Consider the following 144179-nt stretch of genomic DNA (forward strand, 5'->3'; position numbering starts at 1 on the left):
CTGGTGAACATCGGAAACACGTTTGAACCTTTAATTCAGAAGTGTGTTCCTGTTGCTACTAAAATATGTTCCAAAAGTGCTCCGTTAAAAAAAAAAGTACTGAAATGTGCTCCGAAGATGCCTCTTTCAGGATATTTATTGAACTTAGACGTGAGAACAGATAGGGGCCTATTTGAGAACAGATTGGGAAAACATTTGTGCACTCTTGTGAAATCATCGCTTTCTTACACAGAAATGTCACTTCAACAGCTTTTTTTTTAGCTACCAGTCTACAGAATCTCTCTGTATGATACTACTTTTCTCCACAACACCCCACCTCTTAGCTTCAGCCTTAGGTTTCATCGTCCGGGGTCCGCGAAGCGGGTCCCCCACACGGCTGTGTGCTGCATTTGATAGTCGTCTTGTTGCCGCGGACTAGAGGTGCGACATCGATGGCAAAACATCGATGTTTTGAAACATCGATGTTAGAAATTAAAACATCGATGGTATTCATATATCGATCAAAAAACATCGATGTTTTAAAGCATCGATTTTTCATCAATGTATAACATTCATTTTTGAATATGCTACACTAATTTAAGCAACACAAAAAAATGCGTATCCGACGAATATATTAAAAATACTGAACTCAAATCATGAACATAATTTAATAAGAATAATTTCGCAACTTCTCCGTATTATAGTAAGACAAAAATTGATAATAAGACAAGCACCGATTAATACAAACTAGTTATAGTAATAAGGAAATATTTTCAAACTGAGTGAAACTAAAAGTAAATTTACATCAACAAAGAATCTAAGAAAAAAATGTATCATAGCACTTACTGTCAGTTGAATGATGAGAAAAAGTTGTTCCTTTTCGCTTTTTGTTTCTTTTAATGTATTTGGGCGCTTCAATAATGAATCAAATTCTTCACTTTTATTCTTTTTTATAAAAGAAGACTTTCAATTACATAATTATGTAAAAAGTATAAATTATATTCTCTGCCAACAAAGGGCAAGAAAAACAACACTTACATTCCATAATAATGATTCAACCGTTCTAACTAATTTTGTTTGCTGTTGCTATTACAAAAAACAATAGGTAGCGCAGACGATAAATAAATAAACACAATGAGTTATAAACATTGCAAACAATAATAAATAGTAAAATTAAATGTGAAACACAGCACACTATAAATTTACAAAGGGCAGTGTCCAGTGTCCGCGTTCAAAAAGTATTAGACAAACAATAGATATGGCAGACGATAAATGTATAAAAAAACACAAATAATTTATTTTTTCTTGGACAGGTAAAGGGTAGTAACTACAAATTTTTTATTTATTTTTTCCTTTTTTTGCATTTTTGTCATCTATCATACGTTAGCTTTAGTGTACCAGCTTGCTCATTTGGTTTCGGCTGTAAAAAAACTAAAAAAATGTCAAATTCCAACATTTTCCTATCGTTAGAATTGAATCCAAAATGGGTACCTTCAAATATCTCGAAAACTCATTTATGCAGATACTGCCATTTACCTGTCCACGGAAGTATAAAAATTGCAGAAAATAATAAGTAGCAAAATTAAATTTGAAACACAGCAGACGATAAATTTACAACAATCAGTGTCAGAGTTCAAAAGGTATTTTAAAAGTGTTTGAAGATTTGCACTGAGCTCAACCACAGGGTGGTTAAAAAATGTCTGTCTGTTTGTCTCTCTGTCTGCATGTTTACTTATCTGTGTTGTTCATTAGTATTTAAATCATCTTATAAAAACAATATTTTTCTTCGAAAGAGCTCCCCTATCGAACCAAGAATGAAAAATATATTAAACTTCATTTGCGCGTAACTGATTTACAGTACTTTGGCACTTAAATTATGAATGTATTTTAAAAACCCTGATTCCGAGTTTATTTAACCTGAAGTTGAACAAACTACCGAAATCTGTTGTACTACAAGTCATTTAATACGTGAATGGCACACCTTTTCGAAATTCTTCTTACATAATTGGAATTTTTGTCCTAAAATTAAGCAAACTTCAAAAGCATATTCAAATAAACTGAACAAAATAAACAATAACTTTTGCTCTCTGGGGTATAACTAAGGTGACCATTTATTTGTTTCCTCCAAACGGGACATTTATCAATTTTTGGCATCTATAAGTGTATATTTACAATAATTAAAAAATGGCTTTTTTAAAAATATTTTATGAGGGACAAAAGCAGAAATGAACATTTTACAGCGAAGAATTCATGTTATTTTTTAATGTATTAAGTTGCTTAAGTACAATGGGCGTTGATTTTAAATAAAAGTTTCATGCAGAATTCCATATACAGGTAGTTATCAAAATAATGGAAACACCTGTGAATAAAAGTGACATTTTTGAATGTGCCTCGTACGTAATAAAGAATAAAACTAGGTATCTGGTTTTTTCATAAATAGCAATATACATATTCTGGTAGTATATGGTGGATTAACTGAAATTCTGGACGTCTTGGATTTTTTTTTCATTCGCGTGAAATATTGGATCTTTCAAATTTTAAAAGAGGCCAAATTGTTGCAGCGCGTCTAGCTGAAGCAAGAGTAACTGAAACATCTCAACTTTGTGGGGTTTCTAGAGGTACAATAAAGTCATGGCAGCATACACGCAGCGTTGTAAGACAAGCTCGGCAAAGCAAAATAGTGGACGGAAAGAGAAGCTTAGTAAAAGAAACCGACGGTGTTGAAGAGGATTGTAAAGTCTAAAACGCGAACAATATCAGCAAAAATGACCAGAGAGCTCAATCACCATCTGGATTCACCAGCGTGAGTGATTAGAGCCAGAAGGCACCTTTATCAACAGAGCTTTTATGGCAGAGTAGCGATTCCCAACACACTTGTCACAAAGTGTATCCATTATTTTGATAACTACCTGTAAGTTGCTTTTACAATGCTTTAAGAACCGCGATTTGCAACTGTGTTTGCTCGTTAGCCCACAAATTTGTCACAAGCTAAAATATCCATTCCTGGGTGCATTAGACTCTGGCAAACATAAAATATATTTAAAAACTATGCATGATTTAATTTATTGGTATGAAAATACTTAAACAGCACAATCCAGTTGCGTTTGAATAAAGCATTTAGTGTTCCGTTATGTCACTTCAGAAAACGTGATATTTCAGCGTGTGCGGGAACATTGGGACAGGATACCTGAAAACTTGATTTTTCCATTCAAAACTCGACGTATAGTCACTCTAGGTATAACTAAACAATTTTGATGAATCAAGGGAAATCTCTTAGACCAAAATCTGTACTTAAGTTGAGCTTTTGCCCCCCCCCCCCCCGTTTTACTACTTAAATTGCATCACTAAGTCTCTCTGTGGAAATCGTAAATTCCATTCTCATCAGAATTCTTATTCAAATTATATTATATGTACACATTTTGCATTAACATTGATAGCCAAATTTTCAAATGCGCTGGAAAACTCTTATTCTGCATAATAGGATGGTTTCCTTCAGTCAAATGTACTACTTTTAGTCATTTAAAATGAGCAAAAAAATTACATGGACCCCAGGAAATACTTTATTTTTCCCAACAGTTTTTTTTCAAATACATTTTTAAAATATCCGATTTTTCAAACAAGGCGTGGTCTTGATGACGTCACAAATGATGCAATTTGGCGCATCTTTCTATCGCGTTTCCACGTTATGATAATCAAGCAGCGAATTAAAATTGCGCTCTACGCTTGCTATCAACCATATCGTTGCCAATACACGTGAGTAAAGATGAGAATTAAATATTTTGTTCTGTAAATGGCAACACTGAATGGCATTTCATCATTTGTGATGTCACACGACAGAAGTGTAAACAATGAAAGCGCACCGATTTAAGTAATTTTTTAAAAATATTCAACTGAAATAAATTATTTTAAAAAGGGTCAGATCTTATGTTTTTAAGCATGCTCTTTCAAAAAAAAATACTTTTAAAATTTTGGAAACGACCCCATTAGGACCAATAGAGCTTGAAACAGAAACAAGAGCACTTTAATTGTACCACTGAGACTTCAAATCACAAAGAAGTATGATCCAGGTGATGGAATGGTTTATAAATATGCATATATATTTATGGTCGTTCATAGTTTATTTCTTACTTATCTAAGATGTAGATGTGATTTGAAGTATAGCATTTCAAGCATTTGTTATTTTGGCAGTTATTTCGTTTAATTCAGTTGTTTGTTGGTTGATTTTTTGCTCTGCTTCAACCTTCATTTTGTCCTTGCAAAATCTTCTTCTGATGGGACTTAAGTGAATCGTAGGAACATCTTGGGGCTCATCTAGAAGAAAAAGCACACGTATTTACTCTTTTATGAGCTAGCAGGAATTTTTAAGTGAAAATAAATTATTTGAAAATAATTGGGGTAACACCCGTATTCACCAGGTAACTTGATCCACAGTCAAAAGTCCAAACCGCCGATCGAAACCTCCTTTAACCGGTAAAAACTCTTTAATCCGTGGTTTAGATGTCTGACTTAAAGCCCTGAATCGTAGAATAAGTAGCTACACGTCTACCATCTTGAGACTAAATGATTGTTTCTACTGTGTCTGCTATGGTGAAGTAGCTTGTTTTGCTTCTTGATTGTGGTTTCTTATTAATTCGATGTTTATCAATCCACAATCAAGGGGAAAAAAAAACGCTCTACGAGTAGCAGACATGTGGATGCCTCACTTGCCAAATCGATTAACTCCATAAAACAAAAAATAGAGAAAAGTTATAAAGAAGATGGTGTTGTCCATAGGAGTAAATAGGACTTAGTGTTAAATTTTTTGCCATCATATGATCAGAAATGTACTGATGCAAAACTTTAATATAAATTCACATGCTAAGCATTGATTAAGCACTATTAAAGCAGAAATGGTGATTTTTTTAAAAGTGGAGTTAATCGATTTGGCAACTGAGGCATCCATATAAGAAAGCATAATTTAGCCCCAAGATGGTAGATGTGCCGCTACTAATTCTTGGATTCAGGGCTTTAGTTTGACCGAGAGTCGAATAATCTGGTGCTAGTGCATATGGGCATCATTGTGATGCTTTAACGGTATGGAGCTGACCTAACACTAATGATGGTAGTCTATGATTCACATTAAAATGTTTATTATGCAGTTCATTTCCCTACAGTTTTTTTTTAATGTTGGTTTGATGCTTTATTTAGCACTACTTGATGGTCAATCTGAATAGAAGAGTCAATAACTAAGACCCAAGATAACTAATCCAAGCCAGCCGTGACCAACTTTCCTCTTCCACGGTCATACTATTTTCATTTTAACTATGAGCAGCTATTTAATTCGGCTACGATAGCGATACTAATGAAACTTGGCACAAGTTATAAGCAAATCTTTTTTAGTTACTGTCCCTGAAAATTCTCTATCAGTATTACAGTGAATCTTGTCAATTTTGTGCAATGAGCTTTTATTAATTTTTGGGTTATAGGATATTCGGTATGATTTATTTGTTTTAATGGAGCAACTTAAAAGTCACTAAAAATAAAATATTCACTAAAATATAAAAATAATCCGCCAATTGAATGAAACAAACCGCAAGACAAGGGTTTGAAACTCTACACACTTGTGTAAATCATTCCTTGAATCATTCTAGCCAGAAGTATCCCCCGGTTTCTGATTCGGCGATAATATAGTCAGCCTGGTCATACATAGTATCAAAATAAAATTACCTTGAATAAGGGCGAAGATAAGACTGGAAACGTATCCAGTAGTAAGGGATACAACAAAAGAAATGGGCGTTATCCACATGTACGATAGGGTATTTGTTGATCTGGAAGACAAAATCAGTATTTTAGAATAGGTATTCAAGGCTGTGAACTTTTAGCATCATAGATTAATTACTACATGTTCTGCGTAGTATCCTTAAAAAAGAAACAATTTTCTATATCTTAACAGAAAGGTTTTGTTAATATTAAATTCATTTTAAATCGCCATTGTCTTACTTTAAAAATGTTTAAATCATTGGCAAGAATTTACACTGCTCTGAAAATTCAAATATAAAAACTTTTCTGATTACAACTTTACATAGTGTAAAATGAAGTCCCCAAAAGGCGTCTGTGTGTTTGAACTCGCAAAACTCGAGAAATACCCGGCCGATTGCGCTGAAATTTTCACAGTTTGTTCCTTTAAGTCCTGAAAAGGTTTGCAGACCAGTTTGAATAAAATTCGATGAATAGTTCTTTTCTTATTCCAATTTAGGCCCATTTTTCACATAAATTCTCAAATATGGGGGTGAAAAATTACTTGCGCATATTAATATTACATATCGTTAGAAAGGGTAGAATTTTTCGCGTTCTACGCAATTTGTTTTAATGCTATAACTTTATTACGGCGGGAGTTATTAGCGTTTTCAGCTCGAATTTTTTTAGGCTTAGATGAAATTTAGGCACTACTTTCTTCATTGAATAAATCAATAAAAAGTGAAGGAATTGTCCCACAGCTTTCTTTTTGACGCCGTTGGAAAAAGTGATCTTTTTTACTCCAGATCTAACTCGGTCTATGGTCGAAAAAATAAGCTTTTATCTCGAAAGGAAAAAAAGTTACAAGCCTTTTAAAATCAAATTTAAGAAATCTCGATTCCATTCAAATTGTGAACCATTTTCTTTTGCATTTTAATTCCTTAAACTTATTTTATTTTGTGTTTCCATGGTTACGCATTTTAAATCCATCCTTCTGGATTTAATTTCTTAAAAGTATTTTAAAATCTGTCGTTATTGTTTGGAAGGGAAATCATGATGTTTTTTAAATTTATTTTTACGCCTGATTGTTAAATATTCGTCACTTGACGCAATTTTTATTTTCATTTTAGACCGGGTAAAGCCTGGCAACGCAGCTAGTTACTGAATAAACAGAAAGTTTTGATTGTTGCAAAATGTGAATTGCCATTATTTACAGGCAATATGCAAAAATAAAATTACTCAAGATTAATAATCGAAAATGTGTATTTTGGAAAACATCGATGATGTTTAGCTCCATAACTGCATTGTTGTTCTCGTGTGCCAGCTAGGCTGGCAAATTGTGGGTGCGCTGCTTCATTTTTCCTGCTGTACTATAGTTTGGTGGGAAGTTCGACTTCTATAGTACATACATGCCATAAGGACCCCTTTTGTAGGTTGGGCAACCATTCACAGTCTAACAACACATTCACACAAATAAAGGACAAGGACAGGAGAGAGAAAGTACGTCCATGCCTGAGCTGGGATTCGAACCCGGACCTTCCTGTCGGAGTCAGACTTCTCTGACCACTAGACAAGGTAGGCGGCCATACTGAATTGCTACATGAAAAACACCTGAACAATCCATGGCCATATGCATCTCAAACACCTCCTTTCATCTCACAGATATAGGGGTTCATTAAAGCGTTAAATGCGTTGTGGAAGTTGGAATTGATGCATCTTGGCATTTTCCTCATCTCAACGCTTTCTTCCGCCACTTAATTTCGAGGATTTTTTCCTATTGGTTACTTTTTCTTTTTCTCTCTGTCTTTTCGTTCGGTTATGATAGATCCCTATTGCCCAACCTACGGTCTGCGGGGCACAAAGAGCCCGTGAAGCTTATATGCGAGGTCCATTTTGCTATGTTCAATGTTACGAATCGAAAACCATGATCTGAAACCATTAAAAACTGCCGATGATTTTAGTTCGGTAAAAATATTGATTGCAGATCTTTTGAGCCAAATAGTCAGAACTTAGTTTCAAAAAAAAAAAAAAAATCTTATCAATAGCATAAGTGTTCTTTTCTTTTTTTCATGTTTTTCCATATTGTTCAGAGCAGTGCTGATCAACCTTCCTCTGTCCGAGGACCACATTTCACATTAAAAAAAATCACACGGGCCTGAACACACAAAAAACTTTTAAATAATTAATTATTTTCTAAAAAACATAGGAAAATATGGGAAAGGAAAGGAAATATCAAACCAATAATGTTGTTAACAATTAATTCATGCCTATATTACTAAGTACATCTGTTTTCTAGAACCCAATTTCTGAACATTAGATTCCAAATTTGTGACATTGTCACTAATCAGGCTCTTTGACTTAAAACATTTAATAAAACAACGGGCCACATCAGCTCCATGTGGTCTAGAAAAGCAATTAAACGTATTTGACTTTTCTGACCACTGAGATTCATCTTCATATGAGGTGCGCAGCCCTTGGCTGAAAGAAGTTGGGCACCGCTGATAGATGAAATATATTTAGATGTGATGATGATAATAATATTAATAATAAAAGATTACTTACGTTTTCATCTCAAAAATAGATGAATTAAAGGACGGCAGTGTAGAATTCAATGTGTATTCTGTCATTGAGGGCTCACTGAGCGAAGAAGCTGTGTCTAAATTGTGTGTTTGATTTTGCAAAGGACATTCGTTGGACATGGGTAAAATTTCGTGCACTGTCTGACTTGAAATGACACTCAAGTACACTCCGAAACAAGTTCCAACCAGTACTCCAAAGATAGCACCCTAAAAAATAATTTAACAACAAAATTAAAATAAATTCGTTTGAATGGGTGATCCTTATGCGGCACGTTTGGAATTATGGAATTGCAAAATCTTAAGTTTTCCGGATTATAGAATCTCAAATTATTTCAACGTGAATAGTTGTTCATTCTCACAGAAACGTTCATTTTCATGTTTTTGTTTTTAATTACGAATGCTTTATGATTAAAAAATATTTTTAGGCGCTTAAATACTTTTCAGGGTACTTTTTAAAGTTCTTTAATGTAAGTCTAAAGTACCCAAACGTCATTTCCTCGCTTACCCCCACTGTTAGTAAAAAAATAGCAAAAAATATTTCTAAGCAAATAAAACAATAATTTCTGAAAATGTCTTTTTCAGGACGCCAAACGTCCTTTGCGGTTTCTATTTCAAAAAATTGAAGGTTTTAAGTGAAGAAAAACATTTAAAATTAAATTTTCATTAAAAATTAGATCACGTGATTATTTTTAAGTTTGTCCCCAACGGTTAGTGTCATTCCCTTACAACAGTCAATTTTCTTCCAAGAATCACAATGAAATATTTTTTTTAGCAAAATGTGTAATAATTTACTGCTGGCAACCCAGAAATATATTGCAGAAAATTTGCCTCTTTAATCCATCGGAAATTTTTACTTGGAGTCTTTACGAAAACGTAAAACAAGATAAAGGTTTTTTTATTTAATCCGCCACTTCTTCACATCTATTTTAATTGAAAAATAAAGTAAACTAATGCATAAAAACTGAGTAATCATAAGTTACTTACTAGTTTGAGTATATATATGGGTGCGAATAAACTCAAATGTCAGTTAGGCATAACTACTAGAATTCTATTTTAATGACTTCGTCATTCCTTCACCACAATAGCAAATGACGCGTAAGTGAGGGAATAATGCTGAAAGTATAATGCTATTCAAAAAATATTTGTATTTTTTAGACCAATATTTTTTTTAGCAAAGCGCTTACATGTATTTATCTCTACAAAAGTTTTCATTTGATTCCACTCACTTTAATTTCCTTTTTGTTCTTAATAAGATCAAAATAACTTTTTTTTAATGAGAATGACCCTTGTAGTAGTAGTAAGAATGATGCTAGCGATATTTCAAGTGAACTTTAATAAATTACTTTTTGATTTAATTTACTTCAAACTCACTGTGAATTGGAGAATTCTCGCAGTTTTTTTCCAAGACCATTAATGCTCTGTATTTTTGCAGTGTAACGAGATCGACATATTTATGATCAGAGTTTATTGTACACAGCGGTGAATTTCGAAACTATTTTTTGTAGAGTAGGTATATACGATTTAAAGACATGGTGTGAATCTGATTTATATGCCACCCAGCCTTAGAATAGAGGTCATCAAAAGTTTCAAAGCATGTACACTATATGGCTAAAAGTACTGGGACACTTTCAAAAATTCGTGTTTTTACGGATTTCTCGAGAAATAAGAGACTAATTGATCTGTAATTTTTTCACATAAAAGGTATACTCCAGCTGTTATTTTCCAATAAAAATTGAATCTACTATTCAATTAGGGGACCAGCAAGAAATTGAGAAAAGAAAGAAGGTTTTCGATAATCGTTCATTGCAAATAGCTGGGAATAAGCTATAAATTTCAGAAATACGTTAACGAACTATGTAGGATTATTATTATTTTTTGTTTTTTGTTTTCGTGAAAGTATCTTTTATACCCACGGAGATAGCATTTTTTTTAAATACAAATTTTATTTGAAGGTTTTTGGCTCATAACACTAGTTTAAAATTTCAGAATAGTTGCCAGCATAAAGAGAAACATGATAATAAAATTTGAATTTGAAATATTGAAAATTAGATGAAATATGTATGTTTAAAAATGTTAACTTTAACCTTAAAGATGTTAAAGAAAGTTAAACTATGATGTATAACGTGCCCCTTATTATAACTCCTAAGAGTTTCTCGTAGCATTTATGAGACATCCTGTACGTATGTAGAAAGAGAGAGACAGAAATCAGAGAGGTTAAAAGACATAAATTTATACTTTGCTCACAGAAAAGATGCACTGAAAGTAAACAATCAGGTTGACAGAAGGTTTGCCACTGCCCCTACTTTTTCAGATTTTCTCTAGAATACTAAAAGAAAACGCTAACCAACAGTATTCGCATTCGCCGACTGCTTGGCAGCTTGGCACCAATTTGCTCTTGTCCAATCCAAACACGTGATTGACGTCGTCAAATGGCGCATCACTTTGCTTACATCTAGTCTATCTTTCCCGTGAGCACAGTCTAGTCCTTTACCTTTTCGTTCGTCACAGTAGACAGCGAAGCAAGTAGATATATAGCTAATGTAACTCCATAAAACAGGCCAACCACCAACACTGTTGTTTTCACAAGGTGTCCTAAAACTCCTCCCATGAAAGAAAGTAAAACGCACAGAACTCCGAAGAAAAAAGCTGAAAAATACAACTTAACGCTTCAAATGAACGAAGAAGATTTCTATTATTGCACATGAATTGAAGGAAATTAAAGTAAATGAAATAAAGAGCACACTGGTAGTAGGTAATTTTTACTGAAGAATGTAAGGAAAGTCAAAGTTATTGAATTAATATGGCATATAATATCGTAGGACATTTCGAGCCTTTTTGAATAGAAATCATAAAAGTAATAGAAAGATTCATTGGTAGAATTTGAAAAATAAAAAAGTTAACTAATCGTATAAATTGCGACGTAGAAGTAGTAGGCATGCTTAAATAATTAATTCAATTTCATTTTTATTTTCACTTTCCTTTCGTAATCACTACTGTCCACTTCTGGCAAGTTGAGCTCTGCTGTCAGACCAATTAAACGATTACATTTATTGAAACAAGAGTGAGGAAAAACGACTTAAGAAACTTGCGGATTTAGTTTGCAGTGTTATTGCTCATTTGGCATTAAAATCACCAGGAAAATCTTTGTTCAGTGAATAGTCAAACAGAAATATCACATTCTTTTGAAATTTTAAACTTTCTAAAGTCTACTTTTCAACATTTCGATGCCATTCCAAAAAAAAAGTTCTTGCAATATATGCATGCAAATTGTCTCTAAGATTTTCGAAAAAGTTTAAGTAAACCCATCATCGGACTGTTAGAAAAGAACTGAGACATGAATTTTGATTAAAAGTGTCCCATAACTCCAAATGAAGCCATTGGAGTAAAAAGAGGACAGCTCTACATCTACATTTTAAAACCTCTGGGGCATTATTAAAAAAAAAAAAAAAATACTGTCAACTCCACACTACTGTCCACCGCTGGCAAGTTGAGTTCCACTGCCCGATCGATTAAATAATCCCATTTGTTGAAGTAGGGGTGAGGAAAAACGACTTAAGAACTTGCGGATTTAGTTTGCAGTGTTATTGTCCATTTGGCCAACAATATAATTCAGGTAAGAAGTAGCAAGTGGTACAGGATTGTATCGCCAATAAAAAGGTTTTAACGATAGCCCAACTCTGCTCCTAACAATTCCTCTTCTTTCGGATTGCTCTCCTTGAAAGAAATGTTCAAGGCCATAGCTCAACTTATCAGAGGTGGACTTTACATTGTGAAGAATAAGTTATACTTATTTTCATTAACACTGTATATAAAAACATTTGTTTCCAGAAAGCATTAAAAAAAAGCTATTCTCATAACTATATTTTTATGCTTTGATAGTTCTTGAATCCACTTATCTCTATATCGTGAAATTAAGTTTAAAACAGAAGACGGAATGGTCGGCAAAAATTCACAACCACGGTGAAGTTATATGCAATGAATGTCCGTTAAAGATATTAAAAAGAGCAACAATAAGACAAAATTTTAGATTTTTATATTAATTATAAGTCAAGATGAATAAACATAGGATGTTGATAAACTTTCATTTTCTACTATATCAAAAGTAAAGAAAAATCGGATTCGGGTAATTTTAGATTTTCCGACTTTCTATGGTTTTGCACGTTTTCAAGGATATTAGCGCATGTTGACCATTCTTAGAAAACATCCAAATTTGCTTGAGTGTGAGTGGTAAACATTTTTAAGAGTGCTCTAACTCAAAACAGGCAAGAAATACTGGTTTCTTACAGGAATAGGTATTGATTAGTGTTTGGCATTAATCGCTCCAAAAGGATAGACACGATCAAACGGTTTTCACGTTAAAATGTGACTGCTGCATCTCAATAAAAACGTAAGTACTTCAGCAAAACTTACTATACTGGTTGGTTTAAATAAGAAAAGATACTGAACACTGTTTTAGCGCCAATAGTTCCAGAGAGGGTGACACAATCGAATGTTTTTCTCAATAAGTTATGTTACAAAGTGGAAGATGCCTTTAATATCACTCAAAGATGTAAATCCAGAAATGCGTATAAATGACAAAAAAAAAAAAAAAAAAAAAAAAAAAAAAACTCAAAGAAGGAAATTTTCTTTGAAATATTTAAAAGAGAGTATTTCAGAGAAGATATACTAATGTTGGTACCAGCTGCCAATCAACTTTCGTATAACACTTAACTCGGATTAATACTTCAAACATTTTAAGAGACTATCTTCTTTGAAAACAACTCTTGAAAATGTCATTGCGTAGATTTCTGTATCGTGGATAAAAATTGTCTCAGAAAAGTTTTTGAAATTATTATCTGATAGGAAAACGAAGAATTACATTGAATTAATTTTGGTACGTGACATAAGTAACAAAATTAGAAATATCCATGTGTAAAAAGTGTTTCAATTATGCCCAGTCTCCTCTAATATTAATGACTTGTTTTGTTTATTTGATGGATGGGCTTTTAAATGCTCTTTATTTGGTTGGCAGTTTTTTTACATTTTGATAGAACTTTTCATGTAATGATGCTGGCTTGTTTCGTTTAAAAATCTTTTAGAAAGATTAAACAATTTATGATATTGCCAAACGTTTTTCAGAAACTTTGACCGATAATGGGGGAGAACTAGGGTTGCCATATATTTCTGGAATGTCCCAATCGCCACAAATACGTTTGTAAGTAACTTTAACCACACATGGTGGCACTAAATAAAATGGAAATTAGTCTCCAAGATTAAAAATACTCCAAATATCTATCACTGAAAGCACCCTATAATGTAGTGCCATTTACTTACTAAGAAATTTAGACAATAGGACAGAACTGGCATATTTGGGACGAATGGGTCGTATAAAGTCCTCCACAATAACAGCAGCCATCGCATTTACCGATGATGAGACAGTACTTAGTGATGCACTGAAAATGCCAGCAATGCACAAACCAGGAAGTCCAGGAAGATCTTTCAACGCATTAGTGATGTAATACGGCATGAGCTGGAAGAAAAACCCTTATTACAAAAGCATAGGGTCTGGTGGGGTAAAGTGGTCATAAAATCGTAGGTTTTCAACTTATGTGGATAATAAAAACAATAAATTCTTTAAACACTTCAACTTTTTTTGTTGTTATTTTACATTGCATTATTAAAGAACACGGTACGTTGCATTTCAGGAAAAAAATATTGAATTTAAGTAGTTTTGTATCACTTTCATTTCCCTTTGTATTTATGACCACTTTACCCCATGGGATGGGGGAAAGTGGTCATAGCATGGGGTAAAGTGGTCATAGTTTGAAAAAACTGCAAAACCGTTACAAATAACCCTAATTTTTGTATATTTCGGTTATTTTTATAGTTACAAGTATATGTACGAGTATATACGGGTATACACGAGTCTACTATACGTGTCGTGTAGACATGAGTAAACATGTTTATATATAAATAGATACATGTGTACGTCAGATGCATGCACATGCCTACTCAAGTATATACGTGTATACACGTATATACTCACGCATGTGTACGTGATTACCTATAGGAGTGTATACGTGTATACACGAGTATATACGTATCAGGTGTATATGCGAGTAAAGCGTAGAAAAGAACATCATATGCGTGTTTTGCGCTTGTATCTCGAGTATATGCGTGCATACCTGAGTATATACGTGTACAGTCGACGTATATACGCATATATAAGTGTACATACATACTTATACGAGTATACACGAGTTAATTCGTGGATATATCCAGTGCGTGTTTGTACGTGTCTACTCACGTAAATATATATGAAAGCACTAGTATATTCGTATGTTTACGTGTAAACACGATTATATACCTGTTAGACGTATATACGTGCATTTACGTGTATACACCAGTACATGTATCCACGTATATCCCCGGGTATATCTGCTAATATACACGTATGCTTACAGAATGAATCCAAGATTTTTTGCAAAATCTAAGTGGTGTGAAAGGGAAGAATAAGAAGCAAAGAATCATAAGGAACTTATGGTCGCTGACGCGCTACATGCACAAAAGGTCAGAAACTGACGTTAGCAAAACAGGTCACAAATTTGTTACACAAAGTTGATTTTACCCGACATTTTAGTTTTTAAGACATATTTAGAGCAGTTGTTAAAAGTTACGGCCTGTAGTAGTTCTAATACACGCATCGCAACGAAGGTGCAGCGACTGACGAAAGTTTTTCAAAAGTCTCGTAATTGCAACGGAGTGATTGCGATGCATGTATTACAGCTGCTGGCCGCAAATTTCATCAATAACTTTACAATTTTCTTAAAACCTAAAATGTTGTGTAAAATTGTCTTTGTGTAATAAATTTGTGACATGTTTTGCATCCATCAGTTTCTGGCTTTGCGTGCATGTAGCGCGTCAGCCTTGAGTTTGATTCTGGATGTTTCTTATGATTATTGTTTCTTATCCTCCCGTCTAACACCTTTTAATAATTTGACCAAGAGTTTAGACTCATCCTGTATACATGTATATCATATGCTTGTATGCAAGTGTCTACTCGAGTACGTGCGCGTATATACATGTCTCCCTGAGTATATAATTGTTCATATATATATACGAGCATATAAGCGGGAATATACGTGTATAGTCGAATGTATATCTGTATAGATAAAAAATACTTGAATGTATCCAAATACGTGTTTATTGGTGCATTTATGTGAATACGTATATATACGTGCCTATACGAGTATATGCGTATACATAAGCATATACTCGTATATTTAACCCTCTTTATTGTAAAAACAATACATATTAAGTGAAATTAATATTTAATTTATATCTGCCCTATACTTAAAGATTTAGTGACTTTAGAAGAACAATATTCGTTAAGCCTAATATTATGACCACTTTACCCCATCTTACTTAAATTGTTCTAACAAATTATTCAAAATATATTCAGCTAACTGCTAATGAGTAAGAGTTCTTGAGACATGTAGGAAGCTTCCTGTGCAGTTAATCTGTTCATAATTCTAAAAAACAAAATTTCCCAAGGAAGTTAAAAAGGTGTTTAGATTTTAGGAATTTTCATATTTACATCAAATATTTTTTTTTACCAAATAAAATTTTGCCAGTTGTAAAATTTTGTATTCAAAATATAGTTTATAAATGCACTTCCCTAAAATAAAATTTTCACATTTATTCGAACATTAATTTCCAAGCTATAGCCATTTATTTGAATTATGACCACTTTACCCCATTGACCACTTTCCCCCACCAGACCCTATAGTACACAGTGGTGGTGAAAAAAATTGCATCACCCGCGCCGCAAATGAGAGGAATATCATCCCGACTGCATTCAACACACAGTCAAGCATCCCGTATCCCAGATGATTTGGGGATGTATTTCTGATCAAGGAGTTGGTGGACCTCCCTTTGTGCAAAGAACAGTAAACGCTCAGGTGTACAGTAAAACCTGTAAAGTTGACCACCTTTGTAAGTTGACCACCTGTCTATGTTGACCGTTTTTGTCAGGAACGGAATTAGTCCTATCTTGTATAATGAAGGAAAACCTTTGTAACTTGACCACCTTTCTATCTTGACCACCTGTCTATTTTGACCACTAATGTACCCCAAATTTGGTTTGGAGTATTGTAAAAAACCCTTTGTAAGTTGACCACTTGGTTCATTTTTTAAAACTTAATTTAGCAAATTATTTTATTTTATTTTATTATTATTTTTCTTATATCTTTCCAAGAATATTTTTGATGCTAGACCAGCATTTTACCAACTAAATAAAACAGCAGCATAACTAAACCTCCTTGTAAGTTTAACCCCCACATTGAAAAACTACTAAGAACCCTTTTATTCTAAAAAATTGTTTTTCTTTTGTTGTTCTGTTTGAGATTACCTTTTGTACTCTCTGTTCAATGAAAACATGTGTCAGTAGAAAAGTTCAAAGTATTTTTTTCCAGATATTAAAATTAATTGAAAGGGAGAAATCCAGAGAAAATTAGCTGACACATATGGAAGTTCCAAAACTAGTGTGTAATAAGTGCACCAAATTTCAATAAGGAGTTATTTTGTTGAAAAGTAGATCATCATGGTTATAAATGTATTAAATGTGTATGAGAAAAAAAAGCGAAAAATTTGTTATTTTTGATTAGCTATGAATTTTTAGGAACTATTAATATCAAATAACTTTTTATAAACAAGTTTTTTTTTTTTGATCAATTTACTGAAATTTTAAATTTACATGACATATTATACGTCATTCTGAGAAAATAACCTCCTAAAATATTTGAATATCATTTTAAATTATTGTTTCAAAGTAATGTTAAGCAATGAAAGTGAGTTGAACGGAAAGAGTAAGTGTCAATTAGTCAAAAAATGAATACATGGTGCAAGAAATGACAAAAAAAAAAAAAAAAAAAAAAAAAATCATTACCCCCTTTATAAGTTGACCACCTGTCTAAGTTGACCACCAAAGTACTGCACTGCAAGTGGTCAACTTAAACAGGTTTCACTGTATATTGGCATTTTGGAGGAGAAATTGCTTCCTACTATCCGGGATCACTTTACTTCAGTTCCAAACGTCATTTTCCGGGATGATTCAGCTCCGTGCAATAGGGCAAAACTGGTAAGTAACAATTTGAACACCTTTATAAAGCCATTAGACTTAAATTGTCATGGGGTTAAGTATTATTTTTTCCTCTCAACTCACACGCAGGTTCAGAAATGGAGAAATGAGCATGGGGTCAGCAGTTCGCCCTGATCTATCTAAACAATTATCGGATTCCTGCCGTTAAATGTTTATTTCATAAGTTTTGCAGAATTTCACATATATTCGTCGTTAATCGGCCGACCAAAACTTCTCAAATAATCTCATTGTTGTGAAAATACGAGGGTGATGCATTTTTTTTTTACCAGCACTGCATATAAGCAATAAGTATCTTTGAACAATGCATTTGTCAAATTACTTAAAAAAAAAAAAAAAAAAAACACCTTAGAAAATTTATAACGCATGCATCCAGTAATGACATATTATATTAACTAGTTCAGGTTAAGAGCTTTTTTTTTTTAATCGAATTGTACTCGCAAATTAAAATAATACTAGAATTCAAATCACTTTTCAATTACACAATATTTGCATGTTGCTATTAGGTCTACTTAGAAAAATGTGTTTCAAAGTAGAACTCAAAAATTATGCTCAAAGTAGTTGTGACGTTATTTGGAAAATGACTTTTATTTCTCGCTATAATTATATGATTATTAGTTTCATTTCTTTCTTTGATTATGAATCAAGTTAGTATTTTTTTCTCCTCAAACTACAACAAATATCTGCATTTTATCTATTTAAAACTAAAATAAAGTTCTTATGTTACAAGTTTCTTGTATGGGAACTCGCTCTCGAATAGCATTTTTCAAAATTTACATACTTTATAATTAAATAATATATTGTGTTCTAACTAACTCGTATTCAATAAGTTATCGAGTGGAAGTTACAGTTTGTTATCCAATTGACCTGTCAGTAGATTTGCAAAGGTTACCAGTAACATTACTTTGCAATAACTAGTAGTAGTAAACGTGAAGTCACCGACGTTATAAATGCACAAATTGCAAAAAAAAATGCAGACAACGAGGTTTACAAGGAAAAAAATAAGATTTGTAAAAATATTTCACATTAAACTTTCAATAATCTCCAATGAGTCTCAGTTATATTTCTTGAAAAAAATATTTCTCTAATTACAAAACATAAATAATTATTTTTCTTAATAACAAAATATTCAATGTAAGTACACTCGAATGCCGTTGCATCTTCGTCATGTGTAATAAAATGTGAGTAATAACATCAAATTTCACGGTCCCATGAAAACCTCATACTAAATAAATGCTAGAGTTGGAAACAAGATGAATACAGTTCAATCATCAGAAAATACGTATACCTCTCCGGATGTGATAACCAGGCTGTCTGGTACATTGCATTAGTTCTGCCTCAGCCATGGCTTGGGGGGGGGGGGGGGAGCTTACTGCTAAATATCTAAACTTTGCCTATCAATTCACGAGTTGAACCGCACCATGCTGCGGACACTCGTTGTTGAAATAAAGTTAGTTTATCTACCAGTTTGTTGTCACTCTCAACTTCAATGAGATTACATCAGCCTCTAGCTCAGTTACTCACTAATCCAGACAAATGCGTTCTAATAACAACGAAACTGCAGTCTCTGAATGTGGTAACCGGGATGTTGGTGTATTGCATGCTATATTCTGCCTTTGCCCTGGTTTAGGGGCGATAACTTACTGCTAAATTCCTACTGTATTTAGTCTCAAAAGGTAGGAAAACAGAATGCACAATCCATTTTCTTAACTAGAAAGTTAATTTTCAGTTACACCATCAAAGGGAAATACTATCAAAAGAGTTTGGTTACATAAATTTGAAGCAGTGAGAAGCAAAGGGATGTAAATGGCAAAATTTAAAAATTTGGAGATAACCAGTACAAATAGTAGTCGAACCTCTCCTCTGTCTTGGTGCAAGAGATAGTACAAGTAACCCTGGTAGGTCCTGCTGTATAGCATGATTTAGAAAATAAATTCAATGAAAGCCTACCTAGGCAAACGTGTTTTACTAAAAAATTGAAAATGTCCACTTGCATCCTTTTGCTTCTCACTGCATCATTTGATATTTGCATCAAATTTTGTCCTCTTTGGTTTTGAAGCGAGTTTATTCCAGTTGATGGCGTAGTGGCAATTTCGAAGCTAGAAAACATGTTAACACGTTAGCCACTTGATAATATTTTTACGATAACTTAACATAAAGATGTGTACTAAAATATTGTTTTTTCTTTAGTGTCGTAAAAACAAAAGTGAGTTAGTGAAACGGGAAACTTGGGGGGGGGGGGGGGCTACCAACTCTCCAACTAGTCTCACCAACGACGCTGCAAGTTCTAGCGAATTTTACCACATTCTAGTTCAACCATTCGCTGGAAAGTTTCCTTTCAAGACCAAATACTTCAAGCAAAAAAGAAGTTCATTTTTAATGACATAAAGAAAACAAAAAACACGTTTTATGTAAGACACTTTACCGAGCTTTAGTTCCACAAAGACTTAACGTTCTCAATCATTAGGACTTACTCAATCTGACTATTTATTTAAAGACATTAAAACTTAAACAAAATAGTTCGTATAAAACTCACTTCTTATAAAATTAATAACCAACTTTTAAGCATCTGCTTACTTGATCAGCTGAATGAATTAGTGTTTCTCTGCTGATGACAAGTGAATACGCTGTTTGATCATTTGCGCACTTGAGTTTACTGATACTTAGTTCCATAAAGGATTAGCGTTCTGCATTATTTGGATTTACTTATTCTAACTACTTATTTAAAGAAATTTAAACTAAAACGAATAGCTTGTATGAAGCGAGTTTTTATCGAATAACCAACTTTAGAACTTCCACATACTTGATCAGCTGAGTGAAGTGGTTTCTCTGCTGATGACAAAGGGTCACAGAAGCGATACACTGCGTAGAAGATTAGCCCACAGAGACAACATGCCAATTGGAAACCACTAATCATAGGTATACTGAATACAGCAGCTCTATAAGACAAAAAAATTACTTGCAAAATGCTTCATTTACTGTTTTTAAATTTTTTTTGAGTTTGAGTTTGTAAAAGCATTTTCTCACAAAATAATAATAATAATAATAATAATAATAATAATAACGATTCTTCGTTTTTATAGTCGAAAGTGAAAAACTCTGTGATAAAGATTATTAGATCAGGCTTAAAAAGGGGGCCGAGAATATGTTAGCCTATGTACTAAAGACGTTGGTAAGACTATGGTAATTTGAATCATGAAATTTTTGATTTCTTAAATTAGTTGCATCTCTGTTCTATGAGTTATTAAATGTAACAGAATAAACACTGCTGTGCAAAAATTAAGAACGAAACCGTTTTCTCAATATAACTCTGCACAAACGTTTTCCAAATCAGCACAAATAATACCATTAGATCCGCAAAGATGGAAAAACATGGGTAATGTAAGCAACATATCCGGGAAAAGAAATCAAGAGTAAAAAAGGAAACTTTGTTGTAAGTAACTGTACAGGTACTTTTGCACACGGCAACTGTACATGGTTACACAGTACTTGGTTGTAAGTAGTGTGTAAAAAGTAGCATAGAGCGAAATGCGACGGAAGGTCAAAATCTTGTCGTGGTAAGTGTTGAACAAGAAGCATCCAACCTTTAATAGAGAATATGTCCCCCGATGAGACTGCTATGCAAGTTTCACATCGTCTTCTGTAGCTGAATATGATGTTGTCAATAAGTTGTTGGGGCATTGCTACTCATTACTTTTGTGGGGCCAATCGCAGCTATGGAACCGTTGCTGGCAAGCGTCTTCCTTGAAAGTTTCACACTTGCTCGATATGACTTAGATCCGAAGACCTTGCCGGCTATTCCATGCTATCAGTAATCTTACTCTCTAACAGCTCTTCGATAGCAACCGTGAATTACGCTGGCGTTTGTCATTCAGGAAAAAGAACTGAAGACTAGAAGCACCTTTAAAGGGATGCACATAAGGAAAGGGAACTTCGTTATAATAGCAGGACTCAGTGATTGAACTTTCTTCGAAGATGTAAGGGTCTGTACAATTGACAAATATGATACATCGACAAGCTAGAAATCCATTCCCTTTAAAATGGTCTTTTTGATGGCATTGGAGGGGTTATTGGGTGTTTCCTGCTCTCTACATATGTGTATGCTTCTAGAATCGCTACTCAGACTGACTTACCCTTATTTATATAGGTAACTAGAACTTGTCTGTTTAATTCGGAAGTTCTCGGCTCCACGTACAGGGTGCGGAGAAAGTTCCCACAATTTTATTAGATATTTCAACAGGCTGTAACTAACACATAATTCAACAAATCAACTAGTTAAAGCGATATAAACTCTTTATTGAAACAATAATAATAACATTAAACAAAAAAAAAAAAAAAATTATAACAATTGCTCAAAATTGGTTCCTTGGGCTTCAATACATCTACGGAGTCGCAGTCTGAAATTGCCGACGATGCTCGCGCACCGTTATCTCATTCCAGGCACTCCTCTGATAGTCCTGGATCTGACAGCACTTCTGTAGGAAAGTTCGAGTAGGGAGAGTTTCTTTACGAAAATGTTTAGTAGGTGTCCTAGAAAGTATTTTGGACTCGGGTGGACATCCGCCACCTGGTCACTTCTCCTGCTATGACGTCATCAAAGATGGCGGCATCTCGATCACATAAATGCTCATATTTATTTGAATACTTGACTTTTTTGCGTGATTCTTGCACATTTTTATATTAATTTATATTAACTAGTTTACTTTTAAGTTACAGTGTTAAAGTTTTCCCGAAAAAGTAGTTTGAAAACAATTTATTTTATTGTTTTTTATTTATTTTCCCTTTTTTAAATTCATTCTTTAAAATTATTTTTTCAACTGTCAATCGTTGAATAACCGGATAAAATTATACTCAAAAACTATTTATGTGAAAAAATATTTATTTGCCATTTTTACCTGGTGTGACTAATCAGTCAGAATGTTTATTATTCTCTCCACTTAGGCGCGCAACTATAGGCGGCGCAGACATAACAATCGAGTGCGTTGTTATTCTTTGAAGTAGTAAGTTGGCAGCAAAGAATCTACTTTATCCGGTATAGGAGGCGCTCATGACACTATGTGCGTACTATTTCAACATAAACAGCAAGACATATCAGTTAAACCATGCTTATCGGAAACTGGTATCACACGAGGTTTGAAAGCAATTCAAGAACTACTTCCATGCCAGAAGATACAATTGTATTTCAAACCGGCAAAACCTCCTGATCTTCCAAACGATTATGAAGTTTCCTCAGATTTGTTTAGAATAGATGAGAATGAGAAGAAATACGAAAATATTCAAACAAGTTATGGCAGTTTTTAAGAATTACATAACCTCTTTTACACAGTTCTGATGTTATTGTTGATTACGAGCATTGTAATCAAGAAGAAAACCTTGAACAGCTTGTCACATCCTGGAGCGCTTTTAATGCATTTTGTACAGATGAAAATTTCTAGCAACAACAACTCGGATTTCTACCAGTGATTCCAAATCCAGTAAATCAGCACAGTTTACACTGCTCCATTGAATTTCAATAGTGTTCTCGACCAGTTGGATCAAAATTATTTACCAGTAACCTGTAACGAAGGTGTATACGCTATTGCACGCGAAGTGCAACTTAGCAATCCAGATAAATTTTCAAATATTGTACTGGTTTTGGGTGCATTCCATATGACTAAAATTGTGCTATGTTGTTTAAGTAAATATCTTCGAGGAAGTGGAATATCCGATGTGTTTATTGAATGTTCCGTCTTTAGAGTAAATGTGCTACAATCGGTTTTACATGAAAAGGATTATGTGAGAGGTGTCAAGGGGATGTTCATATTGGGAGAAACCATGTTCATATTGCAGGTGAAATCTTTTTTGGAAGAATCCATTGAGTCTTACGCTACAAAGTTTGAAAACTTACAGAACATTCAGCGGAATATTTCTTTGGCATGGGAAAAAAATCAGATCATATAGATGTAGATGGTAAGGTGGAAAAACTCTTCTCGGACTTTGAGAGGTTTGTCAGCCGAGGAAGAAAAATGTCAGAGCAATTTTTGTACTGGGACAATTTTTTGAAAGTCGTCCAACTTCTCAGAAATTTGATTCGTTCAGATAGACAAGGTCTTTAGGAATTACATTTAGATACAGTGCAGAAACTTCAACCAGTATTTGCCGTATTTCACTATGTCAACTATCAGCGATCTGTATTTAGAAGACATGAGGAGACTAACCAAGAGAGCCCCAGAGGTGCATGAAATGTTCATGAACGGGAAACATGTTGTGAAACAGTATGATCATAAATTTTCAGCTGTTGCTGGGGATATGGCATTAGAACAAACCATTCATAGATCCCAAAAAATCTCATCTGGCATCTTACGGCGAACTAAACAGAAAGATTTTGTAGCAGAATGGGAAATAACGCATCATGAACGTTGGATGGTATCAAATCTATTTCGAGAGGTAACAGACTCTATTGCTTTTGCCGAAGGTTTGAACATTTACCATGAATTTTCGAAGAAGCAAACTCAGAACATAGATGCACAGGTTTGTCTCAATGTTTAAATATATATTACACAAAGGTAATCCGTTTGATATGCATATGCTTCCTAATCCATTGCACAATCTGCTAGCAAAAGCACTGGTTTCCAAAGATACAAAGGAAAAAATATTAAATTTATTTAAGACCGGCGAAAAGATGTATTGTACATTGCGGAAAACACGATACGAGGACAAAACAGTAAGAATATCAAGCACCATCCATAAAGCCATGTTGCCACCATTTCATTGCACCAAAGCGCAAAGTATAGCTGCTACAAGGAAAGTTACTAAAAAAATATCGAACAAGTCATCTCACCGAATGATACAAATAGCTCAGGCTCGTTCGTATGACATGCAAGATTTCCTTCGTTATGAGCTATCTGAAAACTGTTCATTGTTCAATTACTAAGGGCTAATGGTAAAACCGCAAAAAAAGTGCATTGTTAAAAGAGCTGGAAACATCTTATGGTAGCACCAGTGATGATGGTTCAAGTCTGACGATAAAACCTGTTTTATAGTCGACGTCATGAACTCTGTACGATAGGTTATGACAAATGAAAATAAAACCTTTGGTGTAGCTGTTTCAGCTTTTTCGTCATACATCGGGAGCATCACCAAGAACTGGAAGAGTAGATTACATTTTTGACAGTTATCGCAAATTTTCTCCTAAAAAATATGAAAGGGTGCAAACACAAGGTAGCAGCATCGTTATAGATGTGGTCAAAATCTCAGAAGATATTCCATTGCCAGTCAAACTCAGCAGCTTTTGGGGATCTTCAAGAAACAAACTGATGTTGCAAAAGTTCATTGCTTATACAGTGACAGCTTCTTTGTCTCAAACACCACATAATACCAACCACACTTTTAGTGCCTTTCATGGTGATGAAGAAGGTGATGTAATATTTAACTGTACATCTGTGCAAAGTGGAAAACAGATAAATCACCCAGAATTAAACTGTCTGATAGTAAAGGAAGCTGACTTCAGAATGTTGATCATTCAAAACATGCATCTCTGTGTGGGTTCACTAAAATCGTAATTGTTAGCGCCGACACTGATATAATGGTGTTAGCTTTGTTTCACTATCTTACTCTTCAACGATTTGGTGTTCAGGAACTTTTTGTGCGTACTGGAGTTGGTGATTCTACACGATTCTTATCTGTTAATGATGTTCATCGAAAAAAAGGTGAAAACTTACATTCGTTGCTTCCTGCCATCCACACACTATCTGGATCAGATTGTACAAATAAATTTGGTACCGAAAAATCTGCGCTTCATTGTGCATCTGTAGAGTATTTGGAGAGTTTTGGCGTATATCATCTGACTGGGTTTATATAAAGCAAAGCCTTAAATCTGCAGAAGAATACTTAGTGCAAGTACTGCGAAAAGGGTCATTCTGTAAATCTTTAGATGAACTTAGGTTATATGACTGTATCATCATGCGAAAAATATTGAATCTGATAACTTGCCACCTACTAGGAGAAGTGCTAAGGGCCACTTATTAAGACCATATTTTTACACATACCTACAATGACATTGTATTGACGATGTTGCTGTTGACTTAGATTCTTGTGAATTTGGTTTTGCAGTGGTAGATGATGATTTGATGCCAGAAAAGAACTTACAGAGATTAACAACTGATTTTATTGGAGCGTGTAATTGCGTGAAATGTGCCAAATCTTCCTGTGCTTGTAGAGCAAATGAAGAAACCTGTTGCTCTTTCTGTAAGTGTAATAGTACGGGTTTGCAACCAAGTTGTAACAACCCTTTTTAAATATAATTTAATTAAGTGCAACAAAAAATAAAAAAATAGTTATTAAGTTATAGCAGTAGTAAAAATACATTGCTATTCGTCTTAAAAATACTAATTGTAACTTACTGGCCAAATTTTCATTTTTACTGGTTAAGTATTAACATATATTTGGGCTTATTTGGGGACGAAAGCGCGCCCGCCATCTTTGATGACGCCCTAGCTAAAAAATGTACGAAATGGCAGATGTCCACATAAACTCTAAATACTTTTTAGGACACCTACTAAACATTTCTGAAGAAAAATTCTCCGTACTGAATCTCCCTATCGAAGTACTGAGCATTTATGAGAGCGAGCGGCCGCCATCTTTGATGACGTCATAGCAGGAGAAGTGACCAGGTGGCGGATGTCCACCCGAGTCCAAAATACTTTCTAGGACACCTGCTAAACATTTTTAAAAAGAAACTCTCCCTACTCGAACTTTCCTACAGAAGTGCTGTCAGATCCTGGACTATGAGCCGTTTTGAGCATGTCGACCGTGGCGTACCGTTCTCCCGAGATTTTTCCCCCCAAGATTGACCACACCGAGTACTCCATCGGATTGAGGTCCGGTGAGTTAGAAAGTCAAACATCCTTGCTCCAAAAACCTGTTAACAGATCTTCGCAGATGGCAAACGTCGATCGGGCCGAATGCGCAGTAGCCCAGTCTTGTTGGAGTGTGAATCCATCTTGGCCAAAGTGTTCTGTTGCCCATGGCCTTGTACATCGCATAGAGCCCGCTGCTGATAGCTCGCAGCATTAATTTTGACGTTTCTGTCAATGAAAACAAGCGGCGTCTTCCCAGTGGCACAAATGCCAGCCCAGACTATTACAGAGCCTGGAAAGTGACTGTGTCCGATGATTTTTGCACTAGCGGCCTTCTTCTGACCCCTCTTAAGTAGTTGGCGATGATTTTGACGGTTGTGTGGGGTCGATGGTAAAATCTTCTCATCGGGAAAGAGAGCCTTCGAAAGGCGAGCACCAGCGGTCAAGTGAAGCATCCGTCGAACTTTAATCAATCTTTTCTGCTTCATTGTGTCATTGAGGAAGTGGAAGCGATTGATATTGTAAGAACGAAGCCCCAACTTGTTCTTCACGATGGTTCGGACCCTTTTTCGCTGATCTCCAGTTCTTTGGCCATTTTTCGCATTGAGCGCTCTGGATTGCGATGGATGCGACAGCAGATCTTCTGCACATTCGCTGGAGTCGTTGCAGTGGTTGAACGACCACTCCGTGGACGGTCGGCAGTCCCTCCAGTTTCCTTGTAGCGTTTCACAGCGTCATAGACTGTTTTACTCTTGAATACAGTCGTTCGAATAATATCGGCTGTTTTCATTCCCTTTCTTGTGTAATTCAACGACAGTAACACGCACATTTTCACGATTCATAGCTCACTAACTCAATGAACTAACAAAGAACAAATCATTAAACCTCAAATACTTTTAATGCCAATAAACAATATGTGCCAAATAAATCGCCAACGTACGATTTTAACGCCAAAAAAGAAAAAAAGTTTCAAACAAAATTGCGGGAACTTTCTTCGCACCCTGTATAATGCCTTCTCCGTTGATCAGGCGTTAAAAATGCACACCGTACTGCTGTCTTTAAACGCTCTCCTTTACCAAATAATGTTGGCAATTCTTAATATTTCCAGCATGCAAAAATACGAATGCAACAGCTGATGTTTTTCGAAAAGTTAAGATAAAATTTGAAAATAAAAACGAAACGTATTATTAAGTTCGCGATATTTTATTTCATAAAAAGGTTAAAAACAAGCGCACGAACATTATATTTTACAGTACAGATCATTGGGCAAACAGACCATCGCAGTGATACCTACTGGTCACGGTAAGACGCGACATAGGTTGTACACTATGTTGTATACGTTTTGCTACTTCTGCCACCTGTTACCTCTTGCCCGTAAAGCAATAACAGTACTGAATCATCGAACTGCTGTTCTAGCAGTTTCAAATGTTCTTCAAAGTCGTGAAACGATGCTATGATCACACAATCCCAAGCTCCGCAGTCCAACTTGTCCCACTTCTACCAATTTCAATCTATTCAATGACTCGAACTCAGCAACAATCCTAGAAATGCCGTCTAAGAGATGGATTGTTCGACATTTTAGACTGAGGCCCCCACTCGACGTCGTTACAATTGATACACATAGTGCAATCGCTCTCCAAGAGATACTGAGCTTACACTGCCAGCGTTATTTACCCCACACTGACACTTCATCATTTGTTTAGATGAACGTATTCTTATGCGTTAACGTGCCTGACCCTAGTCAATCTCTTGATTTGTCTTTAACCCCGCTCGGTCTTTTCGTTCGGCTGATTTGTCCTTAATTTTGCATAGCAGTGCATATTTGCCATCTTTGAGATATCAATCTATTAGGCTTGAACCGCTATTCCCTATTGATTTTATTGCATTTACACATAAAATTTCTTTTCCCAAGAGGGGAGGGGAGGGAGAGGATGGTTGGAAAATTTCTTTTCCAGTTGCGGGAACCTCAAATATGTATTGAAAGAATACACATCTAAAGCAATTAAAAGAAAAAAACTCAGCAACTATACTGGCGTTTTAAAATCAGTTATTTGAAAAGAATGGGAAACAATATTTAAGATAATTAATAAACAAAGAGATTAACAAACAAAGAAATATATGAGGAAGTGAGAAGCAAAAGAACGTAAGTTCCAAAATTAAAATTTTGTGATAACCAGTACAAATAGAAGGTGAATCTTTCCTCTGTTTTTGGGCAAGACATAACCTTAGTAGCCCTGGTAGGTGCTGCTCTTCAGCATAATTTAGAAAAAAAAATCAATGAAGATCTACCTACAACCGCAACTTTAAAACTTGAAAATTCCTTTGCTTCTCACTGCTTCATATGATATTAAAAGAAGTTGGTCTGTCAGAAAACAATTGCGTCTGTTAGTCTTGGATTATTTATTTAAAGAAACTGGACTCTTTTTGTGACGAAATAAATAAATAAATAAATAACCTTACGCGACGGAATGTCTAAAATTTTTGACTGTTAGCAATCTTTGAACTTGGACTTGGCTACAACCATAACTTGCTAGGGTAATGACCAGACCTTGTATTAAGACACTGAGCATGGTATATCTTTCACTGATGTCGATAGTTAAACTGAAAAAGAAAAATAAATATTAAAAAAAAACAACTGTCTGTTAATTATTAAGTAACATATTGTTTGTATCTTTAACTTTAAAATCAAATAGTATTTTAATATTAAAGGATTTTAAGTACCTAGGAACAGTTAATCTTCCTCCAATGTTGGCAATTTTGAAAACGTTGCTAAATCCTCCCACATCCATACATCCTCGGACAATTATCACCAAAATGCCCACAAACATAAGTATAGCTTGAAAGACGTCAGTCCACAGGACTGCTTTTATTCCACCCTGAAAATGTAATACAAAAGGCTGTCTAAAACACATCATTCTTGCATTCTGCAGTGGTAGCCAAAATTATAAGGACAAAAGAAAAATCCCTAAAATCTTGACTGCATTTGGTCGGAAAGTTATGCAAACTTTATGACTGGAAACTAATGGAAAGAGAAACACTTTTAGTTGCTTTTATTGGAAATACATAGGAGTTTAGACATCCATGTAATATGGACAAAATTATAAGGACAACTAAATTTGTGTCCTAAAAAGCAAAATTTGAGTGTATTTTGTTCTGCATACTGCACTACATAACGATATAAATACTTAGTAAGCGATTGGGGACGTCACATTCTATTTTTTTTAGTCTTGCCTCTGGGTACTAAACTTTACGAATTCGAGAAAAGAAGATTATTTGATTGAAAAACTTCACGAATTACTCTACGTCAATTAACAACAAATCTGTATAGACAGAGATTAGTCATATAAAGTTTTTTTTTTTTTCAAAAATCTCGGCAAATAAGGATAACAAAGACAAACAGGTAAAAAAATCTTCGATTTCTGAACGTGTGAAACACATGATAATAAGACTAGCTTGCATCGAAAAACAAATGTCATTATATGCTTCATTGATTCATTTATCCATTCATTAATTCATTTCAAGACAAATATTTTTAGAAATCAAATAAAAATTATTTCATAAAAAAAAATCATTATCACGTTGCCCCACATGTGGAGAAAGTGATAATGCTTGCTTTTTCTTTCATTAAGCATACAATTATACAATTTACTTATAATTATATCGTTATTCAATTATTTAATTATAAAATTATATAATCATGTATTATTAATTATCTAATTATTCAATTACATAACTATAAAGTTATATACAAGAGCGGATACAGAAAACCCATTTGGGGAGGGGGGCATGCTGAAGAATGACATCGCCACACATGAACAAACCTACGGTTTTGGGTACCAAAAATTTCTAAAACTGCTTGGGGGTCAAAAAAAAAAGGATTAAATATACCAGGAATACGGCACCTAATTGGGAATAAACGTTGCAAGTTAATTTCATAAGCAATGAAACGAAGTAGTAGTTCAAATATTTACTTTCCAAAATAATTAATGAATTGAAAAGATACTGTAATCTTTTATACTTTATGCTCAGTATTTGAACGCAATGTGGACACATAATGTTGTCATCGGTTTGGGGGGGGGGTATGATCCCCATGACCCTCCTCTTGTATCCGCCACTGGTTATATTATCATACACTAATAATCATATAATTATACAACTTACTTATTACTTCATTAATTAATTAATTGCTTCATTTATTCATTTATCATCCATTCATTCATTTGAAAAATAAATATTTTTAGTAACCCAATACTAAGCTGCAATTTTCAAAACTAAGTTGAAACTTGTATATTTTGAAAAACATTAGTCAACTCAAATATTTCCCTTTGCCCCACATTACTTTCTGCGATAAGAATAATCCGTCGCAATGTATTACTGACATTCTCTGCTTAATATAGGAGTTAATGTTGTAAATATAAGTAAAAAACGTTATAACTTTAATAGTGTTATATATAGTCATCTACTGTATGCATTTAAGTCAAAAGTAACATTAGTTATTGAAGTTGTAAAGGCACAAATAAACTCTGTCACAGTGGTCGGAAAAACTACATTTTTTTTTGCAGCGAACAACAACTACAACTACCTTTTTTTTTTTTAATTTAGCGACTACAAACTACTTTTGAAATGGAGCCCCTACTTTGCTACTTTTGAGAAAATAAATAAGCAAGAAGTATACATACAAGAACCGATTGAAGAATGAACGAATAAATTCGTAAAGTGGTTTAGATTAATAAATTAACTAACAGCAGTATTTGAACATGGAATATTTTTATTAAAATTTATCTATTCCTTTTTATTTATTTATATATTTTTAAACAAATATTCGCTGCAAGAAAAGATTTAAACAATTGAAAGAATTTAACCTCCAATTTTTTTTTTTTCATTTGACGACAGCGAATATTTAATTTAAAAATTCCCACTATGCTTACTACTTGAAAATGCAAATATAAGTCATAATTTGATTTTTATTTTACATATACATACATATTAGGGTGGGCCGAAAAAAGAAAATTTTCAATAAGCAACTTCTAATAGCAAAACAAAAGTTGTGTATTTCCATCCTAAACATAGGAAAAATAATTAAAAAAATAAATAAATATTTATGTCTTCAGATCACGCATTGGCAGAAAAGTTTGATAAAAAGGTAAAAAACGGTCAATTTTCAAATATTTTTACAAAAATTTAAATGTTAATTTTTTTTTGTTCTAACACCGTTCAAATGTTTCCTTTTACTAGTTTTTTTCATGTATCTTTCAAAATATTTGCATTCTTTTGAAGTTTTTAGTTCGCACATGAGCCGCAAATTTACGTGAATTAACCAAAAATCGACATTTTAAGCTTGTTTTGCACATTGCAATATTTTTTCTTTTAGATCTCAGTTATATATATATATATATATATATATATATATATATATATATATATATACACATTACAATAAATGTACAGTATACAGCTTTTTGCTGGAAATGTAACCATATTTTGTTCCATTAATAACCCAGAATCAACCCCAGGTGGGTGGTTGCATTTTGTATTCCACACTGCAATTCCCAAGAAGAGTAGTTATTTACAGGACTTATATATTTGTAAAGTAACTTACATTCACAATAACTGTATTGTTTTAAACAAGTTTCTACGGTTAGATCAAGGTTTGAGGTTATACTGGTAACTCAATTTTTTTCATTGATGATCGCGAGTATAAACTTTATCACATTAATCCATATCTTGTCTCATGCAAAAATACCCAACCTACTGACTCACTAACCAGTTTAATAACCCTTTCTACATCCTGAGCATAAAAGAGGAACATTAACTGAATTATTGAATTTAATTATTAATTAATTGAATTAAGATCTCTTAAACATCATGGATCCGGTGATTCAAAGAAATGCTTACTTTGCGCCATTTTTGAGAAATTGTTACTGATTATGGCAGCGGACTAAAAGCGTAATTCAAGGGAATTGGATTGCACTACGGTGTACAGTACAACGCAAAAGATTATGTATCCATCATGAAACGCTTCTCTAGCTATAAGAGAATTTCTTCCACCAATATTAAGATTTGAAGCTTCGAACTATAACAGTTAAATTGATTGACCAACGTGTTTACTTACCTCCACTTCAATGATGAAGTGCAAAGCAAGGATATTTTATCACTTCTAGGAACTATACATTTGCTTAAGTATGCATTCTTAAAATTTTCATAACAAACTCAGGCAATTGAAAGGATTGTGAAAATGTAGTGAATTTGCTGAAATTCATTAGAGGTATTAAGACGCAAGAGATGAATCTATGTAAAAATCTTTTTTGTTCGCCAACATCAATGCCAAAACTGAGTCTATATCTAACTTTAAGCCTTGGTAGAAACGTGGAAACTTGTTTAAAAAATATAGTTATTGTGAATGTAAATTACTTTATAAATATGTAAGTCCTGTAAATAACTACTGTTCCTGAGAATTGCTGGGCGGAACACAAAGTGCAACCACCTACTTAAGGAGGTTCTTGATTGTTAATGCCATTAAATGTACTTAAATTTCCAGAAAAGAGCTGTATGTTGCACATTTATTGCAAAAACACAATGTAACTGGTATCTAAAAGAAGAAATACTGCAATGTGCAAAATAAGCTAAAAATGTCAATTTTTCGTTAATTTCATGTAACTCTACGGCTAAAGCTCGAACTAAAAACTGTAAAGGAATGTAAATATTTTTAAGAGTATTAAAAGGAAGCAACTAAAGGGTTTTTGAACAAAAATTTTGAACATTTGGATTTTTAAAAGAATATTTGAAAATTGATCATTTTTTACCTTTTTTTCAAACAAGCCAATGTTCGACCTGAAGACATTAATATTAATTTTTTAAAATTATTTTTCCGATGTTTAGGATGGCAATACACAACCTTTTTTTTGCTATTAGAAGGTGCTTCTTCAAAATATCCTTTTTTCGGCCCACCCTAATACATATGTATAAAATTGATTAGATGATGAAAACATCATTTATGTAAACAGAAGGAAACAACATTAGTTTTCATTTGAGAAGTTAATTTTATCGGATGTATTCCAGGTTTCCCAATGGATTTAAACGTGCTAGAGTTAATTAATACCTCCTGCTTTTGGGAGACCTGGAATCCTTTTTTTTTTTCAAATATACCTTCCAAAATACCAGGAAGTGGTCACTACTGAAGCACTGACCACTACCGATGTGTTTACATTACATGAGGTTACTTTTACATACTTACAAAAGTGCAATAAAATGTGCAAACAACGCCGACAGATGTTATAGCCAGCCACAATGGAAGACTTGTAACAGCACTTAGTGCAATAGCTGGAGCGTAAAGGCTTACAGCAGAGAAAAGAACCTAAGGAAATGAAAGTTTATCAACGTTCAAAACATCAGAGTTAAGCATTATATATTGCAGAAAAATTTCGATTAAATTAGCGAAATGTTACGTATCGTTGCCAGTTATAAATTTATAAATATTCAAAAACAAGCCAAACTTATTTTTGATTAGAAATGTTTGCAAATAATTAATTAAATATTTACTACATGAGCAATCAAACATTTTCCAAAAAGGGTGTTGAGCAATAGAATGTTTTTTCTCGTTACATAGTGACGAGATCCTTTCCATTATCTTGAGAAGCAATCGATGGAATCAATTAAAATATGATCGACAGGTAGATCTCAGAGGAACAAGAACAGATTCGAGTTTGGCGAGAATAATTCAAAAGGTGATTCTACAATGAAACGTTCTTTCTTGTTCATTGCGAGTGCTGTATATCAAAAAGTAATGCTACGCTTTAGATGAAATTTGGAACAAATGTGATCCTACATGAAAACAGGTGATGATTTAATTTTGGAGCTAATCGGTCCAAGGGTGGTGAATTTTTGCCATCGTTAGCTCGATTAAAAATGGCTTAATTAATACACCAATATGAGGGATAAATCATTTCAAAATGTCGTCTACTCCAGAACATCGTCGACGTGATTTAATTGTTGGCAAATTATCGAAAGGACCACAATGATTTAAAATTTTATCTGTTGCCATATTTTATTTGTTAACAAATAAAATGTTTGTAATTAGTTTAAGCAATACTTTAAAAATGATTTCCAATTTTTGTTCTGTGATTCGACTTTTGCTGGAATATTTCAAGAATTTTGAAATTGGCACGGTCGTCAAATATTTGCGTGAGTAATTTTATTTTGATAATCCTGCTGTTTCATGTCCCTATAAGACTTAGATATTTCTAACTCTATGCAAATTGATATTACCATATTCTTTGTCTACGTATTCAGAGGAAAAATATCGGCAATGAATTAAGATCACTAATTTCCCAATTATCGAAATCTTCTCGCTTTTGCGAATAGCAAAATTTTGTAATAGCGATTGCATGAGTGATTATACGTTAAATATAAAATTTCCTGAGATATAAATAGAAGAAAGTTTCGTGATGAACACAAAATCCTAGTACCTAGTTTGTTATAAATGGATCTGCCATGATTTTTAAAATGGTTTTTTTTTTCTCTGTGCTCATGACAAGTTGATTCCTGTTTTAAGTCCTAATGTTTTCAAACTAAAGGAAATCATACAGTTAATGACATAGCAAATTAGGTTGTGGTGAATCTTTTAATAATTCATTGAAAATCCTTGATCACTTTAAAATTTATTCCAATATCACAGAAATTTTTTTGCTGCAACATGTGTCCGTTGCATTTGATCCTTCAGAAACTACGTTTACTGTCATTAAAACATATTTTTTCTTACCTGTTGGTGAATGATATCTGCTTATATGTTTGGCAAAGTTATAGCATTGAAATAACCAGGACAATCTTTGTTCAGTGAATAGTCAAACAGAAGTATCACATTCTTTTGAAATTTTGAAATTCGCAAAATTTTTATTTCGCTAAACCACCGATATCTTTATGTTCGCGAAAATAAGTGCTTTTACAGTAGGGTAATGACCCAAGCAATTGGCACTTTAAGAGTTTGTCCTTAAACTTACCTCTGTTTTCATTACTTAGAAAAAAATATTCACTTGCAAATATTTTTTTTTCAGAATGCACATCTGAGCATCTTTTCAGTTCACTGAAATCAAAAATATTTGAAATGATATTTTTATAAAAAAATATATATAAAAAGTTAGCAAAATCACCAGTAATTGGCACCTGATACCCCAGTGTATGACACCTTGTGATCCAGTAATTGGCACATGTTAATGGAATTGGAAAATCACTTTATTTTTCACTTTTAGATTACATACAAATTTAATCATCATAAAACACATAATTTAAGTTAATTAAAGTAGGTAATTCTACATAAATTAATGTTAAATCAGCCATCTTACCGTTGAAAAAGTATTTTAGAGAAATAAAAATTAATTTGAAGTGTTGCATGGGAACAAAATATTGAAATTATTGCTCTTTTTTTAGTCGATGTACAGTTCCGATTTTACGAATTATAGCTATTTTCACAGAAAAAGGAACATTGACCCAATGATTCTAAAGGACCATAAAAAATGAACGGATTCTCTGCAGTCGCAATATCTGACTGATGGCAAACAGTATTTGTTTTTTATTGTTTCTCTTAAAAATCTAACAGTATATTCTATAGGATTCAAATCAATAGTAGAATCCATACAATATAGTTGCTGCAAAAGTATCAGAAATCAAACTAGTGACATATTGCACAACACATTAGTGTTTATACCCACATGTGCCAATTACCGGAGACTAGCAAGACTAAAGCACAACTAAATAGCATCCATCATTATTTCAAAAATCTAAGAAGAGACAAAAACATATTTCTACCCACTCAAAGTAACACCTTTCAACTAGACAACGAAAATTTAAAATATATTTTAAGACAGATTTTAATAGATTGATGCGGATGCTTCCCTTAAACCAGAGAAGAAGCTTTTGCAACACAAATGGGTGATTTGACGCAAACCATTTTTTTTTCTCTTTCCTATGCACTGCTACCATTTAGTAACATGAATTGAAGTTATAATCTTTAAAGTAAATGTACATTCAGTTGGTATATAGCCTTCTACTTTTAAAAGATTGGATACGAATTTTTTTTTAGGGCATTTTTGTTGGAAGTGCCAATCACTGGTGACCTGCCAATCACTGGGGGTGTTACTCTATTTCATTCTTATACAGAATGCAAGACCATATTTTTCTAAATAAATTTTCGTGTGAAGCACAAATCCAGCAATAGTGGATCTGTCCCGCTTTTTGTACCTAGGCTTTAAATTTACGCTTTTAGGAATTCGATAATAATAGCATTAAACAGTACCGTTCAATCGGGATCACTTAGAAAATAAAATTATTCCCGTGTGAAGCAAAAATCCAGAAAAAAGTTGAGCTGCCCCTTTTTTGTACCGAGGCTTTTAATAATTAACGCTTTAAGGAATTCGGCAACAATAGGATTAAACAATATTGTTAAATAGGGATCACTGAGAAAAATAAGGCTTTTTCCGTGTAAAGCGCAAAGCCGGCTAAAAGTGGAGTTGTCCCTTTCTTGTTCCGAGGCATTTCAATTACCGCTTTAAGGAATTTGGAAACACTAGCATGAAACAAGGTAGTTAAATCAGAAAAATTGAGAAGCAAAAAAATGAATTTTCATGAATTGAGTTAACAAATAGTAAAGGTAACTTACACATTGAAAAAGGAAAATTGTTGATAAGATTCTCCGTATAGATTTCCCAAATCGATTTTCCAAGTACTAAAAAAGAAATTATTTACATATAAAAAAAAAGAAGAAAAGGTTTCATGATTGTACAAAAAAGCCATAAAGCAATTTTTGGCAGATTAAATTCACTTGCTCTGCGAAATCATTATGCATTGAACCTTTCAAAACTTATTATGGGACATATATTTCCCGCAAGTTAAAGTTTATTTTATAAATAAAGATACAAACAATTTATGAATTACACTTTTTTCATGCTATTAAGACATCATAATTTTATCATTAGTAAAAAAGGTTAATGTTTGAAAAACATACTGCACTTATGATTATTATTATTATTATTATTATTATTATTATTATTATTATTATGATTATTATTATTATTATTATTATTATTATTATTATTATTATTATTATTGATATTATTATTATTATTGATATTATTATTATTATTATTATTATTATTATTATTATTATTATTATTATTATTATTATTATTATTATTATTATTATTATTATTATTATTGATATTATTATTATTATTATTATTATTATTATTATTGTTATTATTATTATTATTATTATTATTATTATTATTATTGATATTATTATTATTATTATTATTATTATTATTATTATTATTATTATTTGAAACCTCTACCAACTTTTACGATCTGCTGTAAAGCTAATGGCCCTCAAAAGATTAAAGATATAATAATAAAGCTTAATTATGTTAAGTAGTATTTTATCATTTATTTTTAAGAAATAGCATTGGAAATTTAACTGTTCTCATGTACAATTTGAAATAAAAAATGGTAAATCAATTCAACAAAATCTCTGGAAATAAATCTTTACATTAATTCAACACAAACTCCAAAGTTAAATATTTCGGTGTAGACTCGGAAACTATCAGACTGCTTTCCTTTGTCTAGGTTAGTACTGGGAAGGATCGATTCGAAAAAATATCAAAGAATATTTATTTTTTCATTCGAAACCTAAGTTTTTGACCCCAAAATGAATCCTACTACTCGAAATAGTTACCGTATTGTCTCGATTTTTCTTTCATTGGGAAAATACATTTTTAATACGTTTTCTACTTACGGTAAATAAGAACGGAGGTGATTAACTGACGAGGGAAAAAGTTACAAGCATTTTAATTAAGACATATCAGTGTTTAATTTTACCTCAAATATGAAAACTGAAATCTCTATTTTTTTTTTTTACAATTTATTTTTAAGTCAATTTTAAATTGAACAGGATCAGGTGGAGGGAAAGTCGCCCCATGGGGTAAAGTGGGCTACATAGAAAAACATATATTCACACTTTTTAAATTAAGATATTTAGTAAATTCTATTTTGGAGACATATGCTGAGATAACAGCAAGTATTTTGGTTTTAGTTTTAAAAGCTGGAGACAAGCTAAATGAAAGAAACATGATATTTTCAATGTATCCCTTATAGAAAACAATGAAACAAAATAAAATGGTTTTGCTACATCATTATTTATATGAATCCACTGTACACGTCAAATGTTTGATTGAACATAATTTACTAGTCTGGTGTTACGGCTTTCTCTCTAAAAAAAGAAAGAACGAAAAAAAATGAGATTTTAAACTTATTTTATGGCACCCAGGGGCGTGCACAGAAGTTTTGGGGCTCGTCACAAATGGCATTTACGGGCCTCCCTCATATTGTTTACCCCTATATTTCACCCCTTATTTTAAAAATATTGGGTCCCCTTCAGGCTCAGGCCTGGGCCAATAGGTGCCCCTTTTCCTCTCCCCCTGTACACGCCCCTGATCCCACTGCCCTATTTATCGTCTGCACAAAGTTTTTATTCGCGGGAAGAAATCATTGAGAGAAGTATCTGTTGCCACTGTTTTGCTTAAGGATAATTAAATAAAATTCTTCTACTGTTTTTAGACTTCTCTGATAGTGAGGGATTTAAAAATTTCCCCTTTCGATTATATTTTGTTATTTAACATCTAACAATCTGTTTGTGCATCCAGGGGACCATCGATAAAAATTTCATTTTCAATTTTTAATTGAATTTTTTATTAATGTTGTATTTAATCTAATAAGGAACTAAAATGTACTGTTTTAATTTTATTTAAGAATAGCATAAGCCTCTAAGCTGATGTGACTTTTAAGGAACTGGCGTCCTTATTCCAATGTTGAGTTTGGGGGGAAGTTGTCCTTATTAAAAAGGGAAACTTTCTGTATTGGATTTTTTTCTTTATTCTGAAGGTCATTTTTGAAACTATGTTCCCTATCCAGGAAAAGATTTTAGAGCGAAGATTGACGTTATTGGAATAATTTGTTACTGGATAAATGTATTGCGATAACGCTTGGAGCTTAGGTGAAATTATTTGTGCACATTTTAATTAACGAAACAATTTTTTTTTCTACTTCGTAGTGGGAAGGGAAATTTATTTGCACTCAAAGAGCTTTTTAAAAAAAATTATCGCACGAGCATAGCCGCGCGGATACAGCTAGTCAATAATAATAATAACAGAAAAATTATAGTTGTGCTGCACTACCGAAGAAAAAAAGTTCTTTGAATTTTGCAACTCAAGGGAAGTAAAAATTAGAGGGGAAAACTACAATAGCTTTGGTCAAGCTTCGTAACGGAAGACTTGAAATATTTAAAGAAACCTATGTGTAAGGTAATTTTAAAAAATAAAGTAAATGCTATTACGTTGGTGGTTATGACCAACTTTCTCATCTGGAAAACCTTTTTTTTTTTTTTTTTAGCAATCACGATTGCTTATTGCTTTCATTCGACTGTTTTTTTGGCGTCCTATCATTTTATATTCCCACCACCACCCTCCGCACCATCGCCGTCGACCGGCTCCTCACGATGCTGCTCCTATAGCGAAAGCCGTCTCCAGATTGCATCCATGTCCTACACACGCGCGCATACATACACAACTTCACACACACACGCACACATACACACACAAACGCATACACACACATACACCTACACACATACACCTACACACACATACACACACAAAAACATACACACACACATAGACACAACTACCCACACATTCATGCCTACACACAGACACAAACACATATGCCTACACCCCCCCCACACACATTCATACACACAACTACCCACACACTTATGCCAGCACACAGACACAAACACACACTCGTGATTACGAAAAACATAATTTGAACTTAAGACGTCAAAATTCAAATAAATTTTTTTTACTTAGTTTTTTTTTTTTTTTTTTTTGCCACAGGAGCAAATTTTTCAATGAGAGAGGTTTCCCGCTTCCGAAAATCATCTACAAAATGTATCTTAGGAAGCAAAAAAATCTTTTTGAAAAGTACTCTGTTCTCAAAAGATTTTACCTCAAAATCAGGTAATTTTTTACTTAAGTGAGGGAAACTTTTTGAAAAATTATGCACATAATTTTCAGAATCTTTACATTAAAAAATAAATTGAAAGGAGTTTTTTCTATGGATGTTGCTGATTCAAAGAAAAACAAAAAATGACGTCCACAACTAAACGAGCCAACTTTCCCATATACCAACTATATTGATGCAACAGATGCAGGGAAGTTGATGTTGGTCCAACATCAATTTTCTTGCATCTGATCAGTATTCTCTTTTTCAGCAAAAAACTGCAAATTGTGTCCGACACACCTTTTTAATATTTTAAGCTGAAATCTGAAAACAAAATAGGCCTTTCCCATCTGATGAAATTAATGCGCAAACAACATTAATAAACGTAAAGTAGTAGCAACTTTAAACAATGTGGCTAATTTCCTTTTTTTACTATTAAAAATGTTTTTTACCATTTACAAAAAAGAAAAAGAATTAAAAAGAAAGAAAAAAGTTCATCGAAAGGAATACATTTATCCCAAAAAATCGTCTCTAGCTTTTCTCGATAAAAAATAAAGAGCATTGGAATTCATTTTTTCTCCATAGCCAAAAAAACTAAAAAATAAATAAATAAATGTGCTTCATAAATTAAATAAATAAATAAATAAAATGTAATCTTGAAAAAAGTTTTCTTCAATAAATAAAAGTTTGGTCTCCACAGCACTTTTTTTTTTTTTGAAAAATCAAACACTTTGAATTTCCTTTTATTTCCTGTTGCCAAAAATGATAAATAAATTAACACTTTAAAAAGAAAATAAAAAACAAATTATCTCAACAATCATTATTTCACACTAAAAACCAGGTTATTGGAGTCGAACTCGAGGAGAAGAGTGGCCTTCTTGCATTTCAGGGACAAACTCAAGAATTCAAGAGTGGCAAAGAAGTTATTAAAGATAGTTCCCGATGAAAAGTTTGAAAATAAACTGTGAGAAACAGAGCAGAAAGCCTAGTTGTCATTCAAATCAGTGTGCATTCCCCAGTTTAGAAGAAGACCTATCAGAAAAGAGGTACGGATATTACATTATGAATTTGGTAAATGGATCAAGAACGTAACACTTATACAGAGTCCTATCAATTTATTGTACAGTATAATAGGTAAAAAACAATTGCTGTTGGACATATAAAGAACAAGTACCTCAAAAGCAGTAGAAGCTCCAATATCGAAATATATAGGGAGGAATAACCAGGAAGCCAGTATAGGTCCCAAAACAAATCCTATGTTCATGAAAGCCATGTGTGTGCCGAACAAGTACATCTCTGCAGGTATTCCCATCAGGGTAGTTGCTGACATGAAAGTTGCCATCAAACTGAAAGCTACGGGGAAGATTGGCATGTCCCGTCCGGCCAGCAAGTACTCCTCATTCGTGCTCTGGCGTCCTCCAGAAAATCGGAAGTACACACCAATGCCTGCAGAAATGATCAATATGATGGTGATGACGATGTAGTCTGCAATACTAAGTACGAACTTGTGCGCCATTGGTTTAGATGAGAAAATGGGCCAACCGAGGATATCCCTTCAGCTAGAAGAAAAAAAAAAATATTTTGAATTTTGAGATCTTGAATTCAAATTATGTTTTTCGCAATCACGAATAGAGATAGTACCCGACTTGTTTGATTTCTTGTTTCTACTAATGGCTTTTAAAAAATAACAGTATTTTTCATCATGTTTTCTAACTTATCCTGCTAATTCTATTGAAGGAATGAAGAAATTCTATTCTTCGGATGTTTCAGTCTTATATTCGCCATAGTCTTACACTATACACGTCTTACGCTATAGTTCGCCAGAGCAATTGAAACTCATTTTATCCCCTATCTGTGCAGAGCAACATCTTGTAGAAAACGAGTCTTCTGGAAGGACTGCAAACGATGGTCAAGTGACTGTCCTTTCATATAGATAACAATCGGAAAATGTTATCTGGCAGTTCAATGAGAGTCAAGGACTTTTTATACCCTCAATTTATTTCCAACATTCACATCATCGCCTGGGCTTCGAAAGAACCAATAATGTACTATATCTAGCTATAACAGTAGACTTTAATTCTTTATTATATTTGAGTCACTTATTAATTCAGATTAATTAGATCTGTCAGTTATTTAATCAAAACCACGAGCTGAGCTCGTGGTAATTCATCCGATTCAAATAAGCTTAGATAGAAAATCTGGTACGAGCACGTAATAATATTGATACCAAAAAATTAGCATGAAAACTAAAAATGAAAACTGAATGAACGATTGCAATGGCACGACGAGTTTTAAACTCTTGTGGCTGTCGCGACAAAATTATTCCCAAGAAGCAAGCACATACAAGCGTATGAATAAAAACCTCATAAAGGATTCAGCAGTTCTCCCCTAAATGAAGATAGAAATGTGTAGCATTAAATTAATTAAAGACGCAGTAGATTCCAATTTCCATTTAGATGTGCAGTTTTTTCTGATATCTGCATTTTTAGTCTCCCTTAAGCTATTCTGAACATGTTCTTAATCAGGATCTTTTTCCAACGAAGTCCTTTTGAAGTAGATCCGTCTTTGAGGTCGGGATCAATATTTGCCACAAATTTCCAACAAATGTACGAGTAAAAGGAAGATGACAAAAGCAAGAAGGCTTAATTCATCTTATTAATATTGCTAAAAAATAGTCAAAACTAAGCAAAATGGCCAAAACATTATTGAAAAATTACAAACCGGAAATTAGAGTTTGGATGAAAATGCGTCTACCCCCCGCCCCTCCCCCAGCTAACTTTTGTGGGAATGGCAAGATTGGAACAATTTTTTATTTTGCTCGAGAGATCTCGGTAAGGTCACCTCATTCCAATATTTTACTTTTTGATTTAGCAATTTTTCTTTCAGTTTTGAACAAAAAAAAAAAAAAAAAAAAAAAAAAAACTTAAAAATAGCGCCTATTAGGAAAATTGAGGCAAATATTGATTCCGACCTTAAAGTCGGATCTGCTTCAAAAGGACTTCGTTAGAAAGAAACATTGATGAAGAACATGAAAAGAAAAGCTGAAAAGCAAGCTTGTTAGCTACTTTAAGGGTGAGTTTTGGAAAATTCAAAAAAAAAAAAAAAAAAGTAACACTAACTTCTACGGGAGAATTTCTAACCGTTCATCTTAGAAACCAACGCCAACAGCACTGAAAACGTTTTTGTTTCCTTACGGACAAATTGAAAAGATCGTTCAGATTCTGAATATACGGTAAAGCGAGAAGAGCTTGCACTGAAAGAGAGATATTGCGATCAAAAGGGTTCGGGGAGTAAAAGACGAGCGCAAAGATTTCATCTACTTGTTCAAGAGTAGTATTCGAGTATTCAGATGAAACTGCATGTTAGTTCGTAAGAGTGTTTGCTGTAAAATATCGCTACTTTGCATTGTTTAACCAAAATAAGTACTTGAAATTTCATGCCTTTTCTCTAAATTTTATAGAATGGCAATTAAGTAAAATAATTTTGATTTAAAGGGGGGGGGGGGGCTCCTTCCATAGACGAACATTGTTTGAACTGGTAATTCTTTCTACCAGCGGATTTGTTAAAATAAAAGACCACACCATCTCTCCTACCGAAATAGGAGTATTCACGCATCTGTCTCCCGGAGACATGGTGCGTTGTTCTCATTCGTTTACATGGTAGGAGAGATTATGTGGATTTTTAGTTACTTTGTATTGTTAAACAAAATGGACAAGTTTCAAATCAAACTACTTACAAAGTATTTGAAGGTAGTTTAATAAATTATCTTGTATTCCTTGTTTTGTTTTTCATCCCGCCCCCCCCCCCCCTGAGATACAATTTCTGCGTTCTTTGAAAAATTGTAAATTTTCTGATTAGGACTGATGATTAGGTTATAATATTTACTGACGCTGATTGTTTACAAAACCTTTACAATAATGCCATTTATATGTAATTATTTTTGCTAAAAATTTGTTGTATAGTTATCATTTAGAGCTATCTTTTCTACCCACGTGCACAACCTATCCGATCCTATAAAAATAGATTGCGTGGAAATGCCCTCTTGGTATTTTTACGACTGTTGCATTACATTAAAGTGTAACAACAAAATGTCAATGAAAGTGCATGAACAACAAATGATGTTGCAATTATACGTAAATATTTTAGCAAAATTGGACAAAGCATTGACAAAAAGGGGCGTTCTTTATTATTCTGTTGAATTGTGTACAAACTCTACTAATTTTACCTCATTCTTATGTTTTGGTTTTTTAATAAAAAGGGAAAAAAAAATGCTCAACAAAAATTGAAACACCCTACATATCTCGTGGGCTTAAAAATAATGTAAGTCAGAAATAAATCTGACTGAATTGAAATGAAACGAATTTAACTCGAAAATGCAGTGTCATTTTTTCGTGAAATAAGGACCGTTGATATATTTTGTTTCTATTTTCAGTTTAAATTCAGTTTTTAAATTTTTAACAACACAAAATAAAAGAAAATTAGGGGGGCTTTATTTTTTAGCAGAAATAACGAGCTGAAGATGATTGTATTTCTGCTTAAACATATTTATTTAGAACTACTTTTTACTTAATTATTTGTGTGTTTTGGCAACAAAGGAGAAATCTTTATTTTAACCCAGAAGAAAGAGAAGCAAACCCTATTTAACCTACTTCACGTAAAAATAAAAGAAAGAAAAAAAAAGCATGAAAGAAGGCTTAACACATCTTTATAAACAAGCGATGAGAACAAGCGATGACAGCACTTTTTTTAATTTGTGGAGTAAAGAAATATTTAAAAATTACATATTTGTATAAATGTATATTCCTCAAAAATAATGACATAAGAAAGACACATTCAGACAGTTCAAAGCAAAGGGAAGTAACCAATTATTTTGGTACTGTACAGTGATTGAAAAGGAGAAAAAAGCAACTATGATGCATTTTTATGATTTTTTTTTCACAAACTCGTTTTTTACGAGCACTCGGTTATAACAAGCAAATATCGCGGTTCCTTTGCGCTTGTTATAAGCTAGTTCAACTCTATTTTTTTCTTCCTGACTAATAACATTAGCTTTTATTTCCAAATAGTTTCACCATCTTTAAAAATTAAAAAAAAAATTAAAAAAAAAAAAAAACCAGCTGATGTTTGCATCACATGACTTCCTTTTACTCCAATTTAACGTCATTTTCCCATTATTGGTAATTTTAATGTGATTCAATAGTTTACTCTCGAAATATCACCAACAGTGCCGAATCGAAACCAGATTTAAAGAAAAAAATTTGTAACACCACTTGAGTTTACATCGAAATTAACAATGATTCCCCCCTCCCAAAAAAGGGGTAGAAGACCCCCTTAGAAACACCCGAATGCAACCAAAGGTAGAGGTGCACAACTAGACTCCACTAGGAGTCTACGTACCAAATTGCACTAACTCGGGAATCGTCAAAATGGATATTTTGCGTTTTATACGTTCGTAGGTACTTATCCACGCGTGGTCGAATCGAAAAAAAAAACTCAACATTCATTCGGGGGTGAGCAAAATGGAAATTAAGATCGATTTTTGAGTGAAAAATTTTTCACGAATACAATACTTCCTTTTTTGTAAAAGGAAGTAAAAATGTCAAAAAAAAAAAAAAAAAAAAAAAAAAAAAAACAATTTGAAAAATTAAAAATTTGAAAGTAGGGTTTTTAGATGGGGAAAATGTGCGTCTGTTTATCTGCCGCCCCCCCCCCCAAAAAAAAAACTTTTGAGGGAATAGTCCATTTTGGACATGCGTTTCTTTGTTCGGTGCGAAGACACCTCGTTCTTAAATTCATTTTTTGACTTTAACAATTTTTCGTTCAATTTTGAACAGTTGAAAAAAGTAAACATTTGCGCCTGCGGGGAAATTTAAGGCAAATACAAATCATGTACTTAAAGGCGAATTTGGTTCAAACAAACTTCGTTAAAAAAAAGCTCTTGGAGAAAATTTCTATAGGCTTCCAGCCCAGCTTATCCTTTCTTGGAAAAAAAAACATTTTACATTAAGAAATCAATCTAAAGATAAAGACGAGTCGTAGATCCTGAAAACAAGTTATGTGCACACTTTTAAAAATGTGGAGTGCAGAAGTATTTCAAAATTATATGTTAGTTAGCCATAATACATAACAGACACACAAGAAAGCGAGAATAAACAGTTCAAAGCAAATTAACGAACTTTTTTGGTGCGGTACAGAAACTTAAAAAATAAAAATAAAAAAGTGAGTGTATGTGAATTTTTATTATTTTTTATAAATCTGTTCTAACGAATAGTCGGTTATAACGGTAGTCGGCAAGTTTGACTGTAGTAATTTATATTCCAAAAACCAGCCAATAAACGTAATACAGCATAAGTCTTCTGCGCATATAGCAGCATTTGAGAATAAACCGGTTAGAAGCAGTTTTTGCGTAAAACCTTGATTTTCTCCAATGCTGCAGTTTTTTTTAAGTTGTACCATTTTTGTTGCCAGTTTGTGACATAATAGTAAACAATAAAAGTTCATTAAAATAGAAGTTACATAAAATCAATTCTTACCTAGTTTCTAAACTGAGCAAGTTGAATAAACTGCACGCTGAATAACAACTACATTCTTGACAACTATCTTTATGAAAATCTATAAACAAACATTATTTGGTTGTGATTATCTGTTGCTTAATCAAGCGTGAGCGACCACGAAAATAATTTCAAAGAAGACTAGATTTTGCTTGAGATTTATAGAGACAAGATCAGATCCCAAATTCATCAATCAACGAGGCTCTTTCTAGATTATAATTTTCTCATCTTTACTAATACTATAAATGAGAAAGTGAGTTTGTTTATTTGTTTAATTGTTTGTTTGTTCGTAATGTTTTCACGCTTTAACTACTCAATCGATCATCATGGCACGTTATCATGGGATGCAGAATAGAACATAGGGTACCTTTTAACCAATATATATATATATATATATATATATATATATATATATATATATATATATATATATATATATATATATATATATATATATATATATATATATATATATATACAGGGTGTTCCGTTTTTAACCTGCAAGCCTGCAAAAACCTCTATTTTCGCAACCGTTATTCCTAGATGCATACTTCCCATTGCAAAAATATTCAAAATCATATACAGAGTTAAGATATTAAAAATTTGAAGGAAAAACAAAAATGTGTAAAAAATTACAAAATTTAACTTTCATCCCGACTCCAAGTCCCCTACTTTATATTTAGGGAAATAATCTCCTTTGTAAAACAATTCTAACACAATAAGTTTGAAATTAGTACGACCAATATTCACCGAGATATGAAACGCAGCATTTTGTGAGTTACACCACTTTACACTCGCTGTCAATAACACCTTTTGGGGGAAAATATAGCAGTTAACAAGTGTTTAAAATCATATGTGTAAAGAGTGGTTTTTTAAATTGTTCGAGGTTTTGCAGAGTGTTTTTGAGTTTTACGGTATAACATTCGCATGATTTTTTTGAATAGCAATGAAAAATATTAATACCTTGATTTTTTTTTTTTTTTTTACTTTGACAACCTCTCATTCTTCTAAATTAGCGATAAGTTCCAATCTTATATTCTGTATGGTCCCTTAAAACTTTGATATGGAATATCTCTGTAAGTTTTGATCGCACAAATGTCAAGTTTTTTGTGTCAGTAATAGTTTTCAATAGAGATTGTTTAACTAAATATAAGTTAGGGGACCTAAGACCCGTATAAAAAGTAAAATTTTGTATTTTTAGGCTCATTTTTATTTTTGCTTCAAACTTTCAATATCTGAACTCTGCATCTGATTTTGTTCATTTTTGCAATTGGAAGTGTACATCTAGAACTAACGGTTGCGAAAATCGAGGTTTTGCAGGATAATATGGAACACCCTGTATAATCCAAAAAAAATCCCAGATTTTTTTTTTTTTTTTTTTTTTTTACAGCATGTGAAAGCTTTTAAAAATATGCACAAGGTGAACTTCACCCAAAGTTCGAGGAATAGTTAAAACACACTCTAAATCTTCATTTTAAGATGATTTCATACTATAAAATATCGCATACCTTGATTTTTAGACATATTGCGACGCGTTTTCACCAACACAGAAAGTAGTATTTTCATATTATAAAACAAGGTTTAACTTTGCCATCTTTTATCTCATATAACTTATGGATTCATTTATTAATTATTCCATTTACATTCCCTCATTTAATAATTCTCTTATTTATTCATCCATTTACTTATTTTCTTATTTATTCACCATTTAAGTAAATGATTTATTTTCCTCATTTATTAACTCATTAATTAATGTATTTACTCGTTTTTTGTTAAATTCCTTCTTTATTTATTCATTCATTCTTTTATTTACTCATTCGTTTGAACAAAAATGTCTTAATTGAATATAAATAATAGAATAGAAAATATTGCATGAGAAAAATATTTTATTTTTCAACCAGCTCCATAAAAAAAGGAAGTGAAAAATTTTTACCTTTTTTTGGAGGCACAGATTTTGGGTCATTCTTCAAAAAGTGTAACTTTTCTGTCATACGGCTTTCACAGTAAAATCTTTAAGGAACAATTCATTTAACAATGATTTTTAATTTCATCAAAAATATACCTATTTAAACCAGCCAACAATTTTTTAATAATAATTTTTTTAAGTATATTTTTGGTCCACAGCATGTGAATTCTCACCTCCGTGGCATGTTACACATCTTGTGTTTATGTTGCTAATAACTTATTTAATTAAAAGTATATGCTTATTTATTTATTATTCCCTCCCCAAGTAGATCAAATACTAATTGTTTAAGTACGTTTAATTTTTTTAATATTGTGTTTTAGTTCGTTTTATAAGGACAAGGGACAAGGATTTATGTCACACAATAAATTCTCACCTCCGTTACCTAAACACAAAAGGCCTTTCCTCATTAACACGTGGCAGTAATGACATAAAATTTTGTTTTCCATGATACAAGGGATCCCTTGTTTATTTTCAGCCATAGTTGAAGTCATGAGATTTTTGTCAAAAAACAAGAAGAAAGATTTTGCTTTAAAAACTTAGTGTGGTTACTCTGATTTATCAACTCCGTGAACTTGAATTTCAGTGATGTAAATTAATGTAAAAAACGAAGTGAACATGTTTTCATATGCTTAACATGTGCAGATTGTAACAACGAAGAAACAAAAAATTTTGCATGAAAAATGTATCTACTAGGCCTATATTAAGGGAAAGATCCTCACCTCCGTGAATCTCACCTCCGTGACAGACCTTATCAATTTCATTATTTCTGAGGTGAAAATAACTGATGGAGGGGGAAATACATCAATAATAGGCATTCTACCAAAATTATAAATTGCCAGTATATCCTCAAATTTATTAAATACTATTTTTAACATACATTTGAAATTACTAATTAAGCTATACTTTTAAGAGTACTTAATATTATGTTCCCACTAATCATTAAAATAGCTGGTTGTTTACACAATTTTCAAAATTACTACTTTGACATTAAATTGGCCTCGATTTTTAAGTATTAAAAGTTTTTTTTAATTTTATTTATTTCCATGAACAAGGCATTTTTTTGTTTTATTTTTTTTATTTATATGTAAAATAATTGTAACTTAGCTGGGCCATTGTTTATGGCTACTTCTAGTAGGCAACATTTTCATGTAAGAATGAAAAAAAAATAAAATGGAAAACAAAAGGTATCGAAATCGAAAAATAGATCCGTTCAAAAGTTACATTTTCTGGAGAATGACCCATATATATATATATATATATATATATATATATATATATATATATATAAAGGTGACGGTGTTTCTTTCTTTGTTTCTTTGTTCGTACTCGATGGCTAGAAGACCCCATAGCACCTACAGCCCTGAAACTTGGCACAAAATTCGAGCGTACCCCGGGGGTCTGCACCTCGAAGCCCGAATTCTAAATTTCTAATTAGTTTTCATAATTGACTAATTAAGCTGAAATTGCACGTTTTTTGCCCAATTACGGGATAAAATATCCCTCTTCCCCAACATTATCTATCGTTGGAAAGAGCTTTCCTTTCCGAACAAGATGATGTTTGTTCCATTTCTCTCAATTACTTAGAGCAGGAGATATAAGCGATTCTAACTGCGATCCTAATTGAGCCAATTTTTAAGGCTAAACTTGATTTTTGTTTCTGCAGTGACGTCATCTTCGGTATACGGTTGCGTTCGAATAGTAGCACCGGTGAATTCTTGATTTGGTTATTGCGCTGTTGTCATTTTTGTTAAATTCATTGTGCGAATGTTAATTGATTTTCTTTTTAATTTGAAAGTCGCTTGGCGAATTTGGCGATAAACAATGTAGTTGCGGATTATTTGTTTATTTCGCAAAATATTTTAGATTCCAAAGGTTAGGTATATATTTTAGATTCCAAAGGAAAGGTATTCCATTTAGGTTTTCAAAGGGTGTTCACGCATTTTCATTAAAAAATATGATAACTGATTATTTGACATCAGACCGGGAGGGGGGGGGGGGTAGGGGAGGTATTTTTTTTTAACTCTAGAGTTTTTTTTCTTTTTCTCAGACACTAGCTTTTCTATAGTTACATTTTTCATACCAGATGCGGGATTTCCTTTTTGTCCTAGTTGTACCGAGTTTTTTAATTGTGATGTTTTTCTGCTGGGGAGTTGAATCCTTTTTCATACGTGATACGGGATTTCCTTTTTGTCCTAGATGTACCGTAATTTTTAATCGCAATTGCGTATCGGCCAGAGTTTGTTTCACTCGCTATTTGGGTGTGTTTCTGCAGTGCGATCACTTCCGCCGGACCTTTCGCTGTATCTATTTTATGTTACATATTTGCGTACTTAATAGCGTAAAAAAGTGATTGACACAAAACGCAACTGGAAATAGGTACAGAAAATACGAAAAAGATAGATATTGATTAATTAATACCGCTGCCAAATTTATTTAAACAGCCGCCGTAGGCGTCAAACTTGGCGTAAAAACAGGGAGGAGGGGAGTGGATCTTTTAATTCAACGGACTTCCTTTAAATTCCTAGCACGGGCATCGCCGTGCAGGTACAGCTTGTATATATATATATATATATATATATATATGTTGTGGTTGAACGTTTGTTGTACATTGGTTACTTCGAATTTCTCCGAAGCTATGCAAAGCATCTGCGAGAAAGAGGCGCAAAATTTAGCTGCGGTACCATATGGATGGTGTTGTACCAATGCTTATGACTGATAAAATTTCAAGGTAACCGTGTATAAACAAGCATTCAGCCGTAACTGAAAATAAAAGGGGACTCCGCCCATTCTCGGATCAATTCTGTATGTTACATAAAAATTCGTGGCAATTAATTTTACCATCAACATTCCTATGATATTTCACAAGAAAAGTGCAGGAACTTACTAATGATTTTTGAAGATGAAAATTTCAAAATAGGTTTTGAAATCACGACTAAATTCTGTAAGATAATATCACAATGATACATTTTCAAACTTACTCATATTTAAGGCAAGGTTTTATTATGTATGCTTGTTTTAGTTTTACTAGTGGGTATAAGAAACAGTATTTACCTTCACTACTGCAGAAAAAGAATCTTTCCGTTCTGGTACAAGCGATTTCACAAGCGTGGACTCTGTAAAAATGTAAAAAAATAGTATTTACCTTCGCTGCTGCAGAAAAATAATCTTTCCAATTCGGTACTCGCGATTTCACAAGCATGGACTCTTTAAAAAATAGTATTTACCTTCACTGCCGCAGAAAAATAATCTTTCCGATTCGGTACACGCGATTTCACAAGCATGGACTCTTTAAACTAGTATGTTGTGGCCATCACGAAACTTTCTTCTATATTTTTCCTTTTTCTGATCCCTCCCCATGCTTGACGAGGAAGCAATATCCTAACAAAAACAAAATTACACATGCAAAAACTTGACGACCATCCCAATGTCTGAATTATTGTAAAAACAAAACAAAGAGCGAAAATTGAAAGTTACTTTAAAAGCCTTACTTGAATTAATTACAAATATTTTATTTATTAACAAATATAAGATGGCAACAGTTAAAAATTTTAAATCATTGAGATAATATTTCCGATCATTTCCATACAATTAAAATCACGAGAAATACGCAGACGACAGTCTATTACGCTTTATCTTTCTTATTGTTGCATTAATAAAGCTATTTTTATTCGCAAAAAAAAAAAAAAAAAAAAAAAAAAAAAAACAATCAACACCTCTTGGAGCGATTGGCGTCAAAATTGAACCAAAGCCTGTTTACATATGGATTCACATATATTCCAAATTTCAACCAGAACGTAGCATTACTTCTTGAGATAGGGCACTCACAATGGAAAAAAAGAACGGGCGATTGCGCTACCCCCTTTTTAGCTGTTGACACCAAAATAAAATCAGCTCTTATACCCACTAAGGACTACTTGCCGATAAATTTTTCTTTCATTCTGTTCATTATTTCTTGAGATACAGCAGTCACAATTGACGACAAAAAACGTTCTATAGCTCAACCCCCGTTTGAGTTATTGACACCAAAATTGAATCAGCACCTGTTCCTGTTAATGGCAACATATGGACCAAATTTTGTTTGATTCCGCCAATTACTTCCTGAGGAATAGCAAGCACGCGTAACTCAAAAAACGTCCCATTGCTCCGCCCCCCTTGGAGGAATTCGCGCCAAAAACCAATGGGCACAAGTTCACATAGGGGCACATATGTGTACCAAGTTTCGTTCGATTTCATGCGGTAGTTTTTGCTGTAGAGCGGCCACAAAAAACTGGTCACACACAGACGTGACACACACACATACATACACACACACAGACAAAAAGACATTTTCCAAAAATAGTCGAAATGGACTCAGCACACCTCAAAACGTTCGAATCCGTCAAAATTCGAAATTCGAAAATTTGCACGAATCCAATACTTTCTTCTATATATTAGATATAGAAGAAAGTAAAAATTGAAAGGAGAAGAAATATTGGTATAAAAATAGTATTTACTTTCACTGCTGAAAAAAAAAAATCTTTCCGATTCGGTTCACGCGATTTCACAAGCATGGACTCTTTAAAAAATAGTATTTACCTTCACTGCTGCAGAAAAATAATCTTTCCGATTTGGTACTCGCGATTTCACAAGCATGGACTCTGTAAAAAATAGTATTTACCTTCACTACTGCAGAACAATAACCTTTCCGTTTCGGTACACGCGATTAAAACAAGTGGCAAGTATGCTTCTTTCACTGCAGAAAATAATTTCTATTGAAGGCATATTTACTTTTTCTTTTCTTTCTTTCTTTTTTTAACTTGTGTGTTACAAACCCATAGAACCCATATTTGTTGCAAGAAGCAATTTCCTGCATGTAAGCATGATTGATAAATATGTTTAGGTCAAGCAATTGGACCTCAGACACAAATTAGGAGTTCTGATTCGTTCTAGAAGAAGAGTGAATAGTGGAAGTGTAAATAATTTTCAACGTTACCACACGGTTCTTCCTCATCTTTACACCGTTAACTTGCCAAAAACATGTCCTGTTTGCAGAGGAAATATACTGTTGGTGAAATACATTTCCCAATCATTTAACTCTCTGAATATTGAAGATGCGTAACATTTCAACAGTAAACCGTATCTATTTATGTATCTTTAGTAACGCAAATGGCATAAAAGATAAATTATTTTCAAATAAAAAAAGAACCGACTTCAAAAAACCAAAAGGAACTGAAAAGTAAAAAACAATGGATCATACTTACATACGATTTTTTACCCAAACGTATAAATAGAATTTATTTTACAATTCCTGTACAAAAATCAACTAAACTAAACATCCAATTATAATTTAAACACTGATTTTTATTACCGTACGAAGAATTATTTTAATACCTAACTCATTATATACGATCTCTTAATTTTTAATAACCTTTTGAAGTCGGCGCCTCCTATAAACTACTACCTAACGTAACTGACAACCCACGTGAGTTGAACACTAATTTAACTAAACGCGAAATTAGTCTTTAAATTTAAATCTACTCAGTCACGTTAGGAGGCCTCGACTTCAAAAGGTTATTAAAAATTAAGAGATCGTATATAATTAGTTAGGTATTAAAATAATTCATCGTACGGTAATAAAAATCAGTGTTTAATTTATAATTGGGTGTTTAGTTGATTTTCGTACAGGAATTGTAAAATATAATTTGATTTATACGTTTGGGTAAAAAATCGTATGTATGATCCATTATTTTTTACTTTTCAGTTCCTTTTTGTTTTTTGAAGTCGGTTCTTTTTTTATTTGAAAACTAGCCGCCTTCGGCGACCAGCTGGTCCACCTTTTTACACCATTCGCCTGCTTAGACAATTTAGCGACGGTATTAATCAAAGTTTTTCTTTATGTATCAATATTATCATTCGCCTTTTTACGCCAATGTTGCCGCCTTCGGCGGCTGCTTAAATAAATTTCGTGACGCTATCAATCAATCTATATCTATCTATATCATTAGCAGTTTGAATAAAATATTTTCTAGACCTATCTCCAGTTCCGTCGTTTGGAATACTTTTAAAGGAGGGGAGACACAAACGGCGTACTCTTCATGCAAATTTTGTCGAAAAATAACAAAAAGCAAACTCACTTTTATGTGAAAGCATTGTTTTTTCAAAGTCATGGTGTGTGTGTGTGGGGGGGGGGGCTTTGACATCCCGTTGAAGTTTTTTAAATGACGGGCATGTCTCTTTCTTGCTGTCCATCTACTATATCAACCTCTATATTTGTCAATCTATCTATCTGTCTATCTATACGATCTATGCATATCTACCTCTGACAGTAACAATCTTTTTTTATTTATATAAGTATTAATTCGAAGAAAAAAAATAAAACATTTTTTCCCACTCAATCTTTATCTCTGTATCTATCTAACCTAACCGGCAATCCGTAACAAAAACACAGATCATGCAAAAAATCGCGGGCTTTATTTATTTAATCAAAATAGCTCGCAAAAAAAAGCTCTATGTTCCCCGTAGTGCGGCAAAAAGTAACGCTTGCAAAAAAATAAAAAAAAAGTGAAGAGAATGCAAACGATTTCAGTTGGATCACGTGATGAGGTAAGTTCAGAACTCAGCCGGCAAGCGAACAGCTCGCGTTGCGTTCTGCATTAAAAAAATTGTAAAAAAAAAAAAACTATTGCGTATTTTTAAAACTTTTTTCTTCTGAAGGGGGCAGAATGTTTTTATTATTACCAACCAAAATTTTAGAATTGAGGGTTCAATACTTTTCGCAGGATGGGTTTCGAAAAAAACTAATCCCAGAAAAAAATGCAAATTAAAGGTTTTTTTCGAAAATCTATAAAAAATACAAAAATTGCTCTATCTTCAAAATTTTTTCATTTATCATATTTAAAATTAAATTTCCTACACTATAGTATAAAAAATATTCGTCTGGCGTGGTTGATTCGGGGTCTGTGAGGTTAAAAGTGCTAAAAATCACATAAAACATTAAATAACTTTTTTCTAATTAAAATATCAAAAATCGAAGCCCGAGGTGCACATCTTCAGCAAAAACTGCACCTGTATACCAAATTTCATCTTTCTAGGCCTTACCGTTTTCCCGGGATGCGCGCCACACACACACACACACAAACATCTTATTTTATTATATGTACTAGCCGCCTGCGGCGACCAGCTGGTCCGCCTTTTTACGCCATTCGCCTTTTTACGACAGGGGTGCCGCCTTCGGCGGCAGCTTAAACAGTTTAGCGACGACATTAATCAATGTTTTTCTCTATAAATCAGTATTATCATTCGTTTTTTTACGCCAATGTTGCCGCCCTCGGCGGCTGCTTAAATAAATTTCGTGGCGGTGTCAATCAATCTATATCTATCTATCATTAATAATTTGAATAAAATATTTTCTAGATCTGTCTCCAGTTTCGTCGTTTGGAATATTTTTAAAGGAGGGGGAGGGGAGACACAAACGACGTACTCTTCATGTAAATTTTGTCGAAAAATAACAAAAAGCACTTCTACTTTTATGTGAAAGCATTGTTTTTCAAAGTCATGGTGTATGTGGGGGAGGGAGGGGGGCATTGACATCCAATGTGCAAGCAGCCACCTACGGCGGCTGTTTGGCTAACTTGTCATTTACCTTTTTACTTCAAGTTTGCCGCCTTCGGCGGTTGTTTAAATAAATTTGGCAGCAGTATTAATCAATCCATCTCGATCTTTTTTTTGTGCCATTCACATTTTTACGCCAAGATTGCCGCCTTCGGCGGCTATCTACCTTTACAATCTATCTCTACATTTTCTTATCCATCTCTATTTATTTTGACCTCCTCACCCATCTCCTAATAAAAACAAAGAACACTCAAAAAACCGCTTTTTTTATTTAAGTAGAGAGAAAAAAAAAAAAGCTCAAATTCCCCGTAGTGTGCAAAAAAGTAGCGTTTGACAAAGATAAAAAAAATCTCGCTGTTTTTATTGAATTAATGCGCACAACTATGAAATGTAACGTAATATAGATACAGCGAAAGGTCCAGCTTGGGGAGGGGGATGGAAAAAGAAATAAATGCAATCCCTAAATAAAACAAAAAAAAAAGAAAGAAAAAAAGCAAGCGCTGCCGAAAAAACACGTGGTCATCACGTCAAAAAATGTAGAAGTAAGCTACACAGTAAAAAAAAAAGATTAACATAGCTTGCGATTAAGATTCCATCGTAAATATCGAATCGAAACCCAAGTAGTGACGTCACAGGCATAAAAGATTGAAGAACGCTTTTTTCGACTGATGCGTGAAAGGACATGATGTGTTCAGCATTAAAAAAATTGTAAAAAAAAAACTATTGCGTATTTTTAAGAACTTTTTTCTTCTGAAGAGGGCGAAATGTTTTTACTATTACCAACTTAAATTTCAGAAATGAGGCTTTGATACTTCTCGCAGGATGATATTAGAAAAAAATAAAACCCAGAAAAACATGCAAATTAAAGGTTTTTTCAAAAATTCATAAAAAATACAAAAATTGCTCTATCTTCAAAATTTTTTTGTTCATCATATTTAAAATTGAATTTCCGACACTATAGTACCAAAAATATTTGTCTGGCGCGATTGGTTCGGGGTCTGTGAGGTTAAAAGTACTAAAAAGTGCTAAAAATCACATAAAACATTAAATAACTTTTTTTCTAATTAAAATATCAAAAATCGAAGCCCGAGGTGCACAACTTCAGCAAAAACTACGCCTGTATACCAAATTTCATCTTTCTAGGCCTTACCGTTTTCCCGGGATGCGCGCCACACACACACACACACACACACACACACACACACATACACACACACAAACATCTTATTTTATTATATGTATAGAAGAAGATAGATAGATAGAAGAAGATAGATAATTCATTTTTTTGCTTTTTAGTGGTGTAAATATAAAATAAGTACGTAGGGTAGAGTATGTGGTTCATGCTTTAGGGGAGATGGGGGCAAGATGGGATATCTAACGTTTAAAGGGCAATAAAACTGAAACCATTGCATTTAAACAATCATATTTATTTCAAAATCTTCCTTTGGTAATCAGTTTTTAATTTTTTTATAATTTTAGGAACAATCATAGCGTAGTTATTATTCTAGAGATATAAAAGTAAAAAAAGCCCCACCACCCCGTCTTACCCTCTGGTTCGGGTAAGATGGGGTACCCCTAGGGGCAAGATGGGGTACAGCATTTCACCTACTTTTCCTGACAGAATTTGCAGGAGAATGTTGCTTCATCGTCCTCATCATCCACTCCAGCACAAGAGCAATGTGCCCACGTACCACAGAGAGAACATTTGATCCAGCCTTCATTGGAATCTAAATAAAGACCGCTGCAGTACAAACAAGGGGTATTTTCAATATCTGCATCACTATTGTTATCCGATGATTTGCGATTATCTATCGTTTTTTTCTTTTTTATGACTCCTCTTTTATTGGGTCTTCCTTTTTTATCCTTCGTTTTCGTCTTCTCCAATTTTAATTGTCTAATTTCTTTTCGTTTTAGTTTATTCTCTTCCGTGACCTGCTTTCTTTTAATCGTTTCTTCCAGTTCTTTTTTATACGGTGACTCAGTAATAATGGCTGTTCTTCCTCGTTTACGAGTCACGCGTGAAGATCTACGACTTGCTGGAAGGGGTAATATTTGCTGTGGACTAACAACAGAAAATGTTGACTGTTGTGGAGTAGTTGGTCTTCTGTCTATTTCTGTATCATCAACCCACGTGGAACATCCAGGTTGAGGACTCGACGAGGTAGCAGAAGTCACCGTAGGTGTCTCGTGAAAAGTAGCTGATACAGGAACATTATTAATGGTTTTGCGAATTGCCTCTGTTTCAACCCCGGTAGATAGAAGTGAGGCACGAGATGTAGTTGCATTAGTAATAGCAGCTTCACTGGTATCCAGCACAGGTAATACGTCAACTTGCTGCGTTTCTAACTCAGCAGGTGCTGTGACTGCTACATTTGTGGTCGCTGAAGTCAGTGTTTGAGTGAGCGGAATATCAGTCACCAACGAAGGAGCAAAGTCGGTTTCAGAGAAGACCGTCGGATCGTAAGGCCAAATTCCGCACTTTTTGAAGCCATTTACAGCTGTTGCCATGGTAGATGTTTCTATGAATGCCTTTCCAAAAATTTCTGCAACTTGCCGCATTGTTACAACCATCCCTGGATTGCTGCGAAGCCAGGTCGTAATTTGCCGATCGTAATAATTGCTCAACGGTCTCATATAAACAACATCGGCGACCTTAAGACGATGAGTTGTATGTGGGGGGAAACATAAAATAATTACCCCATTGGCTCGAGCTTCATCTATTAAATCGATGTTTTTTGTATGGGTGCTATGGCCATCCAATAATAGCAAAACAGGTCGATCTACTGTGGCCCCACTAAATTTCACAAACTGTTTAAACCATCCAAGAAACAACTCCGTGGTCATCCAGCCTGAGTCACTAACAACTCCCCATGCTCCAGGGGCAGCATTAAGCATTAACTGTGGATCCATCCTCTTCCTGGGAAACACCATCATAGGGGGCATGTATTGTCCACTGGCGCTGAAGCATATCTCTACTGTGATTGTAGTACCTCTTTCTGCAGAAGTTAATGCCCCTACTTGTTTTCGGCCTCGTTTTGCTATAATTTTGGATTTAGTCTTTGGTACATCTGAAACACCAGTTTCGTCGCAGTTATAAATGCGGTCTGGTGTAAGATGGTGTTCGTCATAGATATTGCCCAAAAAATTAAAAAATTGATCAACAACTATTCTGTTGAACCCGGCAGCACGTGCAGCAGAAGTGCTTTCGGGTTTTCTTATTGACAAGTCTGGGTGTCTGTTCAAAAACCGTTGAAACCAATCTTTGCCGGCTTCTTGTTTTTGAACGTTAAAAGGATGGACTTTATTATTTTTTACTGCTAAATTGTACGCTAATGCTCTCAAGTCTTTGGCTGTAAGTCCGTAAAGTCTAGTCTCCATGTCCAATATATAGCCACAAAGCTCGTCCTCTTCTTTTTCTGTGAAAACAGGTTGCTTAGGTCCTAATGAAACCTTTACTTTAATACTTTTAGATGGAGATAGGGCCAAGTTCTCCCGAGCTTTTTTTACTTTTCTTTCTAGAGTAGTCTGAGGAACTGAAAATGTCTTTGCTGCTAGCATATACCCCATTTTCTCTTCTAAAACAGCTTTAACAGCTTTTTCCATGCTCTCTTCCGGCCACTCGCCTCTATTTGTCTTTCTCTTGTATGTTTTCACCATGCTAAAACAAACAAGTCCGCCTATGCATTACACAGCCAAGCCACATGCATATATACAATCACAAACATACATATAGAGCGAGAGATACATTAACATTAATCAACACAAAAGCTCGAACCGTAATAAAAACTTAGAGCGGGCAAGACGGGGAACACATACCCCATCTTGCCCTCATGGGTCTTGATGTATTTAAAAAAGAAAACAAAATAAACAACACACAAGACAGAAATAAACCAGTTTTTACCTGTTAGCGTAATATTCGGCGCATGCGGATAAACTCTTATCTCATTTACACTACTATTACTTGTATATTAAACACGTACTAAACGAATTGAGAAAATAAGAAGAAAACTTGGCGAAATCACTTTTGTTTCGATAACCTAAAAAATACGTGTCGCACGAATCACATACGAGAGTGCACTGGAAGCCGTCGTGGTGCCACATCGTCTGTGCGAGTTTGAACGTGTTCGCGCGACTAGAAGGTTATAATAGACCGGGTGCCCCGTCTTGCCCGCCACCCCATCTTGCCCGTATCTCCCCTACATACATCTCGAGTGAGAAAGCACAGGAATCTGAAAACAGCTAAGATGAACAAAATAGAGAAAGAAAAAGAGCACAGCGTCTCGGAGGCTTCCGAAGACTGTGAAGAAATGCTTTTTCAAATGCGTAATTATTTACAAAGAAAATTGTCTTCACCATCAGTTTAACTTTATTAAAGTATGCTTTCCGAAAACAATTCACGAGTCACTAAAAAACAACCTAAATCGCTTTGACTTTGCCCATAGAATTTGAAGAGTTTTCTTGATTTTTCAAGGATTCCAGTTTCAGATACTGATTTGATGACCATGGGATCACCTGGGAAGTATATACCTTTTCAAACGAGAGAGAGAAAAAAAAGAATTTTCCAGGTTGGTCTATGCGTGTTTGAGTTTACAGGGGACATATATAAAAAGATTCTGACGAATTGAAAACTTCCTTTTTGAAGTCGGTTAAAAAAAGAAAAATTCTTAATGCGCATAACATTTTATACGATTGGCACTAAAAACTGATCTTCCTCTACAGGATTTATTTGTGCGTTAATCTAGTTAGAGCCATTTAAATATCAATAATTTTCCTAACTATTTTACATTTCACAATAATACGTGTCACGTAACTCATGAAAAAAATCACGTTTCTCTTTACTACGCCCCGTTATAGATCAACACCACACTAGAAACAGAGTATCTACTGTGATGTTGTATATATAAAGCTGAAAATACTACTAGAGCAATGATACAAAATGAATTTCCTGTTTGCTTCAGAGGAGTCTTTATTCAAAAATTACGATATGACTACGAATGATTAATGCAGGGGAAATAGTTAGGGAGGAGGGTACTCCCCCAAAGGAAGAGCCCCCCTAAAAAGGAAAAAATACCCCTCAAATCACCCTCCCTCGCCCATAAGAGGGCGCCCCTGACTAATATTAATGTTTTATAGTACTTTCAATAACACTGAGTAAAGAAAGTACCTTTGTTTTATGGGGGCACTTTCTTTAACAATGGATTTTATATTTAATCGTTTGATATTGAAATTGAATGCAGTTTATTATTTTTGGCCCATAACTTTTTTCTAAAGAACAAATATGGTGAAGCAAAGGTTTGGGTCTTAAGTTAGATCCCTTCTATGCATTAAATAAAAAAAAAACCCATAAAAATCGTTTCTTTAAGTGAGACGCTATGAGTTTACAAACAACAAAGCGCGAGTATGAAATTTACTTTATAATTCCAGTACAAAAATTAACTAAACTAAACACCTAATTATAAAATAAACACTGATTTTACTTACTATACGATGAATTATTTTAATACCTAACTAATTATATACGATCTCTTAATTTTTTATAATCTTTTGAAGTCGGTTCCTCCTATAAACTACTACATAACGTAACTGACAACCCACCTGAGTTGAACACTAATTTAACTAAACGCGAAATTAGTCTTTAAATCTATCCTCTCCCTCGATTTCTCCAGGATCCCTTATACCCAGACTAGAAGACCGTTAGACGACAGGGAGAAGTAAAAAATAATTTTTCAAACAGAAATTGTTCTCTGAAAATCTGTTTTCCGTTTCAAACAGAAAAATGATTTTCCTAATCTGTACAGGCTTCTTCTAGTAATCGTGGAGCATAGTACATGAAAATATTCTAACTAAGTCTGTAAATTAATATTACCCTAACTGTAAATTAAGCTGACGGCGTCATGAAATATTAAATCTAGAATATTAGTCAAACTTCAGAAATCGGACGCCAGTTACGATATATTTATTAAGGAACATAAATTTAATCTTCGGATGGAGCGGCGGGGGGATTTTTGTCTTAAATTCACCTTGAATTTTACACTAAATATATTTCAAAACTGAAATATTAAAAAAAAAACTTTGATGACAAATGAAGTTTTTTATTAGCAAAAAAAATTATAAATCAATTCATTAATTCAACTATTTTCGTAGCAAAATGCATTTAATTTACTGATTTGCTACATGAGTAAGAAATACATTAGCAAGACAAAATTACAATTAATAGGCGGCGCCGTGAAAATCAAACCCGATGCGATATAGTCCTGGCCCCACAATGTAGTCCCGTAAAAATTTTTAGGTCCAGAGATTTTCTCTTTAGAATCTTGATCTGTTGGTGTTCTAATGTGAGAATATCTTGGGTAGACATGTTGAATCCTGCGCGAAATAATTTTACAGGCCATCAAAGATAGCGGCCATTTTGGTTCACTTGCTCATTACGTTTTTCGCAAGTGCGTACCTATAAATTTTATTTTTAGTTTTGAACTGCTGTTTTTGGAGTTAAGGAAGTCAATTAATGTATTAATTATGTCATAAAAGCCGCTCTAGCTGTTTCCACAATTTTACGTGGAGATATCTCCGACATTTGTTGTTGAATATTCTGGTTACTAAAAAGGGTACAAAAATTAATAAATAATTTAAAATGCTCATTTTAAACTCCTGTTTATCACATACATGTTTCTTCAACAGCACAATAAACGAAAAATACAAGATTAGTACTTTTAAAAAAGGTTACGATCTGTTTTTGCATTGCATGTTATTGCACTACGACGGACGTCTGTATCATTTGATGCCGCAGTCACTCTTTTTGAGCAATTTTTATCAGCCCAGTCTATGTGTGGAAAAATTCGTAGATCTGTATCTTCTCTTGAGTTGAACATGAACATATGACTGTTTCTGGAACGCCTGGGGCTTAGAGCTCCTAAATTCCCTGTATAATAAGTCTAGTAGAAAGTTTAAAAATTAAAAACGGCTAAAAATTTTAAAAATTAAAAAATAAAAGGAAATGAGTGGATAATTCTAATTAAGCTCTTCAATGATGTGTCTCAAATCTCCTATGAAAAGTATTGCAGATTGCTTCTTCATTAACTGTTAAACCACTAGCAATAGCTGAAAATGTAGCATTTTTGGACATTTCTTCTATTTCCTTGCGTGCTAGTTACTGTAAATTTTCCTTATTTGATACTGAAGACCAGAATTTTTCTACCTGCATCGGTACTACTGTTTTTCTGTCAATTACAGCAATGTTTGTTCTGCCCTTAGTTGATTCTCTTTTCATCTTTTCGGATTATTTCACAACATGCTGCAAATAACTATCGAACACAGGATGAAGTTCATGAAAAGAGCATACAGGAATGAATCCATGCAGAACATTGCTGATAACTTCGCCAAAAATTTTCTTTATTTAGCGGACTTGTGGCATGAAATATATAACGAAGGCAGTTTTTGTTGGGGATATTTTGCTAAATAAAAAATGTTCTGGGAACGGATATTTCTGCAATCTAGCTTGGTAGGTGAATCACCATCACCAGGGCGTGCACGGGGGGGGGAGAGAGAAGAGAAAACTGTTGGCCCGGGCTTGAGCCTGAAGGGGGCCTATTATTTTTAAAAACTAGGGATGAAATATGTGCTTAAACAATATGGAAGGGCGGGTCGAAACATTTGTGGGCATTTGTGAAGGGCCCCAAATTTTCTGTGCACGCCCCTGACCATCACATAATGTGTTCGTTGGAAAGAAGTCATGAGCTAAAATATTTTTAAAGCATTCTCCCCTTTCTTTCGCTATTTCCATGTCTCTGTACCCTTGTTAAAGTTGATTCTTTACCATTAGCTTAGAAGTGATATTTTATGAAGAACTGTGTGCCTCAAAGCATGGTAGGTTGACTTTGGAAAGTAAATCAGACAATTTTTGAAACAAAATGTATCCAGTCTAAACTGGCGGTACGGTTCTGATCAATGATTCATGATACTGAGAAGGCGAATCCTGACACTACCATTCACAAGTTGTTTAGAGAGAAAGTTGTAAAGTTGCTCTGTTTCAGAAATGTCATAGGGATTTACATGTTGATAGATAAAATCAACAAGTCTTTTGATATTTTCATCAAAATACTGGCTACGATTTCCTATAAAAATAAGGATGCGGGACACTCTCACAGTGAGCCATTAAATGAGAACTAGTAAGACCACGAAACACATTGCATATCATTAAAATTTCATAATACTCTAAATGCCACTCCGGCAACTTTTTCTCGTCTGCCCTGCAAATTCTCCGGCACTTTTCTGTGACCGTTGAATCGTTTGTTCCAATTTCATCTCTGGCTTCACAGCATTGAATTTTAACAACAAATTTACCTTGAATGAATTTTTCTTACAGGTAGGGACACTCATTTTCTAGCGCCCTTATCCTCTCTACGTACCATGTTTCATATAGTAAATAAATGATGCAATCAAATACACGAAAGACTGGAAACAGTAATTCAACAGTTTGAACGTATGATTTGTAATTTTCTTCGCGATCAGCAATAATCAAGTGTTTTACAAGTGATACCAGTGAACGAAACACTTCCCAACCCTTGCAAAGTTCTGATTTGTCACTACATCCTTTAACAAAAACTCAATCTCTGTTTTCAAGCTTTCAATATTTGTGCGTAGCGATTGAATCATTATTTGACTTTTTTCCTCATATTTTGAGCCAAGAGCATCCTGAACCGTCTTTGCTTGCTTAGCAGAACTTCTCTTTTAGTCTAAAATCAACTTCTTATAATGATTTTCTCAAGATTCTCAATGATTTTCTGCAGTCTTCACAGCTTCTTGTGAGCTAAAAGCAGCAGCAAGTACTTTTAGAGATAAGTGACTAAAAAAAAAAAACCAACAAAAGTGCATTCTTTCTTTAGGAAGCACAGAAAAGAATCCTTTCATTATACGTTGTTACGAGAAATAGTTTTGTTTCATTAATAAAAACCAATGCATTTTCTTCTACATTGAGCATTGAGCATCAACTCTTTTATTTCTGAATGAATAAATCCATGCCCGGCATTTAATAGAGTTTTTAATATTTCATTTGCCTTTTTAAACAGTTCAAATTTTGAGGATAGATGTTGCACAGACTGTGTATTGGTTTCTCGCTCATACTTTCGAATATAAGAACTTATACAGCTTGGATTTGCATATGAATTCGCAGCAGAAAACATTCATATCGCTGTTAAGATCTGCTACTCTGTCAAAAACTTCGTCTTCATTTGGACCTCCTTCAGCACTTTCTGATTTTTCTAAAACATTGTTTTCACTTTCAAAATAACTTGTCTGGGCATTTTTTTCTACCATTTTTTTAGCGTTTTTCCTCTCGTGTATTTCTTATAGCACTAGTTGCTGCAATGACACACTACATTTTCTTGCCGCGTTTTTCAATATTGCGTCTTTGCGTATTTCAGCAGCTTCCCGAACTTGTTTTTGTCGAAGAACATAATTTTTCTCTTGATTCCTTTTTACAAACTACATATTCGTTTGTTAAAACTGTCTTCAAGATGTCTTCAATTGCCTACCAAAACTTTCTGAACTCTGTTTAGAAATATCAGCCATTGCTAAAATAGTTATTGTCACAGAAAAACATGAAACAAAAAGTTTGTGGAACTGTGGAATATTTTTACTCGAAAACAATTACTTTGATAGCAGACGATAAATAACCTTGAACGGCGTGGAGCGACGGGGGGGGGGGGGAATCCCTATAGCTACCGGTTTTAACATGAATGCAAATTTTAATACAGTAGCTTATGCATATGAAAGGGCTGTTTTGATCAAAAAATCTCCTTCATAATGTATTTTTGATCAAAAAATCCCCTTCGTAAGGTATTTTTTATCAAAAAATCTCCTTCAGAAGGTGTTTTCAATCGAAAAAACCCATTCAGAAGGTATTTTTGATCGAAAAAAACCCATTCAGAAGGTTTTTTCATCAAAAAAACCCCCCTTCAGAAGGTATTTTTGACCAAAAAAACACCCCCTACAGAAGATATTGCTTGCTGCGCTGGTGACCTTGAAAAATATTGATTTACACAAAAGGTTTTACACTTTGAAATCGTTTGGTTTCATTAAGAGTTATTGATTTTTGTACACTTTTAAGTAACTAGAATGTTAAACAAAAAACGTCAGAGATACCTCACGTAAAAATTGTGGAAAAAGTCAGAGCGGTTTTTATGACATAACTATTACATTAATTGACTTTCTAAGGCCCAAAAAATTTCAGTTCAAAACTAAAAATAAAATTTATAGGTACGCACGTTGCGAAAAAACGTAATGAGCAATGTGAACCAAAATGGCCGCTATCTTTGATGGCCTGTAAAATTTATTTCGCGCAGGATTCAACATTTCTACCCAAGATATTCTCACATTAGAACACCTACAGATCAAGATTCTAAAGAGAAAATCTCTGGACCTAAAAATTTTTACGGGCATACATTGTGGGGCCTGGAATAATATACGTATTATTCAAAACAAGATACCTCCGTCGAAAAAATGCACCGTTCACGCCAAAACCACGTGACCTCCTGTGACGTATCGCGCAGTGACGAAAGCTGGTCTAGTAGTCACAACGTGTGAAATTTAAAGCTTCTTAGGTTTACTCCGAGACCCCTCAACAGATCCAGACAAAATTAACATGGGACCATCTGGGAAGCATACCCTTCCAAACAAAAAAAGAATTTTTTAAATCGGTCCAGTATTCTTGAAGTAATACGAAAACACACATAAAAAACCGCAAGCCGAAATCATAACCTCCTTTTTTGAAGTCGGTTAAAAAATAGTGGCGAAACTAATTCAATCCTTCTTTTTTAATCCTCTGACTTTAAAGAGGGCATAATTATTCCAGTAGCAAACAAAATCTGTTTATGTATGAAGTTTGACCACAAAAGACGGCACGTGGACTGCAAGCGGAAATAGAACACTTCATTTTGAAATCGGTAGGATCAGTGAGAGCACACAAGCGGAATAGGGATCCTTGGCCAATACGCGTTGGCAGCGATATTCCGGGGTTGCGAATTTATACACTTGGAGATTCTTTCCAACGTACAATTGGGGAGTTCCCTTTGCTTTTGATTTCTTTGTTTTAGTTTTTGAGGAGCGCGAATTATTAATTAATGACTGTTATTACAACTAATCTTTAATTTATTAGGACATCCAGAGCAATCCCTGAAAAACTTTAAACTTGTTTAATTTATAAAAGTGAGGGTTTTTGATAGAGATAATAGTTTCGTGAAAGTGGGGGGTGGAGGGAGGGCAGGGCCTTTCCCAAGCATTGATTTTCGCTCTAAGGTCTCAGATCTTAGGGGCCTTAAAATCCTGTTTATAAAAGCACTTTCTATGTTGTGATTGATTACAATTCTCAATTTGGTGTCAATTTGTTACCAAATAGGAACATACGGGTCAAATTTGCACGTTGTTATCCATCGATGAAATTTATGTTTGTTTCTTTTTACTTACATTAACACTTTTACATTTTTTAAGTATTTTATCGCTTCATATTTTAGTAAATACATTTGTTTGTTTTATGTCTGGTCTCGTATGGAACTTCTCGCACACTATCAAGGTTTCAATTGAGCAGTCACCCAAAACTTTTTACTTGTAGAAAACCATGCAACTTTAAGACTTATACAGAATTTCTCGTAATGTGCAAAATAGTGCTTAAATAAGGTTTAGAAAGCTTTAAACCTGTGAGTTCCTGTTTCGCGGAGTGCACTTGCGCTAAATGCAAAACAAATAAATTTTTAACTCTTAAAAATCTCCTTTTGTATGACCATGCACAATGTTAAGGTGTGTCCATGTGGGGAGAGGGGGGGGGGGGGCAATATTTAGATGCAAGATTTTTTGGGAGGCTTCAATATTTTCTTTATCTAGAGCCACGTGAGGTCAAAATCGAATACTGATCTTACAGTGCTGGCCAAATTATTAGACTAAGACTGTTTTAAAGCAAATTCTTTATTTGATTACATAACTTTAGATACATTAACGCATAGTGAAATGATTATCTAATATTTAATATGCATTCCCTTGTTCTTCGTGAGCATTTTAAATCTTTTTGGCATATTTTTCACAAGGTTTACGCCATTTCTTTACTTTTTAAAAACAGAGGTAAAAAATTGTTTTAAAAAAAAAGAGGTAAAAACTCACTATTATATATACTCACATACACATACTCACTAATTACCTAAAACTAACTTTAAATATAACAGAACACACTAATAAAAGGAACTAGTGAACTGTTTAAGATGATTGAGATTATGTTCCTGGTAGGTAGATAAACAAAGAACATAAACAAAGCAGACAGTGCTGCCACCTGCAAACATTAAATTACGCTAAAATAACATAATAATCAGTGTACAGTATGTACTGTACTCTAACCAGTAAAATAAATAGTATTTTAATACAAATAGTGTACAAAAAACAAACAAACTCTTTAGTCTAATAATTTGGCCAGCACTGTACTACTTTCAATAAAGTGAAGAAAAACTATTTCTTTTAAGTGAAGAAAAATATTTCTTTTAAGTAAAGAAAAATATTTCTTTTGAAACAACATATGTTCTTTACCTCTAGCGGCACTGTTTTGCAGTTGGGTTTTTGAACAGTTTGGAAAAGCGTCCTTCTTCTCCATCTTACGCAGTGGACGCAAAGCCACACAGAGCACCGCTGAATGACTCAGATGGTTCTGCATAGTGTAATGTGGTGGCATAGTGAAACATATACGCATTTTATTCACATTTTATTCCAGTTAAATTGCTGTGAAAGTCCCTAATTACCGTTTTAATTTAGATACTTTTAATAAGCTCAGCCCTTCTAAAGTTTTACATTCTTAGTCCTTACTTACACTGCTGGGTTAAAAAAAATTGCATCACCCTCGCATTTTCACAACAATGTGATTATGTGAGAAGTTTTGGTCGACCGGTTAACGATGAATATATGTGAAATTCTGCAAAACTTATGAAATAAACAATTAACAGCAGGAATCCGATAATTGTTTACGTAGATAGGGGGGGCCAAGGCAAACTGCTGACCCCCATGCTCATTTTTCCATTTCTGAACCTGCGTGTGAGTTTTAGAGAAAAAGAATTTACTTAAGGCCATGTCCAATTTAAGTCTAATGGCAGTATAAAGGTTTTTAAATTGTTACTTACCAGTTTTACCTATGCAAGAGCAGAATCATCCCGGAAAATACGTTTGGAACTGAAGTAAAGTGATTCCAGATAGTAGGATGCAATTGCCAATATACACCTAAGCGTTTACTGTTCCTTGCACAATGTGAAGCGTACCAACTCCGTGATCAGAAATACATACCCAATACGGGATGCTTGACTGTGTGTTGAATGCAGTCGGGATGATATTCCTCTCCTTTGCGGCGCGGGTGATGCAATTTTTTTTACCACCACTGTAGTTTGCTGATTCTTCTGTAAAATGACCCCCTGAATCCAAATATGAACATCGTTTTCCCCATCACCCATCACTTTCTGGAGATAGTGCACCCATTTTTTTTACTATCCCCACCTCCTAAAATATTTTTTAAATCTTCAAAAACATTTTTTTAAAAATATTTTTTCACAATTTTTTCACGTACTTTTCGTGTAAAACCAGAATCAGTATTACTCCTATGACACTCTAGTACAAAAAAAGCTTCATGTCGCAAATAGGTCCAGTCGAACCTCCATATATCGAACTTCCATATGTCAAAATTTTCTATGTATCGAAATCCCAGTAAATTTCTATGTTCATTACATATAAAAATTGTTTCTATGTATCGAAAAAATCTCTATATATCGATTTTTTTTTCGGAGACATTCATAGATTTTTTTTTTCACTTTTGACTGTTTGTCTTATGAAAACTAAAGGTTGCGGAGAGAAAATTACGTTCACTAAAGGTTGCTACGAAACTCATAAGGAATCTGGGGTTGAGGGGTGTGTAGATAGGTTGTTGTTCCGTTCTGGAGTTCTTAAATTCCCTCAAGTTTATTTCAAATCTTAATTTTAACTAGTAGCACTGTAAAACCAGTTTCAAGTTATCCCTTTTGTCCTGTTGATTCTCATTCCTAGTCTTTTTAGCTTCAGTAAAAATCATTCAAGTTAGGTAGAATAATTTTTTACTTTTCTCCGATTACATTGTCAAAACGAAAATCCCCCTAATGTTGCGGATCAAGTTGAATTGCCGAAAAATGAAGACGTATGAAAGCGCAAAAATGTAATTTCGATTATTTTTTTAATTATTAATTGTCATTTAATCCGATGCTCGTATAAATTAGAAAATACGGTTTAATTCACGAAAATTAGCTTTAATTTTAATGTTTTAGGAGATTTTTTGTGATAAAATAAAATCGTTTCCATATATCGAAATTTCTATGTATCGAATTCTTTTCCGGCAATTTGCCACTTCGATTATATATAGGTCCGACTGTAGTTTTAAACAAATCTTGGAAGCATCATCAGTTGCATACGAGTCGCATCGCAGAACTTCAGTAAAGAACCTTCCCGTATTATTCATATTTATTCAAATTACGTTCGCATTTAAAATTAAAATTTAAATTAAAAAGTATGCTTATAATATGGTATTAAAGTATATTTCTGGGGGTGCAATGTCTCCGTTGTTTCCAAACCCTCCACCAAAATAGTGAAAATTCTTTACTTTTAAGATTTGATAAGCAAAACATTTTTTCCAATATCCATTTTACTCGTGATCTGTCAAAAGAAGTTTCTCTATTGCGTGGAAGCCACACTTTTGTACATCAATCTTGAGCTTCTCAATTATAACAAAATATTTTAACAAGCAATATACCGTGCTTTCCTGTAAATTATTAATTTAAATAAAATAATAGTTTAAAAAACTAAAAAAAACACGCTTTCGTAGCAAAATGAACTAAAAAGTGAAAAATAATCTTTGAATGATAGTAGTTGACCAATCACTTAATTTTAATGTAATACAAAAAAGCGTGGGGTGCTGTCTATTTACATTTTTGCTTGGACAACAAATGGAAGAAATTCAAGACAACTGATAAGAAGCCCCCCACGTTTTTTGGCGAAACACGGAACTTTGCTGTGGTAACCCTAGCTCCGCAACAATGAAAAATCTGATCCAAAATGGCTAAACTTAGGTTAACCTAGTGATATTAAAAACAACAACAGCAACAAAATACATGTCTGACTCTTAATGGAGAAAATATTGTTTGCTGCACGTCTTGAAATGAATTATAGAGCTGCCTTGTGCAGAACAGATGTCTGCTCTTCCCTCGAATGACATGTTTACTCGGCAAATAACGTACATAACTGGGGGGGGGGGGATTCGGCGTAAGGGGGTAGGAGGTAACGATAAGAAACATATTTGATTTAGATTTTCTGCTATGAACTCGGAAGGTATCTGGAAGGTGTATGCTTTGGCGTATGTGCGAAAAAGTCCTATTTATAATTGATTCTGCGTAAATGTTACATAACGATAAGAAACATTTGATTTAGATTTTCAGCTATGAACTTGGTCCCGAAGATGCATGTTTCCGCGTACGTAGGGGAGAGTGGCCAAAAGCGCCTAAGTCGTCCAAAGCTGGTAGGCCTTTGTATGCCCCCTCCCCCCCCATGGTGCGTAAGCGGCGATGCATACGTACATGGTGCTTACCCGAACACCCCCGAGTTTTAATCAGCCCCAACGAAGCAGCAGTGATGCGGCATGGCGTAACCAGGTTTAAAATTAAAAAAATTATACATTTCTAATTATTTAATTATTTAAATAAAAAAGGTTTCTTCTGGCAAAGCGGGTATAGGATTTAATCATATATTTATTTATAATTTCTTGACACATGTGCTGACTTAGATTTTCCATTTCAAAAAGATAACTATAACTCTAAAAAGTTATTTTTTAGGAGGGCAACTAATTAGTCTTTTAATTTAATCAGTTATTTTTTTATGTTTTATAAAAAAAATGTGCTGACTTTAAATTAGATAAGTACAACTTTTTTATATATATTTTTAAAATGACATGTAGCTAGTCAACTATTTTAATCATTTATAACTTCATATTTGATTGGCAAATGTACCAAATCACAATTAATCAAGCTTACCCGCTTTGGGCCCTCTGGTAGGGCAAAACGGGTTTTTCCAGTGTTTGTAATGTTCGATAATAAATAAATATTGGGTTTGAAATTAATATAACAATCACTTTTTATTTTGAAGTTCAAAAACCCTGCTAGGAAATAAAACCGAAATTTTTGTGATGAGAATTCAAAAAATACAATTTTGCGCTTTTCGAAAACCTACCCGCTTTGGGCCACCCTCCCCTATATGTACATGTTTATCTTCATGAAAAAGAACAAAACATTAAGTAAGGGAAGGTGGGGCAAAGTGAAATGGTGAAATATTTACTCTGTTTTTATCGCCACACATCTGGTAATATTTTAACTGTATAGTAACACAGGATATTCCAGCCAGGAAAAAATTGCCTGTGAAAATCAAAGAATATGACAATACAAGCAATTTTCAAAAACTAATACTGTCTGACAATCGAATACATGGAAAGGCTAATATCCAGTTTATAGGCGGAAATGGACGTATCTATTAGTTTATAAGGGTGCTAGTTGGTTTGTTACAGATGTGCACTTTTGCCTCTCTATTATTTAGCCTTAGTTTTGTAAAAATGAAAATTTGCTCTCAGCAACAATTTTTAATCTAACGTATATTCGATATATATTCTCACGGCAAAAAATAATTGATTTATTTATTCACAACAAAGTTTTGAGCTTACCATTTTGCTTTTACGTTCCTGAACGAAATGAAAATATTTTCTTTTCTTTTTGTTGTTCCCATAGTAAGTTTTGTTTTCCCTTATTTTATTTTAGAGAACGCAATAAATGAATAAGGCACTAGTGATATTACAAAACTTGTGCATCAAAATCCCATCGTTATTTTCCCTTCTCCCCTGCTAGATTCATTCAGATGGAATCGCCTTTACATGGCAGATTGCCAAATTACATGCAATCCGCGGTTAAACAGATGTGTATATTGCAATGGTAACTCAAAATTCATTTCTGTTATTATTGAATGATAAAGTTCTTGTTGTTAACATTTTAATTATTAATTCAGACCTACTAATACTTGGTTCAGTATTTATTTTGTCATTATTAAGCTTATTTGTATTTCAAATATGTTTTGCAATTAGTCAAGGACATATGGGGCAAAGCGAAATAGTTCATTTCGTTTACTCATTCAATTATTTACTAAATTACTTATGTATTGATTTATTAATTAACTTATTTACATTCATTCATTTAATAATTCACTTATTTATTCATTGATTCGTTAATTTTCTTATTCCTTCCATATTTTATTCCTTCATTTATTTTTCCTCACATATTAATTAATTAATTTAACAGTTTATTGTTTCATTGTCTTTTCATTTATTCTTTCTTTCCTTTATATACTCATTTGTTTGATCAAAAATATTGTTTGCAATCGAATAGAAAAGATTTCATTAGAAAATATTTCATTTTTCACTTATGCTCTATGAAAAAAAGAGTGACATTTTCCCACCTTTTTTCGAAAGCACAAATTCCAAGCAAAAATTAAAAATAACGTTTCAATGCAAGTTCTATTATAAAATAGATTCTTCTTTCTTTATGTGTTGTAATTTTCAAAAAAAAAAAAAAAAAATCTAATTTTTTCGTTTGAAAAATGTTAAGCCATCTTAACTATTCCAGTTTGCCCCACATTTCCATATATAGGGGAAAAAATACAAAACCAGTATTTATAAATTATAATTTTCCTCAAAAGAAACGTTTCGCAAGATTGTTTAAATTAAGAAAATACGATCGAGAATTTGAGTTTAAAAAATCGTGAATATTTTACGATTTTCCCTGACATTTCACTTATATTTCAGGATATAAAATTAAGCATGATACTTACTTGCCACGAACACATGAAGTACCTTGACTAAATGTAAAACAGTTATTTCCCAACTTTCAGTTTAGAAAAAAAAAACTTTCTTACGGAGACGTTTCATACTACCGTTGAAATGTGACTTTAAGCAGGTGTTCAAAGTGAAGGAATACTTAAAAATAGTCTCCTCAGAGTGCGTGTAGTGTGAATGCAGTGTTGCCAGACGGTCAAATCCTGATTTCCCCAATTCTCTTCCAACTTTTCCCCCAAAAGCGATGTTTTCTACCAAAATTCCTTAAATGCAAAAATTATCCACTAATATTTTCATAAAATGAATCGACTTCCTCTAATATTTTTGCTTCTTGATTTTTTTTTCCCAAATAGCAAAATTTTCTTATAAAATTCCCCAACTTTTTCTTCTTCACATTTTTGCTTTTTTTTTGTCTTCTTTATCTTTATCTTTACTAATAATAAAGCTGAAAGTCTATCTGTCTGGATATCTCTCTGTCCGGATCTCTTTCTGTCTGTCAGGATCTCTAACGCGCATATAGCGTCAAGACCGTTCGGCTGATTTTCATGAAATTTGGCAAAGAATTAGTTTGTAGCATGGGGGTGTGCACCTTCAAGCGATTTTTTGAAAATTTGATTTTGTTCTTTTTCTATTCAAATTTTAAGAACATTTTCCCGAGCAAAATTATCATAAGATGGACGAGTAAATTACCAAGTTACCATAACGTGGAAACGTAACGTGGGCAATCCTATTGGGGAGAAATTCATCATGCATTATTTGTAAATATACAGGGGGACCAAAAGACCTTTTAATTTTCTACTACCGGCGAAGCCGTGCGAGTGCCACTAGTCATAAATACAAGCGCCTGAACGAGAGATAAGAAATAACCATTTTTTTTTCTACTCGCATTTACTACTCTGCTTCTGTATGTACATTTGAACTATGATTTTTGTATATATTTATATCCAGGAACACTCTTCATCACACTTATTTTGACCTGTTTCACGTATCAACTACTTATTCACGTAGAACATTAATGCGAATTCCATAGCATAATATTCCACATAAAGCGAAATGCGAATTTCATAAAGTTGAGCAAAGCTAACCCAACGCTGTTAGATACATTGTTCCTACTACTTCTTGACGCAAATTTAAATACGAAAAAAAAAAAAAAATCTTTTTTCCCCGAGGTTTTTTTCCCCCCCAGGTTTTCCCCAAGGAAAAAATTTTTCCCCAAAGAATTCCCCTCAAAACCCGTTTCCACAAAATTTCCCCAGAGAGCAACAGATTTCCCCAAAATGGGGAAATTTCCCCCAATCTGGCAACACTGTGTGAATGTATAATGCATTGAACTCTGCATCGAAACTTACTATGTTTGGAAAAATTCTCATTCTCTAGTCAATGCTTTTTCCAGCACTTCATTTTTTCCTCATATTTAGAAGTAATTTTTATAATTTTCTTCTCCGGGCAATTCTTTTCTGCCACTCTTTTTGTTTCAAGGCTTCTAATTAGTTGTCTCCCCCCAAGCTGGGAGTCACGGGATTGACTTGTAGTTCAGTGATTAATTAGTTTTCGTCTCTTGTCGTGGATTCCTATTGGTTGACACTTTGGTATAAATACCGGTGTCCACGGTTGACGTTCAGTTCTCTCACTACTTTCTGTATGTGCGTTGAGTTTTTTACAGTAACGAAGAAGCTCCATTTTAGCCTCGAAATAGTATTTTCTTGAGAATTTTCAATTTAACCATGTTAAATAATTTTAACATGTTTTTGTTGCGTAAAAAATAGCAGATTTTAAAACAAATGGTAAAATGTATTAACAGTGAATGCAATAACTGATTTTTTTTTTTTTCAAAAGAGGAGTATTTCCTCAAAAGTTTGAGGGGAGGCGAAGGAAGCCGAAACAGACTGGCATAGACATATAAACATTTCAGAATGTACATCCTTTTCTTTTTAAACAATAAAAAAAATTCATTTACTTATTGCTTCTAAATTCATTTATTATGGTTTTTTATTATAGGCATACTTTAAAAAACGTTAATTAAAACAGACCGATCAATCGGTAAAAAACAGACGATTTTCAATATTTGGCAATGTGGTCAATCATGGTTGATTACCTATTACTTCCGATAAATGGGTGTATCCCTAGTAGAAATGTAGAGAAAAACAAAGAAACACAAAAAAATGGTCAAAAATAGTAATCAAATAATTAAGAGTTGTGCACGTCTCTCCTTCATGTTCATCTTTAGTTTTATTTTGAAGGGCCTCATTTGAAACTACAATTTTTGCAATCGTTCAAATGCAGTTGACTTTGGCACGATAACTACAGATTTTTTCCAACACTTATTAATGCCAGAAGCATTTTCAAAGCAATTATCTTTGTTTTCTCAGAATTACCACGTGAACGACCCATTTTGAGCAAAAGAATATAGTAAGATTTTTTCGAGAACTTGTCGTAATTTTAAATATTTTTGTTGCTTTTCAAATTAACATTAAATGAATTGATTATTCTAATTTTTTACTCATATATATATAAAAATTAACGTAACTTTTAAATGTGTTAACGACGCGACGTTTAAATTCTTTAAACAATATCTGCAAAGTTGTTGAAAATTGTTTTGTCCATTCATGAATAACATAATTCACTATTTCTTATTTGAATGCGTTCATTTTACACGATTTATTGCTATGTTTAGTCGAAGAGCTTTTGATATTCTATTATTTTGAATTTGGGTAGTACAAGTACCATGTTTGCTAGACTTAGCATTGACGAAAGTTAGAGATTGATTGATTGAATCCAAATGAAGTGAATTAAAAGTGAAAATTACTTTATTCATAAATTATTGCTGAGATTATTTTACTATTTTCAACCAAAAGTTTTCATTTCTTTTTTTTCCTTAATTTTTTGGCCACTCAAATTCAAAGATTTTTTTTTTTTTACTCGAGAGGAATAGCTGCAAATAATTGCATTTTCGACAAATACATTCAGTTTGACGAGAATTTTATTTTCATATTTCTCTTTTACTATTTTTGGCAACGAAATAACGAATCAGAATCTCTCTTTTTTACCGGAAAACAAGCCTCCTCAAGACAAGTTTACCTCATCTCCAAAGTTAATTTTGTGGTGTGAACAACTTTTCATACGATTTTTAGCAGCTTTACAATTAATTTTTCTTGCAATAAAACTTGCAACTGATCTTGCAATTTGATCGATCCTCAGAGATTTTTGCTGGTTCACGTTAAAAAAAATTCACCACACAGCAACAGAAAACACCATAGCAATAAAAATAATATCCTGTACGACATCTTTTAAGTGAATGTTGTGATTAGAATCATACTTTTTTATGATTTTACAGTAATGCTGATTACTTCCGTATAATTACTACAATAATTACTCATATCCTTAAACATTCAAATACGATTTGTTAGTTCTTTAACGCCACGTAAAATCTTATTTATATATTTTTAAATTCACATACATTATTATTATTACTAGAAAATTGCCCGTCAAGGTATGACGGGGAAAAATTGTTTTAACATATGACCAAAGAATTGCCTGTTTAGTTTTGAAAGTTGAATTTTTATCCTAACTCCAATGGATTAACCCTAAACTCCAGTAGATATCGTTCATCGTTGACCACTTTTTGGTTTTTTTTTTTTTTTTTTTTTTTCAGTTTCTTGAAATGACAGTCTACAGTCTTATTAGTAAAACAGTGAAAATACGGGATCTTGTTCAGCCTCGTCAAAAATAAAAGCATTTCTCCTTCCCTGCCTGTCAAACATTTGCAAAAAATATTATCATATTATCATGCAGTGGCACGAGTTTCATTGTTGATGACGTCAGGAGTGTTACTTGATAATTCGCTATTATATATGAGGGGATATTTTATAAAAAAGGAAAAGAAAAATCAGTCGTTCGCAAATATTTTCTATGAGTACTTAACGGTCCTCGAGTTCAATGTTTTATTATTATTTTTTTAAATACAGTAGCTCCTTGATTTAAGTGAAAAAGCAACGTAAATAAAGCACAAATATTGGAGAAAATACAGCATATAGCTATTTCAAGGCTACAATGGAGCCTCTTCGTCAGTGCAAAAAGCTCACCAACACAACCAGAAGTTGCGAGAGAAGTTGGTTCTCTCGCAAACATAAGCTTACATAAGTGTTCCAACATTGCATTCAGGCTACTCCAGCGAGTATTGGAATCTGTGATGAACTTTCTCTACTTTTTCTAAAGCGTAATTTTTAAGATTAAACATTTTAGTGATGGTTTTTGAAAATGCTTGTTAATTTTAAGCATTTTCTCAAATCCTGAATATATGAAAACTGAAACCTCGAATGAGAACACCATTACCTATTCATTCTCAGGAAAATATACTTCATTTTTATTGTATTCTTAAATGGTAAATCCACCGTTGATCATATATGAGACAAAGTCTTTCTTGTTCTTATAGATATACAAAGAAAGTGATTCAAACTTCAGATGATGCACGTGAAAATAGTCGTTTTATGAGCGACAAAAGCTGAAAAACGCTTGCATGGAAACAATTTGAAGGATTGGAAATCCTTGCAAAATCCCGCGGGATCAATCCCGCTCAATATTCTGCGGAATCCCGCGGGATTCGGGATCGGGATTGAAAACCCTATTCAATGCAACTAAGTATAATAATGCAATAATAAGATGCAATAGGAATATTACTTACCTTCAATTAAATGAACTATTTCTAAGGTTATTTTTCTTTTAGTTTTTTCTAATAAATAAAGAAAAAAAAAATTCCTCCATCATTATAGGAAAAAAAAGACGCTTGCTGTTCTCACACACAAAAATTCCATAAGCATTCATTCTGTCGAAACCGCATGCAGCAACAATTGTTTCTCTGTCTCTGAAGCCATAATTTCCTTTTAAACACAAAATTTCTTTTGTGCCGTAAATCCGCGGAACGCATATTTACTGCAGAGAAACTTTCGTGCATGTACGAGCATGAATGATAAACGCGTTTAGGTCACGCAATCTGGTCATAAGCACAAATTAGCAATTTTGAGTCTTCCAGAAATGTGGTGAATACTGAAAGTTCAAATCATCTTCAATGCTTCCTTACTATTCTCCAGTACTTTAATGTCTTAGCTTTACAGTGTTAACTTACCAAAAAGGCGATTTGTTTATGAATGCAGTAAACGTTTGGTGAAAGAAATAATATATTTTTTTGCGCTATACTCTCATCTTGACATCCGTTGGTAAAACAAATCTCTTTGTGCATCTTTTGTCACCAAGACGGTACATTAATCGCATAGTTTTGTGAATCACAAAGTGTAGGAGAATGCGGGGAAAAGTGAAATAGTTAAATAACGTTTTACAAAATAAGGAACTTCGGTATTTGTTTTGAAAATAAAAATGCATAATGTATTTTATAATAAATCTTGTACTGAAATCTAAATGCTAAATTTAATCAACAAATTTGTATACTTCCAAAAAAAGAAAAAAGGAAAATTATTACTTTTCTCCCCGCGTTCTCCTACACAATTAAATCACAATGTGTAGGAGAATGCCGGGGGTCATCAAGACGGCATAGTAATCGCATAGTTTTGTAAATCACAATGTGCAGGAGCATGTGGGGTAGAGTGAAATAGTTGAATTACGTTTTCCAAATTGAGGAACTTCGATATTTGTTTTGAAAAAGGAAAAAAAATACAAAATGTATTTTATAATAAATCTTGTACTGAAATCTTAATGTTAATTTTAATCAACAAATTTGTATACTTCCGAAAAAAAAAGTGTAAAATTATTACTTTTCTCCTCGCATTCTCCTACACAAGTAAATCACAATGTGTAGGAGAATGCGGGGTGAAGTGAAGTAGTTAACTCACAGCAGATTATTCAATTGCTATAATCTTAGCTACTGAACTGAAGCTATAATTTTTTTAATTTATCAGTAGAACAGAAACCTTTAGAAAACCATATTTACAAATTATTTTTCTCCTCAAAAGAAAAAAAAAGATTGGCAAAATTAAGAAACTAAGAGAAAGCATTTTAGTTTGAAGTTCGTGTACATTTTGCACTTTCTCTGAGATTTTGAGATTTCACACATAGGAGGGTATATCAAAAAAATTTTATACTTATTTTTTTTATCCAAAACATGGCTCTGAATACAAAGCAAACATATACATTCCCAGCAGTGACAGTTCCTTGAACCGTACCAGCCGTATCTGCTTTTTGCTCGGAAGAGCGGAGCTGCTATCAGTCATTTAAGATGACGGTTGTTCTTCAGACGTCCACAACTTATGAGCAGCGAAGTGTTATTCTTTTGTACGGAGCAACGGACAAAAGCCCATAGCAATTCACAGGGACACCTACAGCCCAGACTTTGTCCAAGTGATTTTCACGTTTTCGCTCCACTGAAGAAGTTTCTGGCAGGACAGAGATTCACATGTGACAAAGAAATCAAGAACGCGGTCTGACGGTGGTTCCAGAGGCAGCCGGAAGAATTCACTACAGGGGGATCTCTCTCTAATAAGACGCTGCGATGGGAAAAATGTCTGAATCGGTGTGGTGGCTATGTGGAAAAATAATGTAAGGTACGTAGTACACTACGTATATTTGTAAATACCAGTATGTACCTGTTTTCGGCGAATAAAAAATAGGCGAAAAGACTTTTTGATTTGCCCTCGTATTTCCATGCAAAAAATTAAAAATGATACATACTTGCCACAAACACATGAATTAAGCAGCAAGTTATCGCCCCTACGCCAGGGATAAGACAGAACTAAATGCTATGTACCGACAGTCCGGTTATCCCATCCAGCAACAAGTTTGAATTACTTTTACTTAAAATTTAGCACTTTTTTCTCCAAGTTTTATTAAAGGAGAAAACGATTTCCTCGATCGATTAAAGTTACCGGTACTATCGTAGGGCGACATTGGCTTTTAGCAGGTGTTCGCAGTAAAATAGTGTTTGAACACATGAGCTATAAAAGCAGGGGAAATGTCGGGCAATGTGCAATAAGTCAGATAACTTACATTTTTCAAAACACACGAATTGGAAATTCATTTTTAAAGTTAGGGTGCATAAAAAGAGAACAAATGTATTTTATAATAGAACTTGTATCGGAATGATATTTTAAATCATTCCTTATTTTTCAATTTTGATGAAGTAGAAGACTTGTACCGTTAATTACACTACGCGGTGGAAAAAAAAATAAATAAAATAAAAACCTATAAAATGCTTCAAACACGATTCTTACTGATTCTTATGTAATCAAAATATGACCACCGTTTTCCCCAACAGAACTACTCCTTGGAAATCACACCCCCCAGTTTTTTCCAGCTTTCGACATTTTCATAGCCATTATTTTTCTTGGAAGGGAAGGGAGCATTACACTGTAAAAACGATTCAGAAACGTTCCTGAAAAAAAATGGGCTGCTGATGTGCCCAATTTCTTCCAGTAACATATCTTGGGAAAACCAGTAACGCTTTCCGCTAAAAGTCAGTAACCTTTCTGAAGTTAACCTTGAAACTTTATGAAGACGTGCTAAATCTGCCCTGTTAAAGCCAGTCATGTCTCTAGAACCTTCTCGAAAATTTAAGTAGGTTCAATATAACTGATTAGAACCTTCCTACTTTACTAAGAAGGCTCCATAAATATCAGAGCGACCACGGCTAAAGCTATGCAAGAAGGAACCAAGCATATCTCTTGCCTGAAATTCCCGCCTTGCAAAGCTGTAGCTATCCATTGACTTTTTCGCTCTCATTGGGAGCTTAGTCAGTCTGGACAGGCCGTAAGCAACTTTAGGTCGATACACTTAATAAACACGCTCATTGAATCTTTGAACTGGTTGCTAAAAATATTTTCCACAACAGTGACAAGTCTGCACGCGTGCAACTTGTAGCGATTCAGGAAACTTTTTTGTGATAATACTGGTTTTTACGGGGAAATAGGTGAAAATGTGTGAAATCCCGAGACGTTCCACGGAAATAGCCAGTAACGTTTCGGAATTTTTTTACAGTGTATTTTAACTTCTAGCTGCACCTGCAAGGCTGTGCTTGTGCTATAAAGTTTAAAAAAAAAAGCTCTTAAAGCGAATGTAAATTTCTCTTCCCGCTCCGAAATATATGTGTAAAAAAAAGTATGTTTTGTTAAATAAAATGTGTACACATAACTTTATCAAAGCTCCAAGCGTATTTCATGAAGTTATAATAATAATAAAAAAATCTCCTATAATGACGTAAACTGCCCGTAAAAACTCTCTCTTTCAAAGAATAAGCATAATTTAAGTAGTGGAATGTGGGACAAAGTAAAATAGTTAAGATGACTGAGATTTTTTTAAATGAACAAATTGGAAATTCGTTTTTAAAATATTGGAGTACATAAAGGAAGAACATTGTATTTTATAATAAAACTTGCATTGAAACATTATTTTTTATTTTTTACAACAAAATTGTGCCTAAAAAAAAGTGGATATTGTTCTTTTTTTCATAGGGCAAAGTGAAAATGAAATCTATTTCGAATGGAATATTTTCTGTTCGGTTGTGAAAAATATTTTTTAACAAAATAATGAACAAATAAAAGGATAATTTAATTAATGAAAAGATTCTCAAACAATAAACTAATAAATTAATTGATTAATTAATTAATGCATGATGAAAATAAATGAAAATAAAATAGTGAATGAATAAGAAAATAAGTGAAAGAATGAAATAAAAAGTTAATTATTAAAAATGAAGAAATGTAAATATATCAGTTAATAAATGAATACGTAAGACATTTAGTAAATGATTGAATGAGTTAATGAAATGAACTATTTAACTTTGCCCCATCCACTTTGCCCAACATGTACTTGACCAATTTTGAAAAAGTATTAAAACTGCAAAAAGACTAAATATTAACTAAATAATTTCTACTTCGAATATTAGAAGGTCCCAGTTAGTATTTTAAATGTTAATAATACGAACGTTATTACTTGATAATATCAAAATAATTTTTACTTACAACAAAACATTACAATATGATTTTTGAAAATTGCTTGCATTATCATATGCATTGATTTTCAGAGGTAATATTTTTCTTGACTGGAATAGACTGCATTTGTTACTACATAGTTTAAATATTAATAGGTAAATAGCACCAAAAAAGGAGTAAATATTTCACGTTTCACTTCCCCCCACATTCCCCTACTATTTAAAATCATTTAAAACCACCGTAGCTAAGTGTTTAAACTTAAATAATAAGATAGTTACTTACAATTATCCAATCCTAAAGAAATTGGTAAAAGAAAGAAAAATAAATGAAAAGCAAAGAAATAAAAAGTATCCTACGTCTGCATTTATTGTCTAAAAGTTTTTTTTCATCAATAAAAAAAAAACTATTTATACGCGCAAAAAAATAAAATAAAATAAAATAAATAAATAAATAAAATGATCATATCTAATTCAAGTGAAGGAATTTCATTCGTCACGCAGTGAAGGATCAGAATCGTGTGAATGTCCCCCTTCCCAAAGAATAAAAAATTAAATTGCAAAACTTTGTAAAATTTATTTAAAAAAAATTAACACTTATGCTTTCTCTGAAGGAAAACGAATTTAATCGAAACATAATAAAAATATCTCTATCTCCCCCCCCCCCCTCCGAAGGAAAAGTATTTTCATTAAAATACACACTCCCATTGAATATCGATCAGCTGAAAACCGCACATATTACTTCTACCGACAATATTCATTTCTTTTATTTACAGTTTCATTCATGAAAAAACGCATTGTTACTGAGACCTCAATTTTTGTGAACGGCAATTCCACCAAAACGACAACTTTTACGAAAAAGTGTTTCTTATTTTTTCAATAGCTTTATTGGAATGATTTTATAAACTACACTCTCTGTCGTCGCACGGACATCCTTGAAAATAAAAGAGAGGTGAAGTGACACCTGTTCAACCCTCAGGCGTGAATAAAAGAGGAAAAATTTAAGGTAAAACTTCTGTTCACAATGGGGTGGATTCCTTCAGTCAAAAGTACTACTTTTAGACATTGAAATGGATAGAATGAGCAAAAAAAAAAAAAAAAAAAATTACATGGACCCGGAAAATACTTTGATTTTTCCAACAGCTTTTTTAAATTAATTTTTTAAAATGTCCGATTTTTCAAACAGGGCGTGGTCTTTATGACATCACAAATGATGCACTTTGCCGCATCTTTCTACTACGTTTCCACGTTATGATAATCAAACAGCGAATTAAAATTGCGCTCTTACGCTTGCTACCAACCATATCGTTGCCAATGCACGTGAGTAAAGATGCGAATTAAATATTTTGCTCTGTGAAGAGCAACATTGTATGGTATTTCATCATTTGTGATGTCACACGAAAGAAGTGTCAACAATGAAAGCGCACCGATTTAAGTAATTTTTTTTTAAATATTAAACTTAAATAAATTATTTAAAAAATGGTCAGATCCTATGTTTTTAAGCATGCTCTTTCAGAAAAAAATACTTTTAAAATTTTGGAAACGACCCCATTCAGATGTGTCGTTTATAAAGGAACGGGTCTAAAAGGCCGAATCTCTGAAATGAACGATTCAGTATGATCTCCTAAAAAACAAACGATCGTTCTTTTAAACGGTGAACAGTTTTGGAACATTGTAATGATGCACTTGTGATAGCATCGCATTTTTATACATTATTATTATTATTATTATTATTATTATTATATTATTATTATTATTATTATTATTATTATTTGGAATTACAATTTTTAACTCTTAATCAATCGCAAATTTCCTTTTTCTTAATGGAGAATAATGTATTTCGCAGATTCTCCAAAATCTTAAACAATGTTATGTCCCAAGAGCCTAACACAAGAATTAGTTGACATAGAGGTTTTCTTTCTCTTTTTCAATAGTTACAAATAACTGTTCCGATGATTCTTATTAAAACAATAACTCATTTTTTTCTACAAAAATTATTGAATAACCAGTAAATTAATCTCAGGCCGTGCCAAATTCGTTTCTCAAATGTACTTAAATTATTTCAAAGTTTTATACCAACATTAAATAAGCGCAATTTGTAGTACTAAATTATGCATATTTCAAGGTGTGAAATAACATTCTTGAAATAAATTTAATTACTTAAATGATCAAGGCACATTTTTGTTTTAAATAAAAGAGAAATTTTAACTCTACGCATGGAGTGTAGCTGAGTTAAAAGAGAAGAGAAAAATAACATTCTTTACCTTAATTATAATCCTGGGCCTACGTAACAGGCAAGTTGTAAGGAAAATGACATCCTCCTGACGCAAAAAAAGAAAAAAAAAATCACTCTCCTGACATTATTTATAAAGCACTGGGAATACGTCCAGAAGAATAGGATTATTTTTAATTTATTAGTTAGAAAATAAGATTATCTCTTTATATTAAAAAAAGAGTAAAGTCAAAGAAATTCTGAAAGGATGTCTGTGGCGGGCCTGCGTTTAGGAGACCCCGTAGCAGCTACAGCTGAATTTGGCAAGCTAAAAATAAAGAAAATAGCAGTTGAAAAATTATAATCATTTAATTGTTTTTTCTGTTTCTCGTGTTCAGACAAATCTTTCAAAAAGAAATTCGTTTGTTATACATTTTTTTTTAATTTTAATGTCGCTCGAATGAGTAAATGAAGCGGCTTTAAATTTCTGACTCAGTCAGACAAATTCGCGCACAAATTTCTAGAATCAGAAATACTTTTCTAAATTAAAAACTGGAAATAACAAGTAATGGAAATCAAAGTGAAAATTCTGTTTAATTTTTTGGTTTAGAATTTTAGAACAGCAATTGAAAAATATTTTTTTGTCAAAATAACTGTCAGTTATTCAAAGTGCAAGTTATTCCAGTGAATATTGTGGAAAAACCTATATAAAGGTACTGGGACTTGAAGAGATCTTTGCTATTTGGGAGTGTCCGTTCAGGGAAGTTTTACATGGATTTTGTTTCGTCATGCAATACACGTACTTTTTGATTTAGGTTACATTTATTTCTTTATTACTGAGTTAAATTTTTATAACTTTTGATGCAACTTATTTTATGCCTCTTGTAACTCTCCTGTTTGGAAAATTTGACCCTATGGTGTGATGTCAGAGGAGGTATATTCACTACATAACTCGGTTTTAGTAGATCACTGTTTAAAACACATTCATATATAATAATATTTATGCGTCCACTCTTCCTGGTGACAATCTTCCTCTGACTGCCATTGTTAATTCTCAGTTAGCCTTGTGGGAATTCAATTGGTTGCGCAATTGGGGTTTCCATAGTTGCCCAATTGGGATTTCTCCTTTTGCATGAATTGACCTGATGAATTTATGGGTTTCCCACAGAGTATATCCCCAGTGACTTAGGGTTGTTAACCCAAAGGAACGATTTTTTTTTTGAGAATCTACATTGGAAGTCATTTCATATTGTTAAAGAAAACATAAAATATATAATACAGTTCTACAACAATAATTGAAAATTTGAGATTGATATATATATACAAAAATTTTTCACTAATATTTTTCAGTGAAAAGATATATTAGGTTATATAAGTTGCTAAGTTTTTCGAAAATGTACTCGTCTTCCGTATCTGGTGACATATGTCCACTTCATTTTTTGTATTATAGCAAACTTTAAAATCATAAATCTTTATTCATGATCCCGCCAACAAAAATGCCTCTTGTTTTCTTCTAGACTTCTAGTTTTTTTCAACTAAGCCAAAAAATAAAAAAAGTAAGAGATGCCACAAAGTTATCCGGACTGTTTCAAAAATGTTCTGAATGGCAGTAATTCTTGTTTGCTTCATGTGTCCACTACAAATGACATAGGTTTTCGTTTTTTTAATTTACTTCCCTTAATCGCAGCAAAAATATGTCACATAAATATTCGAAACAAATATAAATCATGTAATTAATATACTTTAATGTAAATTGAACAGTAAAAGAAACTTTAAAATAAAAAATATATTGTTTGATCGATTAATGCTCATAATTTTTATTTCCATTCATTATAATTTACATCTTAACTTCCTGATCAAACATATGTAATTTTCCTTGTTTAGGTTTAAATAATGCGCAAATTTTTAGAGAGCGGTGAAATTTAAGACGATGGACTTAAGAGGGTTGGCAGTATGCAGATGCGGTTTCAGAGGGGGTTATGATCCTCCCCTCTAAGTGATCAAAGACTGCCTAAAATGGTTTTGGGACTTGTTTCGAAAAATTCGCCCCTGAATCCGAATTCTTGTTCAAAAATTACACTTATGAACCCCCCAACCGGAAATGACCCCCTCCAAAACCAGGAGCTGGATCCACCCTTCGCAGTATGTACATTTATCCATGTATGTACATGGGTGTATCTAGAGGGAGGAGTCAGGGAGGGGAAATCGCCATCCCTAGAGTAGAACCTCTGATCTCCATTCTCGTCCCAATGTCATTAAAGATAATTTAAAATTGCATTTTAAGGACTTCAATTTTGAAATTTTCTGGAGGAGAACCCTTAACTGCATTGTCTCCATTAACTGACAAAAAACAGCATAAAATGTTTCTTTGGAACTTATATTTAAAGCAGTTTCTGACCTTAGAATTTTCTCACCCCCCCACTTCTTTTGTGTAGCGTAGCTTCTCAACGTTACGGAAACTGCGTACATTCGATCCCTTCTATAAACATAACTCAAAATTGGTTGTTGAGAGCATCCATATGGACAAATTTCCAAGGAGAACGTTTGTGCGCTTTCTCTCCTAATATTATCACCGAAGAGACAAAAAAAAAATGCATTTTTAGGCCTTAGGTTTCATAATTTCCGAGAGAGAGATCCTCACCCTCTTCCTTAACATCTCAACATGTAGCTTAAAAGTGCGTTTCTAAAACTTGAGTGTCAAAACATTTTAGTAAATTGGCTTCTAAATTCTGACTATTCTTCTAACGCCATCAAAGCTCTCCTAAAACGCGTTTTAGAATGCCAAAAATTTTACTGAGAGTGTCTTTGAATCTTTCCCATTCTCTTAACGTCCCAAAGCGCTAAAGATAGCTTAAAAAGGCGTTATTAAAGTTCAATTTCAAAAAAATTCCGAGGAGAAGATTTGATTAGAGCCCCTATGTAAGACCTTATTACCTTACCACTATACAAGACCTTTATACAGTAGCCTTAGGTTTGGCATCACGACAAAGATAACCTAAAATTGAATTCAAGTTCGAAAAAATATTGGAAAAGGAAGTGCAACCCGTTTCCCCCTAAACATTTCTAAAATTGCGAAAAATTTTGAACTATCCGTAGATGAACCCGGAAACCTTTCCCAAACCACCTCCAACACCACTAAAGATTGACTAAAACTGCGTTTGTAAGATTTCAATCTGCAACCACCGAACAAAAGTCCCCGATCCCACACTCCAACCTTCCTCTAATGTAAGCAAAAAGCCTAAAACTTTTTTTTTTGACATATAGCCTTTGGTATTTCTCTTTCTTTCAAACGAATAAATTGCAAATGAAGGATTTATCAATATTAAACTTGAAGTAACCTTTTATAAATTCACCCTTTATATTAATACTTAAGCTGGGAACTGGAAGGAAGATGGGCAAGAGCGGCATTTTCAAGTATTTGCTCCACGCAGAAAAATTCCAAGATATGGCACTGGGGGGGGGGACGAAGAGAATAAAAACTACCATCATGTGCGATTATGCTTGCCCCTGCCTAACGGCATTTCTGGCTACGCCCATGTGTCGGTAGGCTGAACTTCAAGATAATTTTGAAATTTTGTTAAATTCTATGCATAAACAAATCTTCATTGGCAGATAATGTTGTAAAGATCAAAGTAGATCAACTGTCATACGTTGAATGCAGTAAACGCAAGTTTATTATCAGGAAAAAATACAACATAAAAGTCGAACTGTTTGCGATGACTAGATAACTGATATTGGAAAAGAATGGTATACAATTACTGATGTAACACTTTGAAATAATAGTTCTATAAGTGTATGAACGAGCGATGTTGGGACGCAAAAGTTTAAGGAATTTAAGCACTTTCTCTTTGGCATTAGGGAAACTAGGGAGATTAGACCCATAGGGAGACTTGGATTAGGGAGAGAAGAGAACACTATTTCGCACGGCCAAACCATTTCAGAATTATTAGTGCTTTTCAAGAAATTCGGTGTTGAATGATACAGCACCTTTCAAGTCAAGTTAAAAAATTTTGGAATTTGTTAAATTTTAACTTCCAGTTTTGAGGCAAATGAATTTAAAAGTATGCATGTTTTAGTCACTTTTCTGGATATATATTAAATTGCAGTAGGTTTAAACAACTTTAATCTAATTTGCTAAAAAATTAAGGTAAACAAAAGAAAGCTACCTAGGGAGCATTAACCCAAAGTAACCAAGGAGACTTGACCCAAAGACTAATTTGATGTTTTGTCAATGAATTTTTATTTATGAATAAGTAAAATATTGTGATTTAGGACTAACGATTTTATTTTACTTAAGCAATAACTCGAATACTGTGAATATGAAGAATAGATTTTTACATTCATCAAGGGGGTCAAGTGTTTTATATCTAGGGACACAGTTGACCCATATGCAGATTTGAGGAATATAATTTTTTTTTGCACCATGTCTATTTAGACTTATGCTATTATGTCTAGCCATAATAATGTGCAAATTAACAAACTATTTATACATTTTTTTTTCATTCTAACTATTCTACAAAAAAATATGGAAAATAAAAAACCAAAATCTGGGTTAAGTCTCCCTAGTTTCTCATATTTAATTTCTATCATTGCCTATGAACTTTCTCGTACACGACAACAACAACAAGCACTACAAAAAACGATTTAAAAAGCATTAAGAAAAGAGATGTAAAAATGCGACTAATTGATAAAGTATAATTTTATTTTAATGGACAAGAAATTAGTTCTGAAGTAAATCAGCCTCCTTTCCTGTCTACTAACATCAGTACTGAAATTAGCTCTCTCCCTCTCTCATTTGACTCAGGTTCCAAATTAAGTTGAAATTTTTGACGATCAAAACAATTCTCTGAAATCAAATTAATCTTTTTGATGAAGAGAAGTCGGCCGCGTTGTCTAGTGGTCAGAGAAGTCTGACTGCGATGGAGAGGAGGTCCTGGGTTCGAATCCCGGCTTGGCCATCAATGTACTTTCCTTCTCTTGTGCTTTCTTTGTGTGAATGTTTGGTGAATAGTTGCTTACCCTATGAACGGAAGACAAGAAAACGTTCAAAACACTGATCCGTTGATAAGTTAGTTGAAATGGCAGGTGACACACTTGCAGCAGAAATTTTTATTTTGATAAAACGGAAATAAAACATTTCAAGCTTGGTTGCAATAAAACTTTATTAACAATTAATATAAAATTTTCAACAAGATAAATGTGAGAATATATTTTACATTGATTGTTGTCTGCTGACAGTCGTAATCGACATTAAACAAAATGTGAAGATCACAAGCATACTAAATTGAAAAGGCATATTTTCGATTGAGGTTTTAAACAAAAGTTTCATGAAAACAATACTGTACTAAAATGAATTTATTTTGAAAAATTAGAAATGTAAAAGAGGTACACTTTTCTCCCCTTCTCTTAGCGTGTAGTCTTAACTTGTACCACACCTAGGGATCCGCTAAGCAAGCCCTCCGTATGGATAGGTTCGGAGGCTAACAGCGGACGCGTAGCGTTACGCCGGGGAAGGTCCCTCACTAGGCGTCAGCCAAGCGTGATCTCCTTACTCTGTGAACCCGAAGCAAGGTGAAATAAGATATATACCATACCTCGTTGGTGCGCTGTAGTTCTCGAATCTAAAGAGGTACTCCTTTTTGCTGCGCCCCACTTTTTAGCTCTAGGGCCTTAGAGCTCTATGCCTTAAGTCTAGGACGAATAGTAGGTGTACAGTTGAGATGTTTAACGCCTAAGAAAGCCCCGCACTGGACGTCAGCCCAGCTTGGAGTTTGCCTCAGCAAAAAGATACTGGCACTGGGATGGAACAGAAAAGATAAACAATAATGGTATACGGAAAAAGACCAAAAGTTTCGAACAGAAATTAGAACGTTGATAATTAAGGATTTAAGACTATATCAGTTAAGTTCATTTAGCCTGGTTAAGTTACAATCCTGAAACTAAACACCCTCAAATGATTGAACTTAGAACATTTGAATGTCAGGTTTTCTTGAGATATAAAGAACTGGGTATTTGCACTCGAAGAAAATACTATTTTTTTTACAATATGTAAAAATTACACAAAATAACATCAAATTAAAGCAAAACAATTTTTTCCCCTGACTCATAGCACTAGTTTTTATTTCCAAACAGTTTCATCATCTTTAAAAATGAAAAAAAAAAATAATAAGTTAAAAGACAAACAGAGATGTATAACAATAATGATTCAAAATTAATCTCAATTTCTCAAACGACAGTAAATATTAGGGGGACCAGAAAGTATAATGTAGTTTTTTTTTCTTTCGAACTTTTTGCTTGAGTTTTATTTCTAATCGACGATGTAATTATCCTCGTTATCATCAAATTTTTGCATCTAATGCACAAATTTTCATTCCATTTTTTTTAATCGATGATTTTGGAAGATAAATATCCAGAACTGGAATCTTGGATGCAAGCCAAATTTTTAGAGAATGTTTTAGCGATCGGTATAAAGGGTAGTCAGATGGTGTAGTTTGTAGCGGGAAAATATCTACTATTATCATAAGAAAGTTGTGATCCTGAAACCTGACAATGCAAGACCGAACTGCTCAAGGCAAACACCTAAAAAATTTGTGAGCTGTGGTAAACTTCTTTACCCACCATACTCACTTGACACTGCACCATATGATCTCCCCTTATTCCGATCTTTAAGTGACAAAAAAATAAAAAACTTGAAAATTTGTCTGATGTCCAAACTGCCATATCTTGATATTTTACTCAAAACCGATTGATTTCAGGAATCGAAAATTGTGCACTACACTTCAAAAGATTGTTGATTAAAAATAAAAAAATTTAAAAAAATACTAGTTAGAAAAAAATGACATTACTTCCCGGTCCCACTAATAGTTGAAAATTTAGAATTTTGTTTGACAAATATCAACATTCTTATAAGGTTTGCAAATAAATCTAACAGTACAAAAAATTGACTTAACAATTAACAAAATTGTTAACATTGTATTCATTCAAATAATGGACACTGAACTGCAACACTTTGTACAGGGGCACCCCTAACTTAAATTTTTGGGAGGCAGAAATTCTCCATTTGCAGAATGGAACCCCAAATTTCGCCAATAGATGATAATTTTTCCAAAAAGAGCTCCAAATTTCACGGAAACACAATTTTGTGGAATAGAACTCCAAATTTTACCGAATCGACTGACAAATTTGCTGAACAAGGAAATTTTTGGTAGGTCTCAGTGACTTTCCGTGACCTCCTATCGGGGCGCTCTTGACTCAGTGGGGAGTGAACATAGCATTGCATATACAATTCAGCAGTTTCAAGGACAACACAACAAATAAACTTTTTTCACAAATTTTCGCCGAATGTGAAGGCATGATTAAATATTATTTTACTATCATTTCTAAATTTCATTAAACTAGAACTGTTAATGTCTTCTATCCACCAGAAGTATTCCATAAAAGTGAAAAAGTCTACTTTTTGAATTTTATGGCGATCTAGCTACAGTAAGTTATGACTAGTTACGTAAGTTATGACTTTGTCCAAAGACTTTTGTTTCACAATAAAACTAGATGCATAAAAATGTACAGATGAGGCAGTGAGAAGCAAAGGGATGTAAGTGATATTTTCAAATTTTGAGTAAATCGCGTTTAAAATTAATATTCTAGGTAGTTTTCCATTGAATTTTTTTTCTAAGTCATGCTGTACAGCAGCAACTACCAGAGCTACTAGTACCATCTCTTGCCCCAAGACAGAGGAGAGGTTCACCTACCATGTGTACTGGTTATCTCCAAATTTTTAATTTTGCCACTTGCATCCATTTACTTCTCACTGCCTCATTTGAAGCAGTGAGAAACAAAGGGATTCAAGTGGATATTTTCACGTTTTGAGTAAAACGCGTTTAAAGATAAGCTCCTAGGTAGGCTTTCATTGAAATTATTTTCTAAATCATGCTGTTTAGCAGCAGCTACCAGGACTACTAGTACCATCTCTTGCCCCAAGACAGAGGAGTGGTTCAACTACCATGTGTACTGGTTATCTCCAAATTTTTAATTTTACCACTTACATCCCTTTGCTTCTCACTGACTCATATGTCTAAGTTGTTATAAATGAGATGCACAGTAACAATTACTTCAGGTGCGTACTTTTTGTGACGATGTAGTTAAGTAGAGTTCTGAAGAAAGAAACTGGTGTATGAAATTGCATGGTGCCCAACCTTTTTTTACCCATGCGTCGCACCTCATGCTAAGATGAAATTTGCGAAGCAGAACACATACAATGATAACGTATTTAATATTTTTTTTTTCTTTTTTGTATAGGTACTAGGGGGCTCAGCCCCCTGATCGCTGTCGCTCACCAACCCCCGAAGATTACTTCGCAATCTTATTTTATTCGTAAAGATTTAAGTCATCTTTTATAAAGAGTAAGTTTAAAAATTGGATTTCGAGTTCGATTTCGAACAAAATGAAAATCTCTCTTCCCTCCCGTAGAAAATAGAATTTAAGTCATAATTAGAACACATTCTTACTCCCAAACGAAGTCAGAAAGAACTTGATAGAGATATGCATAACTGAGATATTAAAAAAAAAAACACTTAAAAGAGCCTCTCTTTCCCAGATTATAAACTGATTTGTACCAAGTTACACAGCTATAGGTGCTAAGGGGTTCCTGAGCACTGCAAAACGGCAGTTTTGTACTCTTGAAAAGTCGCTTTCAAAATTCATGGTCTCTGGTAATATACTTTGCTCTTAAGCTCTGGGCTTGAATTGAGTTGAGCCTAGGATTTTTTGCTGGAAAAGAAACCCTTATATCTACTGTTCTAAGTAATTGAGAAAATTGGAACATGCTTTATTTGATACAGAAACAAAATCTCTTTTGAACGACATCAAACGTTAAGGGGTGTGGGGAAATCTTTTATCCCTTTAATAGGCAATTACGTGAAATTTTAACTTAAAAAAAATCAATTACAAAAAAACTAATTCGAAATTTAAAATATAAAACCCAAGGGCAAATTTCAAGGCTGTACATACTATAGGGTCTCCTGAGCGCAGGCCCGCCACAGATTTCCTTTCACAATTTCTTTGATGTTACTTTTTTTTTAATATATAGAAAAAATGAAAAAACTGGAAAAAAACGAAATTTACAAACCCAGAGCTGTTGTTATTATTGCTACATGCTTATTTTATTGATACAAAGTTTGTATCTAGTTTTTAGAAACCCATTTCAAACTATTTGACTTAGAATTTGCAACAAGCAGTTGTAATACTGAGTAAAGTATGTCTGTTGTTCAGGAAGGTTACAGAATATATTTTCGATTCATAAAATTAAACATAGCAACAGGTCATTTGAATCGACTTTGCAGGCCACATCTGGCCCGAAGGCTGTCGGTTGGACACCACTGGTATAGCCTAACACAAAAAAGTCTCGACAGAAAAATTGAGCATAAGTCGCAATTATAGTGTTTCTGCTCACAGAAGTTCCCAATTAAACTTATAGACTTTGACAAACATTTTACGAACTTAAGCAGTCAGTTTTCGTTATCTAAAATGAAAAAATAAGCTTAAATTGAAACGTATATATTTTTTTTAATTGTCGACATTTTAAACCCCAAGTGCAACTTTGTTAGGTGAATATGTTAACACACAATCGCCAATTCCTTAAGAGAACTTTCGTGTATTCGCTATAGGAGCTTTAATATGATACATCATATTTTGGTAATTTTTAGTTAAAACAATTTTGATATTGAGTTTGAGTACATAATATAAGTCTAGAGATGCACCTATCTTAAACTTTTTGTTTACGCAAAGGAGAGTAACACACTAGAGAGTAACTTTTCTCCTTCCGATGGAAAAGTATTTACTTTGAAATGGCATACGCTTAATTAACTATTTTATTTTATGCAGTTGCTCACTTATTTTTGTCTTCTTTTACGAGTTACGCACTCAGCGAAACTATTTTGAATTTAGTGACGCCTCTTACTGTTTGACCATCGATTACATGGAAAGACTAATATCCGGTTTATAGGTGGAATTGGACGTATCTATTAGTTTAAAGGGATGTTAGATGGTTTGTTTCAGATGTGCACTTTTGTCCCTCTATTATTTTGCCTTAGTTTTGTAAAAATGAAAATTTGCTCACAGCAACATTTTTTAAATCTAAAGTATATTCGATCTATATTCTCACGGCAAAAAATAATTGATTTAATTATTTCACAACAAAGTTTTGAGCTTACCATTTTGCTTTTACGTTCTTGAACGAAATGAAAATATTGTATTTTCTTTTTGTTGTTTCTATGGTAACATTTTTTGTTTAAATTTATTTTATTTTTGAGAATGCAATAAATGAATAAGGCACTAGTGACATTACAAAACGCGTGCATCGAAATCTCATCGTTATTTTCCCTTCTCCCCTGCTAGATTCATTCAGATGGAATCGTCTTTACTTGGAATTACATGCAATCCGTAGTCAAACAGTAATTATAAAGTGAGGAATATTGCATAGTTAAAAATATTACAAGTTTTCATTATTTCCCAAGAGGGCAAAACTGGCACTTGATGCTTAATATACAGTTTTGAAAACTAAGTTTATAGTTTCAACATGATTCTATCATTTTGCTAAGGCAAATCAGCCGACTATTAGACTATGAATTTTCTATAAAATTGTTTTTGTCAAATTTTGTAACTTTAACTTGGGAAAATTTTAACAGCTGCATACCTGAGGTTTAAAAAAAAATCTTGTAACGAAGAAAAGGCTAAGCATCAAGTTTCATTTTAAATGTAAAAAATGAAAAAATAAATAAATTTAAGCTGGCTTAGTATTAATCAAAACCAGTTTACATAGGCAATACTTTTTTTTTGAAAATACCACTTTTTAACTCGAGACCATTAAGTGATCGGTAGAGTTTAGAAATGTTCCATTCATAAAACTGCTAACGGCAATATAAGTCAAACATCATTGGTTCCGTTGATTTTGTATAAATTGATGGGATATGATTTTATACAAAATCAACGGATGGGTATATGGTTCATAATAGATGCAAAGCTGCAGCTATTTTCTAAAATTTAATTAGTTAATTATTTAACTCAAAAATGTTTAGATAATTTATCATATTACCTACATATAATATTCAATAAGAACAAGTAATATTGAATACAAATAGAAACATAGTGCAGATGTATTTCATTTGCGATGAATTCAAAATAAGTTACAGTACATTTTAAAAACAATTAATATTTTTATTTCCCAAGACAATGATTCCAATGATGCAATAGCATGGAAAAACAACACTTTATAAATTATTTTGTTTAATTATTTATAAACTGAACTTGAGGGGCATATATGCCCCGCAATCCATAAATTGTTAATGACTTACATTCAAGTATATTTTAAAAACAAATTATTATCTATTGCCCCAAGATAAAGATTTCAATGTTGCAACAACATGGAAAAAAACTATTTTATTATTTATAAACTGCTCTAAAGGCACATATGTCCCGTAGTCCGCAAAGGGCTAATGACTTTCATTTCAGAATATTTTTAAAACAATTTATTATCTATTGCCCAAGATAAGATTCGAATGTTGCAGTAACGTGAGAAAACTATATTTTATAAATTATTTTGGTTTGATTTTTTATAAACTTCACTAAGGGCACACATGTCCCATAGACCATAAAGGGTTGATGACTTACGTTTAAGTATATATTTAAAACAATAGATTACCTACTGCCAAAGATAAGGATTTCAATGCTGAAATAACAGAGAAAAACAATATTTTATAAATTATTTTGATTTAATTACTTATAATAGGCACTAAGGGTACATTATGTCCCATAGTCTGTAATGGGTTTATGAATTTCATTTCAGTTATTTTTAAAACAATTTATTATCCATTCCCAAGGTAAAGATTTCAATGTTGCAACAACATGGAAAACAATATTTTATAAATTACATTGATTTAATTATTTATAAACTGCATTTAGGGTACATATGTCCCATAGTCCACAAATTGTTAATGACTTACATTTCAGTGGTTTGTTTCAGCTAATTCATTGAAAAGAAGAAACTACAACAGTTTTGTCACATTATGTGTATTACTTTGTATATTTGAGCTTTGAGCATACAAGTCAAAATGAAAAAGTACAAAGTATTAAGATCACTGTATCAAAGTATATTTTTAAAAAAATCATATAGACAGCTTTTTCAGATTTTCAGAATTTACAAATTTTAATTAGCATGTTAAAACTTGTACTTTATTTTTATATAAAACTTATAAGAAACGAAGTAGTACCATGAAAAATTGTTTCAATTTATGGCATCTAAGCCTAAGAATTCTGAAACTTTTGGTTGTCAGAGTCAAGACTCTTTCTTCATATCAATATAATTGTAATTCCGTCGTTAGAAGGATTAACAAGCTATAATCTTTGTACTAGAAGGCATATTTTTTTGTTGTTAAAACCCGAATCCAAAGTTGAAAAGTCTAATTTGACAAACATTGTGAAAGGGAAAATTCTTCCCAAAGACTGCTATCATCTAAATTCACTTGTTAAAAGTATAAATAAATTAAAATGTTTCTATTTAATCTTTTTTGTCCATTGATAGCAAAATTTAAAAAGGGATTGCTAGATAAAGACTCTTTTCAAACTTCAAAGTCGCTAACAGCGTAACTACAAACTTTAACAGTGCCTAAATATTAGCTTTACACATCAATGATTATTAAATATAACATTTAGCAAATGCTATGAATATGTAGAAAAATAGAGCAAATTATATATTGCTGTTTTAAACTTTGTACATGGTTTCAGCTAACACATTTTTCAAAAATAAGGCATAAAAGTTTTCTTGTGCGATCGAAAAAACTGAAAAATGTTATCACTAATACTTTTCTACGTGCTACTTGAACAAGTGAGATATGTTTTAAAAAGGACTTATTTTCTATATGAGCACTATAAAAGATGTCTCCTTATTGCAGTAAGGTAGGTGACAACTGTTCTGCGTTTTAAATATTTAAATGACTATATTCATACGCAATCTTGGACCAGTAAAACATTGTTCATTCAATGAACGATAACTACTCCAACAGAAGCTAAATGGATTTAACCTGCTATTTGCGTTCAGTTTATAGCATGTAATAGATAGAAAAGTAACAAATTGCAGTGTAACACACTCGTGAAATTCTACAAAGATAATTTTTGAATTTTTTACATCACTTTATGACAATTCAATATATTTCTCGAGGATAAAAGTTTGTATTTACAAGACGACAAATGCTTTGATAAAACTAAATCTCAAAAAGTGAAACATTTCATTTAAAACCAGTAAAAAATTAAATGCGTTTGATAACAGTCATATTGCAAGAAGCAACTGAGTCCTGGTAAAGGATTTTTTTTTTCTGTGAGAGTAAAAAGTTGTTAACACCATCGATGATTTAATTTTTTGAATCCCTAAAGTTAGGATCACTAAAGAAAAGTTGCCTCTCAAGTTGCAGGCTTTTTTTCTGAGGATGGTCAGCAATCCAATAAGATTCCTCGAAAACATGACGTCAGTTCTTCCTCTCTACTCATCTTAGGCAAGCAAATGAATGGACGGGTAAAGATTTCCAGCAGTTTCTTGAAGGCGGAGCAACCAAAAATTCTTCGTGTAGCTTTATAGAAATTTACAAATGCATTTCATTTTAAGTACTGCGTCCTGTTGTTGTAAAGGCAGATTCTTCCACCCCAGAGGCTAAGAACTAAGTTCTTCCTTCGTCACAGTTCCATTTGACAAAGCACTTGCACTTGTCAACTGAGAAAAGAACATGAGGATGAGTTAGATGCTGTAGACTTTAATGTTAGAAAAAAATGACAATACTGCTGACACAGTATTTATTCTTTTGAGGTGGGTGAAAGAAATTAGCCTGGTGTCATAATTTTTTGGGCTGTTTTGTGAGTTGTACGTTGCTCAATCTATTTACACAAATGATACATTTTTACGCATACGATGCACTTTTTCCGGAATTTCCAACTTGAGCCCTTTTAGTTTAATATACAGTATACTCCCGATTATTGGCGGTCGGATTATTCGCGGTTCAGATTATCCACGGATCTTTTCCCATTTTTTTTTAAACTTATGATTATGTTACTGTTTGTTTTTAGATTTTACATACATTTGTTTACACGCAGTGTAGCAATGTTTTAGTTTTAATTTAAATGTATAAGTGTTATCGATAATTTTTAGCTATTGTATACACAAAAGTTTCTTTTTTTTGCCTATTATTCGGATTATCCGCGGTTTTAGCCGTGCCACCCTATTTCGTGGATAATCGGTTGTTTACTGTATTCGAATATTTTGCTGGTGTAATCGTGAGATAGCGCCCGTAACGCATATAGTCAATTAGCTTTGACAAACCAACTGTAAACGTACAATTTTTAAACATTTTGTTTAACATTTTCAAATGGCCAACCTAAAATAACCATATGAAAAGGCAATAATGAAAACTGATTGATTAACAGGCAACATTTAGATAAAAAGTTGATTTGTGCATTACGTACAATGATATATGGTTCAATTCCACGTTCTGCGCTCAGCTCAACTTATATTAAGGGGAGCTATATCCATATCTATAGACACAAATCAATAGATATCTCACTGAGTCAATTCCAGCCGAGGACTACAGTTTCGTGCTTATTAGCACTCAACAGCCCGGCATAGGAGTGACTGAGCTGGAGGTGGAAAACCTTTTAAGGAACCCAAGAGTGCCAAACTGGTCGCTAATACAGAATTAGCACAGACCAGACGAGTGACCGAAGCAATGGTTCGGTTCAACTCGAATATTGAAGGCAAAGCAGGTATATTCAATAATTAGCACGAAACTGCAGTCCTCAGCTGGAATTGACTGAGCTAGCGGTGTATTTCATGTTCTTCTGCCTTAGCCCTGGCTATAGGGCGGTAACTTACTGAACATATTACTTGTTGATTTTGCAGCATTTTACTTGTAAAATAAATTTTATTGATTCTGACATAGAACGTAATGTAAAAACTGTTTATAGGATGTTATGTTATGGTTTAATGATTGTTGAAAATAATAAAGATGACATATCAGGACTGAGATTCAAACATCTTTCTGAAGATGCCAAATTTAAGCTATAACAAATAGCAATGTATTATGTAATTATAAGCAAATCTCCGATTTCAAAATGCTATAATTTAAAAACTACTGGTCATTTGACTAGATATTTCACCAGAACAGACGTGAGGCAATGGTACTTTGATGGAGAAGGAAAAATCTAGTTCGAAAATATGCCCATAGATGGCGTTGTCAGGGTTATTTAAGGGGGGGGGGGTTCAGAGAAATATTAGTCGAAAGGAAATGATTGGCACTAAAAGTTTACGAAAAATTTATAGTTCAATCGACAAAATTACATGCTACAGAGAAATCAATGATTGCGGCAAGATAAAAAACGGAATTTATTATCACGTTATGATAATCAAGAAGCTAATTAAAATTGCACTCTACGCTTGCTATCAACCATATCGTTGCCAATACACGTGAGTAAAGATGCAAATTAAATATTTTGCTCTCTGAATGGCAATGGTGAATGGCATTTCATCAATTGTGATGTCATCGGCAGAAGCGTATGCAATTAAAGTGCACCGGTTAAAGTAATTTTTAAAAAATATTTAACTTAAACAAATTATTTAAAAAATTGTCAGATGCTATATTTTTAAGCATGCTCTTTCAGAAAAAAATACTTTTGAAATTTTGGAAATGATTCCATTAGCTTATCTCAGCAGCAGTGGAAACCCTGACTTAGCTATCCATTGTAAAATTTTGGAATTTGTTTTTTCCAACACTAAATAAATTTGCATTGCCTCACGTATGTTCTCGTGAAATAGAAAATTATCTCTACGTAGTATAAAGTCTCCAAGAAGCATCTGTGTGTTTGAACGCGCAAAACTCGAGAACTACCCGGCAGATTTCGCTGAAATTTTCAGTCTGTTCCTTCAAGTCCGGAAAAGGTTTGCAGCCTGGTTCGAAAAAAAATCGATGAATAGTTTTTTTTATTCCAATTTAAGTCCAATTTTCACACAAATTCCCGAATATGGGGGTGAAAAATTACTTGCATATATTAATTGTACATATCGTTGGAATGGGTAGAATTTTCCGCGTTATACGCAATTTGTTTCAATGCTCTAATTGAATTACGGCGAAAGTTATTTACGTTTTTAGCTCGAACATTTTTTGGCATATCTGAAATTTAGGAACTATTTTCTTCATTAAAAATATCGATAAAAAGTGAAGAAATTGTCCCAGTTTTCTTTTTGACACCACTGGATGGAGCGACATTTTTTTACTCTTGATCTATCTCGACAAATGGTAGAAAACTAAGTTTCTATCTCCATAGCAAAAAAAGTTACAAGCCTTTTTTTAAATCAAGTTCGAAAAATCTCATCTGCATTCAAGTTGTTAACCGTTTTATTTTCGCGTTTCCACGTTTACGCTTTTTGAATCCATTGTTTCTTTTCATCTTTCTCATAATTTCTTTAACTTATTTTATTTTGTGTTTCTACGGTTACGCTTTTTAAATTAATCTTTCTCATTGTAATTTCTTAAAATTATTTTCTGTCGTCATTGTTGGGAAGGGAAACTTTGAATGATGTTTTTTTTTCTTTTGTTTAAGACCGTTTGTTGAATACGCGTCGCTGGACAATTTTTATTTTCAAGGTAGACCAGACAAAGCCGGGTAACCCAGCTAGTTCTATATATATATATATATATATATAAATAATCACCCTGTATTTTAAATACTACTTGCTGAGTACGGCATTGCTGTTCAAGAGATAAATGTGTGAACTTACCTCAACATCTGTATAAGTTTGGTGTGGCTTTAGACCAAAAATTTTTTGGGCAATAGGACTCAACAAATATTCGTCAGTACTAGCAGATTTACCTAAAACAGATATAAATTCAAAGTTGACTAAAAATATAATTAGAAAAAGCAATTTGACCTTAAATGGTCTTCAAATTCTAATCGTAAAACGAACAATGAAATAGGAATCATTTTCCTTTCAAGATAATCCTAGTCACTGAATGTAAAATGTTCGCAATTTTGAGATAAGTGAACTTATGTATCCATAAATAAATAACGATTCGAATAGAGGGGTTTGGAAAGAGGGCTGAATTTCAATATCTAACATTCATTCAAGTGGGTTTCCGTTATTTTTTACTGGGTAATAATTGGCAACTATTAAAAATTGTGATAACAGGTATTTTTTATTTTTAGGAAAAAAACATACATTTGAAAAATTTTACCCTACTATGTTTTAACTGGGCAAATGTAAGTGAAATATGAGAGCACCCGGAATCCGCACATATATTTTGAGAATTGTCAGGGCAATAAATAGCTGGAATTCCTTTTTCTTTTAGATTTCTTATGAAGATAGTTACATTTCATCCTTAATCTGTTTCCTTTCTGTACTAAGTACAATTCATGTAAATATTATCCGGTCTATCTGAGGACTTCCAACCCGAATCGTTATTTAGTTCCCAAATTTCTCAGCAGATAGCAGCACTATTTTTTCTTCAATTGAATGCTCCAAAACGGAAGCAAACGCAATGCCGTTGCAGTACCAATATCGGTTTCGTATAGCATTGCTATTTTTCTCATTTGGTTTAGGATTCCAAACAGAAGTGCAGAAAAAAAAAAACTTTAGGGCAGGAGTATAAGGCGTAAGTTTCACCATTAGAACTTTCCTCGAAGAGAAATTTATTTTAAAGATTTTCTTTTTTAATTCAATGATTAATTTTAGAAAACATTAGTAAGGTGGTATTTCATAGTAAAAAAAGTACTTAACAGCAAAATATTTTCTAAAATTCAAGAATTAATTCAAAAAATTATTTTAAAGAAAAGTAAACTGTATATATATAATTAAAAAGTTTTTTTTTACGAAAATATTTCTAGTACTTCGGCATATGTTTATTAGAAAAAATTCGTGTTACTTAAAATTTGAGACACAAGTTAGGAAATAAAACAGAATAATTAAATTTTGGTAAAGAAAATAAATCGAAATATCACTTAAAATTTGGCAATTATTTTTATACAAATAATGTATCTAAATAATGTATTACCAATACATTGCTTTGAACTAGATAAACTTTTTATTTAAACAATAACAATGAAATACTTACAGAAAATTAAACTGCTCAAGTATCCGAAAATTACCGTTGCCATAACACCAATGGGAGTAAACCACATGTACGATATTCTGTACAAGGGAAAAACATACCTAAAAATAAAGATTTTATGAGTTAGGGTCATAATCCGCTGCCAAACACAGGAACAGTTTTCATGCCATTTTCAAAAAAAATTAAAAGTAACTTTTCGAAAGATATTTAGGAGAAAAAATAGTTTTTAAAACTAACTTCTCAAAAAAGCAGTTTGGGAAATTATTTGCTTTGTAAAAGTAACCTCTTAAAATCAGAACTCAGAAATAAAGTTTAAAGCACGAATGTTTTATTTTTACTTTATATTTCCTTCCTGAGATTTTCAGTGACATAATTGCAATGTCGATTGATTTGTGATCTACAGCTCAAACTCCACAACGTGCAACCAATGGTACAACGCTGTTAGGCAAAGCATAGCACGAGGTTCTAGGTGAGGTTTTTTTCCTTATTTTTTAGGGGCACCTCGAAACCTTTTTAGCCCGCTCAGACGGATTTTTGAAATACTTAACCAAAAGTGTATTTATTTGGTAGACAGTGTACTATGGTAAAGAGTATCTTATAGGCAAAATTTCAAGTTTATAGGCGTGAAATTAAATGAGTTATGACACGTCCAATAATCCACCCATGGTTATTGAAATGCATATTTCGGATAATAAAACGACGAAACATCAAACAAACTACTTTGTAAAATATTCTTTAAACAATAATAAAACATAATATAAGCATTTGAAATGAATAATATAAAAAATATATTTAAAAAAAATCAGAAAAAACTCGCTTTTGCGACGAGAATCCGTAATTGGGGAAAATAAGCTAGTCCCATTCTCCCAGTCCCTATTTCTTTATGTTGTCAATCCCAAAGTGAAAGATTCTTGTACAGATAATAATAAGCAGACTGTTAAGAGTCAACTACGAAAAAAAATCAAGCAATTTATTCAATTATTAAATGATTAACAGCTGTTTATTCTTTTACGTATGCAGCAATAGATAATAGGTTGAGACACCTATTATCATTGTGAAGAAGTTTATTTTACAACTAAATACAGAAAAAATAACATTAGTTACATTTTTAAAAATCGCATATTTTTCCAAAATTTCCAATTCATCCACCTGAGCTGATGCATCATAGTAACACACATAGCCTCAAAAGATAAATATTCATTTATTCTGTAACACCATTTATTTCTTACTAATAAAACACTGACAGGTGTACCGGCCCTCAAAACGAAATTTGGCAAAATGTTTCAAGTTACAGAACTTTCCCAAGTATGTGCAGTTGAGTGTACATAATTACATTGTGTTAGAAGCTAATAAAATGAAAGATCAAAAAAAAAAAAAAAATAAATAAATAAATAAATAAAAATAAATAAATAAACGCATTGGCATGCGTCATTTTTTTTCTTTCTTCTTCACGTTATTCACGTGGGGAACGTTCATTGTGACCATAGAGTAAGTAATTTATATAGAAAGAGTAAAAAGGAGATGAAATTGAAGCCGGAATTATGGGATACATGAACAGAGTTATAATAACGTAATCGCTTCACAAGAATAGTTATCACCAATCTCGCTAAGGGACCCAATAATGTAGCTGGATGATTGGTTTGCATTGTATTCATGTTGTAATGCAATTTCAAAAACGTGCTTCATAAACTTGCAACAGTATCTAAGTTTAAATCACTACCAACATTACAGTAATGGAATGTTTTGAATCAAAATGTAAATGTTATGAATCAAGATATTTAGCGAGAAGCTAAGGATCTTGGGATACAGCGGGGCAACTTCCGGCTTCAATTTCTTAGCATAACGGAGCCACTCCATGTAATTTTTTTACTCTATGATTGTGACCAATATTTGTCAAACTCAGATTTGTTGACAAATGTTGCCAAAACCTACACGAAAACTATTTTGCACACTGAAATCTTCATTTAATCGGAAAATCAAACCGTCAAACAATCATAAAGGAATTTCTGTAATGCAAGTAAAATTATCCTTCTTTAAATCATAGAAACTAGATTAAAAAGCAATCGAGGGGAAAAAATGCAGTCAAAAAAAAAAAAAAAAATCATGATTGCGCTCGTAAGAACACAATGCTAAAAATAAAACAATTTGCTCCTTACTCTTTTGAAACTTCAGTAGCAACACCCTCCGTCAAAACATCCCAGTCTGTTGTATAATGGGATTTGTTATGGTACTGAGGCGCCAGCGTAAAATCAGGAAGAGGTGTAGTGGAATTGCTGCCAGGACATCCTGAAACAGATACAGGAAGCCTGGGATGAGCAACATTAGTGGCGGCACCACCGAAACTTATCCAAGCTGTCAAGGCCAAAGACATCACCAGTCCGATGATGGCTCCCTGAAACGGTTAACAATGCATAAGAAATGAATAAATACCTTAGGGCAGCGTGTTGACCTGCAGACCGACAAGAGCTTTTGCAAAAAATTCGCATAACTGTAATGTTTCATCCCCCCTCCCCCCCATTTTTTCTTTTCTTTTTTTTCCTTGCAGAAAAAAAAAGAAATCCCTTGCATTTGTAGACCGTTAAAAAAATGACTTTTTATGGACCGGTGAGCAAAAGGTTTTTTTCCTCTTCTTTATAAAAAAAATAAATGAATAATAAATGTATTTAAAAACTTTACGTGGTGTTAAAGATCTATAACAAGAAATATTTAAATGTTAAGAAGAAGATAAGTATTTATTGTAACAACTTGAAAAATCGCCCGTAAAGGTATGACAGGTGAAAATTGCTCCAGCATTTGAACGAGCAATTGGGTTGTTTCCTTCAGTCAAAAGTAGTACTTTTTGTTACTGAAATTGATGGAATAAGCAAAAAAAAAAAACATAAATCCAGAAAATACTTTCGTTTTCACAACAGTTATTTTTCAATTATTTTTTTAAACTGTCCGATTTTCCAAACAAGGAGTGGTCTTGATGACGTCACAAATGATGTTCTTTGGCGCATCTTTCTACCACGTTTCCACGTTATGATAATTAAGAAGCGAATTAAAATTGCGCTCTACGCTTGCTATCAACCACACTGTTACCAATGCACGTGAGTAAAGATGCAAATAAAATATTTTGCTCTGTGAATGGCAACACTGAATGGCATTTCATCATGTGTGATGTCATCGGATAGAAACGTAAACAATGAAAGCTCACCGATTTAAGAATTTTGAAAGAATTAAACAAATTATTTAAAAAGGTCAGATCCTATGTTTTTAAGCATGCTCTTTCAGAAAAATTACTTTTAAAATTTTAGAAACGACCCCATTGCCTGTTTGGTAATATTTTGATAGTTGAAATTTTAACTCAAACTCCGGTCGATAGCGTTCATTATTGACCACTTTTTCGTTTCTTCATTCTCCTAAAATGACAATCTTATCAGTAAAACAGTTAGCATACCGGATCCACTTCAGTGCCATCGAAATAAAGCATTTCCCTGCATGTCAAACATTACCAAAACATATTATATCAAATTATGCCATGAAGGGAGTTTCATAGTGGATGACGTTAGGAGTGTTGCTCGATCTATCGCTATTATATATATGAGGATTATACAGAAGTAATAATGAGTGCTAAAAATTTAGAAAACACGGAAAATTATTCACAAAACTCATGTAAAAGATGTCGTAAAATATTTTTTTTTTTTTTTTAAATGCGAATGAGCAAAAACTCCTGTGGATTGGTCAAATTTTTATGAGAATCGCTGCCGAAGAGCAACAAAGTAATAGCAAGAAAATAACGTTGACAATGCACTAATTCACAATTGAGGCAGTGAGAAGTAAAGGGATGTAAGTGGACATTTTCCAAGTTTTGAGTAAAACGCGTTTAAAGATAACATCCTAGGTAGGCTTTTATTCATTTTTTTTTTCTAAATCATGCTGTACAGCAGCAACTACCAGGGCTACCCGTAATATCTCTTGCCGCAAGACAGAGGAGAGGTTCGCCCCTACCATGTGTACTGGTTATCTCCAAATATTTAATTTTGCCATTTACATCCCTTTGCTTCTCACTGTCTCAATTGATTATTGCAAATATGCATTATCAATGTTGTTTTTAACTGTTACAAAATAAGAGTAATATTTTTAGAAATATAATCTTTCGCTAATTTTTTTCTACATAATTCTATTTTTAGTATTGTAGTGAAAAAACAAGTTCTTTCACCCCTAAACATGCGTGCTATTTTTATTTCAGTCACAGTCAGTTTCTTGCCATTGAGTTCTTGAACTTGATTCTAACTTTCGCAAGTTACTTTCTCTGTCATCATGCCTGCCAATTCGGCTTTTCAACTGTTACCGAAAACAATGAAAAATAATTGCAGTTATCAAGTTAGTTTAGTTATAAAAGTCAACTAGCTGATTTTATGGCTGATATTAAGCAAGCATAGATGGGAAGTGAATACTTTAAACTTTCCAAATAATACATGTTTTCGAAGTTTTTTATAAATTCGAATCAAGTCATCAGTTTGAAGGAGTTTTTGAAAGCTTTTTTTTCCACTATATATTTATTCAAAATTGTTTTCAAAATCGAGCATACAAACTAGCAATATTTAGAGCAGATTAGCAGTAGATAAAAGCTTTTCTCTCTTTATGCACAATACATTTATATTACAACGAAAGTGACTGTTGTTTTTAAATAAGGCTAAATAAACAGGTACATATGCTTGAACTTTCAAAAATGTTCAGTTCAAATAAATTTTAAATCTAAAAAAATAATTAAATACATTTAATTTTATTTTATGTTTTTAACGCTAAAGACTGTTTTAAAAGACGACGATTAGCATTAAAAAATGTAATATTAAAAAAAAAGTGTTTCATTTCTTGATGACAACAGTCAAACATTGAGGTTGATCTCAAAATCGTTATATTTAGTTTAATTCTAAAGCAGTCAAGGGTCATTCCATAGTCACTAACGTAACATTCGCAACTGATTTTCTTACTCTTTTTACCTACACCGGGAGTAAAAACAAATGTTTTTTGATTCAATATGCAGATTTAAAATGTACAAGGTGACTATTTTTCAATTCTACCAAGAATTTGAAACAAAATAAGGGCTGGCAGGTATTTTTTTTCCAAAAAAGGCATCGTGACTAACGTAACATTTTTGCAACCCTGAGAAACAATTCTTATGTTACGAGGCAAATTTTTCTGAAAGTTATGCAAGCATTTAAAATTGGCTGATGTATTCGTAAGAGGTAAACAGTCTATTTTAAAAAATATACTACAGATTTATTACACATGAATCTTTTTTGGCCCTTAATGGTGCGTTTACGGAAAACTGTGTGTGAATAACGTAACGTGACTAACGTAACCATCGGATAACAAGCAATGAATGCATATAAAAAACTTTTTGTAATTAATCTTTTTCTCTTATATTACTTTTACACTTTTTAGGAACCTCCTTTATGTTGCAATAAGGTTCTTTCTTTACTTTTTTTCTGTATTAGTGTAAGAAAGTGAATGGAAGGGTTTAGTTCAATTAACTCAATTTGAATGTGCGAAAAAAAATAATAAATGAATAAACAAATAAAAAAACTGCTTTTACTAACTAAATAACCTAATTTTTTAGCTAATTAAATTCTAAATATCTCGCTTTTAAAAAGTTAACTTTATACAAGTTGATAGTTTCACCAAATTCTAGCATTCTGCCGATATACTAGTTATCGTCATAATAAACTCCGTAGTACTGTTTAACGGCATATTATTTTTTAAGGTATACTGATTCATTGAACGAATAGTGTTGTGCATCCTGAATTAAATTGTTATATTGAAAAAAAATATTCAAACATTTTTGCAGAATGAATTTTAATTAAGGATATTACCGCAAATGTTTGAATTTCTAAATGATCATTTTTGCATTTTCTGAAATGTATGGCAGCAGCGCTCATTCTCACTGTATCATGTAACATCTTCAAATGTTTTCCCCCCAACGAGCTGCCATTACTTCATTTTAATAATAGGTGAAGATGTATTTTCAAAAAAAAAAAAAAAAAAATAGACGTTCTCCTTTGTTAAGACTGTCTTTCTATTTTCTTAATTATTTAGCTTGGATTCTTGTGTTGAATGCACATTCAGCAGAGTACTCATTTTGCTTTAGTCACCTTTGTTTTTTTTTAAATAATAACTCTTTAAATTGAAAGTATATTTTTAAAGAACTTTAAAAAAGTATTTCTCTAAGTAGACAGAAGGTTTACAATGTAATATTACTAGTATTTTTCACCCTTTATATTTTTAATCAATATAGAATGCCAACTTATTCAAAATTGTTCATGAAAATTTACATTAAATTAAATAATTTTTAAATATTAGCAGTCATTTTTAAAATGTCACGTTAATTACATGCAAGCTGTTACGTTAGTCGCAGCTCAAATGTTACGTTAGTCACACTAATTCTTTTATATCTACTGATACTAAAATAAATATTTTGCACTTTTTAAGTAGATGTGACACAGATGTAAGAAAATAAAAAGTGCTGTTTGGTTCAATCATCCGGCTTAGTTTTTAAGCAGAAAATAGTACATTTTCGTGACTAACGTAACGTAAATATTTTCAGTGAAATAACCAAACTAATTAATGTATGCAAAAAGATTAGTCAATTTTATTGGACCAACATCTAATCTTTTAGAATAAACATAGTTCTTTTAAAAATTTGCAAAAAATTTTACGTTACACAAGAAAACTTAGACGCCTGTTTTTAGCGTATTTTAAGCCTTTTCTACAACCTCGCACGTTTACAGCCAGAAGAAAAATACCGAATGAAATTTTTGAAAACTGTTACTGGATTTACGTACTAGAAAGTATGCTGAATGAAATGATAGGCCACAATTAGGGCTTTGTGGAAAAAAATTTCTGAGGTTGAGGTTGACATTTCTATGGAATGACCCTCAATCATATTTAAATTTTAAAAAATTAAGATAAGAAGGAGCCGGTATACAGCTTTATACTATTAGCTTTTGATGTACCGTCTAGACTTCTCTGAATTTATTTAAATTTCTTTAGCTGATTTAGAATTCACCTAAATATACATTGAGATTAACTGCAGTTTCGTGTGTTGTAACCAGGAAACCATATACTGATTTTGTTTCATACTGATTTTATTTCATACTGTTTAGCTCGAACCAAATTTATAGAAATAGTCTTTAGGTTTAAAAAAACTTATATTTTGTTCAAAATCTCTTTCGGACATCTATGAAAGTAATGTGCAAGTGATATCACGCTTAAGTTCATTTGAATCATGAATCTGTATTGAAAAGTATGACGCCACAACAATAAATTGGTTCGAATTCAGTTACTGAAGGTAATTTTTGAGGAGCATGGCCTGTCTTTAAATTCAAGGAAGTTTTTCTAACTCTACAGTTGGTGTAATTCTTCCTCCATCGTTATTTTTTAAACTGCAATCCAATAATAGGAACACTGTAATTTTAAAATATACGATCAGTGAGCATGCAAGGAAAAATGTCTACCATTTCGGAAAATGAAATTTCTCATATTTTCATAGCCAACGGAAACATTTAAAAGAAGTTTTGAAATCGTTTGCTTCTCCATAACTTCAACAATGCATTGTTGGGAATTATTTTAAACCAATAAAATATTGTACAGCAGAACTCCAATTATCTGAATCGCTTTCCGAGTTTCAAAAGAAAAAAAAAAGTCAAGCCGAAAACGTACTGTGTTTCGCAAAATAATGATTGTATCTATGAGAGCTATTATCCTACATGCGGTGAAATTAGTCAAACTTTTCTGTTTGTTTAATAAAAACCTCGTTTTCTTTAAAAATATTTTTTTTTCCTATTTTCAAAATGCATACCGTAATTAATTTAAAAAACCCTTTTTATATAAAATCCAATCATCCGAATTTTGGATTATCGGAATGAGATTAGATACCTACTGATTCGGATAGTTGGGAGTGTATTAAACTAATATTTTTATTATGTTAAACGAGCTGATGTTTGCATCACATGACTTCCTTTTACGCCAATTTAATGATAATAGCGCCTTGAAATAAGCAAGGAAACACTAAATATTTTCACCTCCAGTTTCTTGCTAAGCGAAGCAAAAAAATGTTTCACACAGATTTATTTCCCCATTATTGGCAATTTTAAAGTGATTAAGTGGTTAACTCTTTAAATACCACCAACATTGGCAGAATCAAAAACAGACTTTAAAAATAAATAAATAAATAAATAAATAAATGCCAAATATTTCGCCAAGTTCGCGACTAAACTTGGCGGCCAAAAGCTTGGCGATATATCACCAAGTGTTTGACAGATTATAACACCACTTGAGTTATCATTGAAATTAACAATGATTTCTTCCCAAAAAGGTGTAAAAGACACCCTTAGGAACATGCGAATGCAACGAAAAGAGAAGTTGCACAACTAGCCCTCACTAGAAGGCTACGTACCAAATTTCACCTTTCTAGGACGTACCGTTTTTGAGTTATTCGAGATACATACGTACATATTTACGTACATACGGACGTCATGGGGAAAACTCGTTGTAATTAACTCGGGGATCGTCAAAATGGATATTTCGAGTGTCTGTACGTTCCTAGGCATATATCCATGTATGGGCGGGTTGAAAAAACGGGGACATTTATTCGGGGGTGAGCAAAATGGAAATTAAGGCCGATTTTTGAGTGAAAAGTTTTTTGCGAATACAATACTTCCTTTTTTGTAAAAATCTTACACGTCTTAACATTTTTATTCAGTAACATAGAACTAAATTAATCGCTATACTTCAAATGGCCCTTATTAATTTCTTAATTTTCTTCCTAGATCAGAAATTAAAATGTCATTGCATGGCCGGAAACTCTTGTGTTATTATCGGCTAGAAAGGGGACACATGAAGTGTATAGTTAATGGAGAATGTCTGTAGTTGGGGCAAAACTAACTTGGTAACATTGTAAAGGTTACGCGGATCCAAATCCCAGCATTACGAAGCTACAGGTTAGGTTTGTCCCAACTGTCTAGTTTTGTGAATCTCTACGGACGCATTGTGATGTGCCTCCAAATCTATAAATTTATCACCGGTCGCACTCACATTTCAAAGAAAAAAAAACTTGTCATTCAGAGCCACTTCAATGATCTTAAGAATCAATTTTCGAAATATGCAAAGAAAATTAGAATTTTAAGGAACACGTGACAAAGCGGGTTAAACTTGAGATTGAAACTGAAGCGGTAGAAATGCATTCACTTAGTTGCAAAAAATACGTTGTTTTTGATACCCAGTTTATGGGCATTTTTGCATAAAGATTTACTTGAAGTGCAAAATAAAATTAGTTGTTCTTAAGTAGTTTGTATTATGATGATATAAATAGTTTGTATAAAAATAGTGCTGAGCATTATGATGGTACTATATTTACAAATTATCTTCGGATTTTATTCTAAGTAACATTAGAGTTATTAAACTAGTATTTCTAATTTTTTCACAACTCATTCGTGGACTAAGGAGTAGAAAGTTATGCTAAAAATGAAAAATATCTCAGATAGCTCTAAATACTCTGGTTGTACGAGCATTAAAATACGTGCACCTTTAATCAAATGTTATCTGTGCCACACACATAAGTATAAGGTGAACCAATGGTTATAAAACTCTGTCTTACTGTTGTACGAGTTATATAAGGAAAAGGAAATGTCAAGAATTGTGTTGATTAGTGAAGACTCTGAGCTTGGAACAGCCCCAAGTAAACAACTTTACACAATGGTCCATTCAACCTATCTCAAAGCTAAATTTAGGTGTAACACATATTTAATGAACTTGACAGCTTGTACGCGAAGCATCAGAAATCAGTGACAAATGGTTGCTTCGCCATTTATGTTTATAAAATGATGCAAAAGACATACATGAAGTACTAATATATGTCACACCACGAAGAATAGTGGCACAATTCAAAACGAAAAAGTCAAAATTCTTAGTGTTTAGGGATATTCACGGAGCAATGATTTAAAATTCAAGGAGGCACGTCTGTTTTAAGAACATAATGAATGTAGGTGAACCGAAATAATCGTAACTAACGTATTATTAATGGGGTCGTTTCCAAAATTTTAAAAGTACTTTCTTCTGAGAGAGCATGCTTAAAAACACAGAATCTAACCATTTTTTAAAGTAATTTTTTTCAGTTTAATATTTTTAAAAAATTACTTAAATCGGTGCTCTTTCATCGTTTAACGCTTCTGCCGATGACGTCACAAATGATCAAATGCCATTTAGTGTTGCCATTCACGGTCCAAAATATTTAATTCGCATCTTTACTTAAATGTATTGGCAACGATATGGTTGATAGCAAGCGTAGAGCGCAATTGTAATTCGCTTCTTGATTATCATAACGAGGAAATGCGGTAGAAAGATGCGCCATAGTGCATCATTTGTGACGTCATAAAGACCAAGCCTTGTTTGAAGAATCGGACATTTTAAAAAATTCAATAAAAAATAACTGTTGGGAAAATAAAAGTATTTTCTGAGTCCATATTTTTTTTTTTTTTTTTTTACTTATTCTATCAATTTCAGTGACAAAAAGTACTACTTTTGAATGAAGGAAACAACCCCATTGCATCTTCATAATTAATTATTCTTATGAAATTAATTTCTATTCCCTGTCTTAAAACTTAGTTTTTGAGTTGTGGCATGTGTGCAATATGCAAAATAAGGCCCACCAGGTTTTTTCACCTTCCACTTTCAACATTATTCAATTCTTCTAGGCTACTAGAAGATCCGTCGCAACTCAAAAAATACTATTTTGGCCCGGATAAAAGTACTACTTTTTAAATGCAATAAGCTTTTAGTATTTGTTTAGAACTAGTAGTACCCACACGGTTTTGCCCGTAATAGAAAAATTTAAAGGTCTTTTGGTTCGCCTGTATATTTACAAATAATGTATGGTGAATTTTCTCGCCAATTGGCTTGTGCCCATGTTACGGTTCCACGTTATGATAATTTCTAATTTCGTAATTTACTCATCCATCTTATGATAATTTTGATCTTAAAATTGGAATAGAAAAAGAACCACATAGAATTTTCGAAAAATCGCTTCGAAGTGCACACTCCCATGCTACAAACTAACTTTGTGCCAAATCTCATGAAAATCGGCTGAACACTCTAGGCGCTATGCGCGTCACAGAGATCCTGACAGGCAGAGATCCGGAAAGAGAGACTTTCAGCTTTATTATTAGTAAAAATTACTTCTCACTCTTCTACACGAAATGTAAAACGAAAGCAACAGACTTTCAAATTTAGGAATTTTTGGAAAATCAGTAATTTCTATTTGTTTACTACTGCGAAAACATTTTTTCTGAATTTTTGACTAAACATTTTTGTCATCGTTATTCAGCCAACTGTGCCCCATCTGCCTCTGAAAATATTATAGTAGTTAACATGTTATGCAGCCGTTTCATGACTAAACCGCGAATGTGCGTTGGGCCCTTCGTTACTTTCACTTGACTCTTTTTTCCCTCTTGCTTTACTTGCGATTGCTAGACTTGTTAGAAAATTGTCTACATTATTTTTACTTCCTTTTACAAAAAAGGAAGTATTGTATTCGCGAAAAAAATTTCACTCGAAAATCGACCTTAATTTCCATTTTGCTCACCCCCCGAATGAATGTTAAGTTTTTTTTCGACTCGACCACACGTGGAAAAGTGCCTAAAAACGTATAGACACGCGAAATATCCATTTTGACGATTCCCGAGTTAATTACAACGAGTTTTCTCGTGACGTCTGTATGTACATATGCATGTGCGTATGTGCGAATGTATGTCGCATAACTCAAGAACGGTATGTCCTAGAAAGTTGAAATTTAGTACTTAGACTCCTAGTAGGGGTCTAGTTGTGCACCTCCTCTTTTGGTTGCATTCGGGTGTTTCTAAGGGGGTCTTTTGCCCCTTTTTGGGGGGAAATCATTGTTAATTCCCATGTAAACTCGAGTGGTGTTACAATTTGGCGGACACTTGGCGATATATCGCCAGTCTTTTGATCGCCAAGTTTTGTCGCCAACTTGGCGACAAATTTGTCGGGGGTTTTAAAATTTGGTTTCAGTTTGGCCACTGTTGTTGATATTTAGAGCGTAAACTACTGAATCACATTAAAATTGCCAATACTGAGAAAATGACATTAAAATGGAGTAAAAGGAAGTCATGTGAGGCACATATCAGCTCGTTTTCTAGAGAAGCTCGTGGATAATCGAGGGTTTACTGCAGACTTTTTTTAGTTCAGCTGTATTTATTCTTTTCTGACAAACTATCGTTTCCTTTGTAAGTAAAGGTTTTCTGAATATTCAAATTTCTGATGTGTAGCAATTATTTTCTAAGGGTGAGAAAAAATATGACAACAGAAATTACATAACAACAGCACTCGAATACAGTGTTAAGTTGCTATACGTGATATTGACCCCAACAACAAATAATTGGAAAAAGACATGCTTATACTCAGAATATAGAAACAAATATATGCTGCATGCTTTGGTTAAGAATATAAAATCTTATTTGAACAAAAAATTATGCAACAAAAGATAACTTCATACTAAGACATGAATTCACTTAAAAGTTTCCTCACATTTTCACAAACAAATCGATTCAAATATTTTCTTTGACTTTGATGGAGATAGTCATCTATACGAGCGGTTCTCAACCGGCGGTCCGGCGCACAGACACCAGTTCGCATAAAAGTTTGACCCGTCCTTAGAGATATTGCGCATCAATTTTTAAAAAAATGTATGAACTAAAAATAAATGAATAAACGTACTAAAATCCCTTACGACATTTTGACACAAATTTTGTGATTAATTTTCGTAGTTTTCTATGATTTTCGCATGTGTTTATTTACTTATGTATAATTATTACAATCAGTTCTTATGTCTTAATATTTAAATATGATTTGTGGTTGTTCTTTAATACCAAGTAAAGTTTTATTTATTTATTTAGTAATGTTTATTTGTTAAAAAGAAAATGAAAAAAAAAAAAAGACTGCTCACAAAATTCTTAAACAAGAATTGCCCCGTCTTCAAGTTGAAGTTTGAATTTATTCATTTTTGAAGAAGAGAGACGAAAAGAAAGAAAGGGGGGGGGGGGGAGCACCGGTTCCTGAATGTTTTTAAATAGCTATTGCCGGTCTGCCAGTCAAAAAAGTTGAGAGACGCTGAACTGTACTACCGTGGAAAGGTAAAGCGCAGTATCTGCAGAAATGAATTTCTGAGATATTTGAAGAAACGAGTTTTGGATTTCCTACTAACAATGGGAAATGATGAAATTTGACTCTTTTTTCGTACTTTATTTCACCCAATAAGCAAGCTTGTACAATAGAACTTAAAACATAATAAGTATTACAAGCAGATTTTCAAGGAAATTCTCCGCATTAAGGTGACATTAATTTATTACCTCCGCATCAAAGTAAGGTATCGACAAAGATATTTCATAGTTTTCCGAAAACGAACGAATTTACAGAACATAAGAAGCAATTTATAAGTATCTTACCTTTTCATTACTTCTAGAAGTAAGAACACCCAAAAGAAAAACTCCCAGAGTTGGCCCTGCTACCAAACCGTAGACTATCGTAGAAGCTTGCAGAACATTCCCAAAACTGGCCACAACGAATGTTAGTACCAATCCAATGCCACCGTAGACTAACGCTGAAAATTGTAATATATATTACGTGTCACATGAATAAATTAATCTCAAAAACTTAAGTCACGCATATGTTAATGAACCACAGGCATATATGCACGATGGCCAATTAGTTCTCATATATTTTTTAATTTTTTATTAGAGTAACACAAAAAGGAAGCATTCGAAAACTTTTTGCATCAAGTTGAAGTATCATTCATTAAGTATGTTTACAATAATAATTTGTAACACTTTTGCTTTTTACTTTCCTGACGACCTTAGGACTCTTTTCAAATCCGGTACTAACGGCAGTACACTTCCATGTTAAAATCAATGATTTGTTTCCTGCTTTTAAAAACAACTGAAAGAAACTCAGCATTCTACAATGAGTTTAGGGCATACTAGTATATTAATGGTAATTTAGATTAGAATTCTGCTAACGAAAATAAATCATGAAAACGATATTTTTCTGCCCATGGGTATTCGAACTCATGACAATCGCATTATAAACTTGATACTTTAACCAACCGAACCAATATGTCTCGATTACGGGATTTTATTATATATATATATATATATATATATATATATATATATATATATATATATATATATATATATATATATATATATATATATATATATATTTGAAAAACAACCAAGCAGCTCATTTTCTTCACTTTTATCCGAAAGCTGTGAAAAAGATCTTTAAAATGACGGCTTACTTTTGAAGTTTGATCAAGTATTGAGGGAGGGTTGGCATTGTCACAAGAAAACACTTTTGAGAAATAATACATAAAAAGGTGTAAGTACGATAAGAAACATACTAATGAGCTTGGCGACGAACGTTGCGTAAGCATCGGTCATCCCTCTCTTGGCGCACATCGGCCTGAAGAAATCTTCAACTGTAACAGTGGTTAACGAGTTGACCATGGAGGACATGGTACTCAGTGCGGCGCTTAACATACCGCAAATGCAAAGGCCAGGCAACCCAGGAATACTTCCAAGGGCCGTCAGCGAGAAATAAGGCAACAGCTACATTAAAAAAATAATAAACATGGATTTTAAGAATTTGGTTGAAAAACAACATCAATATGAAATCTTCTGCAGTACTTTCATGTAATTATAGGTTTAATAGACTGGTTAATTAAAAAAAATTCTACATAACTTTTTTTTTAAAAGGTCAGCCCTTAATTCTGTACAGTGGCGCAGCGAAGTTGGGGGTGAAAACACCCCCCAGAGCTATTGGTTTTAACATAATTGCAAATTCTAATACAGCAGTTTATGCATAAGGGCTGTTTTGATCAAAAACCCCCTTCATAAGTTATTTTTGATCAAAAAATCCCTTTCAGAAGGCATTTTTCATCGAAAAACTCCCTCCATATTTGATCAAAAAACCTCTCCAGAAGGTAATTTTCTTCAAAAAAAAAAAAAAAAAACCTCCAGAAGGTATTTTTGGCTGCGCTAGTGATTTTGTACCTCAGAGCCAGAGTGACGTAAGTCCAAAAAATTGCGAGTTTCCGTATATTAGTGCGTTGTTTGGGGAAGACTATTACGCATCAAGCCATGTAAACGTAATTTTTAAACTTTTTTTTTTTTTTTCAATTTTTTACCGTGGTTAAAAGAGCGCGCGTCCCATCCTTTGCATGGATCAGGAAAAGTTTTTTCTCTCTACTGTAAAATTATCATAATGTGACTTAAGTCTTTCTAGCTCTGAGGTACAGAATTGTAACGTAAATTGTTAGATCAGAGTACAAAACAAATATAAATATTTCTAAAGGGGGATGGGGCATTTTTCTAGCATATTTTTTTTTTTTCCTAATGCAGGCAAAATAGTACTTTTCGTCATTTAATTCCAAAGAAAGCAAAGAAAAACGTTACTTGATCTGGCTTTGATATGACACCTTCTCCTGATGTCAAAGGATCACAATCATAGAAATTAGCAAAAACGACCAATCCTGCTAAACAGTTCACAACATGGAAGACAAATGTTATTGGAAGACTTGAAAATAGAGCACTGAAAAAGAAAGAAAAAAAAGTGCTTCAACGTGATGAACAGATTGACACTTTGTTTCTTGCAAAAGGCAGAATTAATAAACATAGACCTTTTTATGCGTTCTCACAATAATAACAATAAAAAAACAATGCAACAATCTTTCGAAGATAATTAACCCAACAAAGGTTTTTTAGTACTGTTTGGTACCAGCAATGATTATACAAAATCCTCTCTTTCTTTTTAAAAAAAAAAGCATAAAATTCCGAGTTTTTGCCTGCATATTATGTCAAAAATGCCTTCAAAAGTTAAATTAGATAGGTTAGCTACGTGTCTTCTGTTATGCAGGTTTTACCGAAAAAGGTTTATGTGTCAAAAAAGGGGAGGGGGGGTGGACTTTGCCGGGTTAAACGATAATTGTGTAACTTATAAAATAGAAAACAAAGAAAAAAGTAAAAAAAAAAAACTTGAATTTTGACGTCTTGAATAAAAAATATGTAATTCGCAATCACGAATTGCGATAGGAGCCAACGCATTGGGTTTCCTGTTGCTAAAAATGAAATGGAATGGAAATGGCCAAGAAATTTGCCCCCGTCATATTATGACTGGTAATTTTTTAGAATGGGTAATACGAGACACAGCCATGAACAAAAATTGTGATTCGGATGCATCAATAAAGATGAATTCTCTATAGCGATATTCACCAGTACACTCATTATAAAGGTTATTTACATCTTATAACTTTATGTATTTTAATATCTAATCAAGTTTTAGTGATGATAATTAGTAATCTGAAAATTTTGTATTTAGATGAGGTTTTGCTGTTTCAGTTCATCTGAGGGTGATTCAAAAAAATGAACAACAACATGGCAGATCAGTTATACAATGAGGATAAAAAAACGCATGGGAACAGAGGATAATAAACACAATACTGATACGCTATTTGCACACAAAGCCAAGCCCTGACGGATGCACGACATATCAAATACTTATTACACAAAGACATTTTTGCACAACATTTCAGTTTGGAAAGAAGCCTTAAAGCGGTTGTTGAAATTGGCGACTTGCAGCTCTCATACGCGCTTTGCAACCAAGGTCGGATGCAAGGGAGAGGCGATGAGGGCGATTGCCCCCTCCTTGAACAGAGATGTAGGATCTATCCCCCGGCATACTTTTGATGCTGAAGTTGAAAACAATTTTACACTATCTTTAATAGTTTTACGAAAAAGCGAGCTCTCAAGACAGCGGGCTCTAGCTGTCTTGAAAATGAAGTAGTAGCATACAGTGCCGTCAATGAAAATCTTTACATTTGGTTGGCAATTAAAAATTTTACATGCAAACTTCTCGTCATGATTTTATTGGCATGCTCCCTAGGAATTTGGCCGAACACTGATTATTTGGTCAAAATCTAGGCCGAATATTCGGTATTTGGCCAAATTAGTATGGAGCATGCCAATAAAATCATGACAAGAAATTTGCATGTAAAGTTTTTAATTGCCAACCAAATGTAAAGCTTTTTTCACCGGCACTGTATATCTTAAGGATCTTAGGGATAGGAATCGGAGCTTTGTATAGGAAGTTTTTCAGAGTTCCAAAACTCAATTTTAGACGATGTTATATGATATTATATGGAGTTCAGGGGCTCTTCCCAAGACAGTTTTGAAAATTTAAATCCAAAAAAAAAAAAAAAAAACCGTGTAGGATACCTTTCATGGCGATAAGGTAAAGAATGGGGTTTAATAAGCTCCTTCGCAATTTTGTAGAAGAGGAAGGCCCCACCCCCTCTAAAAAAACTGAAATACGATTATCTTTCACGGTGTTGGGGTGGGGCGGGGTGGAGGTTTACGAATTTATAAGAGGGTAAGGGTCTGAAATCAATCACCCCCTCCTTGAATAGCTTCTGGATCCGTCCTTGGTTGCAACGAATGCACCGCGATCTGTGAAATCTTGTCAGAATGGATCGTATTTACGACGTTCGGTGCGTTGTCGTTGTGCCACGCGGTAAGAAAGTTTAAGTTCACAAATTTCGATATCCGCTTTATGCCTTTCTTAAAAACTAAATATTCCGATAAATAGGCGAGTTTAGGAACGCAGTGTCATTTCCTGGTGTAGTTAGTGGCTTATAGATAAACACCATATTAAGTTAAAATAAATTTATTCTTACGCTCAAGAGTTAACGTAAAACTAAAGTGTTTACACAACATGTTAAGACAAAATGAATACATCGAATCTCCCACACGTAGATACAGTCGAATGCTTAAATACCTTCTTAAGCTACGGAAATTTGCATACGGTTAAGCAACTCAAACAGTTGATACATTGCGACAGAAGAAAATTAAATTCCAACTCTAAAACAAAGTGTAAAATCGTTTTTGGGTCTTGTGTGATAAGTATGAGATATATCGTGTATTCACCGAATTCCGGCTTTGTGTGCATGTATAGTGCACCAATATTGCGTTTGCGAGCCTATGTTCCAAAACGATTTTTAATCTTTGCTGTATGACTGATCTCTCATGTCATTTTGTTCATGTTTTTTTTTATCACTTTTTCTAGGTTTTTTCTTGAAAAAACGTAATTTCACACAAAAAAAAACTTTTTTTTAATGTAGAGTCAGACTGGGTGAAGTTCTAAAAAAATATGAATATAATCCAAATGCAGACAATTTATAACTCTGACTACTAAAATTTCGCTCTCTAAATAAATATTAAAAACAACCATCGTCACGGTAATCTGAAAAATCAGAGCAACAGCAACTTTAGTAAAGTTATTATAATAAGTAATTCATGATTGCTTAATAATTTAATGTCATCACACATTTTAAAAATTGCATCATTTCATAGCATTTTTTATTGCAAATTTTCTTTTTTATCTACACGACGCAAAACTAATTACAGTGGAACCTGTTGAAGTGAAGTCAATCAGTGTACATTAGGGTGACCCAAGATATAATGGCGAAAAAAAAATTTGGGAAATCGAATACGCATACCCTCCATATTTTTTCCTTTTCACCTCAGAAACATCAGGAAAAAATTTTATTGCAATAAAATAACGGGAACCCGTGCCGACTTGAGGTCAAAGTTGGACCTGAAATCCTTTATGGCGACTACAGTGGGAAGATTGCTAACTGCATAATTCCTTACTATACGCGACATCAATTTATTTAAAGCATATATTTACAACAATATTATACTATAAGAAACATCACTGCACATATCTTCATTCCAATGTTTGCATTTTGCAGTCAAAATAAATCTTCCGGTACTCTCGAACGTAACGTAACACAAATTGTTTTTGCTCCTCATCAGCTGGTAGCAAACCATGAAAGTCCTGCATCATTTTTACCACTTTTTCAGCTATATCGTTTACTGCTCTAAGCATTGAACCGTCTTTTTAGCATCAAGGCATGAAATATTATTGACCCATAAAAGAGGACTCTCGTTGAGAAAACTATCATCAATTTTTAAGTCTAGTGAACAATGACTGACTTTTTGCTCATATGAAATCAATTGTTTTCTCTGCAAAATAATAAAATAACCGGTAACAAATGCACGATTTAAATGAATAATTAAACAGCTAGATGAAATCAATGTGCAAAACTTACCATACAATGAACCACGAAGATCTTACCTCAAAGGAATGTATTTTTTCTCATGGGTCGAGAAGGCTTCTCTACGTAAATTTGTCACGTAAACTTGTAAATTATTTTGTTTCTTCTTCTACCTCATCTTCAAAAAGAGCTAGGACTGCTATTTCCTCAGATAAATACCATAAATCCTGGATGAAATTTTGTGAAGCAGAGTTTGAGATAATTGGGTGCACATTTCGTACGCTTTCAAAGATTTCAAAAAGCACAAATCTTTGTTGAGTGGTTTGACTTCCAAAATGCATTGAAGCCATGGTTTCACGTATATCGTCACTACAAACAAGCAGACATCTGACAATGCTTCATTTTCCTTCGTATCTAATTTTAGTTGTGAGTGCGGTTTTAGTTGTGAGTGCATGGCTCCCGGTGGTCTTTTAAATTTATTTTCTGTATCTCCACCTAAAAATATGATAGACAGTTCTATCAACTCTCGATAGCCATCCCTGACCGTAACATTTGTAAGTTCAGCACGGTAAAAGCCAAGTAAATTTTCAAGTTCGGGTACAGTTCGAAACAACTCCGCTGCTTCTCTATAGCACCGTATTTTAGTCGGATCGATGTTTTTCCAAGACTGTCTGAGATTTTTGAAAAGTGGAATATCAGGGCTTGTTGTGACTTGCTTAATTTTCACTTCGAATACTGTCTTTAATACCAGTTTATATATATGATGGCGGCAGGCAAGGGAAAGCATTTCTCTATCACATTTTTGCTCAAGAAGGGCGCAAGTACCATTATAACGACCTGTATTGGAAGCTGTAGTAACACAATAGAGAATTTGAACTTAGTCTTCGAGATTCCAATCTAAAACTGCCTTCCAAACAGCCTGTTATTTTCCTGCAGAATTATCCAGTTTGGGCACAGCAATAAGTTGTTCCTTAGTTACATATGAAATAACTATAGGTTAGCAATCTTCAGATTTTTGATCACTCAAAGCTTTTATTCTTTCCTCGCGCTCCTTCTGCTCGTCGTCAGTTCGAATTCTTTGAGTTGAAAATGTTTACTTATCGGAAATTCATCAATGTTACACCCAAGTGCGTCAATAGTAGCTTCAAGAATAAAAACAGAAATCTCGTATATTTAACTGACACATGCCCAATGCAGCAACTAACTTTGGAGTAATAAAATCGCTCCTCATTACATATTGACTTGTTCCAGGTTCTGATTTACTTGTTCCAGGTTCTGGTATACTTGTTCCAGGTTCTCGTGTACTTGTTCCAGGTTTTGATATTCTTCTTTCAGGTTCTGATAAACTTGTTCCAGTTGCAAGAAAATCCTATCTTCCTCCATTTTGATTAACTGAAGTGCATCAGCATGTGCAATATCAACAAAATTGTTTAAATTACTCACAAAATCTATTTGCCGCTTCCTGAATACTTCTTGCAGTTTCTTTGTATTTTTTCGTAAGTCTTTCCAAACTTGTTACAGGTTTTTAAGTTTATTCACACAATTTGGCAACGATTTGGTGGAAATGCGTGTCTTTTCTCAAAAGATGATTCATTCCTGAATAGCGATATTTGCACTTTCACTGATGGATAAATTTACTTCTCGAATGCTGTAAAACAAAACAGGCAGAACCTCTTCGTTGGAGACAAGCTTTGAGCCCCTAATTTGATGTTTTACGACACCTATTGAAAATTTATCTTTTTTATCGAACTACGCAATTTCACTGCCATGTTTCGCTCACTATGGAAGAACTATACTGCGCTCACTGACCAGAGTGTATTCGTACTGACCCGTTTAACGTTTTGCACATTGTCATGGATAAGCCCCCAACAACTGTTTTTCTGTTCTGATTTGTTTCCTGTGCACCATTTACAGCTGCTTTGAGCTTCACAAAGTATCGCGTCGCCTGCGTTTGCTTGCTTAGGAGTACTCGTGCTATTTACACGTTTAGGCGCAAGTCGACACGGGTTACCGTGCCTCAAATTGCATGAAACTTTTTTTGCAGCGGTTTTGATATAAAAGGAAAAAAATAAGAGGGTATGCGTTAAAAAAAAACGACTTTCATTTTTTTGGGACACCCTAGTGTATCATTCATACTCATTATTATTTTTGAAATAATACTAGTTTTAGAGCGATGATGGTAAGATTAACAGTGACCTGAGGCAAAATACTTATATGCGGATCTACCGTTCAACCCCAGTTTCAAAACCACTCCTTTTTGCTATAATTTTCCTTGAGTGCAACTCCTATGCTGAGATTTTACCCCTAATGTCCCTCTCTTCTTGAAAAAGAGAAAGGAATTCGCAGGATATAAATGTTTTGCTTTCTTTAAGAAACTGAAATCTGCCTTGCCGCAGACATAACTTCAAATTTCTCTCTCCCTATCTCTCTTTTTCTCTGATATGTCTCGAAGATATCAATTTTAATCTCCTATATTTTACAAATTTATTATTTTTTGCGTATTATCTCATGACATATTAAGGAAAATCTTGCTTCCCCCCTGCCTACGCCCTTTTTAAAACATTGTAATGGGGTCGTTTCCAAAATTTTAAATGTATTTTTTTTCTGAAAGAGAATGCTAAAAAACATAGGATCTGATCATTAAAAAAATTATTTGAATAAGTTTAATATTTTTAAAAAATTAATCGGTGCGCTTTCATTGGTTGCGCTTCTGCCAATGACACCACAAATGATGAAATGCCATTCTATGTTGCCATTCACAGAGCATAATATTTCATTCGCATCTTTACTCTTGTGTACTGGCAACGATATGGTTGATGGCAAGCGTAGATCGCAATAGTTGATTCGCTTGTTGATTATCATAACGTGGAAAAGCGGTAACATATGCGCCAAAGTGCATCATTTGTGAGGTTATAAAGACCACGCCTTGTTTGAAAAATCGGACATTGTAAAAAATTAATTAAAAAATAACTGTGGGGAAAATGAAAGTATTTTCTTGGTCCATGTTATTTTTTGGCTTATTCTATCAATTTCGGTGACTAAGAGTAGAACTTCTGACTGAAGGAAACAACCCCATTGTTTATTTTACGCATAGTTTTAGGAGACCTAATATTTCCATTTACTTAAGAGAGAGATGGGAGGACTGGGACGACGGGCGGAAAAGGGCAACTGCTTTCATGCCAAAATAATGTAAAGTTTTTTTTTCTAGCAAAAGGCACACGACACAGGGGCGTACATAGACTTAGGTGCACCCCCCTTCCCGTGCAGGATTTATAAGCGCGCCCTATCTGAGTCTTACATCAAAGATTTAAAAAATATATTGCGAAATAAAAACACTATAAAAATTGTAGTTAAGTTGAAAAGGCTGAATTTATAAAGGGAAGCCCTAGATTCGTCCACGGATGCGCTATTTTCTGACTTTATTTTATTTTTTCTAAATGTCATTTTTTTATTTTAATCCGATTTTGTTATTTTCGACGCATTCGTTCTTTTCTTGACTTTAACTCTAAACCTTTTTCGATAGTGTGTTTAAAAAGTCTGATCAGGGGCACCCTGATGGGAGGTCACGGAAAGTCATCGTGACTTCCCAAAAATGTACTTATTCGACAAATTTTGGCTGACGATTCAGAAAAATTGTCGTCATTCGATGAAATTTGGAGTTTCATATTTCCATATTCTGAAAAATTATCATTCGGTGAAATTTGGAGTTCCAGTCGGCAAATTGTGAACTTCCTCAAGGGAGATCCAAAAAGAGGGGAGGGGGGAGGTAGGGAAGAACGCTCTCCTAAAATTACCTAAAAGGAGGCACCAAATATGCAAGGACAAATGAGAGGGAAAGGGTGGGTGGTCGTTAATTCGCACGCCTAATACGACACCGCCACAAGTCAAAAAATTGTTGATTTTGAATTATATACACGTCCTGGTGCATTTTTATCAGTTGTATTAAAATGCAAGACAGCCACACACACACACAAAAAAATTATTTTGGATATATGTCAGTGTGTTACTATAAGAATTTAAGCAAAGGCGCATTATATTTAAATTGATTTTTCTCGAAAAGTAGTTTTGCAGATGTGGCAGTGTTGCACTAGGAGTGCGAATTATGCATGTAACGTATTAAAGGATATTCCATTCAGAAAGCCTAAGTAATTACTTTGATTAGGAAAAATATATATTCAACAAATATACGTACAGAGATACCGTCAAAAAAATAATTAAATCTTGGAGCCAGAACAAAATTTTTCGCTCCAGATAAATCATCTTTCAGAGTTTAAAAGAAAATTTAATGTAACATGGCTTCTGAAAGATTGTTCTGAAAAATCAAATATTCAATGTAATTTTCAGTCGCTCGGAATTTAACGAATACCTGGAAACTTATAACTTAATAATTTTAATTACCTGTATATCTATACACATTTTCATTGCAACTGATAGGGCTATTTCTTCTAAATCGTACGCTTTAAAACCCCGTGCCTGTCCATTATGTGTATAAAATTAGAATCAAGCTAGAGTCAGCAGCTGCTACATCTACCGGAGAAGTTAGATGCAGTTTTTCTCATTGTATTTCGATAAAAATGCAGCTGTCTCATTCCTCCCAACTCTCCTTTGCATAATTGACATTAAGTAACACATTGCTATTCCTTCATAGTATTTCCTTGAATTCACGCCGAATACCGTTTGGTTTGAATAAGCATACTTATTTTTTTATTCGTGTTTGTTTATAATGTAAGTGTACAAAGTATGTATAATATTGTAAAGTGTTTTACAGTACAAAGTTTAAAGACGATTTCTCGTATGCCAAAGGAAGATTCGCTGTGTGTAACGAAGGCATCACCATCATTGTGATTTTACATAATATTACAATGCTTTTGTGAGTTGAATATATATATATATATATTCACTAAAAACTGAAAAATACAGAAGTTGGACATTTTTTAAGTAAAATTTTCTAAAATCGGGTTGATTCTCTAAGCGATAAGTTAGCAATGTAAAGTTTCTGAGAAAATTTGATTGAGCAAAAGTTGCCTATCCTGAGGTTTTCTCGTAATCGCATAAAACAAAAGAAATGACAGCTCCAAAACAAAAAATGCTTCTCACCCACGATGGCTTGTATAATATGTCCTCTCTCCGAACATGTTTTCTCTTTTGAATACTTAAATATCAAGAAATTTGATTACATTCCTTCATTTTCAAACTAATATTAAAGAGGCATCAAGAGACAGTATCTTAAATCTTTTAATTTTTTTTTATCAAAACTGATTCTTATACTCACCATCTTGCTCTGTGTACAGATCGAACGGTAAGAAGCCTTTGCACTTGCATTTGACTGGCACCGTAAGCAGAAAGCGTTGTGAAAAAGCCGTAGAAAAAAATGTTGATGAATGTATAGCGTGTAGTGAAATCTGGTTCGAATCTGTTGAAAAGAAGAACAAGTTATAGTTTTTTTTTCTTTTAAAAGTTAAATAAAATTAAAGTTAAACAAAGTGTCATTATTAACTAATAAGATGCAATTATGAAAAATAGATCACAAATAAATATCTCTTTTTGTGGGTCGCAAACGAATGTTTAGGAAAAAATTTTGAATTGCAGAATAGCCAATTTTGACCAAGTGTTGACCTTTTTTTAAATAAAACTTCTATAATACTCCCCCACCCGAAGATAATCTTTATTACTAATAATAAAGCTGAAAGCCTGTCTGGATTTCTGTGTGTCTGGATGTCTGTGATGCGCATGGCGCCTAGAGAGTTCGGCCGATTTTCATGAAATTTGGCACAAAGCTAGTTTGTAGCACCTCGAAGCGATTGTTCGAAAATTCGATTTTGTTCTTTTTCTATTCTAATTTTAAGAAACTTTTTCCGAGCAAAATTATTATAAGATGGAAGAGTAAATTCCCAAGTTATCATAACGTGGAACCGTAACATGGGCAAGCCAATTGGCGAAAAATTCACCATACATTATTTGTAAATATACAGGCGAACCAAAAGACCTATTAATTTTCTATTACATGCAAAGCCGTGCGGGTACCACTAGTATAACATAAAACAGAAGTGCAAACCAGAGTGACATCCTCAATTGGCGACAACTTGGTTTTATATCGTCGGGTTGACGGTTGATGGCCAATTTGTCACCGAAACCGAGTCAGATTGGCGGTTTGAGTGATATTCGATCAAGTTCCCATACACGCAAATGATAAGCATTAGGCCATTCCGCGGAAAACGGTAATTTTGTCTCGCACGTGATTCCTTATATATTTCATTAAAAATAATAATTTAAAACGGCAATGATAAAAATGATATTGCTTAACAAATCTGTACCTCAGAGTCAGAGGGACATAAGTCACATTAGGATAATTTTACAGTATAGAGGGAAAACTTTTTTCTAGCCCATGCAAAAGATGGGATGCGCGCTCTTTTAACCCTGGTAAAAAATTTGAAAGGATTTTTTTTAAAGAATTACGTTCACATGGTTCGATGCAAAATATGCTTCTACATACAATGCACTAATAAACGGAAAACCGCTATTTTTGGACTTGCGTTCTTCTGGTTTTGAGGTACTGAAATTGCAAACGAATGCGCGATTCCTTAAGCAAAAGATTTCGTCATTACTTTTTGGAAATAATTACTTATTAATGAAATATATGAAGCGTCACGTGCAGAATAAAGTGACGACTTTTTCGTAGAATGGACCAACATAGTTTTTTTCAATGGTTTAAACTATTATTTCTCAACAAAAGAGATGTGTTTCCTTTACATTGGAACCCTTGCTCTCAAATCTACAATTAGTTTTAACATTACTATATTAAAAGAGCAGAAATAATAACTAATTCATAATCAAGTTAACTTTGGATGTCCCCGGCACGTGACGCATGCAAATAAACCTTTTAAATAACGAAATTGTGTAATAAAAATATAACTGTGTCAGGAGTATCTTTGTATCAAATGTAAAGAATAAAAAAAATACTTACCCCTGTTTAGTTAAAATATTAAGAGATATGAAAAAATGTTAATGAAATGTAAGCGTCTTTTTGTCCTGCACTGACGGAGGTAGAATGGCCCATTGTTATTGAAATTGCTATTGTTCTCAAAAACGGTTTTCTGCTTCTGATCACAAGACCACAGGAATCAACAATTATGTTTTCTTCATTTATGTTTTAGCTCATAAATAGTGAGGTAATTTTTACTTCCTTTAAAAAAAATGAAGTATTGTATTCGCGAAAAAAAATTTTACCCAAAAATCGGCCTCAATTTCCATTTAGCTCAGCCCCAAATGAATGTTTAGTTTTTTTTTTCAACCCGACCATCCGTGGATATGTGCCTAGGAACGTACAGACACCCGAAATATCCATTTTGACGATCCCCGAGTAAATTACGAGTTTTCTCGTGACGTCTGTATGTATGTCGCATAACTCAAGAACGGGATGTCCTAGAAAGTTGAAATTTGATACGTAGACTCTTAGTGGGGTTTAGTTATGCACCTTCCTTTTTGGTTGCATTCGAATGCTCCAAAGGGGGTCTTTTGCCCCTTTTTGAGGGACAATCATTGTTAATTTCGATGTAAACTCAAGTGGTGTTATAATTTGGCGGACACTTGGCGATATATCGCCAATCTTATGGTCGCCAAATTTTGTCGCAAACTTGGCGATAAATTTGGCGATTTTTTTTTTTTAAATCTGGTTTCAATTTGGCCACTGTTGGTGATATTTAGAGAGTAAACTATTAAATCATATTTAAACTGCCAATAATGAGAAAATGACATTAAATTGGAGCAAAAGGAAGTCATGTGATGCACACATAAGCTCGTTTGTTTCCCAAGCGTTGATGTTGGGTGTTCATAACCCCAACATTATGTCTTGTGCACTTTACAAAATGCAGCAAATTAAAGGAGGGAAATTTCCAATTATATTATCAATTATTTACTTAAATAAGTACAGCTGAAACAGTGCCCGAAGTGACATAAATATAAAGTCTCATATGTATACGTTACGAAAAGTTCAGTTTTTTTTTTTTGGGACCGCACCTCAACACAGTTCAGGGTTAAATGGAAAAATCTATCTTAATTAGATTGTAACCGATTGTTATCAGCCGTGGATATTATTTGAAGCCTATTACTTATCAACTGATCATTCAATGTATTACAGTGATTAATTCAATCACGCAATTGTTCTACTTTCTTGTACAATGTATCATAGATCTGAAAAATCGATGCAAAAAAAAGAAAAGAAAGAAACTTATCAGATGACATCATTGAGAACGCAATTTGGAGCTCGAGTTCCTTACGTTCTTGTTCGACTGGCACAGTACCAAAATACTTCTTTTTTGCTTTGGTGTTACCTATATTAAGATTGATTACTTAGTACTGAATGTCGGCTTGCGATAAAGAGATGAATTTGATAGTGCCAAACATTCTAGAAGTTCTACAAATTCAACTACAAATTTTCTAACCCTACTACTGTGAAATTTGTTGTGCTAATGGGCCGATTTCGTGTTGTGTTTTGATACAGATAGCGATGCCAATTCGGTTGATACAGATATTCAGCCTTTTTGTCTTATGTAGACATAATGTCTTATTTCTGCAAGTTGCATTAATCCATTAGCAACAGAGATTTCATCTGCTTTTTAACAATAAGTTCTATATAATACAACTCGCCTACATTAAAACCCTGAATCGTGAACAAGTAAGCGACACGTCCGCCATCTTGGGGCTAAATGTTGTTTTCTTCCTATGTCTGTTATAATGAAGTAGCGTGTTTTGCTTCTTGATTGTGGATTAACATAAGTTTAACTAGAAACCACCAGCAAGAAGCAAAACACGCTACGTCACCATAGCAGACACAGGAAAAAAGCATCGTTTAGCACCAAGACGGCTCACGTGTCGCTACTTAATCTACGATTCCGAGCTTTAATGTAGCTGATAGTAATGTAAGAGTTTTATCTTGTTAAATAAAATTCTTTGAACTTTCTTCAATTATTCCGCTTAACTTCAGATGACGTTTAACTATCTAAAAGGAGCAATAGTATGTGCTGATATAAAAACTATTATAAATAGAGGGGGTTGGGGTAAAAATATTTTCCTGTTTGGTGTTCTTTGAGTGGGTACCCGACGGGAGGTCACGGGATGCAGTGTGACCTCCAAAAAATATCTTTATTCGGCAACTTTTATCTGAAGATTCGACAAACTTGGGGACAGCGTTACAAAATTGCATTTTTCAGCGCTTTTTCAGAAACGAAGGAGTTTTAAAGTTTTTTTTTTTTTAAATCGTTTCTCGCATTGTCATGAAAACATTCCACGCACCAAATAATTCCTTACTGCTTAATGGTTCCAATCCAGAGTGCAGTAATGAAGTGTTTTCGGCTTCAACTTCACAGAACCCTTGATTTTGAGCCTTATTACCAATCCTAGAATAGAAGTTAATATGCTAGAAACCATGTAAAGACTTATGACCTCCTCGTCTTTCTTTCCCCAAGTGACCGCAATGCTCAATCTTTTTACAGCTTCTTTCAAATCAATCTTTTTATCTTTATTCACTATACGCCACATTGCAAAACGTATTAAAACATGTGTATGAATATTTTTCTTCTAACCTTTAACGTATAATTAAGTTTTATGTAACGAAATATAATGAATGCTTATGACGAAAAACGAAATATAATTATTAATTATTATAACGAAATATAATTATGCTTAATGAACTTAACAAAAAGTTATTGAATTCCTAAATTCCGTTACGAAACACGATTACTGTGCATCTTCGTTGTGACAACATTCTTATTTTTTTTCGAAATAACTGATTCATCATAACATGAAGCAATATTTCTGCAGCGGTTGTTTTGTATTGTGACACCATTCAGTCGCGCTTCCGCCACTGATTTTCTCAAAGTATAAACAGGGGTGCCCATCCCCTCCAAGAGTAAGGACACACACCCTTAAATATCACGAATAACCCCCCAAGAACTAGAGCCTCCACCCAAAAATTGAGGAAAATACCCCTTAACCCTCCCCTCTAAAAATTACAATGGCGCACTCTGCGCCATGACCCTTTCCTGGTGGACAACCCTGGTATAACTTATGTCTAGGACAATAGTAAATTGCTACAAAACTTCAAACAAAATGCTTAAAAGAAGAGCACTGTAAGCAAGCATTATTACTATTACTACTAAAGTTAAGTTAAATGTGTATTTTCTTCATGTTGCTTTTTATTATTATTTCCCTAAAATGGAAGGGATGTAACCCCAAACACCCTCCCCTTAGGCACGACCATGTAAAGAACAGAGTCTACTTCTATAAAATGCAGTTAAATTTTGAAAATGTTCAGAAACAGTTTTAAAAGAATATTTCTTGGCTTAATATTGGACGTATCTGTGAGATACGTCCGTTACTGAGCAAAAAGGAAATATCTTTTTGTTGCTTATGGAAATCTTTAGTTGTTTAACATAGAAGTAGTTCTTCATAAACTTGATGCATTTAAACAAGAATCTAGCGTATTTTGAGTCATTGTAGGTTGTTTTGTGTAACAACGTATATGACTGTTACCGTGGAAATGCTCAGGAGTATTCGGGTGTTGCGATTTCATGGTCAAATAGTACATAAAGCTCCCGATTAAGGTATCAGGTAGCTCTAAGCCAAACGCTTTTTTGGGGGGGGGGAGGAGGCTCTCTGTGGTACAATTTTTGCCATTATACAATTTTAATCTTTGGAAAAAACAGTTTTAGTCATTGAAGAGGGGGGGGGGGGAGTGAAATATCCCAGACCTTGGTTTAGTTGGCTTTTTCAGTTATCAGGTTAATTTACTTCAGATGCCATCTGAAGTAAATTTTGAAGTGCGTAGCATTTATTTAAAAAATTTTATCATTGCCAATATTGCAGCATTTTGTTTGTTTTTTAACCGATAGCCGCTGTGCCATTCAACATCTGAGAAATTGGACAAGGGTTGGAGACGATACTTCAGTGAAAATTCTGGAAAATTTAAAAGCACTCTCACAACATCACAGGATTTTTTTTTTCAACGGATTCGTTCCCATATTGGTATTCTGGGCAATGAGACAGCTAATATTCTTGCCAAAGAGGGTTCTTCTGGGACTTTAATCTCTCCTGAGAATCTTACATCATCTGAGAGATGTTGAAAGTTTAAGACGTCATATAGGAATCTGTTTGAGACGCCTACACTTCACTCCTGGTATTCTGAAAAATCCCCAGGCAGCGCCCTTGCTCTTGGTGCGGAGAGAACCATCCAGGTCAAGATCAGTAGACTCAAGAAAGGGCACACTAAGAACCTATTTTTTTACCAGCGGAGAGAAAAGCTTTCAGACTTGCACTAAATGTACTTTAGCTGAGGCCTCTCCTTCCCTCCTTTTTGCGTGTTGGGACTAAAATATGTACTACAAAAATATACTAACTATACTAAAATATCTAACGACTATTCCGCTTTTAGTGTACGACTTCTTATCGAGTCAAACTCTTGGACCTGGTCTAGCATCGATTAGATCATGTTGAATAAGCCGCAACAACAATATTGCAGAATTGTTTTCATTACTATTAGACTAAGAGCTCAAGAGATACATGTATAATTCTCATGACCGCAGTTTGCAGACCCCTGGATTAAATTAACAGATCTCCAGACTGCTCGAAGCGCTTTAGACACTTACCCTAGAGTCCGCCCTGCCTATCACTTAATACTTTTTAACTCTTTGAGCATCCAAAGTTCCCCAAACTGATCTTTACATTTAAGGATTTACGAACGACTCCATAGTGCGTTGAAAAAGCACTAATATTTAGAAAACTCTCCAACTTGCTTACCCTGGTATGATGAGACGTCCTCCATCTTTGGCCCTGGATATCACTGTTTCAATGCCTCCAACATCCAAACAGCCTTTGATGACCATGGCCACCATGCCACCATACATAAGTAGAGCTTGGAAAACGTCGGTCCAAAGAACTGCCTTCATACCACCCTGAAATCATTTCAGAAGTCATAATGTACATCATTTGTTTACACCTGTAGCACAGATATTGGTTTACTTTTGTTACACATAAAAATCTTGGTATCGATATAAATTGCGCGAGTAAAGATTTCCGTCTTACATTGAAATTTCAAGATGTTGTTAGTTACTTTTGTATATAAGTAACAAATTCCTTGGCTATTATAATTCACTCTCTACATTTTATCTTTTTCAAATGAAATAGTATTGTTTTTTGGAAATTTGGTATTTTCCGTATTATTTCTTCGACAACTTTCGCCAAAACAGAAACTATCACCAAATGAAACTTAAGATCATAAAATCACATTAAGACTTGTTCTTGGAAAGTTTTCCAAAATGAAGTAGAGCAAGTTTGATGACTCCATCCTTGACAGTCTATCGTTACATAAATCATTGGTTAAAAAATTGGACAATGTATAAAATATTGACAATTCGCCACAGAGACAAAAGGTTTGATAATTTTACCAAAAGATGGTTAAGAACCTTTTTAACTGGATTCTCAACATGCCAAATTCATAAACTAACTCAAAATATAAAAGCGAATGCCAATTTTATACTTTATTGACAAAAGAAGTTTTAATACTGATGCAAACCGAAACTATTTGCATAACCCCTAAGTCTGGAAAAGTTTTATAATACGTTATGGTACTGATGCCATATGGACGGTGGTATATGTAAAAATGGGTCGATCCACCAAGCAGTAGTTTTGAGTGAATTGATTTTAAAATTTAACATCAATGCCCAATTGTAAAGACATGGGTTGGCATTCTGTTCATTAAATGGTATAGTAAAACATAATTTGGTGAAAATATTTTTTTTGCATCCTATATAGTATATCAGTTTATTTTCCAACCTATGTGAATAACTCATTTTTTGAATTTTTGTAGATTGACTCATTTTTGCATAACCCATATAGCCTTGAGCGATAACCCTAATAATAAGCACGTACATTTAAGCCTTTTTATGAGCTCAATTCCTTCCACAAGCCAGCTGCAGGAAAACATGTTAAAAATTAAAAGTATTTATTTTTTATGTCAGATTGAAGCTCTCATGAGCAAATCGTCAGCGGACTATCGAACACTTCATTAGAAAATGGGTCGAGGTTGAATGCAAAATTTGGCGAGGTTGTATTGTTTGCTATGTCGACAGTGCTCCTGACTAATTTCGGTAGTTTCGTAATTTTGAAATGATGAAATAAACCTTTATCACGATATTAACTCTTTAACATGGCCTCTAGAGCTTAAAAGAACGTAGGAAATGGTAGATCACTCACTCATATTCTTTAAAAGAAATTAAGCATTTCGTTCACTGCCAAGCTCCTGCCATCTTTGGAGAAACTATTCTGTAGTAGCGTTATTACATATCAATTTTTAAAATGCCAATGGGCCATTCTCGAAAAAATGTAACGTGCGTAACGATATTTTTTTTATTTTGTTCAAGTAGCTATTAAATAAATATGCGATTAACTGTCATGCTTTGATAGTATATTAAAGCATGCATTATTCCCCAAGAGCATTATTTTTTGAAGGCTTTGGTTAGCTGGAAAAAATTAAAAAAAATTAGCATTATGCACGGGACATTATTTCGAGAATCGCCCCAATCATTTTTCCACTTAATAATATACTTTTTTTTCTAAATAAAAAGAAGGTGTTGGAACCGCACTATTCCCTTAAACTTTTTGGGGGAAGGGGACATCAACAAACCGTTCCCCAATCAAGTTTGAGGATTGAGGTTCTGACAGACAGACTCATTCCCTTGTTTCTTTATCTCATAGCCCTACTTTCAAACTTTTCTGCTTAAATTTTCATTTTTCAGTGCTCATTTACTTTTTTTAAATCGTCGTTCTTATGAAATTAAATTAAATATTCTTCTCTCTCTTTTTTTAAGTTTTCGCAGGAATAGAAGTTGAGAAGTATGCAGAATAGTGGGTTTTATTTTCTTCAACTGACCTTACGTAGTAGGTGACCCGAATATCGCATTATAAGCCCCCTTCCCCCACCGATTCTGATAACATCCCCCTCCAAAATCAGGCCCTTGCCTAGGTTAGATCTAAACCTGGCTCAGTGAATAAACTATAGGAATGAAACTCTAAAAAACTTTTTAAGTATTTCATCCCACCCTCTTCCCCTAAAGTAATAAAAAAATAATGAAACGGAGAAAAAGTTGATGCCAAATCTGTTTTTCAATGTATCAAAAGAGCTAAGTAAAATATGAAAAAAAAAAACGTAAAAATTTTATGTGTGCTTCGGCGCAAAGGAACTGCAAAAAGAAAAAAGAAACACTTTATACTGAAAAAGCGTTTTAGCAGTAGAGACGTATGGTATATTACTTGAATCGATAGGCTCTAGCGGTGACAATGTGCGTGCACAAAAGTTAATGAATTAATTGTTTTCGAGTGCGCATGGTCTTTCTGCTAGGAGAATTCAGAGCTATTCCATAACATTAATGAAACTACGTATAATAAAAGCAGCTGCTCTTTTCATACTATTATGAAAAACACATTAATAAACTATACACAATTTGGCTTACTTGATAACTATATTTTTTTTAAATTTGTATATTTTTTTTCTTATGAGTTGGTATGAATCTGTTAATATAAAAAATAAGAGAACATTGCATTTACAGACTAGGTAATACATAAAATACACCGCCAGTTCAGTCATTCCAATCGAGGACCGCAGTTTCGTGCTTATTAGCACTCATCAGCCCGGCATAGGAAGTGACTGTGTTGGAGGTGGAAAACCTCCTTGGCTTCTTTAGAAGCCAAGACTGCCAAACAAATTGGTATCTAATATAGAGTTAGCACAAACCAGACAAGTGACCGAAGCAATGGTTCGGTTCAACTAGAAGATTAAAGGCGAGGCTATTTTCAGTTAGTTACCACCCTATAGCCAGGGCTAAGGCAGAACTACATGAAATACACCGCCAGCTCAGTCATTCCAGCCGAGGACAGAAGTTTCGTTCTTATCAGCACTCATCAGCGCGGCATAGGTAACTAACTGAAAATACCATGCCTTGCCTTCAATCTTCGAGTTGAACCGAACCATTGCTTCGGTCACTCGTCTGGTCTGTGCTAATTCTATATTAGCTACCAGTTTGTTTGGCACTCTTGGCTTCTTTAAGAGGTTTTCCACCTCCAGCTCAGTCACTTCCTATGCCGAGCTGATGAGTGCTAATAAGCACGAAACTGCAGTCCTCGGCTGGAATGACTGAGCTGGCGGTGTATTTCATGTATTTCTGCCTTAGCCCTGGCTATAGGGCGGTAACTAACTGAAAAAAAAACAGGTAATGATATTTACTTACCAAAGTGCAATAAAATGTACAGACTACCCCAACCGATACAACAGACATCCATATTGTAAGGTTGGTCACTGCACTCAAAGCCAAGGCAGGAGCGTAAAGAATAACAGCAATGTACAACATCTGACAAAAAAAAAAAGCTCATTATTAAAAAAAATCTTGAAATTTCAGTTTTCACACATCAGTAAATTAAAGAATGAATAAAACATAGATACACACTTTAGAAGTAAAATGCGTTACTATGTAGTAATGGTTCACATTCCTTCATTCATCTATTTATTTATTTATTTATTGGCAGTTAACAGCGGAGCTCATTTATAATATTGCGACTTAGAGCCCACCATTACACCGATTGCAAAACTGGCGAATAGTTATTTTCCTTTCGGATAATCCTTTCCGTTCTTCACTTACACAAGTGTTCACACAATGTGATGTAAATTAGGGGTCAACTAGCAACTTTTTTTTATTATCAGAAACTGCTGTTAAAAATTCAGGAAACGTTTTATGACAAATATTACTGTAAAAATGAAGTGTTTACAGTAAAGAAAAAAATTACAGTAAATTGTACTGAAAAAAAAACGATTGCAGCGCCAATTGATTTACCTAGTGATTTACAATGCGAAGCAGATAACACCGTATTTCACCTCACTCGATGAGTCCTAACTCGTATGTGTCGGGCAGCAAAGCCACTTAACCAATCCGAAGGTCCCGAGATTGAACCTTCTGTTTGCATTTAGCGTTTTTTTACTCTCGTTTATTCTACCGTAAAATTTTACAGTAAAATAGAATTTTACGATAAAAATTACTGGCAATAAGGATCCCAGTAACTTTTACCATAATATTGTTTTAACATTGATGCACTAAACATTTTCCTTTCTCAGCGAAAACTAAGTTAGGGGGATATCCATAAATGTCACATTTTTTTTGGCATTTATTCTTCCCCTTAGTTACAAGGTGTTACGCTTCATTTTACCCCTAACTCTTTCCCATGTCCTGCATTATTGCGGTTAAAAAATGCCTCATGTCAGACTTCTTGTCCCCTTCTCCTGCCCCCTAGTCACAAATTCATCAAATGTCACGACCCCTTCCTGCCACTTTAAAGATTACATCATTATGACAACCCTTTGTCGAGGAATGCCGCTATTAACAAAAATTACCATTATTTCTCATACAGTACCGAAACAGAAAATTTGGAAAAATTTCCCTTCCGCATAGTATGTGTTTCATTAATCATTAATTTTTCATTTCAAAATCAGGCATTCAATGTCTCTTTAAAATTTCTTTGCATACCACTTGTTCAAAAAATATTTCAAATGCTTTGGTTGTTTCAATACGTAGCCGCCCACTTGTGAAGTTGAATTCAAAATCAAAACCATCTGGTTCTGGAAAGTTTCCAAGCGCACCGTGGGATGCAGGAGCAAAACTTCTGCGGGAACTCACAGCAACTCAGCTCCGGTACTTAACTGCTTTTTGTGGGAGCTCACCGCATCTCAGTTCCTGTACTTGGTTGTTTTTTTACCTCAGAGTTCAGCCTGTTGTATAAATGTACGATATTCTGGTATGTTCTGGAGAAGAACGCACTTTCTTCCGAAAAGGATATTAAACTTTAGCTATTCATGTACATACAGAACAGAGATTGAGCCGTTCTTTTTTACCGTTTAGCGATAAAACAATAGGAATAGCCTTCCCCTCCCACGTCGGGGGAGCAAAACCAAGTCAATCAGTAAAATCGGATTCATTAAGGCGGAAATTCTCAATTTGCCAAATGGAATTCCAAATTATGCTGAATGGTGATAATTTTGCCGAATGGAACACTAAACTCTGCCGAATGGGACTCCAAATTTCGCCAAAAAAAAAAAAAAAATTCAAATTTTGTCGAATAGTGATAATTTTGCCGAAGTGTCAGACAAAATTTGCCAAAAAGGCTTTTTTGGAAGGTCACCGTGACCTCCCATCGGGGCGTCCCTGATCTTATTCCTGAAAGGAGCACAATGGCTAAAATTTCCAGGAGTAAAAAAATGTGGAATAAAAAATGTTCAACTTATACATTGCGAGGTAAAATTTCCACCCCTAAGAGTTAATTGGACATATCGAGTACCGCCTTTAAATCAAACCTTTCCGTCTGTTCTGTAATAAAACGAAAATTTCCCCCCCCCCCCCAACCTTTTTTTTTTTTTCCAGTATGGAATGAGAGAAAATGTTGATTTGACATTCTAACTAAAACAAAGGCTCAATTACAAGCAGAGAGGCAGAAGTCATACGTATATCATTCGCAAACAAATTGATTCGCTCATACAACTTTACCCGTTACACTTGCCCAGAGGCGCCAGGAACTCAAACTTATGGGAGAGCAGAAATTCTCAATTTACCGAATGGAACTCCAAATTTTGCCGAATGATGATGATTTTGCCGAATGGAACTCAAATTTGGAGGAATACTGGTAAGTTTGCCAAATGAGACACAAATTTTGCCGAATGATGATGATTTCGCCGAATGATGATAAGTTTGCCGAATGGAACCCACATTTCACCGAATGGTGATAAGTTTGCAGACTAGAACTCAAATTTCGCCGAATGAACATAAGTTTTCCGAATGTAACTCAAACTTACCGAATGATGATAAGTTTGCCGAATCGTCAGGATCAATTTTCCGAATAAGGAAATCTTTCGGCAGGTCACAGTGACCTCCCATCGGGACGCCCCGGCACTTATTACTTGCCTTGGAGTCGAAACATCCCTAGCTTTAATCCATGTTCATGTAGCCTTTGCTTTCTCAAATTAGCAAATGTCCCTATTGCTTGACAAATTGCTAACCTTCACTGATTTTTTCTAGAGCAGTTTTCCAGGTTTTTTTTCTGATGCATAATATAAATTGCAAAACATCGATCTTTAAATACCCTCTAGGAAGGCTGTGCCGTCATAATCACAAATTCATGCAAAAGACGTAGTAGAATAAACTGTCAACGATGTATTAGTGTATACGTATGTATCGTAATTATCCCTAATTTCATATCTTCATTTGAATAACGTTGAACAGTTTTTTCTTCTGCATTTTTTACGTTTGATTGCTTGTTTGCAAAACAGAAGAGGAGAAAAATAGGCGTCAATGTTTTTCGCTGCAACTCTAATGATTTAGAATGCTACTAATAAGTAAATACAATATTAAAGATATTTTCCAATAATTTTTTATAATAAAATTATGACACAAAATATTTCTATATACATTAAGAAAAACTTACCGACTGAATTGAAAAACTTAAAGAACATATTACTCGTAGAGTACGTCCAAATCGCTTTTCAAGATACTGCAATGTAGAAAAAGATAAACGGTAAGAAAATGTGATTTTAAAATGATCACTATTCAAATTTTTTAAATAGTTTCATAAATACATGTCAATTTTTTTTTTAATAAAAAAAGTAAAATTTATGACCGAAAATCAAAGTAGAACAGCATGACAAAAATTGAACTACATATCTACGAAATCCAAAGAATACTATTTCTTCTCAAAAAAGTATTACTGAAGATTTCAGATATATACTACCATCACACATCCCCTTAATTTTCATTCATAAAGGATAAACAGTTTATGACAACAGCAAAGAAGTTTAAACTATTTCAACGTCAGCTCTAACTCACCTTTCGTAATTAAAAGGATTCACAATAATTTCATACTAAGCATCTCTTACTACTGAAATATATATTTTGACAACTGCACAAATATCATCATGATTTATACAATGTAAAAAGAGAACATTCTTTTAGTAGTCTCAAATATTTATTTAGCTGACATTGGTACTCTTCACTAAGATTGCAGCAATGTGTACCACATACCATCAACGTAAATGTAGAGTCGTAGTAAAACAGGAATCGCAAATCGAAATATGCTTTAAAAGAGTTCGCTGTAGGGTCATTCCACCATCACGTACGGGACAATCCGACTAGGATTTCACCAACATTTTGTTATAAATCTGAAAATTTTAATTAAATAGGATAAAGCACATTTTTTAATCTTTACAATTGATTGCAAAGGTACTTCTGACACGGGACTTATTAAAAAACTTTGTTACTTAAAAATTTAATTTATTTGCTTGCGTCACGTGCGGGACATCCAAAGTCAACCTCTAATATTTTGCTGTATACATTACTTAATATTTTTGATTCATTATGTAGCAATGATAAAAACAAAATACAGGTTTTGAAAGCTAAGGTTCAAACATAAAAGAAAACATAGCTCATTTGTTGAAAATTATTATTCAAACCGTTGAAAAAAAAATGTATGTTGTAATTCTACTAAAAGCGGTTATTTTGTCCCTAACGTGACGGTTCCTGTATGTCATTTAAAAAAATTGAAAAAATAAGTAAATGAAATAAAATAAAAATAATTTTAAAAGGTAATGACGAAATTTTTTGCTTAAGAAGTCACAGATACGTTTGCGATTTCTTGAGCAACAAAATTTTCTTCATTACCCTTTTAAACTATTATTTTTATTGAGATGACCGTTTCCCGTAGAATGCGCCTGCAATGTGTGATTTTATTCCTTTGCGTTAAACTAAGCAAGGAGTAATGCCAGTAAAATGTTTTATGGCTGTTTTAGAAGATTACAAACTTTGGTTTAGTGGTCAATTCGTAGAGTGTTGAATTGCTCTGAAGTCTAAAATGACTTCTTTACCATTAATTAGATTTTTTTTTTCTTTTGAAATAAATATTTTTTAAAAACTATTTTGAGATGAAAGGAAAAAAAAAAAACCCGCATAGCACAAGCTGAATAGGTTTTGTTTATTGGGTAAAAATTGCCGAATACTCAAGTATTATCTTGAAAAGTACCTGTTTTTAAACGTATTTCATGCAATTTCTTCTGCTTTTACCTGTCCATTGCAAAAACTGCATAAAATCTGTGCTCACTTTATTTCTGTAACTCAAAGCCAGACTAATGTAAGTCACATTATTACGTACAGATATATGACTATTGACTATATATTTGCACTATATATGCCACTTACGGTAATTTCAGATGTATTTAGATATACAAATACAAAAAACTTTGGCATTTTTCTTACTTTAATTTATTAAATTTTGTGTAGTTCACAAGAAAACATATGAGGCAGTGAGAAGTAAAGGGATGTAAGTGGACATTTTGAAGTTTTCCATAAAACGCGTTTAAAGATAAGGTCCTAGGTAGGCTTGCATTGATTTTTTTTACTAAATCATGCTGTATAACAACAACCACAGGGACTACCAGTACTATCTCTTGCCCCAAGACAGAGGAGAGGCTAACCTACCATTTGTACGGGTTATCTCCAAATTTTTAATCTTGCCACTTACATCCCTTTGCTTCTCACTGCCTCACATGTGCTGGTTGTATGCACTCCACTTCACCACATATAGTTAAAAAAAAAAACACCTCATATGTTGAAGTTTAACTGAAGATTTTAAATAGTTACATTCATTTTGATTCATCATAAAAATTTTTAGCCATAAGAATTTACCTTTTTTTAAAAATATGAATTAAGCAAATCTTGGCGAAAGCTTATTTAAAAATTGCATTCATATTTTAGTTGACCCAATTAAGGTTTAATAGCATCCTTTGATCTGAATTGAGAAGCAAACAATGTACAAAAATGTATCGGGAATAGATAAGAAAATGGCCGGAAGTTTCCCAAGTGGATCAAAAATTTTTGCCCACTTTCATTTCCGTAAATGCTAGACTACGTCTAATAAAAGCGTACTCAATCAGTGTTTCCTTCCCGAAACCCAGATTCAAAAAAGTTTCTCTTATTTATTTTATATATTCCTTTTCTTTTTTTTTTTCTTGGCTCCATCTGGACCAGCGGTGCTCAACCTTATTCGTCCCATATAGCACCTGCGAATTTTCCACACTTTCCTAAAGGTAGTTTCAAAAGAAGTTAAGTTGAGTAAAGCATAAAAATTACACTACAGTAAGAGTAAAATGGTGGGGTAAGATTAACGCCTAAGTCGTTCTAAAACAATAAAAATATATGCACGGAAAAACAAAATGTAGTACATGCGTGACAGTTGCGCATTTTAACTTTTAATCAAAATTTAAAGAGCTTAATCCCATGAAAGACTTTCTATCATGAATAACTTCTACTTTTACAATCATGTAAAAAAGTTTTTTTTTTATTCTACAAC

At 33.4% G+C, this 144179-nt stretch overlaps 2 protein-coding genes across 3 annotated transcripts in view; both read right to left on the minus strand.

Annotated features, from left to right (window-relative positions):
• Positions 1-3983: 3983 nt before the first annotated feature.
• LOC129220296 (putative sodium-dependent multivitamin transporter) lies at positions 3984-74349 on the minus strand. Of its 2 annotated transcripts, XM_054854693.1 has the most exons (12): positions 74301-74349; positions 41464-41848; positions 36898-36963; positions 33481-33600; positions 28968-29122; positions 28707-28847; positions 20213-20348; positions 13587-13782; positions 10765-10919; positions 8257-8480; positions 5686-5786; positions 3984-4290 (listed from the first exon to the last, which is right to left on the minus strand). In XM_054854693.1, the coding sequence occupies exons 2-12, from the start codon at positions 41803-41805 to the stop codon at positions 4145-4147; spliced, it is 1782 nt and encodes a 593-aa protein (XP_054710668.1). In that variant the 5' UTR covers positions 41806-41848; positions 74301-74349; the 3' UTR covers positions 3984-4144. The 2 variants fall into 2 exon arrangements, with proteins under 2 accessions (XP_054710668.1, XP_054710669.1); XM_054854694.1 differs by lacking the exons at positions 36898-36963; positions 41464-41848; positions 74301-74349 and adding an exon at positions 35243-35309.
• Positions 74350-99141: 24792 nt separating this feature from the next.
• The window catches only part of LOC129220905 (putative sodium-dependent multivitamin transporter), a 51976-nt gene continuing 6938 nt past the window's right edge, over positions 99142-144179 (minus strand). Inside the window, exons 2-12 of the mRNA XM_054855338.1 lie at positions 141267-141332; positions 138032-138151; positions 134547-134701; positions 128026-128166; positions 119095-119230; positions 118041-118248; positions 117085-117239; positions 105739-105974; positions 103586-103683; positions 102256-102347; positions 99142-99201 (exon numbers count right to left, since the gene is read on the minus strand). Coding sequence (XP_054711313.1) covers positions 99142-99201; positions 102256-102347; positions 103586-103683; positions 105739-105974; positions 117085-117239; positions 118041-118248; positions 119095-119230; positions 128026-128166; positions 134547-134701; positions 138032-138151; positions 141267-141332 — 1467 coding nt within the window. The remainder of the gene's footprint in view (positions 99202-102255; positions 102348-103585; positions 103684-105738; positions 105975-117084; positions 117240-118040; positions 118249-119094; positions 119231-128025; positions 128167-134546; positions 134702-138031; positions 138152-141266; positions 141333-144179) is intronic.

Source organism: Uloborus diversus, chromosome 4 (genome assembly GCF_026930045.1).
Source record: "Uloborus diversus isolate 005 chromosome 4, Udiv.v.3.1, whole genome shotgun sequence".
NCBI classification, from domain to species: Eukaryota; Metazoa; Arthropoda; class Arachnida; order Araneae; family Uloboridae; genus Uloborus; species Uloborus diversus.

Coding starts and splice junctions, on each gene's coding strand:
- LOC129220296 (XM_054854693.1), bottom strand. CDS start 41,805: ATGGCGCACAAGTTCGTACTTAGTATTGCAGACTACATCGTCATCACC. Junction 33,601..36,897: donor CAATTTTCCTTTTTCAATGT/GTAAGTTACCTT, acceptor TCATTTCCTTAG/GTTCTTTTCTCTGCTGTAAG. Junction 5,787..8,256: donor TCTATTTTTGAGATGAAAAC/GTAAGTAATCTT, acceptor TTTGTCTTCCAG/ATCAACAAATACCCTATCGT.